The sequence below is a fragment of the Oncorhynchus gorbuscha genome, linkage group LG26 (genome assembly GCF_021184085.1).
Source record: "Oncorhynchus gorbuscha isolate QuinsamMale2020 ecotype Even-year linkage group LG26, OgorEven_v1.0, whole genome shotgun sequence".
Taxonomy (NCBI): Eukaryota; Metazoa; Chordata; class Actinopteri; order Salmoniformes; family Salmonidae; genus Oncorhynchus; species Oncorhynchus gorbuscha.
Window position 1 is genome coordinate 16114351 of NC_060198.1, and position 144179 is coordinate 16258529.

At 43.0% G+C, this 144179-nt stretch overlaps 2 protein-coding genes across 5 annotated transcripts; one reads left to right on the forward strand and one right to left on the reverse strand.

Annotated features, from left to right (window-relative positions):
* Nucleotides 1–17832: 17832 nt before the first annotated feature.
* On the forward strand, nt 17833–96570 carry LOC124016153 (CSC1-like protein 2). 3 transcript variants are annotated; one of them, XM_046331689.1, is made up of 24 exons: nt 17833–18146; nt 20511–20754; nt 25466–25545; nt 32009–32047; nt 36426–36516; nt 37645–37682; nt 42632–42774; nt 48788–48842; nt 49053–49161; nt 49343–49413; nt 53757–53837; nt 56976–57099; nt 57204–57337; nt 57495–57632; nt 62349–62502; nt 69846–69952; nt 75768–75854; nt 76143–76208; nt 76501–76663; nt 76748–76853; nt 90095–90262; nt 90417–90532; nt 90694–90780; nt 92827–96570. In XM_046331689.1, the coding sequence occupies exons 2-24, from the start codon at nt 20581–20583 to the stop codon at nt 93007–93009; spliced, it is 2514 nt and encodes an 837-aa protein (XP_046187645.1). In that variant the 5' UTR covers nt 17833–18146; nt 20511–20580; the 3' UTR covers nt 93010–96570. The 3 variants fall into 3 exon arrangements, with proteins under 3 accessions (XP_046187645.1, XP_046187644.1, XP_046187646.1); XM_046331688.1 differs by lacking the exon at nt 32009–32047 and adding an exon at nt 32530–32580 and having other exon boundaries at nt 48791–48842; XM_046331690.1 differs by lacking the exon at nt 32009–32047.
* Nucleotides 96571–132890: 36320 nt separating this feature from the next.
* Nucleotides 132891–136945, reverse strand: LOC124016315 (VIP peptides-like). Of its 2 annotated transcripts, none has more exons than XM_046331865.1 (7): nt 136761–136945; nt 136471–136580; nt 135949–136047; nt 135374–135478; nt 134045–134176; nt 133815–133890; nt 132891–133515 (listed from the first exon to the last, which is right to left on the reverse strand). In XM_046331865.1, the coding sequence occupies exons 1-7, from the start codon at nt 136764–136766 to the stop codon at nt 133507–133509; spliced, it is 537 nt and encodes a 178-aa protein (XP_046187821.1). In that variant the 5' UTR covers nt 136767–136945; the 3' UTR covers nt 132891–133506. The 2 variants fall into 2 exon arrangements, with proteins under 2 accessions (XP_046187821.1, XP_046187820.1); XM_046331864.1 differs by having other exon boundaries at nt 133820–133890; nt 136761–136940.
* Between the last annotated feature and the right edge of the window lie 7234 nt (nt 136946–144179).

Sequence of the window (144179 nt, forward strand, 5' to 3'; positions counted from 1 at the left end):
GGCAAGCGGTACGGGAGTGCCACGTCCAGGACATAAAGGCTTCTCAACAGTTTTTACCCCCAAGCCATAAGACTCCTGAACAGGTAATCAAATGGCTACCCGGACTATTTGCATTGTGTGCCTCCCCCAACCCCTCTTTTACGCTGCTGCTACTCTCTTTCCATCATACAGTATATGCATAGTCACATTAACTATATCTACATGTACATACTACCTCAATCAGCCTGACTAACCAGTGTCTGTATATAGTCTCGCTACTGTATATAGCCTCGCTACTGTTATTTTTCACTGTCTTTTTACTGTTTTTTTATGTCTTTACTTACATATTGTTCACCTAATACCTTTTTTGCATTATTGGTTAGACCCTGTAAGTAAGCATTTCACTGTAAGGTCTACACCTGTTGTATTCGGCACACGTGACAAATAAACTTTGCTTTGATGAGCTGAAATGAAAGGTCAAAAAAACATTCCACATGGTCAAAAGGTTTATTTCTATCAAATTTGGTGCACAAATGAATTTTCCAGAGCTAGGACAAAGAGTAAGGGCCAGCTGATTTAGGGACATTTGAGAAGACATATTGTTTGGCCGAAGTGAAGTATTATCTCTCTGTCTTTTTGGCTTCAGGCGCATGAGTAGACATGGCGAGTATTTATTTATGTAACTGCGTGTTCCAGTAACATTGCTCGCAAGAAATGCAGATCGGGTTGAACATGAGACGTCGTTAGTAAACCCCCATTCGAATTGAAGAGGACCTTTTTTAATGCTTGAAGTGAACATTCTTGTACAAGAACGGCTAGCTTTGCATTAGAAGCTAAGCTAACAAACAAAGAGAAGCCATTTTTCTTTCTTTACAGCTGAAATTCCACCTTTGCTGGAATCCCGTGTAGTTTCAGTTTTCTGAAGTGCACGTGTAACTACATACATCTCTTATTGATGTGCAAAGACAAAGTATGCAATTATGAATCTGTTTGGATCTGTCCTACATTAATAAATGACTGTATGCAGTAGAGGTAAAAACTTTTGATATGTAGTGTTCTCGGGTTCTGTAGGCGAGACAGAGGCAGTTACTCGTCAGAAGCTGGTGAATGGGCATGCATACACTGCAGCAGAAGAAGTAAGAATAAACATTTTCTCCATGCATAAAACTACCACGGAGAAGTAAATACGTTAATATCATGTGTTCACCCTTTAAAAGCAGTTAAATTAGTTCCATGTTGAGCTTCCGAATGACTTGTTTTAAGTAAACTTAAAGTTGTCTCTGTAGCAATGTCATAAAAAAAGACTATGATACTATTTGTAGTATTCTAAGTGACATATTATTATTACTATGCCATATTATGACACATGACACAGATCATTTAAAAAAAGAAGTATTTTAGACAACAGATCATGATGCGTGAAGTTAATTGATGTGTGTTTTGCAACAACCTGCAGCTGCAACAACGATCGCTGCAGCTGTTCATAGTCCATCTGTAAAAAAAACACACAAAAAAACACATATATATATTTCTCCTTTATTTAACCAGGATCTTGGGAGCATTATATTTATTGGTTCTTGTAATGTACAACTGGAACATTATGTATTTACAGATGACTCTGTTATGCAGGTGAATGAGGACCCAAAAGCGACTTGGCGAAAACAGAGTCTTTAATCCAGTAAAGTAACTTTACAATCAAAAGGCATAATTCTACTCGTAATGACGAGAACAGACTGGAGACTTGATCAAGAACTGCAGGTTGCCTCGGGAAGGCACTTGAACATAGCAGACTCAGACACCTGCTCACCACGCAGCATCTGAGGGAAACACGACACGACAGGGCGATACATAGACACAGCACGGTGAACAATAGACAAGGATCCGACAGGGCAGGAACGGAAAACAAGGAGAGAAATAGGGACTCTAATCAGGGAAAAGGATCGGGAACAGGTGTGGGAAGACTAAATGATTGATTAGGGGAATAGGAACAGCTGGGAGCAGGAACGGAACGATAGAGAGAAGAGAGAGAGGAAGGGAGAGAGAAAAAGGGGAACGAACCTAAAAAGACCAGCAGGGGGAAAATGAACAGAGGGAAAAGCAAAATGACAAGACAATCTAAGACAAAACATGACAGTACCCCCCACTCACCGAGCGCCTCCTGGCGCACTCGAGGAGGAATCCTGGCGGCAACGGAGGAAATCATCAATAAGTGAACGATCCAGCACGTCCCGAGACGGAACCCAACTCCTCTCCTCAGGACCGTAACCCTCCCAATCCACTAAGTATTGGTGACCCCGTCCCCGAGAACGCATGTCCATGATCCTACGTACCTTGTAAATAGGTGCGCTCTCGACAAGGACGGGAGGGGGAGGGAAGACGAACGGGGTGCGAAGAAAGGGCTTGACACAGGAGACATGGAAGACAGGATGGACGCGACGAAGATGTCGCGGAAGAAGCAGTCGCACAGCGACAGGATTGACGACCTGGGAGACACGGAACGGACCAATGAACCGCGGAGTCAACTTACGAGAAGCTGTCGTAAGAGGAAGGTTGCGAGTGGAAAGCCACACTCTCTGGCCGCAACAATACCTTGGACTCTTAATCCTGCGTTTATTGGCGGCTCTCACAGTCTGTGCCCTGTAACGGCAAAGTGCAGACCTCACCCTCCTCCAGGTGCGCTCACAACGTTGGACAAACGCTTGAGCGGAGGGAACGCTGGACTCGGCAAGCTGGGATGAGAACAGAGGAGGCTGGTAACCCAGACTACTCTGAAACGGAGATAACCCGGTAGCAGACGAAGGAAGCGAGTTGTGAGCGTATTCTGCCCAGGGGAGCTGTTCTGCCCAAGACGCAGGGTTTCAGAAAGAAAGGCTGCGTAGTATGCGACCAATCGTCTGATTGGCCCTCTCTGCTTGACCGTTAGACTGGGGATGAAACCCGGAAGAGAGACTGACGGACGCACCAATCAAACGACAGAACTCCCTCCAAAACTGTGACGTGAATTGCGGGCCTCTGTCTGAAACGGCGTCTAACGGGAGGCCATGAATTCTGAACACATTCTCGATGATGATTTGTGCCGTCTCCTTAGCGGAAGGAAGTTTAGCGAGGGGAATGAAATGTGCCGCCTTAGAGAACCTATCGACAACCGTAAGAATCACAGTCTTCCCCGCAGACAAAGGCAGACCGGTAATGAAGTCTAGGGCGATGTGAGACCATGGTCGAGAAGGAATGGGGAGCGGTCTGAGACGACCGGCAGGAGGAGAGTTACCCGACTTAGTCTGCGCGCAGTCCGAACAAGCAGCCACGAAACGGCGCGTGTCACGCTCCTGAGTCGGCCACCAAAAGCGCTGGCGAATAGACGCAAGAGTGCCTCGAACACCGGGATGACCAGCTAACTTGGCAGAGTGAGCCCACTGAAGAACAGCCAGACGAGTGGAAACAGGAACGAAAAGGAGGTTACTAGCTCAAGCGCGCGGTGACGCAGTGTGCGTGAGTGCTTGCTTAACCTGTCTTTCAATTCCCCAGACTGTCAACCCGACAACACGCCCATAAGGAAGAATCCCCTCGGGATCAGTAGAAGCCACAGAAGAACTAAACAGACGGGATAAGGCATCAGGCTTGGTGTTTTTGCTACCCGGACGGTAAGAAATCACAAACTCGAAACGAGCGAAAAACAACGCCCAACGAGCTTGACGGGCATTAAGTCGTTTGGCAGAACGGATGTACTCAAGGTTCTTATGGTCTGTCCAAACGACAAAAGGAACGGTCGCCCCCTCCAACCACTGTCGCCATTCGCCTAGGGCTAAGCGGATGGCGAGCAGTTCGCGGTTACCCACATCATAGTTGCGCTCAGATGGCGACAGGCGATGAGAAAAATAAGCGCAAGGATGAACCTTATCGTCAGACTGGAAGCGCTGGGATAGAATGGCACCCACGCCTACCTCTGAAGCGTCAACCTCGACAATGAATTGTCTAGTGACGTCAGGAGTAACGAGGATAGGAGCGGACGTAAAACGTTCTTTTAGAAGATCAAAAGCTCCCTGGGCGGAACCGGACCACTTAAAACACGTCTTGACAGAAGTAAGAGCTGTGAGAGGGGCAGCAACTTGACCGAAATTACGAATGAAACGCCGATAGAAATTAGCGAAACCTAAAAAGCGCTGCAACTCGACACGTGACCTTGGAACGGGCCAATCACTGACAGCTTGGACCTTAGCGGAATCCATCTGAATGCCTTCAGAGGAAATAACGGAACCGAGAAAAGTAACGGAGGAGACATGAAAAGAGCACTTCTCAGCCTTCACGTAGAGACAATTCTCTAAAGGCGCTGTAGAACACGTCGAACGTGCTGAACATGAATCTCGAGTGACGGTGAAAAAAATCAGGATATCGTCAAGATAGACAAAAACAAAGATGTTCAGCATGTCTCTCAGAACATCATTAACTAATGCCTGAAAAACAGCTGGCGCATTGGCGAGACCAAACGGCAGAACCCGGTACTCAAAATGCCCTAACGGAGTGTTAAACGCCGTTTTCCACTCGTCCCCCTCTCTGATGCGCACGAGATGGTAAGCGTTACGAAGGTCCAACTTAGTAAAGCACCTGGCTCCCTGCAGAATCTCGAAGGCTGATGACATAAGGGGAAGCGGATAACGATTCTTAACCGTTATGTCATTCAGCCCTCGATAATCCACGCAGGGGCGCAGAGTACCGTCCTTCTTCTTAACAAAAAGAACCCCGCCCCGGCCGGAGAGGAAGAAGGCACTATGGTACCGGCGTCAAGAGACACAGATAAATAATCCTCGAGAGCCTTACGTTCGGGAGCCGACAGAGAGTATAGTCTACCCCGAGGAGGAGTGGTCCCCGGAAGGAGATCAATACTACAATCATACGACCGGTGAGGAGGAAGGGAGTTGGCTCGGGACCGACTGAAGACCGTGCGCAGATCATGATATTCCTCCGGCACTCCTGTCAAATCGCCAGGTTCCTCCTGAGAAGTGGGGACAGAAGAAATGGGAGGGATGGCAGACATTAAACACTTCACATGACAAGAAACGTTCCAGGATAGGATAGAATTACTAGACCAATTAATAGAAGGATTATGACATACTAGCCAGGGATGACCCAAAACAACAGGTGTAAAAGGTGAACGAAAAATCAAAAAGAAATAGTCTCACTGTGGTTACCAGATACTGTGAGAGTTAAAGGTAGTGTCTCAAATCTGATACTGGGAAGATGACTACCATCTAAGGCAAACATGGGCGTAGGCTTGTCTAACTGTCTGAAAGGAATGTCATGTTTCCGAGCCCATGCTTCGTCCATGAAACAACCCTCAGCCCCAGAGTCAATCAAGGCACTGCATGTAGCACCCGAACCGGTCCAGCGTAGATGGACCGACATAGTAGTACAGGATCTAGATGAAGAGACCTGAGTAGTAGCGCTCACCAGTAGCCCTCCGCTTACTGATGAGCTCTGGCCTTTACTGGACATGAATTGACAAAATGTCCATCAAATCCGCAATAGAGGCACAGGCGGTTGGTGATCCTCCGTTCCCTCTCCTTGGTCGAGATGCGAATACCTCCCAGCTGCATGGGCTCAGTCTCTGAGCCAGAGGAGGGAGATGGTTGCGATGCGGAGCAGGGAAACACCGTTGACGCGAGCTCTCTTCCACGAGCTTGGTGACGAAGATCTACCCGTCGTTCTATGCGGATGGCGAGAGCAATCAAAGAGTCCACACTGGAAGGAACCTCCCGAGAGAGAATCTCATCTTTGACCACTGCGTGGAGTCCCTCCAGAAAACGAGCGAGCAGCGCCGGCTCGTTCCAGTCACTAGAGGCAGCAAGAGTGCGAAACTCTATAGAGTAATCCGTTATGGATCGATCACCTTGGCATAGGGAAGCCAGGGCCCTAGAAGCCTCCCTACCAAAAACTGAACGGTCAAAAACCCGAATCATCTCCTCTTTAAAGTTCTGGTAATTGTTTGAACAATCAGCCCTTGCCTCCCAGATAGCTGTGCCCCACTCTCGAGCCCGGCCAGTAAGGAGTGAAATGACGTAAGCAACCCGAGCTCTCTCGCTAGAGTATGTGTTGGGTTGGAGAGAGAACACAATATCACACTGGGTGAGAAAGGAGCGGCACTCCGTGGGCTGCCCGGAGTAGCAAGGTGGGTTATTAACCCTAGGTTCCGGAGGCTCGGCAGGCCAGGAAGTAACAGGTGGCACGAGACGAAGACTCTGGAACTGTCCAGAGAGGTCGGAAACCTGAGCGGCCAGGTTCTCCACGGCATGGCGAGCAGCAGACAATTCCTGCTCGTGTCTGCCGAGCATGGCTCCTTGGATCTCGACGGCAGTGTTACGAGCATCTGTAGTCGCTGGGTCCATTCTTTGGTCGGATTCTTCTGTTATGCAGGTGAATGAGGACCCAAAAGCGACTTGGCGAAAACAGAGTCTTTAATCCAGTAAAGTAACTTTACAATCAAAAGGCATAATTCTATTCGTAATGACGAGAACAGACTGGAGACTTGATCAAGAACTGCAGGTTGCCTCGGGAAGGCACTTGAACGTAGCAGACTCAGACACCTGCTCACCACGCAGCATCTGAGGGAAACACGACACGACAGGGCGATACATAGACACAGCACGGTGAACAATAGACAAGGATCCGATAGGGCAGGAACGGAAAACAAGGAGAGAAATAGGGACTCTAATCAGGGAAAAGGATCGGGAACAGGTGTGGGAAGACTAAATGATTGATTAGGGGAATAGGAACAGCTGGGAGCAGGAACGGAACGATAGAGAGAAGAGAGAGAGGAAGGGAGAGAGAAAAAGGGGAACGAACCTAAAAAGACCAGCAGGGGGAAAATGAACAGAGGGAAAAGCAAAATGACAAGACAATCTAAGACAAAACATGACAGACTCATCAAAAACACCCTTACATCATTGGAGCAGCCCAAAAGAGAACCCATGATCCCCAAAAGAGAACCCATGATCTTTAGAGACAATGACCAAGAATGTATATATATATGTTTTTTTACTACCCCACAGCCAGCATTAGCATCTCTGTTAGTGAAACACTGGGAGTGGTAGGGCCTATGGCAGGATGCTTCCAAAAAGCAGGACGAAATCCTCAAAGTTCAACCAGGTATTCATACCACTGATAGACACACAGTTGAAGTCGGAAGTTTACATACACCTTAGCCAAATACATTTAAACTCAGTTTTTCACAATTCCTGTTATTAAATAGTAGAAATTCCCTGTCTTAGGTCAGTTAGGATCACCACTTTATTTTAAGAATGTGAAATGTTAGAATAATAGTAGAGAGAATGATTTCTTTCAGCTTTTATTTCTTTCATCACATTCCCAGTGGGTCAGAAGTTTACATACACTCAATTAGTATTTGGTAGCATTGCCTTTAAAAAGTTTGGATGAAAAAAATTACGAAGTTGGAAAAATGCTGCTCATGAAACATTTTGTATATGTCCGTCAAAAAAGAGAAAGGGGTCCAGAGTAACGACGATGTCCTTCACAGCAGTGGAGGCTGCTGAGGGGAGGACGACTCATAATAATGTCTGGAACAGAGCAAATTGAATGCCATCAAACACGGAAGTTTACATACACCTTAGCCAAATACATTTAAACTCAGTTTTTCACAATTCCTGTTATTAAATAGTAGAAATTCCCTGTCTTAGGTCAGTTAGGATCACCACTTTATTTTAAGAATGTGAAATGTTAGAATAATAGTAGAGAGAATGATTTCTTTCAGCTTTTATTTCTTTCATCACATTCCCAGTGGGTCAGAAGTTTACATACACTCAATTAGTATTTGGTAGCATTGCCTTTAAATTGTTTCATTTTTACTAGGATCAGGAATTGGGAAAAACGGAGTTTAAATGTATTTGGCAAAGATGTATATAAACCTCCAACTTCAACTGTAGATCCTGGAGACTGAGACAGGTCAAAACTAGACAGGAAGATTACGTCAGTAACTCAACCCACTCCAATTGAGCATAGCGGATAGAAGCCTGGCACGATGTGATGCACCCCTCCTATGGACGGCATAGGAGAGCACTACCAAGTCAGTGACACATCCCCAGTAATAGGGTCAGAGTGGAGAGAGGGGAGCCTGCCAGGCAGAGACAGCAATGGTGTTTTTTTACTCCAGTGCCTTGCCATTCCCCTTCACACCCCTGGTCAAGACTAAACTCAATCGTAAGACCTACTGAAGCGATGAGTCTTCAGTAAAGACTTAAAGGTCAAGACATGGCCATTCCATAAAAATTGGGGAAAGCCCTGCCACCAGATGTTTGCTTAGAAATTCTAGGAACAATAAGGAGGCACGAGTCGTGTGACCATAGGTATGTATTGTATGGCAGCACCAAATGAGAGAGATAGGTAGGAGCGAGTCCATGTAAGGCTTTGTAAGTTAGCAGTAAAACCTTGAAATCAGCCTTAGCCCTAACAGGTAGCCAGTGTAGAGTAATATGATAAAATGTTGGGTTCCAGTCAAACTTTTATCAACCCTATTTATCACTAGCTAAAGTTTATTTTGTGCTTTATCCGGGTAACCAGAGAGTAGAACATTGCAGTATTCTAATCTTGAAGTGACAAAAGCATGGATTCGTTTTTCTGTATCATTTTTTTGGACAAAAAGTTTGGATGAAAAAAATTACGAAGTTGGAAAAATGCTGCTCATGAAACATTTTGTATATGTCTGTCAAAAAAGAGAAAGGGGTCCAGAGTAACGACGAGGTCCTTCACAGCAGTGGAGGCTGCTGAGGGGAGGACGACTCATAATAATGTCTGGAACAGAGCAAATTGAATGCCATCAAACACATGCAAACCATGTGTTTGATATATTTGATAACATTCCACCCATTCCGCTCCAACCATTACCATTGCCTGTCACCCTCAATTAAGGTACCACCAACCTCCTGTGCACAGTTTTATTTGAGAGGACTGTACAACCATTGAGATTAATTATCAGATCAAACAGCAGATCTCTTTGTTTCTTGGGGCCTAGAACTAGCGTCTCTGTTTTGTTCTAGTTTAAAAGTAAAACATTGCCGCAATCCACTTCCTTATGTCTGAAACACAGGCTTCCAAGGGTAGGCTGAAGACTTCAATGTTGATTTTCTCAGTGCAATTTTCTACGTCAATGTAAAATAAATAAAACACAACAATAATAAGTTGAGTACATGGGCCATCAAACTACTGTTTTGATCAGGTGACTTTGTATAGAAAATGTTAAAACATGTATTTTACAAAGTGTTCTAAAGATTGAAAGACAGGCAAAATCTGATATATCATGTACAGTAGTTACACCAAATTGGGACAAAAAAATGTTTACAATTTTATATTTATAATTGCTCTTCACAGATTGTAGAATTCTTGGCAGTGAGTGGTTTATCACTTTATCAGTGTAATAATAAAGTCTTATTTCAGGGTGAATAAAATCATGAACAATTGAGCTTACTTCCTTTGTTACTAAAGCTGCCTTACACAAACCAATTCTGATCTTTTGCCAATTACAGTGCATTCGGAGAGTAGTCAGACCCCTTGAACTTTTTCCACATTTTGTTACGTTACAGCCTTATTATAAAATTGATTAAATATTTTTTTTCTTCATCAATCTACACACAATACCCCATAACGACAAACCAATAACAGTGTTTTTTTTAAAATGTGTGCAAATGTATTAAAAATACAAATATTTACATATATATTCAGACCCTTTGTCAGCGATTACAGCCTTGAGTCTTCTTGGGTATGACACTACAAGGTTGTCACAACTGTATTTGGGTTCAATTCCAGGCTCTGGCTGGGCCACTCAAGGACATTCAGAGACTTGTCCCGATGCCACTCCTGTGTTGTCTTGGCTGTGTGCTTAGGATTGTTGTACTGTTGGAAGGTGAAACGTCACCCCAGTCTGAGGTCCTGAGAACTCTGGAACAGGTTTTCATCAAGGATCTCTCTGTACTTTGCTCCATTCATCTTTCCCTCAATCCTGACTAGTCTCCCTGTCATGCAGGTGAAAGAGGACCCAAAAGCGACTTGGCGAAAACAGAGTCTTTAATCCAGTAAAGTAAATACAAACAAAAAACACAACTTTCACTCGAAATGACGAGGACAAACTGGAGACTCGATCTTGAACAGCAGGTGAACAGCAGGTTGCCTCGGGAAGGCACTTGAACCAGACAGACTCAGACACCTGCTCACCACGCAGCATCTGAGGAAAACACGACACGACAGGGCGATACACAAACACAGCACGGTGAATTCTAGACAAGGAACCGACAGGACAGGAACGGAACACAAAGGAAGAAATAGGGACTCTAATCAGGGAAAGGATCGGGAACAGGTGTGGGAAGACTAAATGATTGATTAGGGGAATAGGAACAGCTGGGAGCAGGAACGGAACGATAGAGAGAAGAGAGAGCGAGAGAGTGAGAGAGGGAGGGGAGAGAGAGGGATAGAAAGAGGGAAAGAACCTAATAAGACCAGCAGAGGGAAACGAATAGAATGGGAAGCACAGGGACAAGACAAGATAATAAATGACAAAACATGACAGTACCCCCCACTCACCGGCGCCTCCTGGCGCACTCGAGGAGGAATCCTGGCGGCAACGGAGGAAATCATCAATGAGTGAACGGTCCAGCACGTCCCGAGACGGAACCCAACTCCTCTCCTCAGGACCGTAACCCTCCCAATCCACTAAGTATTGGTGACCCCGTCCCGAGAACGCATGTCCATGATCTTATGTACCTTGTAAATAGGTGCGCTCTCGACAAGGACGGGAGGGGGAGGGAAGACGAATGGGGGTGCGAAGAAAGGGCTTGACACAGGAGACATGGAAGACAGGATGGACGCGACGAAGATGTCGCGGAAGAAGCAGTCGCACAGCGACAGGATTGACGACCTGGGAGACACGGAACGGACCAATGAACCGCGGAGTCAACTTACGAGAAGCTGTCGTAAGAGGAAGGTTGCGAGTGGAAAGCCACACTCTCTGGCCGCAACAATACCTTGGACTCTTAATCCTGCGTTTATTGGCGGCTCTCACAGTCTGTGCCCTGTAACGGCAAAGTGCAGACCTCACCCTCCTCCAGGTGCGCTCACAACGTTGGACAAACGCTTGAGCGGAGGGAACGCTGGACTCGGCAAGCTGGGATGAGAACAGAGGAGGCTGGTAACCCAGACTACTCTGAAACGGAGATAACCCGGTAGCAGACGAAGGAAGCGAATTGTGAGCGTATTCTGCCCAGGGGAGCTGTTCTGCCCAAGACGCAGGGTTTCTGAAAGAAAGGCTGCGTAGTATGCGACCAATCGTCTGATTGGCCCTCTCTGCTTGACCGTTAGACTGGGGATGAAACCCGGAAGAGAGACTGACGGACGCACCAATCAAACGACAGAACTCCCTCCAAAACTGTGACGTGAATTGCGGGCCTCTGTCTGAAACGGCGTCTAACGGGAGGCCATGAATTCTGAATACATTCTCGATAATGATTTGTGCCGTCTCCTTAGCGGAAGGAAGTTTAGCGAGGGGAATGAAATGTGCCGCCTTAGAGAACCTATCGACAACCGTAAGAATCACAGTCTTCCCCGCAGACAAAGGCAGACCGGTAATGAAGTCTAGGGCGATGTGAGACCATGGTCGAGAAGGAATGGGGAGCGGTCTGAGACGACCGGCAGGAGGAGAGTTACCCGACTTAGTCTGCGCGCAGTCCGAACAAGCAGCCACGAAACGGCGCGTGTCACGCTCCTGAGTCGGCCACCAAAAGCGCTGGCGAATAGACGCAAGAGTGCCTCGAACACCGGGATGACCAGCTAACTTGGCAGAGTGAGCCCACTGAAGAACAGCCAGACGAGTGGAAACAGGAACGAAAAGGAGGTTACTAGGACAAGCGCGCGGCGACGCAGTGTGCGTGAGTGCTTGCTTAACCTGTCTTTCAATTCCCCAGACTGTTAACCCGACAACACGCCCATAAGGAAGAATCCCCTCGGGATCAGTAGAAGCCACAGAAGAACTAAACAGACGGGATAAGGCATCAGGCTTGGTGTTCTTGCTACCCGGACGGTAAGAAATCACAAACTCGAAACGAGCGAAAAACAACGCCCAACGAGCTTGACGGGCATTAAGTCGTTTGGCAGAACGGATGTACTCAAGGTTCTTATGGTCTGTCCAAACGACAAAAGGAACGGTCGCCCCCTCCAACCACTGTCGCCATTCGCCTAGGGCTAAGCGGATGGCGAGCAGTTCACGGTTACCCACATCATAGTTGCGCTCAGATGGCGACAGGCGATGAGAAAAATAAGCGCAAGGATGAACCTTATCGTCAGACTGGAAGCGCTGGGATAGAATGGCTCCCACGCCTACCTCTGAAGCGTCAACCTCGACAATGAATTGTCTAGTGACGTCAGGAGTAACGAGGATAGGAGCGGACGTAAAACGTTCTTTTAGAAGATCAAAAGCTCCCTGGGCGGAACCGGACCACTTAAAACACGTCTTGACAGAAGTAAGAGCTGTGAGAGGGGCAGCAACTTGACCGAAATTACGAATGAAACGCCGATAGAAATTAGCGAAACCTAAAAAGCGCTGCAACTCGACACGTGACCTTGGAACGGGCCAATCACTGACAGCTTGGACCTTAGCGGAATCCATCTGAATGCCTTCAGCGGAAATAACGGAACCGAGAAAAGTAACGGAGGAGACATGAAAAGAGCACTTCTCAGACTTTACGTAGAGACAATTCTCTAAAAGGCGCTGTAGAACACGTCGAACGCGCTGAACATGAATCTCGAGTGACGGAGAAAAAATCAGGATATCGTCAAGATAGACAAAAACAAAGATGTTCAGCATGTCTCTGGATAAGAGCGTCTGCTAAATGACTTAAATGTAAATGTAAATGTCTCTCAGAACATCATTAACTAATGCCTGAAAAACAGCTGGCGCATTGGCGAGACCAAACGGCAGAACCCGGTACTCAAAATGCCCTAACGGAGTGTTAAACGCCGTTTTCCACTCGTCCCCCTCTCTGATGCGCACGAGATGGTAAGCGTTACGAAGGTCCAACTTAGTAAAGCACCTGGCTCCCTGCAGAATCTCGAAGGCTGATGACATAAGGGGAAGCGGATAACGATTCTTAACCGTTATGTCATTCAGCCCTCGATAATCCACGCAGGGGCGCAGAGTACCGTCCTTCTTCTTAACAAAAAAGAACCCCGCCCCGGCCGGAGAGGAAGAAGGCACTATGGTACCGGCGTCAAGAGACACAGACAAATAATCCTCGAGAGCCTTACGTTCGGGAGCCGACAGAGAGTATAGTCTACGCCGAGGAGGAGTGGTCCCCGGAAGGAGATCAATACTACAATCATACGACCGGTGAGGAGGAAGGGAGTTGGCTCGGGACCGACTGAAGACCGTGCGCAGATCATGATATTCCTCCGGCACTCCTGTCAAATCGCCAGGTTCCTCCTGAGAAGTAGGGACAGAAGAAACGGGAGGGATGGCAGACATTAAACACTTCACATGACAAGAAACGTTCCAGGATAGGATAGAATTACTAGACCAATTAATAGAAGGATTATGACATACTAGCCAGGGATGACCCAAAACAACAGGTGTAAACGGTGAACGAAAAATCAAAAAAGAAATAGTCTCACTGTGGTTACCAGATACTGTGAGGGTTAAAGGTAGTGTCTCAAATCTGATACTGGGAAGATGACTACCATCTAAGGCGAACATGGGCGTAGGCTTCTCTAACTCTCTGAAAGGAATGTCATGTTTCCGAACCCATGCTTCGTCCATGAAACAACCCTCAGCCCCAGAGTCTATCAAGGCACTACATGTAGCACCCGAACCGGTCCAGCGTAGATGGACCGACAAAGTAGTACAGGATTTTGATGGAGAGACTTGAGTAGTTGCGCTCACCTGTAGCCCTCCGCTTACAGATGAGCTCTGGCTTTTACTGGACATGAATTAACAAAATGTCCAGCAACTCCGCAATAGAGGCACAGGCGGTTGGTGATCCTCCGTTCCCTCTCCTTAGTCGAGATGCGAATCCCTCCCAGCTGCATGGGCTCAGTCTCTGAGCCAGAGGAGGGAGATGGTTGCGATGCGGAGCAGGGAAACACCGTTGATGCGAGCTCTCTTCCACGAGCCCGGTGACGAAGATCTACCCGTCGTTCTATGCGGATGGCGAGAGCAATCAAAGAGTCCACATCTGAAGGAACCTCCCGGGAGAGAATCTCATCCTTAACCACTGCGTGGAGTCCCTCCAGAAAACGAGCGAGCAGCGACGGCTCGTTCCACTCACTAGAGGCAGCAAGAGTGCGAAACTCAATAGAATAATCCGTTATGGACCGTTCACCTTGGCATAAGGAAGCCAGGGCCCTAGAAGCCTCCCTACCAAAAACTGAACGGTCAAAAACCCGAATCATCTCCTCTTTAAAGTTCTGGAATTTGTTAGAGCAATCAGCCCTTGCCTCCCAGATAGCTGTGCCCCATTCTCGAGCCCGGCCAGTAAGGAGTGAAATGACGTAAGCAACCCGAGCTCTCTCTCTAGAGTATGTGTTGGGTTGGAGAGAGAACACAATCTCACACTGCGTGAGAAAGGAGCGGCACTCAGTGGGCTGCCCGGAGTAGCAAGGTGGGTTATTAACCCTAGGTTCTGGAGGCTCGGCAGGCCAGGAAGTAACAGGTGGCACGAGACGTAGACTCTGGAACTGTCCAGAGAGGTCGGAAACCTGAGCGGCCAGGTTCTCCACGGCATGGCGAGCAGCAGACAATTCCTGCTCGTGTCTGCCGAGCATGGCTCCTTGGATCTCGACGGCAGTGTAACGAGCGTCTGAAGTCGCTGGGTCCATTCCTTGGTCGGTTCCTTCTGTCATGCAGGTGAAAGAGGACCCAAAAGCGACTTGGCGAAAACAGAGTCTTTAATCCAGTAAAGTAAATACAAACAAAAAACACAACTTTCACTCGAAATGACGAGGACAAACTGGAGACTCGATCTTGAACAGCAGGTGAACAGCAGGTTGCCTCGGGAAGGCACTTGAACCAGACAGACTCAGACACCTGCTCACCACGCAGCATCTGAGGAAAACACGACACGACAGGGCGATACACAAACACAGCACGGTGAATTCTAGACAAGGAACCGACAGGACAGGAACGGAACACAAAGGAAGAAATAGGGACTCTAATCAGGGGAAAGGATCGGGAACAGGTGTGGGAAGACTAAATTATTGATTAGGGGAATAGGAACAGCTGGGAGCAGGAACGGAACGATAGAGAGAAGAGAGAGCGAGAGAGTGAGAGAGGGAGGGGGAGAGAGAGGGATAGAAAGAGGGAAAGAACCTAATAAGACCAGCAGAGGGAAACGAATAGAATGGGAAGCACAGGGACAAGACAAGATAATAAATGACAAAACATGACACTCCCAGTCCCTGCCGCTGAAAAACATCACCACAGCCTGATGCTGCCACCACCATGCTTCACCGTAGGGATGTGGCCAGGTTTCCTCCAGACGTGACACAAGAGTTCAATCTTGGTCTCATCAGACCAGAGAATCTTGTTTCTCATGGTCTGAGAGTCTTTTAGGTGTCTTTTTGGCAAACTCCAAGCGGCTGTCATGTGCCTTTTACTGAGGACTGGTTTGCGTCTGGCCACTTTTCATAAAAGTCTGATTGGTGGAGTGCTGCAGAGATGGTTGTCCTTCTGGAAGGTTCTCCCATCTCCACAGAGGAACTCTGGAGCTCTTTCAGAGTGACCATCGGGCTCTTGGTCACCTCACTGACCAAGGCCCTTCTCCCCTGATTGCTCAGTTTGGCCGGGCGTACAGCTCTAGGACGAGGCTTGGTGGTTCCATACTTCTTCCTTTTAAGAATGATGGAGGCCACTGTGCTCTTGGGGACTTTCAGTGCTGCAGGAATGTTTAGGTACCCTTCCCTTCCCCAGATCTACAGACAATTCCTTCGACCTCATGGCTTGGTTTTTGCTCTGACATGCACTGTCAACTGTGGGACCTTACATAGACAGGTGTGTGCCTTTCCCAATTATGTCCAATCAATCAAATTTACCACAGATGGACTCCTATCAAGTTGGTGTAACTCGGGCAGTTGTTGTTGCCATCCTGTACGTGTCCCGCAGGTGTGATGTTCGGATGTGAAGGTGTTGTTACATGTGGTCTTCCACTGCGAGGATGATCAGCTGTCCGTCCTGTCTCCCTGTAGCGCTGTCTTCGGCGTTTCAGGCATTGCAATTTATTGCCCTGGCCACATCGGCAGTTCGCATGCCTCCTTGCAGCATGCCTTAAGGCACGTTCACGGAGATGAGCAGGGACCCTGGGCATCTTTCTTTTGGTGTTTTTCAGAGTCAGTAGAAAGGCCTCTTTAGTGTCCTAAGTTTTCATAACTGTGACCTTAATTGCCTATCTTCTGTAAGTTGTTAGTGTCTTAACGACCGTTCCACAGGTGCATGTTCATTAATTGTTTATGGTTCATTGAACAAGCATGGGAAACAGTGTTTAAGGGTTGCTGAGTCTACAATTGACTCAAAACTTTCCTGGACTGCAAACACAGAACAGATGTACAAAAAGGGACAACAACGACTGTATTTCATGAGGAGATTAATTAAATATCAGGTCAATAAAATAATAACAACCATATTCTACACATCCTTTGCTTAGTGTTGCCACTTTCTGTTTCCAAGCTTGGTACAATCAGCTATCCATTAAAAAATATATATATATTTATACACAAAATAGTAAATCTGTTAATATCAAGAACATGGAAACGCTGTTCTTGGAGAGAGTACTAAGGGCAGGAGCGAGAATTGCCACCGACCGGACACACCCACTTAACCAGGAGTACCAGCTCATACCATCATGCCGCCGATGCAGAGTAGATCTTTACAAAACCACCAGAGCCCAGAAATCATTCATTCCCACCAGTAAATCTCAATTGAATAAATAACTGCTCCCCCCCACCAGAACTGACGAACTGAATTCCGAACTGTGTCCACATGTCTGCTGTAGTTGGTTGTGATTTATGTATGTATTTATTGCACTTATTGGTGATGCTGTGCTGTTGTTTGTTGAGATGCAAGACAAATTTCCCGAAAGGGACACACCATAAAAAATTATTAAATATCTCATCAGAAAGTTCGGACCTCTTGGTGTAACAATTAAAGTTTTGGACTACTACAGTAGCAGTAACCTGGGTTTGTGTCCTGGTCGGGCTACTCCCCATATTCTCCACACTGGTGTTTGAACTGGAAGTGGGATGGTGAGGCCATCGAAACATAGGGATGGCAGTAGCATTCAGTAAGCATGTAGAGATCTTTGTACAACAACTAGTGACCTCATCGAGAGGTGTAATAGTCAAAGTCCCGAATTGGGCTTACCCTTGAATTTGCTACATTAATGTTCAAAAACAGCAGTCTTCTGGTAGCCTAATATGGATGAGTGTAAAAATGATCATAGTGGTTAATTTACATTAGTCTTAATTTTATTATTTGGTTGTGGTTACTGATAGATCAGTATATCTGTGCATACGTAGCAGATGGGGATCTGTGAAACTCACATCTCAGCCTGAAAGTGTCACCCCTTGCACTATTGATATAGGCCTTTTTTGGCAGTGCAATGGGTTGTAAATAAAACAGATGTGTTCCAATGATTCCAATGAGGTGTAACTAATAGGAAATAAATAAAATAACACTTTACAAAATGCCTGTGGACACTGAAAGTCACAGTTTGCAAAATGACTTTGCATGTGTTGTTGGATAAGGGGACTTTTATTTTGAAAACCAAACGGAAGTGTTAATTTGTCGCCACCTCGTGTTTGTTTTTGGAAGAGAGGCTTATAATGGAATATGTCGGGCTTCCAATTGCCTGTAATTATTCCCGGAGCGTCCGCATCCATTTTCGGTGTCGTTCAATGGGACTGTGAAGCAATTCGCCGCTTTTTAAACTTTTGCAACAAAAAGGCCATAATGGATTTCAAATATGTTTCTGACACTTCTCAGTAGCTTACTCTCGTGAGGCTGATTGCTTGGTTTTTAGACCTCGTCACCTTGGTGGTGGAGTTGGAACGATATATTTAGCCTATTGCGTTTGGGGTATTGCCATTGGAGAAAGAGAAGACTCAAACGGAACATCAAATTGGATTGCCAGGTAAAAGACGCTGCGTCTTCATTGAATTTGTTTTGTCATATGGCCTGAAGTTAAAGACCTACATACAATATAGACTACTGTGAGGGTTCACGTGTTTAAAAAATGTTGACGCAGCAATCATGCAGAATTTGATCTGGGCCTGTCACGCCCATAGGCTAGTTGAGTTTTTTAAAATGTATTTTTATTTATTTAACTAGGCAAGTCAGTTAAGAACAAATTCGTATTTACAATGACGGCCTACCAAAACGCCTCCTGCGGGAACGGGGCTGGGATTAAACATAAATAAAATAAAATATATAGGACAAGACATCACGAGAGACAACACTACATAGAGACAACACTACATAGAGACAACACTACATAGAGACAACACTACATAGAGACAACACTACATAGAGACAACACTACATAGAGACAACACTACATAGAGACAACACTACATAGAGACAACACTACATAGAGACAACACTACATACAGAGACAACACTACATAGAGACAACAAATGCATGGCGGCAACACATGACAACACAGCATGGTAACAACATTATTAGACTCAGCACAAAGGGCAAGAAGGTAGAGACAACAATACATCATACAAAGCAGCCACAACTGTCAGTAGGATTGTCCATGATTGAGTCTTTGAATGAAGAAATTGAGAACCGTCCAGTTTGAGTGTTTGCAGCTCATTTAAGTTGCTAGCTGCAGTGAACTGAAAAGACAAGCGACCCAGGGATGTGTGTGCTTTGTGTGACTGGCAGAACGGGTGTTGTATGTGGACGATGAGGGCTGCAGTAGATATGTGTATATATATTTTTTAAACTTTATTTAACTAGGCAAGTCAGTTAAGAACACATTTTTATTTTCAATGACGGCCTAGGAACAGTGGGTTAACTGCCTGTTCAGGGGCAGAACGAGGATTTGGGGATTTGTATGTATGTACACTACCGTTCAAAAGTTTGGAGTCACTTAGAAATGTGCTTGTTTTTGATTTTTTTTTTTGTTGTTGTTGACCATTTTAAAATAACATCAAATTGATCAGAAATACAGTGTAGACATTGTTAATGTTGTAAATAACTATTGTATCTGGAATATCTACATGGGTGTAAAGAAGCCCATTATCAACAACCATCACTCCTGTGTTCCAATGGCATGTTGTGTTAGCTAATCCAAGTTTAGCATTTTAAAAGGCTAATTGTTCATTAGAAAACCCTGTTGCAATTATGTTAGCACAGCTGAAAATTGTTCTAAGGAAGCAATAAAACTGGCCTTCTTTAGACTAGTTTGTGGCTACGTGCCAAGGCAAAATCATTGCCGCAACGTCGGAAGAATATCTGCGGTGTGTTTTGAAGATGGTCAAACAGTCCACATTTTTAATTTTGCTCTGCAAACAAAACAAGTAATTAATAGAAAAGCCAGACTATCCCATAGTAGAATAGTTTATCCATTTACCTAGTCTGCTTGTTTTGTGTTCAATGCAAGGGAAATATTCCTCTCGAGGCGCATTCAATTATGAGCGCAATAGTGGGGAAAACAGCAGTTTTAATGGGTTTTGTTAAAAGCTGCCCATTCCCATTTGATTTATTTCTCAATATGCACCTTTTTTAAACTTGAGTTTTTAGTAGTGGTTAAGAATTTAAGAATTTTACCGCTCCGAAATTCACCATTTGATTTATTTTTACCTTTATTTAACTATGCAAGTCAGTTAAGAATAAATTCTTATTTTCAATGACGTCCTAGGAACAACTGCCTGTTCGGGGGCAGAACGACAGATTTGTTCCTTGGCAGCTTGGAGATTTGAACTTGCAACCTTTCGGTTACTAGTCCAACACTCTAACCACTAGGCTACCCTGCCGCCCCATGAGTGCATAAGGGGTGAGTGGAGCTAAATATAACACGGGTCAATTGCAGAGAAATTTGATGTAAAACACCACCCTGCCTCATAACTTTTTTTGGAGTGACTTCAATTGTGATGAGATGGGTTACATTTTCAGTTGAGCAAGAGTAGTCGCAATTCTCCCTAGGCTTTGCCACCACATGTTAATGGGCAAAAAGGGGGCATGCATGTTGATGTAATTGTAATCCAAACCAACCCTCATGTAAGTTGTGATGAACTCGTACTTGTAAAGTGACAATTCTGTTACTGTGAAGTGCCCTTAACAAGCTTATTCTGCTTTGTGAAATGGTCCTTAGCGGCATAGCACTTGCTCTATTTATTGAATTGTGTTCACAACATGTTCTAGTTTTAGAAACAGTAATTTACAAAGATCTGAGGTTTTCAGATATTTTCAGATTTCTATGTGGTTTATCTAGATATCTGAAATGGGTGGTTTCACCCTCCTTTTCCCTCCTTCCTTCCACAATAGGTTCCCCGGAAGATGCGGCTGTGAGCTTGCTCAGAGTGCTGATCCTGTGGGTCTTCACCTGATCGTGACCATGGGGATATGGCCGGGTGGTGTCCGGGCCTGCATTGCAGGCCAGGAGAACTGCTCTCCCAACAATGAATCCAAGGACTACTGTTACTCAGCCCGAATCCGCAGCACCGTGCTTCAGGGCCTACCCTTTGGAGGCGTCCCCACAGTCCTTGCGCTGGACTTCATGTGCTTCCTGGTGAGTCTGCCTAGAGATCAGTCTTGCCCCATTCCAGTGCTGCAGGATCTTTTTGCTCTCCCCCGTAGTTAATTTATTGACTTATGTCACTGATTCTACTTACCTGGGATCCCAGGTCTGTGTACAGCAATAATTCTAACCTGAAGGTCCATATTTGAGAAAATGTGTCCTAGTGACTTTATGCTAACCTACAACAATCACATAGGTATACAGTATATGTATGTATGTTACCTTTATTTAACTAGGCAAGTCAGTTAAGAACAAATTCTTATTTTCAATGACGACCTAGGAACAGTGGGTTAATTGCCTGTTCAGGGGCAGAACGACAGATTTGTACCTTATCAGCTCGGGGGTTTGAACTTGCAACCTTCCGGTTACTAATCCAATGCTCTAGCCACTAGGCTACCCTGCCACCGCGCGCATGTGCGTGTGCCTTCTGAAAGTATTCAGACCACTTGACATTTCCACATTTTGTTACATTACGGCCTTACTCTAAAATTGTTTTTTTTTCAAATTATTCAGCAATCTACACACAATACCCCATAATGACAAAGCGAAAACAGGTTTTTAGAATTCTTTGCAAATGAATATATATCTAATATATATATATTTACAGAAGTATTCAGACCCTTTGCTATGAGACTCAAATTGACAAATTGAGCTCCGGTGCATCCTGTTTCCATTGATCATCCTTGAGATGTTTCTACAACTTGAGTCCATCTATGGTAAATAAAATTGATTGGGCATGATTTGGAAAGGCCCGCACATACCTGTATATATAAGATCCCCACAGTTGACAGTGCATGTCAGAGCATAAACCAAGCCATGAGGTCGAAAGAATTGTCCTTAGAGCTCCGAGACAGGATTGGGGCACAGATCTGGGGAACGGTACCAAAAAGAGTCTGCAATATTGAAGGTTCCCAAGAACACAGTGGCCTCCATCATTCTTAAATGGAAAAAGTTTGGAACCACCAAGACTCTTCCTAGAGCTGGCCACCCATACAAACTGAGCATTTGTAGGAGAAGGGCCTTGGTCAGGAAGGTGACCAAGAACCCGATGGTCACTCTGACAGAGCTCTGAAGTTCCTCTGTGGAGATGGGAGAATCTTCCAGAAGGACAACCATCTCTGCAGCACTCCACCAATCAGGCCTTTATGGTAGAGTGGCCAGACGGAAGCCACTGCTCAGGAAAAGGCACATGATAGACCGCTTTGAGTTTGACAAAAGGCACCTAAAGACTCTCGGATCATGAGAAACAAGATTCTCTGGTCTGATGAAAGCAAGATTGAACTCTTTGGCCTGAATGCCAAGCGTCCCTCCTAGAAGAAACCTGGCACCATCCCAACAGTGAAGCATGGTGGTGGCAGCATCAGGCTGTGGTGATGTTTTTCAGTGGCAGGGACTGGAAGACTAGTCATGATCGAGGAAAAGATGAACGGAGCAACATACAGAAAGATCCTTGATGAAAACCTGCTCTAGAGCGCTCCGTACCTCAGACTGGGGTAAAGGTTCTCCTTTCAACAGGACAATGACCCTAAACACACAGACAATGCAGGCGTGGCTTTGGGACAAGTCTCAATGTCCCATCTTGAACCTGATCGAACATCTCTGGGGAGACCTGCAAATGGCTGTGCAGCAGCGTTCCCAATCTAACCTGACCGAACATGAGAGGATCTTCAGAGAAAAATGGGAGAACTCCCTAAATACAGGTGTGCCAAGCTTGTAGCTTCCTACCCAAGAAGACTAATCACTGCCAAATGTTCTTCAACAAAGTACTGAGTAAAGTGTCTGAATAATTATGTAAATGTAATGTTTCAGTTATTATTTTAGGTTAGCAAACATTTCTAAAAAAACTTCTTGCTTTGTCATTATACTGTATTTATTCATTTTTGAATTGACTGGAAGTTAACACTGCTTGAGACACCTTGCCGTTTTGGAGACCTTGTCTCATTGTCTCCTTGTCTCCAGCAAAAAAAAATTCTGTCTCCAAAATGTCAAGGTGTCTCAAGCAGTGTTAACTTCCAGTCAATTCAAAAAGCAAATATAACTTTAACTTAAAAAATATAACATACATTTTATTTTCATTCCAATTCAATTATTTTATAAGTATCTCATGCCACTGACTGAATTGAATTGAATGGAATGACCCCAACCCTCATTAGTGTACTATGCACTTTATGTAGCCGTACCGGTCATATTTGTTGCGATTGTCTTTCAACATCCTGCACATTAAAACACAGGGAGATTTTGTTAAATATTCTATATATTTGTCAAAACAACTTAGTAACTTGCACATAATTTGAAAGATATGGTTATCTGCTGAGGAAAACAAAAACCAAAAATCTAAAGTACAGTTCAAAAGTTTTAAAACAAGGATATTTTTTTTGTCCTTTAAAATCACATCAAATTGATCAGAAGTACAGTGTAGGCATTAATGTTGTATATGACTGTAGCTGGAAACAGCTGATTTCATAAATAAAAAATGGAATATCTACATATGCATAGAGGCCTATTATCAGAAACCATCACTCCTGTATTCCAATGGCATGTTGTGTTAGCTTATCCAAGTTTATGATTTTAAAAGGCTAATTGATCATTAGAAAACCTTTTTGCAATTATGTTAGCACAGTTGAAAACTGTTCTGATTTGAAGAAGCAACACACCTGGCCTTTAAACTAGTTGTGTATCTGGAGCATCAGCATTTGTGGGTTTGATGACAGGCACAAAATGGCCAGAAACAAAGCACTTTCTTCTGAAACTCATCAGTCTCTTCTTGTTCTGAGAAATGAAGGATATTCCATGTGAGAAACTGAAGATCTCGTACAACGCTGTGTACTACTCCCTTCACAGAAAAGCGCAAAATGGCCCTAACCAGAATAGAGTGGGAGGTCCCGGTGCATAACTGAGCAAGAGGACAAGTACATTAGTGTCTAGTTTGAGAAAGACACCTCACAAGTCCTCAACTGGCATCTTCATTAAATAATACCCGCAAACACCAGTCTCAACTCAACAGTGAAGAGGCGACTCTGGGATGCTGGCCTTCTAGACAGAGTTGCAAAGAAAAATCCATATCTCAGACTGGCCAATAAATCGAAAAGATTAAGATGGGGAAAAGAACATTGACACTGGACTGAGGAAGATTGGGGGAAAAAGTGTTGTGGACAGACTAATTTAAGTCAATAACTGTACATCTATGAAATAGATGTGTCCAAAATGCGTTTTCATTCCAAATGACAGGGTCACAAATTTCATAATGTGTGCCTGTGCCCTCAGATCCCTGTCTCTCACGGATTTTGTTTCTCAGGACAATGTCACGTTGATGCTCATAAAGTAGCATATAGCAGGTCCCCTTTCCAAAACAGGTTTCTGACCTCAAGAGTCTGTCTATTCCTGGTTAAATAAAATATACTAACATGGACATGATATCATAACATGATGAACAGATGAAAAGGCTAGATAGTTTAGTCAATTTATTTCATTACTCATTACTCAGTATTTGCCAGCGTAAGGAAAGTTTGAAATAAATATGCAACACTTAATCATTTTTGGAACCTGATAACTGAGTAAAATGAGTGCTGGCCTTTTTAAAAACTTTTACCTTTTTTTATCCTTTAGAATTAAGTACCAATGTTGCTTATTTTTATTGTCATCCTCTAATCATACTAAATTTACCTCATTTGAAGTGGGGTCTGAAATGATTGACACCCTTGAGAAAGATGAGCAATATAATGACTGTATAAAATACATCATTCAAATACTGAGCTATGTTGTATGCCAAAAATGTTAAATTATATTTTATAGAATTACTCAAAGATTTTGTTTAACATTTAATGTTTTTTTTCCTCAAGAAGGTAGGGTTGACACTCCTAAATAATCTTAAATCTCGGACCAAAAGGCTCCTAAACAGCTTCTATCCCCAAGCCATAAGAATGCGGAACAATTAATCAAATGGCCACCCGGACTATTTACATTGACACCCCCTCTCCCTTTGTTTTTACACTGCAGCTACTCCCTATTTATTATCTATGCATAGTCACTTCACCCCTACCTACATGTACAAAATACCTCGACTAACCTGTACCCCCGCACACTGACTCTGTATATCGCCTCTTTATTTTTGTGCTACTTTTTTATTTTTTTACTTATTTTCTTAACCAGCAATGCAGTTCAAGAAAGAGTTAAGGGCTTGTAAAGTAAGCATTTCACGGTAACCTGTTGTATTCGGATTGGAGCATGTGACAAATAAGATTAGATTTATAAAGTAGTTACTTTTTTTTGTTTTGGTTGTGTTTCAGATTATTTAGTGCTCAGTAGAAATAAAAGGGAAATCATTTGTCATTTTGGAGTCACTTTTATTGTAAGTAAGAATAGAATATGTTTCTGAACACCTCTACATGAATGTGAGTAAGAAAGTTTGAGGGTCAAAGGTCATAACCCCAAGACATTTTGAAATCTTTCCAATTTTTGGAGCGTACAATATTGCTTGGTATTTGTACATGTTTTCCCGTCATTATTGTTAATCTTTATCAAGGGTGTCCATTTTGGAGCCTGGTAAGTGCTTACTGTTCTTAGAACATTGTTTTAGAACAGCAGTGACATTGCTATAAAATCCATTTCAACATTTGAGTGATACACATGTTCTTGCGGCTTCACCTGAAAAACACCAATAAAGATGTAAATCATATAGCATTACTTTCCTCTGTGCTTTCAGGTGCTTCTATTTGTCTTCTCAATATTGCGGAAAGTGGCCTGGGATTATGGACGCTTGGCATTGGTGACAGACGCTGACAGGTAGGCTCTGAGGTGTTACATCACACTCGCGTGAGCACACACGCACTGCCCTGGTGTAGTCCTACTGATCATTGGCTCTTGTCTGTTGAATTGTGAGAATTACTTGCCTATTATGACCGTGTGCCTTCAGTAACCCCATCACCATTCCTTCCTACCTCTTCCTTCAGGATTATTGGTTTGCAAGTCATTCAGGGAGACTTGTTTCACTGTCACTTACAGTGGGGGAAAAAAGTATTTAGTCAGCCACCAATTGTGCAAGTTCTCCCACTTAAAAAGATGAGAGGCCTGTAATTTTCATCATAGGTACACTTCAACTATGACAGACACAACGAGAAAAGAAAATCCAGAAAATCACAATGTAGGATTTTTAATGAATTTATTTGCAAATTATGGTGGAAAATAAGTATTTGGTCAATAACAAAAGTTTCTCAATACTTTGTTATATACCCTTTGTTGGCAATGACAGAGATCAAACGTTTTCTGTAAGTCTTCACAAGGTTTTCACAAACGGTTGCTGGTAATTTTGGCCCATTCCTCCATGCAGATCTCCTCTAGAGCAGTGCTATTTTGGGGCTGTTGCTGGGCAACACAGACTTTCAACTCCCTCCAAAGATTTTCTATGGGGTTGAGATCTGGAGACGGGCTAGGCCACTCCAGGACCTTGAAATTCTTCTTACGAAGCCACTCCTTTTGATTTAAATACTGATTTAATTGAAGTCATAAACTTACTATAAAGTACCCCTACTTTCCCGCTATAACTCATTACACTACGATGCAGTCACATTTTTAAAACTGTACTGCTCAACTGGCTCCCTGTTGGCAAGCTTATTTTAAGGCTGTAATTTTGACATTAAATGCCTACAAATGACAGTCAATGGAGCATCTTACTAAGCACCCTCTATTCTGGAGCGCTTGTTAGTCAGCTGCCTTCTGGGAGCGTCTCACTGTAGGCCTTTACACTGATGGACTAGGAGGACCAACATGGTGACGTGGTTCCTCTGAAAACTGGGCCTTATCATGGTCCATCTGCTCATATGGTCATTATTTCCCCATCAGGCATTTCCCCATACTGAGACATACATGCACATAGTGTTGAAGTCGGAAGTTTACATACACCTTAGCCAAATACATTTAAACTCAGTTTTTCATCATTCCTGACATTTAATCCTAGTAAAAATACTCTGCATTAGGTCAGTTAGGATCACCACTTTTGATCCAGACCTCCACCACTTTTTGCACCTGTTTCCTCCAGCATCTTCACATGGTCCTACTACTTCACAAGGATCCTCACAAGGTCCTTGGCTGCTGTTCTGGGATTGATTTGTACTTTTCGCACCAATGTATGTTCCTCTCTAGGAGACCGACTGCGTCTCCTTCCTGTGTGGTATGACGGCTGTGTGGTCCCATGGTGTTTATACTTGTGTACGATTGTTTGTTCAGATGAACGTGGTACCTTCAGGCGTTTGGAAATTGCTCCCAAGGATGAACCAGACTTGTGGAGGTCTACAATTTTTTTTATTGGGTCTTGGCTGAATTCTTTTGATTTTACCATGATGTCAAGCAAAGAGGCAAATTCAAACACACTCTTTGCGGAGTAAAACATTTATTTTTATTTTTTATGTGTCGTGCTAACATAAGCATTTCTTGGCAGTGACTTTTCTACGAAAACCAAATTGTGGTTTGAGGTCACTCCTTCGATCAGTCTAATCTTGTGTAATTTGATCAACTACACTGCTCAAAAAAATAAAGGGAACACTTAAACAACACAATGTAACTCCAAGTCAATCACACTTCTGTGAAATCAAACTGTCCACTTAGGAAGCAACACTGATTGACAATACATTTCACATGCTGTTGTGCAAATGGAATAGATAACAGGTGGAAATTATAGGCAATTAGCAAGATACCCCCAATAAAGGAGTGGTTCTGCAGGTGGTAACCACAGACCACTTCTCAGTTCCTATGCTTCCTGGCTGATGTTTTGGTCACTTTTGAATGCTGGCGGTGCTTTCACTCTAGTGGTAGCATGAGAAGGAGTCTACAACCCACACAAGCGGCTCAGGTAGTGTAGCTCATCCAGGATGGGACATCAATGCGAGCTGTGGCAACAAGGTTTGCTGTGTCTGTCAGCGTAGTGTCCAGAGCATGGAGGCGCTACCAGGAGACAGGCCAGTACATCAGGAGACGTGGAGGAGGCCGTAGGAGGGCAACAACCCAGAAGCAGGACCGCTACCTCCGCATTTGTGCAAGGAGGAGCAGGAGGAGCACTGCCAGAGCCCTGCAAAATTACCTCCATCAGGCCACAAAATTGCATGTCTGCTCAAACGGTCAGAAACAGACTCCATGAGGGTGGTAATGAGGGCCCGACGTCCACAGGTGGGGGTTGTGCTTACAGCCCAACACCGTGCAGGATGTTTGGCATTTGTCAGAGAACACCAAGATTGGCAAATTCGCCACTGGCGCCCTGTGCTCTTCACAGATGAAAGCAGGTTTACACTGAGCATGTGACAGAGTCTGGAGACGCCGTGGAGAACGTTCTGCTGCCTGCAACATCCTCCAGCATGACCGGTTTGGCAGTGGGTCAGTCATGGTGTGGGGTGGCATTTCTTTGGGGGACCGCACAGCCCTCCATGTGCTTGTCAGAGGTAGCCTGACTGCCATTAGGTACCGAGATGAGATCCTCAGACCCCTTGTGAGACCATATGCTGGTGCGGTTGGCCCTGGGTTCCTCCTAATGCAAGACAATGCTAGACCTCATGTGGCTGGAGTGTGTCAGCAGTTCCTGCAAGAGGAAGACATTGATGCTACGGACTGGCCCGCCCGTACCCCAGACCTGAATCCAATTGAGCACATCTGGGACATCATGTCTCGCTCCATCCACCAACGCCACGTTGCACCACAGACTGTCCAGGAGTTGGCGGATGCTTTAGTCCAGGCCTGGGAGGAGATCCCTCAGGAGACCATCCGGCACCTCATCAGGAGCATGCCCAGGCGTTGTAGGGAGGTCATACAGGCACGTGGAGGCCACACACACTACTGAACCTCATTTTGACTTGTTTTAAGGACATTACATCAGTTGGATCAGCCTGTAGTGTGGTTTTCCACTTTAATTTTGAGTGTCACTCCAAATCCAGACCTCCATGGGTTGATTAAATTTGATTTCCATTGATCATTTTTGTGTGATTTTGTTGTCAGCACATTCAACTATGTAAAGAAAAAAGTATTGAATAAGAATATTTCATTCATTCAAATCTAGGATGTGTTATTTTAGTGTTCCCTTATTTTTTTGAGCAGTGTACTTTGCAACTCTCTGCAGTTGCAAAGTAGCTAAAAAGTAGTAATTAGTTGCTAATTAGCTGAAGTTGTCTGTGATGTGATTCAAACATGCAACCTTTGGGGTAGCTTGACTTTTGCGATATACGCCCACCCATCCCCTCCGACCAACCTTTCATATTTGGCTTAAAGGTAGACTCTGTGAAATGACATTGCCAAGAGCAGATCCGAAGATGTTGCGATAAGTGAGATGCAAGACTTTGCTCCCACACAGTAGCTGCGCATGTATGGGACTAAAACAGTGAGGGAGTTTAGTCTTGCTCTTCAATGCTCTTAGGTTATTGCGGAAATTAACCCACTATGCTGTTGACTTTGTGCACCTAGGTCATATCACTGTGTCTACCTGTAGCCCTTTACACTCGTACCCTCCATAGGTTGAAAATACCAGATTTTGGCACTGATAAGCGCCTAAATTGGAATACAGTGACTGTACAGTAACCATCACAACAGTAATTCTGATGGGGGATGCAGGGTTGTGTGCGAAACCAAGCAACTACAAGTGTCCTTTCTCTAGTTCCTCACTGGCACAGCTAGGAGAAACACCCCCCCCCAAAAAAAAAAAAAACTTTATAGTTGAAGACTCTTCTTTGAGTCATAAAACTGCATCGAAATGACTTAGGAACTGTGCACAATTCGGAGAGGTTTGTGGCCACAGTTAGTCCTCTCACTCAAACCCTTGTCATTGTTTTGTAATGTGTTGCATCTACCCCACATTTTCCACAAATAATATTTTGTTACTGAATGTATCCGGAGTATTTTCAGATTTAATTTCAACAAGTACAGGGAATGTAAAATGGACTTACAATTAACACTGCAACAACAGGTGAACTGCTGTGTCCTCAATTTTGACCTAATCATTTCCCCATAATATCCAAAATGTTCCCTTTCAATTGCTTATATATATATATTTGCTTTTCATATTTCTTCAGTAAGAAACATTTTAATTACGCCCTATCCAAATAGGCATATTCTCACGTGTGTAAAGGGTTTTAAGTAGCCATCTGTCTTTTTGTAATCGTACCACATGTAACGTATACTAATGTGTCTCCGCTTTACATTTACTATGTTACGTCTTTGATGCCAGGCTGTTTTTCATTATAATGTATTAATCTAATAGAGTAAAATCCAACTCAGAGTTGATTACTCTTTTTTTTAAAGTGTGACTTTAAGTGTGACTCTTGCAATTTTACTTTTGTTAAATTCAAAACACAGAACTCCACCAGTGTACATTTCTCTATCAGTTTACTACTACTACTGAAGTGTAAGGGCGATGCCTTATTTGCAACATCTTAATGTGTCACATTATGGTAACTAGCAAAGTGATATCCAATCCCTGTTGTAATCCAACTCAAGGGAAGATTTCCAGCAATTTCACTCAGGACTTGCATTCAGAAAGCCTGTCCGAGCAGAAAGTTAAAAAACATGATCGTAAACAATCAATGTACATGCAAAATGACAGATATTAAAATAAACTATTAAAAAAAAATCTTCCCGCAACAGAGCATGCTGGGAAATATGACCGAGGCCCCTCCCACATTTGTGGATATTCCATAGATATAACTCCCTCTCTCTGGTTACTCTTAATTGATTTAAAAGTACTCTGTCCCAACTAACTCCAGAGAGCGTATCACTCTGCCAGTTAAGATAACTCAAGTAGAGTTATTTTAACACTGATTTCAAGTCTCCTTGATTTACTGTGTACCAATCCTGGATGGCCCCTTTTTTTAAGTACAATAATAGTTGAAGACTTATTTGGTTATTTTGAAGTGACCTGGGTCTACTTATGGATATGATGTATGAGCTTTCTAAGTGCTATGTGTCCTTTGCCTTTCTGAAATAGTTATAAATAATAATATAATAATATATGCCATTTAGCAGACGCTTTTATCCAAAGCGACTTACAGTCATGTGTGCATACATTCTACGTATGGGTGGTCCCGGGGATCGAACCCACTACCCTGGCGTTACAAGCGCCATGCTCTACCAACTGAGCTAGTTCTGTCCTCTCATTCATTTAAAGGACAGAGAGATATGGGCAAACCGTTTCCTGCTGTAGTCCCACAACTGACTAGACAATCTCTTTTGTGCCACATACTTCCTGTTTTCTTGTCTGTCCCGCTTGCTCTCCTTCTCCCTTGTCACTCCCTACACACAAACACACACACTAGTACTGAGTGACTCATGCTTTTTGAAGTTGGTTTTTGAAAAATAGTTTGGTTAGATTTTAAAAAAAAATGTAACTACCCAGAATAAAATAATTAGCTAATAAAAGCCCCATGATGGCAGTGACTGCCCATTTTACTGCCTAGCAATTAATTCATTCACAACTACTTCCTCTCATGTGGTCTGTGTGTGGTCTTGTTCCCCTGGTCAGTCGATGAATTGCATCAATCTATGGGCGAATTTCTGCCAGATCATAGCCAAAATAAGTTTCCCAGCTTTCCAAAAAGTTACGCTGCTGACAATATTCGAGTGGACGCCTGCGTCGGCTGTATGGTTGCATACTGCTCAGCGCTGTAGTAACTCTCCACCTGGCTCACGCATCAACACAGCTCGACAAGCAAACCCATTTTGGGCAGAAAAGAGAGGCAAGCACCTAATGCTATGTTAACTGCTCCTGCGCCTAGATGTCTCCGTGTCTGACGAGGCAAGAAGAAGCAGCTGCAGGCAGTGGGCTGTAGTTATTGTACTTAAATTACCACATTTTCTGCACTAAATTATGTTGAATATTTGCCTGTTAAACTCCAACTTCCCATAGTTGGTGCTGGATTTGATTTGTGATTTGAGGTCACAGATTCTTTTTTTTTTACGTTGGTCAATGAGAAACCGGGTCCACATTTTAGTTAATCGCTCAACACACACACAGCTGTTTTCTTGCTTTCATGGGCTCTCTTTCAGAGCTGCGACGAGGCAGGTGTCACCAGTGGTTGTATGTCCTTGTCACCCCCCCCCATCCCCTCACCGCACATCTTCCTATGGCTCTAACTAACCTCTCCTGCTTCGATATATCGTAACATCCAATTTGTTGATACTTCAGGATTTCTATCCAGGACTAACCTTAATGAGGTAAACGTGTACTCCAATTCATGACAATTATGCTCATTTTTCCTCTTTTTGTTTCACTGTGAAGATCGAAGAAGGGTTTCAGCGGATTGGAGGAGCGGGAATAGTATGTTTTTTTAAAAACACGTTTTTGTTTATGTTCTGGTTTTCCAATGTTGTCTTCTCTCTTCCCTGGTTGCTTTTACAGCCCTAACTGTACTTGTTGTCCTGCTAATTGGTGCACTAACACTCTCTCTCTTTTTCCATTTCGGATAGGTGTGCGCATGCTTGCAATCCAATTCCAGAATGGACTGGAATCCACCCCAATTGGGGTGTGCTGTGGGTTGGTGTGTGTGTGTGTGTGTGTGTGAGAGAAAGGTGTATGTGTGTCTCTTATTAACAAGTAAGATGGTTTGGTGTGAGGGCTCTGTCACTGCTTTTTGCTGTGGACTTTATTGGGCGTCGACTCTGACCTTTTGTTAACCCACCATACGTGCCTTGTGTGTTATTAACCATACTGTTGACTTCCACCATGGTGCTTTGACCGTCACCTAACATATGAATCTTTTGACATGCATGCTTCCTTTTACACGTTTGAATATAACATAGCCGGAGAAGAGAAAAGGGTAACTATGACACACTGAGAGCAAGTAATACAAGGTAAATGGTGCATCCGTGTGGATGATGACTTCCCTAGGCCCTCTTGCTGTGGCGTCTTTGTGAATCCTTGTGACATTAGCTGTGATGATAGCACCTCCAGGGTGAACCCTTTTTTTTATTAGATCACAAGAAGCAAAGTTCTGAACAGGCTGGTTTCTCAGTCCAAAAACATCATCCCTTCCTCCTCAATAAAGGCAGAGGACAGGAGTGTTTTCAGATTGGAATCCAGCTAGAAAGTGGAATGTGGTCTTCTGCCCTGACAGAGAAATGTCTACTGCCCCCATATCTGTATATGTTGTCATTGGACTAAGTGTACTGTTGGACTGTGGTAGATCTTCTGTTGTAGGATATAAGGGTGGGAGATTACAATATACACCCAGTGCTGCAGCTAATACACAATCTATTTGTGGACTTTGGGCCCTATTCAAAATCGCTAACTGGCTTTCCGGAATATGTCAAAACAAATCCTACCCTTCAAGAAATGATGGAGTCAAACTGTTGTTGTTGAGGCCAGGCACCACACTAATAGTGTATTTTCTTCTCCCCCTTAATCACAATCACCTAGGCTGTAGAACCCCACAGTGGAGGTGTCATAATACCCATAAAACCGAGCAGTCAGAAAGGGAAATGGTTCCAATCATATTTTTCACCGTTCATTTTTTCCATAGGGGATTTTTAGAAACACTTAAAATAAGGCATGTGTTTAATATAGGCTTACCCTGGTGTGACGTTTTGATAGCCATGCAAATCTCTCTCTGACAAGGTGACTTATCAATATATTCGGCTCTATTTACTCTGATTTGAAAATGCTACTTAACATCTGTAGACGTCATGCAAAACTACAAATCCCTGCAAGCTCCTGCACGTCATCTCTAGTTGACACATTTGGTAAAAGGTAATAAAACTTGCACAAGACTGTTCACAGAGCCAATTTGTTTATTACTATATTTAGCTAACATTAGATGGTTAATCCAGAGATGACCTTTGCCTGGATTCGGCAGTCTTGTCCAGATGATCATGGCATTTGTAGTTCTTTATGATAGCCACATTAACAGCCAATTAGCATTTACATACAAACAAATATATTGATCAGTCACCTTGTTCTAGAAAGAGTTACATGGTTATCAAAACGTCACGCCATGGTGAGCCTCCACGAAACACAGCTCTTATCTTAAGTGTCATAACCCCTATGAGAAATCTATGATGGACAAACGATTGGAACCATTTACCTGTTTGACCTTTTCTCTTTCTCTCATATATATATTTATATAAAATGAAACATTTGCATTATGCTGTAAATACATTTTTTCTGGAAACTGTTAGTCATTAGCCTGTAGTGCCTGGCATAAAAAAAAGATGATTGAATAGGGCCCTTGGCATTTAAAGCAGAAGACACTGCCTCTTTTGTCCTGTCCATTGCTCATTGGAGCTCTAATCACAAAATGAGATTGTACATATCAAAGATGGTACACTACATGACCAAAGTATGTGAACACCTGCTCGTCAAACATCTCATTCCAAAATCATGGTCGTTAATATAGAGTTGGTCCCCACCCTTTGCAACTTTAATAGCCTCCACTCTTCTGGGAAGGCTTTGATGTTGAAACATTGCTGCGGGGACTTGGTTCCATTCAGCCACGAGCATTAGTAAGGTTGGAAAATGATGTTGGGCGGTTAGGCCTGGCTTTCAGTCGGTGTTCCAATTCATCTCAAAGGTGTTCCGGATGGGTTGAAGTCAGGGCTGTCTGCAGGCCTGTCAAGTAATTCCCCACTGATCTCGACAAACCATTTCTCTATGGACCTCGCTTTGTGCACGGGGGCATTGTCATGCTGAAACAGGAAAGGGCCTTCCCCAAACTGTTGCCACAAAGTTAGAAGCACAGAACTGTCTACAATGTCATGGTATGCTGTAGTGTTAAGATTTCCCTTCACTGGAACTAAGGGGCCTAGCCCGAAAAGGCCCCAGACCATTATTCCTCCTTCACCAAACTTTACAGTGGGCACTATATGCATTCAGGCAGGTAGCGTTCTCCTGGCAGCCGCCAAACCCAGATTTGTTTGTCCAATGGAGTGGAGCTTTACACCACTCCAGCCAACACTTGGCATTGCACATAGTGATTTTAGGCTTGTGTGTGGCTACCCGGCTATGAGAACCCATTTCATGAAGCTCCCGACAAACGGTTATTGTACTGACTTTGCTTCCAGAGGCAGTTTGGAACTCGGTAGTGAGTGTTGCAATTGAGAACAGACGATTTTTAGCGCTACGCTCTTCAGCACTCAGCTGTCCCATTCTGTGAGCTTGTGTTGCCTACTATTTCACAGCATGTATCCTAGTGTAGAGCATTGGGCCAGTAACCAAAAGGTTGATAGATCGAATCCCTGAGTTGACAAGGTAAAAATCTGTCGTTTTGCCCCTGAACAATGCAGTTAACCCATTGTTCCTAGGCCATCATTGTAAATAAGAATTTGTTCTTAACTGACTTGCCTAGTTAAATAAGTAAAAATAAATGTGAAAGAATCTACGGCTGGGCCGTTGTTGCTCCTAGCCGTTTCCACTTCACGATAACAACACGTATTGTTGCCCGAGCAGCTCTAGCAGGGCAGACATTTTACAAACTGACTTGTTGGAAAGGTGTCATCCTATGACGGTGCCACGTTGAAAGTCACTGAGCTCTTCAGTAAGGCCATTCTACTGCCAATGTTTGTCTGGAGATTGCATGGCTTTGTGCTCGATTTTATACACCTGTCAGCAAAGGGTGTCACTGAAATAGCTGAATCCACTAATATGAAAGGGCGTCCATATACTTTTGTATATATAGTGTATGTCCTCAGGCATGTTTGGCAGCACAATGCAATGGTGGCCAACATAGATCGTTCAAAGCCTGCCTTCTGTCTGAAAAGTTATACTGCTAGCACACAACCATTATTTGGCTCGAGGGTATCCTCAATGATGCCTACCTTATTTTCGAGCTGTTTGGCATACTTGGGGCAACCTCAGCCAGAGTTGTGTTCGTCTTAGTTGCACACTGTGTTTGTCCCTTGTCCTATAGAGTGAGGGGTAACCCTTTTACTTGATACCTCCCTGACAAGGCAGATGTCATAAACCGTCATTTCACTGTTGTCTGATGCTATCAGACTTTACAGTCATGGCACAAACCATTATCTAGACATCTATCCAGCCCCACGAGTTTTGACGTTTGTGTAGCCATGTTGAACTCGTGGAGCTGGGCATCTATTATGTCATTCACGTAGAAGCCTTCTTGATGTTTGCCTTGGAGTGGGGAGTTCAAGTGAAATGTTCTGTGATTTTGTTAGTGCATAGTATCTACAGTAAAAAAATATAGGATTACATCGTGTGACTAAATTAACAGTTTAACAGTGTGTGCCAACTACGCAATTCTTGATTGGCCAGTAATTCTGCCTAGGATGATGGGATCTTGAATGTATCATGTTAGACCCTCAGAGAGATGGAGTTTGTCAAACTGACTATAAAATATACACAGAATGGCATGGTTCTATGGACATTGTTGAGGAACTATTATGGGTTAATTTAATAAAAGGGCATTTTTTTAATGATAAATGTGCAGTAGTGAAAGATGTGGGTTGGGGTCAATTCCATTTAAATGTTGTAAACTGACATTCCAATTCCAATTTTCTGTTTACTTTCTGAATTGATGGAATTTAAATGGAATCGACACTGTTAATTTTAATTGTGAAGAAATCCGTCTAGCCTCATTTCCATTCTGTTTCAAACCATAAATTAACAAACGTAACAGTTGCAGAACCCGGTCCTGCCGTGTTCTTTGTGCCTCCGTCAAAGCCTGACACTTGTCCTCTGTTTCCAGTGTTGCCTCAGCTCTGCATTCTGAAGCGCCAGACCGCTATGAACGTCTCACTTCAGTCTCCAGCTCTGTCGACTTCGATCAACGGGATAACGTGAGAAATCCCTCCCTCCCTCCGAATGTCTCCCCACCACTGAGGTTGTCTCCTACTAGTCACACGTGCAGCTCTTTAAACAACTCTATTGGCTTTGCCTCCCATCCCTGTTAATGCAGGACAAGCAAAGGACTGTAAAGCTGTTGGCTGCCAGCCTTGGATGTGGGTGGAGTCAGGTGGGGGAGGGTATAGTGTGGGTCCTGTCCACCAGACAGATTTCCACTTAGTGACTCCTGATGAAGACTACCCACCCCTTTATAGATACAGTACATAGATGTTTTATAATAAGGGAGACTTATCTCCATCACTCTTGACTTCCAACTAATGCCACACAATATTAGATATGGTGATTCATATATGGTGATCGTTTGAATTAATATCCTTCAGGCGAAATGCCCCAGTGTGTGGAACATACATTTTCCTTTAGTCCAAACAACTTGTGACTACTGCAGAAATGTAAGCTAAACCAGTCAGTTATCCACACGCCAATGTCCCCCAAGAACATTCTATGCAACTCCATACCATATCCCTGAGTCATACGTAGCACTGTAATCACCCTAGTAGGTCAATTCAGGTCCATTTTATCTCCTAGCCTTTTAATCCCAGCTGGTAGGCTAAGGCTCTTCCTCCTCTCTCCCTGTCTGTTCACTAAAACTCGCATCACGATTGGGCTACCGCTATAGCCGTCCAGATCAGGTTGGCTTTACCCCAGACAGTCCCCTCTTTATTGCCCCCTCTGGTCATACAGTAGTTGGGCCCCAATGAAATAAATTGCAGATAATGTAACACCATAGTTTAATTCAGAATGTTTACACTGTGTTTTGAATTTAGGTTTCACATTAACATTCAATGTCAATGACCATGAGAATAGCATGTTGCTATGTTGGATTTAAACACCTCTGATACGGCATAAACCAACATTGTGTTTTTTTATTTATCTGCAATTGATTGAATTGGGGCCTAAACTAAAACATTTAACGCATCACACTGTCAAATTATTTGATTGTGTGGAATTTCATTATTTTTTTAAATATTTTTAAATCTTCATGTGTTGAAAATGTGACTGGTGACTAAAGTTTTCAAATATTCTTCAAATGTTTTTTTTCATTGTGCATGTCTACATTGCAGGGCTTCTGTTCCTGGTTAACTGCCATCTTCAGAATAAAGTAAGTGGGTCTGTTATCAACATTCTATGTAAATACTTGATTGGGAAAAAGCCAGAGATGATGCACGTCAATGTTACAACAAAATGTGCAACCAAATTAATAGTTCTGCTACTGTGCTAAAGGCCACCTCTGATAGGGCGATAGTTATTTATCACTGTTTGTTCCAATCTCAAAACATTCTTGCCTAGCAAAAGTATTGGATCCTTGATTTAATTCTCAGCTACACTCTTTCTTATCTATGAAATGTATCCAGATTGTTCATCAGTCTGGTTTTAGACCAAGACATGGCACCATCTCTGCTGCATCTCATGTAGTAAATTGTATAGATAAGAGACATTGTGCTGCCGCCTTTCTAGACCTTTCCAGAGCATTTTACACTGTTGATCATTCCCTGCTGATTCAGAGGCTAACTTCAATTGGCTTAGGTCATGCCACTTGCAATTGGTTTAAATAACACATCCAGTCAAAACCACTCATTCCTTTAATTTACAGTGTTAAATAACACTATGTGAGAACAAAATATGTTTGTGAACAAATGTTTCATTTTGGCGTTATCTGTAAGGTTGGTAGCAACATGGAACGTTGTTGTGGAAATTTGTTGCAGCTCAAGTCGACTCTATGGTTGGCTGGCGGGCTAGGTAGCTAGCTAGCAAACATAGCTACACGCAATGAAACCAAAGACGATATCAGCATATAAAGTAGCTAGTTCACTGTAAAATCGCCTAAACAAATTGCACTTGTTTAGGAGTCTACAATCTCACCAAGTTCAACTTGTAGTTCAGAGGGGAGGTTGACATTCGCAACGGCTGATATACACTGCTCAAAAAAATAAAGTGAACACTAAAATAACACATCCTAGATCTGAATGAATGAAATATTCTTATTAAATACTTTTTTTACATAGTTGAATGTGCTGACAACATAATTATGCAAAAATGATCCATGGAAATCAAATTTATCAACCCATGGAGGTCTGGATTTGGAGTCACACTCAAAATTAAAGTGGAAAACCACACTACAGGCTGATCCAACTTTGATGTAATGTCCTTAAAACAAGTCAAAATGAGGCTTAGTAGTGTGTGTGGCCTCCACGTGCCTGTATGACCTCCCTACAACGCCTGGGCACTCTCCTGTTGAGGTGGCGGATGGTCTCCTGAGGGATCTCCTCCCAGACCTGGACTAAAGCATCTGCCAACTCCTGGACAGTCTGTGGTGCAACGTGGCGTTGGTGGATGGAGCAATACATGATGTCTCAGATGTGCTCAATTGGATTCAGGTCTGGGGAACAGGTGGGCCAGTCCATAGCATCAATGCCTTCCTCTTGCAGGAACTGCTGACACACTCCAGCCACATAAGGTCTAGCATTGTCTTGCATTAGGAGGAACCCAGGGCCAACCGCACCAGCATGTGGTCTCACAAGGGGTCTGAGGATCTCATCTCGGTACCTAATGGCAGTCAGGCTACCTCTGACGAGTACATGGAGGGCTGTGCATCCACCCAAAGAAATGCCACCCCACACCATGACTGACCCAACGCCAAACCGGTCATGCTGGAGGATGTTGCAGGCAGCAGAACGTTCTCCACGGCGTCTCCAGACTCTGTCACGTCTGTCACGTGCTCAGTGTGAACCTGCTTTCATCTGTGAAGAGCACAGGGCGCCAGTGGCGAGTTTGCCAATCTTGGTCTTCTCTGACGAATGCCAAACGTCCTGCACGGTGTTGGGCTGTAAGCACAACCTCCACTTGTGGACGTCGGGCCCTCATTCCATCCTCACGGAGTCTGTTTCTGACCGTTTGAGCAGACACATGCACATTTGTGGCCTGCTAGAGGGAATTTTGCAGGGCTCTGGCAGTGCTCCTTCTGCTCCTCCTTGCACAAAGGCGGGGGTAGCGGTCCTGCTGCTGGGTTGTTTCCCTCCTACTTCCTCCTCCACGTCTCTTGATGTACTGGCCTGTCTCCTGGTAGCGCCTCCGTGCTCTGGATACAACGCTGACAGACACAGCAAACCTTCTTGCCACAGCTCGCATTGATGTCCCATCCTGGATGAGCTACACTACCTGAGCCACTTGTGTGGGTTGTAGACTCCTTCTCATGCTACCACTAGAATGAAAGCACCGGCAGCATTCAAAAGTGACCAAAACATCAGCCAGGAAGCATAGGAACTGAGAGGTAGTCTGTGGCCACCACCTGCAGAACCACTCCTTTATTGGGGGTGTCTTGCTAATTGCCTATAATTTCCACCTGTTATCTATTCCATTTGCACAACAGCATGTGAAATTAAGCAATTCCAGTGTAGTTTTGGCAGTGTCTCCCAGTGTCTGTTGGAAAGCAGACTGAACCAGGTTTTCCTCTAGAATTTTGTCTGTGCTTAGCTCCATTCAGTAAAAAAAATGTATCCTGAAAAACTCACCAGTCCATTACAATTACAAGCAAACCCATAACATGATGCAGTCATCACTATCCTTGTAAATATAGACAGTGGTACTCAGTAATGTTGTATTGAATTTACCCAAAACATAACATATTCAGGACAAAGAGTTAATTGCTTTGCCTATTTCTTTTGCAGTATTACTTTAGTGGCTTGTTGCAAACAGGATGCATGTTTTGCAGTATTTGTATTCTGTACAGCCTTTTCACTCAGTCAATTAGGCTAGTAATTGTGGAGTAACTGCAATCACAGCCATTCAATTTAATCAATTTTAAATTGAGTCTAACAAAAAAAGTGGTAAAAATCGAGGGAGCTGAATACTTTCTGAAGGCACTGAATGCAAGTAATTAGAAAACACCAACGTGTTTATTTGATGGCTGCTAAATATTTGAAGAACCAAAAACTACAACAGCTAGTTGAATTAGTATACTAAATATATACTGAACAAAAATATAAACATGTAACGTATTGGTTTCATGAGCTGACTTAAAACACCCAAGAAATGTTCCATAAGCACAAAATATTCATTTCTCACATTTTGTGAGTTTATTTCAATTGACGGATTTCCTTATGAACTGCAACTCTGTAAAATCTTTGAATTTGTTGCATGTTGTTTTTATTTTTCAGTGTATGATCATTAGCACATGGTTTTGTAATGGCGTTCTTCGTTTGTGGAAAGCGAGTCGGACCGAAATGCAGCGTAGTTGGTACTCGTTCTTTAATGAAGAGAATGACGATACATGAAATAACTAAACAAATACAAAAACAACAAACGGAACATGAAACCTAATTACAGCCTATCTGGTGAAACTACACAGAGACAGGAACAATCACCCACGAAATACAAAGTGAAACCCAGCTACCTAAATACGGTTCCCAATCAGAGACAACGAGAATCACCTGACTCTGATTGAGAACTGCCTCAGTCAGCCAAGCCTATACAACACCCCTAATCAGCCGCGATCCCAAATACTACAAACCCCAATACGAAAATACAATAACATAAACCCATGTCACACCCTGGCCTGACCAAATATAACGAAAACACAAAATACAATGACCAAGGCGTGACCGGTTTGGAGGGCTCTTATACATTTCATTTTAATATACAGTGCCTTGCGAAAGTATTCGGCCCCCTTGAACTTTGCGACCTTTTGCCACATTTCAGGCTTCAAACATAAAGATATAAAACTGTATTTTTTTGTGAAGAATCAACAACAAGTGGGACACAATCATGAAGTGGAACGACATTTATTGGATATTGCAAACTTTTTAAACAAATCAAAAACTGAAAAATTGGGCGTGCATAATTATTCAGCCCCTTTACTTTCAGTGCAGCAAACTCTCTCCAGAAGTGTAGTGAGGATCTCTGAATGATCCAATGTTGACCTAAATGACTAATGATGATAAATACAATCCACCTGTGTGTAACAAAGTCTCCGTATAAATGCACCTGCACTGTGATCGTCTCAGAGGTTCGTTAAAAGCGCCTGAAATGTGGCAAAAGGTCGCAAAGTTCAAGGGGGCCGAATACTTTCGCAAGGCACTGTATATCCTAGAAATAAATACGTGGGGGACCGAGAATCATCTCAATATTAGAGTAGACCACTTTTGCCATTTCTAAATGTCTAACACATGTATTTTCATAATGAGTGAGACACAAGGTAAGATAATAACACTTGACATCAAGTTCTTATAAATGTGTAGTTACTGACTATTACAATAGCAACATTGGTGTTACATAGGACTTTTTCATCAAATAATTTGCATAATAGTAATAGTTATAAATAAATAAACTCATTGCTATGAAATTATCAAAATGTTATTTAACAACATGCTAATAAAATGTTACGCCAAAAGTAATTTGTTTTATTACACAGGCATAAGAACAGTTCAATGTTGACTAAATATGACTATTTAATGTCAAAAGGGAAAAATGGAATTAACTACAGCCAAGGTAGGTTGAAAATCATGTTAGTTTGTATTCTGTGTAAACTGTCCCTTTAAAGATGGGATAGTGTGTGTGTTTGAAACGAGCACTTACCCTCAGATGAAAAAATATGTTATTGTTTTTTCTAAGCATCCAACTTCATGTTTGCAAATGGCTTTGAATGTCTCTGCAGTATTTTCAGCTATCATAAAATCAATTGCAGCTTTCAGTTGATCTGCTGTCTGATAGATTGGAATAGTATAGGAAATTGTTTGCTCTAAGTATATTTCTGCAACATGCAGTTTCAGATACAGCCATGCCATTTATTGTAGTCAACTCCAAGCAAACTATTTGTTCGTCCTAAAAAATGGTTACTTTGCACAAAGCATAGTTAAACTAGTTATCCCAGATCTGCACATGACTAGGTCTCATGCTGGGCTTGTGGTGGTTAGATTGTAAAAAATGTTACCCCCTACCCCTTTCACCAAAAATAAGGTCAAAAACTTTAAAAATAACTTTCTTGTCTCTGAAAATGGGGCTCAGCTTATACTCCAAAAGTGAACCCCCTTCTCCTGCCCTCACCCCACCTAGGGACGAGGAGATCCGGGAGAAGTGTGGTGAGGACGCCGTGCACTACCTTTCCTTCCAGCGCCACATCATCGGCCAGCTTGTGGTTGTTGGGGTTCTGTCTGTGGGCATCGTCCTGCCGGTCAACTTTTCTGGAGACCTTTTGGGTGAGTGCTAGATTTCTATTAATGATATGTACCTCTTGTTTACCTTATAAATCCCTTATTAATGAGATCACCTTAAGCTAAAGACACACTACATTGTTTTTGTTGTCATGAGACTGTACGTAAATAATGTGACTTCAACAAAGAAATAAACATTGGAACAAGACGAAGGAAGGCGTATTCCATCAGATATGCACATAGAAGTAGCATATCTGCTCTCCATTGTACAGTTAAAAGTTTACAAAATCTCCTATGACAACAAAAACACATGGTTCAATGGGTCCTTGTTTGGGTTTATGATATGGCAAAACAGCCCATTAAGGCATTTGCAGTGCCTTCAAAAAGTATTCAAACCCCTTGACTTATTTCACATTTTTTGTTACAGCATGAATTCAAAATGGAATCCCATCTACACCCAATACACCATAATGAAAAAGTGAAAACATACTTGTAGAATTTTTTGCAAATATGTTGAACACAACCCTCAGTCAATACATGTTAGAATCACGTTGGCATCCATTACAGCTGTGAGTCTTTCTGGGTACGTCTCTAAGAACTTTGCACACTTGTATTGTACAATATTTGCACATTATTATTTTTTAAAGTTCTTCAAGCACTGCCATAGATTTTTAAGCCAATTTAAGTCAAAACTGTAACTACGCCACCCAGGAACATTCAACATCATCTTGGTAAGCAATTCCATCATATATTTGGCCTTGTGTTTTAGGATATTGGCCTACTGTACTGTGAATTTGTCTCCAAGTGTCTGTTGGAAAGCACCGAACCAGGTTTTCCGCTAGGATTTTATCGGTGATTAGCTCCATTACATTTATTTTAACACTCCCTACTCCTTGCTGATGAAAAGCATACCCATAACATGATGCAGCTGCCACAATGCTTGAAAATATGAAGAGTGGTACTCAGTTTTGTTGAATTTGCCCCAAACATAACACTTTGTATTCAGGACATAAAGTTATAAAACAATGTTTTACTTTTACCCCTTTTTATCCCTAATTTCGTGATATCCAATTGGTAGTTAGTCTTGTCTCATCGCTGCAACTCCCCTATGGACTCAGGAGAGGCAAAGTCGAGAAGCATGCATCCTCCGAAACAAGACCCTACAAAGACGCCCTGCTTCTTGACACACTGCTCACTTAACATGAAAGCCAGCTGTACCAATGTGTCGTTGGAAACACCGTCTAACTGATAACCGAAGTCAGCTTGCAGGCGCCCGGCCGTCCACAAGTAGTCGCTAGAGACAAGATGAGACAAGGAATTCCCGGCTAGCAAAACCAGGATGGCGCTGGGCCATTTGTGCGCCGCCTCATGGGTCTCCCGGTCACTGGATCAAACCCGAGGCTGTAGTGACACCTCGGCACTGAGAAAGTGAATTTCTTTGCAACATTTTTTGCTGTTTTACTTTAGTGCCTTATTGCAAACAAGATGCATATTTTGGAATATTTTTATTCTGTACAGGCTTCCTTGTCATCACTACCGAGTTCCAAACTGTCTCTGGAAGCAACGTCAGTACAATAACTGTTTGTTGGGAGTTTCAATGGCCGAGCAGCCGCACACAAGCCTAAGATCACCATGCGCAATGCCAAGCGTCGGCTGGAGTGGCGTAGAGCTCGCCGCCACTGGACTCTGGAGCTGTGGAAATGCTTTCTCTGCAGTGATGAATCACGCTTCACCTTCTGGCAGTCCGATGGACTAATCTGGGTTTGGCGGATGCCAGGAGAACGCTACCTGTCCCAATTTCTAGTGGCAACTGTAAAGTTTGGTGGAGGAGGAATAATGGTCTGGGACGGTTTTTCATTGTTCAGTTTGATGAAGGCCCTGTCCTGTTTCAGCATGACAATGCCCCTGTGCACAAAGCAAGGCCTATACATAAATGTTGTCAAAATCAGTGTGGAAGAACTTGACAGGTCTGCAAAGAACCCTGACCTCAATCCCATCAAATACCTTTGGGATGAATTGGAATGCTGACTGCGAGCCAGGCGTAATCGTTCAACATTAGTGGCTGAATGGAAGCAAGTACACATAGCAGTGTTCCAACATCTAGCGGAAAGCCTTCCCAGAAGAGTGTAGGCTGTTATCGCAGCAAAGAGGGGACCAACTTCATGTTAATGCCCTTGATTTTGGAATGAGATATTCAACGAGCAGGTGTCTGCATATTTTTGGTCACGTAGTATATCTCGGCTCTTAGGTTGTATTCTTTGACAGACTACTTTGTTTAGGTTGACTATCACTTCCGGCGCCGACAGAGATGGCCGCCTCGCTTCGCGTTCCTTTTAACGTGTTATTTCTTACATTAGTACCCCAGGTCATCTTAGGTTTCATTACATACAGTCGAGAAGAACTACTGAATATAGGATCAGCGTCAACTCACCATCAGTACGACCAAGAATATGATTTTCGCGACGCGGATCCTGTGTTCTGCCTTTAAACCAGGACAACTGAATGGATCCCATGCGGCGACCCAAAAAAACGACTCCGAAAAAAGAGGGAAACGAGGCGGTCTTCTGGTCAGACTCCGGAGACGGGCACATCGTGCACCACTCCCTAGCATTCTTCTCGCCAATGTCCAGTCTCTTGACAACAAGGTTGATGAAATCCGAGCAAGGGTAGCATTCCAGAGGGACATCAGAGACTAACGTTCTTTGCTTCACGGAAACATGGCTCACTGGAGAGATGGCTCTGAACGAACTTTATTTGACTCTTTGCAAACTGGAATCCATTTATCCGGAGGCTGCATTCATTGAAGCTGGGGATTTTATCTAGGCTAATCTGAAAACAAGACTCCCTAAATTGTATCAGCGCAACCAGGGGTGGAAAAACCTTGGATCATTGTTACTCTAACTTCCGCGACGCATATAAGGCCCTGCCCCGCCCTCCTTTCGGAAAAGCTGACCACGACTCCATTTTGTTGATCCCTGCCTACAGACAGAAACTAAAAAAAGAAGCTCCCACGCTGAGGTCTGTCCAACGCTGGTCCGACCAAGCTGACTCCACACTCCAAGACTGCTTCCATCACGTGGACTGGGATATGTTTCGTATTGCGTCAGATAACAACATTGATGAATACGCTGATTCGGTGTGCGAATTCATTAGAACGTGTGTTGAAGATGTCATTCCCATAGCAACGATTAAAACATTCCCTAACCAGAAACCGTGGATTGATGGCAGCATTCGCGTGAAACTGAAAGCGCGAACCACTGCTTTTAATCAGGGCAAGGTGACTGGTAACATGACCGAATACAAACAGTGCAGCTATTCCCTCCAAGGCTATCAAACAAGCTAAGCGTCAGTATAGAGACAAAGTAGAATCTCAATTCAACGGCTCAGACACTAGGTATGTGGCAGGGTCTACAGTCAATCACGGACTACAAGAAGAAAACCAGCCCAGTCACGGACCAGGATGTCTTGCTCCCAGGCAGACTAACTTTTTTGCCCGCTTTGAGGACAATACAGTGCCGCTGACACGGCCTGCAACGAAAACATGCGGACTCTCCTTCACTGCAGCCGAGGTGAGTAAGACATTTAAACGTGTTAACCCTCGCAAGGCTGCAGGCCCAGACGGCATCCACAGCTGCGCCCTCAGAGCATGCGCAGACCAGCTGGACGGTGTGTTTACGGACATATTCAATCAATACCTATACCAGTCTGCTGTTCCCACATGCTTCAAGAGGGCCACCATTGTTCCTGTTCCCAAGAAAGCTAAGGTAACTGAGCTAAACGACTACCGCCCCGTAGCACTCACTTCCGTCATCATGAAGTGCTTTGAGAGACTAGTCAAGGACCATATCACATCCATCCTACCTGACACCCTAGACCCACTCCAATTTGCTTACCGCCCAAATAGGTCCACAGACGATGCAATCTCAACCACACTGCACACTGCCCTAACCCATCTGGACAAGAGGAATACTTATGTGAGAATGCTGTTCATCGAATCCAGCTCGGCATTCAACACCATAGTACCCTCCAAGCTCGTCAAACATTTACATTTACATTACATTTAAGTCATTTAGCAGACGCTCTTATCCAGAGCGACTTACAAATTGGACTCGATCCCGCCCTGTGCAACTGGGTACTGGATTTCCTGACGGGCCGCCCCCAGGTAGTAAGGGTAGGCAACAACATCTCCACCCCGCTGATCCTCAACACTGGGGCCCCACAAGGGTGCGTTCTGAGCCCTATCCTGTACTCCCTGTTCACCCACGACTGCGTGGCCATGCACGCCTCCAACTCAATCATCAAGTTTGCGGACGACACAACAGTGGTAGGCTTGATTAACAACAACGACGAGACGGCCTACAGGGAGGAGGTGAGGGCCCTCGGAGTGTGGTGTCAGGAAAATAACCTCGCACTCAACGTCCACAAAACTAAGGAGATGATTGTGGACTTCAGGAAACAGCAGAGGGAACACCCCCAATCCACATCGATGGAACAGTAGTGGAGAGGGTAGCAAGATTTAAGTTCCTCGGCATACACATCACAGACAAACTGAATTGGTCCACTCACACAGACCGCATCGTGAAGAAGGCGCAGCAGTGCCTCTTCAACCTCAGGAGGCTGAAGAAATTTGGCTTGTCACCAAAAGCATTCAAACTTCTACAGATGCACAATCGAGAGCATCCTGGCGGGCTGTATCACCGCCTGGTACGGCAACTGCTCCGCCCACAACCGTAAGGCTCTCCAGAGGGTAGTGAGGTCTGCACAACGCATCACCGGGGGCAAACTACCTGCCCTCCAGGACACCTACACCACCCGATGTTACAGGAAGGCCATAAAGATCATCAAGGACAACAACCACCCGAGCCACTGCCTGTTCACCCCGCTATCATCCAGAAGGCGAGGTCAATACAGGTGCATCAAAGCTGGGACCAAGAGACTGAAAAACAGCTTCTATCTCAAGGCCATCAGACTGTTAAACAGCCACCACTAACATTGAGTGGTGCTGCCAACACACTGACACTGACTCAACTCCAGCCACTTTAATAATGGGAATTGATGGGAAATTATGTAAAATATATCACTAGCCACTTTAAATAATGCGACCTAATATAATGTTACATACCCTACATTATTCATCTCATATGCATACGTATTGTGAGCGTACCAAGTAATTAGGCGTCACTCTAAAGCGGGAAGGTGGAATAAACGAGTCAGGAGTAGGTTTTTCTGATTGAACACGGTTTTCTATTGAGGGTATTTTGTCAACAAAAACATTCTAACATAATCAATGAAAATCTTCCAAGGAAAAACACACATCTTCTTCTCCAGATGAAACATGAACACAATAGGATAATCTTTAAACTACAACAAACATAAATCACGGGTTTGTCACCATCTTCGTGGTTCTTTCAGCACAGCTTCTCTTTCTCGGTGGCCCTCTTCTAGAGATAGTTCTCTCTTTTATAGGGGAAGGAGAGTATCTCATTAGTACCGTCAGCTGTGCTTAATTGACTCTGGTTACCTTGTCTCCCATGCTTTGTTGGGCTACTATCCATGAGCCCAGCCTGCCCTCTAGTGGTCCTTCCACAGTATATACAGTACTCTATCATCTACTGCATCCTTGTACATGTAATACATGTATCACTACCCACTTTAACTATGCCACTTTGTTTACATACTCATCTCATATGTATATACTGTACTCGATACCATCTACTGTATCTTGCCTATGCTGCTCTGTACCATCACTCATTCATATATCTTTATGTACATATTCTTTATCCCCTTACACTGTGTATAAGACAGTAGTTTTGGAATTGTTAGTTAGATTACTTGTTGGTTATTACTGCATTGTCGGAACTCGAAGCACAAGCATTTCGCAACACTCGCATTAACATCTGCTAACCATGTGTATGTGACAAATACAATTTGATTTGATAACTAAACTACAAGTAAGTCTTATTTAAATTGACAAACAGATAACTAACTACAGACAATATAAATACTTAAAGGAATTTTCACAAGGAAATGTCTATATACATTGTTCTCTTTTTGTCAGCAGAAAATAATCCATACAACTTTGGGCGGACCACTATAGCAAACCTGAAGTCTGGGTTGGTACATATTTTATAACATGCTTTTATTTTGTTGGTTATTAAACCAATGGCATTATTTGAAAATAAAGAATGATCGGTAGTTACGGACAATCCCAGCAGGCAAAACTGGTAAAACTGGTTGCAATATTTTGTTACATCATGATCAGATGATTATATGCTGATATTTTAACCAACACATTTTTAAAACCTCTTCTGCATTTTTCTCAGGACTAACCTCTTGTGGCTCCACACTTCGTTTGCATTCATATACCTGCTTCTGACTGTGTACAGCATGAGACGACACACTTCCAAGATGCATTACAAGGAGGACGACCTGGTAAAGTTTATTTATTTATCCAGCTTAGTCAAAATCAGATGAATGCAATGTCCACTTAATCAGTGGGCCACTATAGGAACATTTGGAATGTAATTGTTCTGATGTACAGTAAATGTCAACATCTGATTAACAGATGTGTTATTTTCAGCAGTCATGAATCAAGGCATATGCTCTTTTCCAGGTGAAACGTACTTTATTTATCAATGGGATCTCCAAATATGCCGAAGAGGTCCACATAAAACAACACTTTGAGTAAGCGTTTCTCTGGTTTCATTTCCTGTCAGGCATCGGCAAGGCATTGGCTTGCACCTTGCATGTGTGGTAAATTCTACAGTACGGTCAGAATTGATTGACATCATTGATAAAGATGATCAATAATGACTGTGTTAAGTAAATTATCCAAATACTGAGCTATATTGTATGCAACAAAAAAAAGGGAAATTATATTTCATACTAATACAATTGTTCTGAGAAAGATTTTGTTTTACAAGCAATATTTTTTTTCTCAAAAAGGAAGGGGTCAAAATGATTCACAGCCCCAAAGACTTACACATAAGGTAGTCCTTGGTCCTATATTCCTAGCATGCAGTGACTACATCAAGCTTGTGACCCTACAAATGCATTTGCAGTACCTTTTGGTTGCGTTTCCGATTATGTTGTGCCCAATATAAATTAATGGTAAGTAATGTATTGTCATTTTGTAGTCAATTTTATTGTAAATAAGAACATAATGTTTCTAAACATTACAAAGTAACGGGATGTTAGCATGTCTTGGGGGTATGATCTCCCTCATTATTCACGATTAATTCAGAATTATCTGTAACATGGTAGCTTAAGTGTTTAGAAAAATTGTATATTCTTATTTACAGTAAAAGTGACTCAAATGACACAGTACATTCTTTTCCATTTCAATTATATATTGGGCATAAAATAACCTTAAACACAAACAAAGAACTAAATGTGTCCAACAAGTTTGTAGAGTCACATGCTTGATGTAGTCATTTCATGCTTGGAATAAGGGACCAAATACTACACATTTTACCACTTTATTTAAAATAATATGTATGGGTGTAAATAATTGACCCTTTTTAGAGAAAAAAAAGATTACTTGTTTAACTAAATATATTTCTCTGAACAATTGTATTGTTAGACAATATTTTTTAAATATAATAATAATATATGCCATTTAGCAGACGCTTTTATCCAAAGTGACTTAGTCATGTGTTTTTATATCAACAATGACAAGCCACGGGGGTCTCACAACTTGGATGGACAATTACTGAGGATAATAGTGGATGATATTGACACTCCTATTTGCCATATCTTCAGTCTAAGCCTACTAGAAAGTGTGCCCCCAGGCCTGGAGGGAAGCAAAAGTAATTCCGCTGCCCAAGAATAGTAAAGCCCCCTTTACTGGCTCAAATAGCTGATCAATCAGCCTATTACCAAATCTTGATAAACATTTGGAAAAAATGGTTTAAGACCAGTGCTATTTTACTGTAAACAAATTAACAAGACTTTCTGCATGCTTATAGAGAAGGACATTCAACATGCACTGCACTTACACAAATGACTGGTGATTGGCTGAGAGAAATTATGTTAAAGAGATTGTGGGAGCTGTTTTGTTAGACTTTAGTACGGCTTTTGACATTATTGATCATAGTCTGTTGATGGAAAAACATATGAGTTATGGCTTTACACCCCCTGCTATGTTGTGGATAAGGAGTTAACACACTGTGTTCTGTTAGACAGTTAACTTAATGGAAGCCTCTCCAACACAATCCAGGTAGAATCAGGAATTTCCGAGGTTGGCTGTCTAGACCCCTTACTTTTTTTTCAATCTTTACTAACGAAATGCCACTGGCTTTGAGTAAAAGCCTTTTTAACAACACTATCAACAAGGCAGGTCCTACAGGCTCTAGTTTGTTTGCACCGGGACCACTGTTCAGTTGTGTGTTCAGGTGAAACACAGAGACTTCAGAACAAGGCAGCATGGCTAGCCCTTAAATGTGCACGAAGAGCTAACATTCATGGTATACATGTACATCTCTCATGGCTCAAAGTGGAAGAGAGATTGACTTCATCACCACTTGTTTTTGTAAGAAGTGTTGACCAGCTGAATGCACTGAGGTGTATGTTTTTAAACTACTAGCACACAGCTCAGACACCCAGGCATTCCCCGCGAGACATGCCACCAAAGGTCTCTTCACAATCCCCAAGTCAAGAACAGACTATGGGAGGCGCACAGTACTACATAGAGCCATGGCTACATGGAACTCTATTCCACATCAGGTAACTGATGCAAGCAGTAGAATCTGATTTTTTTTATTTATTTTTTTAATACACCTTATGGAACAGCGGGGACTGAAGCCGCGCTCACACAGGCACATAAGACACACACTCTACACACGTACACATGGATGTTGTATTGTAAATATGTGATAGTGGCCTGAGGGAACACACTTAATGTATAGGGTAAAGTGTTACGAAATGTAATGTCATGTAATATTTGAAATGGTATAAAACGGCATTAATGTCGCTGGACCCCAGGAAGAGTAGCTGGCGCCTTGGCAGCAGCTAATGGGGATCCTTAATAAATACCAATCCCAATTTTTTTTTTTTTGCATAATATAAAGCTCAGTCTTTGAATTTTATACAGTCATTATTGCTCATCTTAATCAAGGGTGTCAATCATTTCCGACCCCACTGTATGTGCCAAAGAAAGTATTCCAACCCCTTGACTTATTCCATATTTCTTTATTACAGTATGAACTCCAAATGGATTCAAATATAACATCTCACCCAACCACACACAATACCCCATAATGACAAAGTGAGAACGTGTTTTTAGAAAGATTTGCAAATGTATTGAGAATGAAATGCAGAAATATCTCATTAACGTAAGTATTCACACCCCTTTGCTATGACACTCCAAATTGAGCTCCGATGCATCCAATTTCCTTTGGTCATCCTTGAGCTGTTACTACAACCCGATTTTTAAGTATTCAATTGTTTTGGACATAATTTAAAAAGAAACACAGTTGACAATTCTTGTCAGAGTAGAAATCATAACATGAAGTCCAAGAAACTGTCCGTAGACATCTGAAATTGAGGCATACAGTATATGAAATCCAATTGTATTTGTCACATGCACCGAATACGACAGGTGTAGTAGACCTTACAGTGAAATGTTTACTTACAAGCCGGTAAAAGGAACAAATAATTAAACCTCAGCAGTAAAATAACAAGGGAGGCTATATATAGGCGATACTGGTACAGAGTCGATGTGTGGGGGGAACTGGTTAGTCGAGGTAATTGAGTTAATAATGTACATGTAGGTAGAGTTAGTGACTATGCATAGATTATAAACAGAGTAGCAGCAGCGTAAAAGAGCGGTCTGGGTTGCCCTTTGATTAGCTTTTCAGGCTAGCCCTTTGATTAGCTTTTCAGGCTAGCCCTTTGATTAGCTTTTCAGGCTAGCCCTTTGATTAGCTTTTCAGGCTAGCCCTTTGATTAGCTGTGCAGGAGTATTATGGCCATTTGGTAGAAGCTGTTAAGTCTTTTGGATCTAGACTTGGCACTCCGGTACCGCTGGGGAAGGTGTCGTGGAAATTGGGTTGTTGTGTGTAGGTAGATGGGTGATCGTTTAAAAAAACAACATTTAATCCATTTTGAATTCAGGCTGTCCATTTTGAATACTTTCTGAAGGCGCTGTATGTAGGAGGTGGGTGAAGATCAGTGGTGTAAAGTACTTAAGTAAAAATACTTTAAAGTACTACGTAAGTTGTTTTTGGGGGTATATGTACTTTACTATTTATATGTTTTACTACTTTTACTCCATTCATAAAGAAAATAATTTACTTTTCACTCTATACATTTTCCCTGACACCCAAAAGTACTTGTTACAATTTCAATGCTTCGCAAAGACAGTTCATTGGTTCTCACTTCTAATATCCTTATTCATGTCACTGAAGGAGAGGGGGGAATGTAGAAAGTTTACATTCTGTCAGAATATGTTATTATTAGACATCAGGGATCCTATGGAAAGGAGAAGGGCCACAGTCTGGTACAAGTCAACAGGACAGCCGTGAGTTGGGGAGGAGTGAGAAATTTGGGCTGAGGTCAGGTCTGATGAAGTGAGGAAGAACAGATCACTAACGTTTTGTCTAGCAACAGAGGTGTGTTGGCTGTTCAGATGCGTAAGAAGGACACTGGGCATAGGAGGAATAGTTCAATTGCTTGTGTGGGTGAATACACTTGGTTTGAGATTTTCCTAGTTCTCTGTCAGTTTGTACCCTGTTATTTAGAACGTAACACATGAAAGTTGTATAATTCACACACTTATCAAGTGAACATCCCTGGTCATCGCCATGCCTTTGATGTGTCAGATTCACTAAACACACATGCTTCATTTGTAAATGATGTCTGAGTGTTGGAGTGTTCCCCTGGCTATCTGTACATTTAAAAAACAAAGTCGTGCCATCTGGTTTGCTTAATATAAAAAAATGTCACTGCATTTTAAGATCACTGACTTTATCAACTCATTATAGTATGGTAATTGTTCTTTTTTGTTTTCTCTCGCCATTGTCACACAGACAAGCCTATGAGAACTGCACTGTTCTGGATGCTCGAATCTGCTACAACGTAGCCAAACTCATGTCCCTGAATGCTGAGAGGTGAGACCTTTACCTGCTGTTGTGTTCATTCTCACTGCTTCATCACAATTTCAGCCCCGAACATATCCAACCCTCACTACATAAAATGGCTTGGCTCGACAAAATTGTACAGATGAAGGATTATAGGGCGGCCCAGCCCCTGAAGTGACTCCACACTGTATGCGAAGATTTGATTTTGTCTTAAGAATTTAGCCTTCTCTGTGTTACTCTCCACATCCCCCATTCTGTCACACCTCTGTAAAGCAGAGGTTCTGTTGTCTTTATATCCTGCGGGTCTGATATGATTGGAAGTTAACTCAACAGTAATGCCATTGGTCAACAACTCAGATTTTGAATCGAAACAAGTCAGATTCTTATAAAAAAGCTCCTAGATTCATTGTCTCTTTCTCTTTGTTCTTGACCTGCGTTGGTGAAATATACAGTCTTTCTACCTCTCTCTCCCCCAAGAGCTATGGCACAAGCCATGACTTCTCTCTTGATCCCGGCCTGATCATACCTACAATAAGGCTTTGTAACTTAAGTTTGTGCCTTGTACAAGTTTTTCATTTATTTTACAATAATATTACAGTTCTTTGCCTTTGAAAGACAACTTTCTTGATATCCTATTACTGTAAGTTAACTATAGTTTCTTGCATTTTGTTAAATAATCTTTATGGAGTCAAACATTTTTAGTAGGATAATTACATAGTCTTGTCACGTGAGGTATATTCTATAGCCTATATTATAAATATTACTTCCTATTTAATTTGATCACTCTTTTGTTGCTTTGATTTTCCTGCGCTGCAATGCAGATGAGTGATTTAACATATTTTCACTGAAACCCGCGCTAATACATTATCAGTATTCCACTTCATGCAGCCTCATTTTGACCCGCGATCAAGCTACATGATGGACTAAACATACAAATCCTGTTTCTTCAGGATTATTTTCCTCTGACAATACAGGTCTAATTAAGATCCTACATCTGTAGTTACTGTAGAAGAACTCCAGGTGGAATTTATTCCTGCCTTTGTGAAGGACAAAAAGGGCTCAAAAGCGAAAACATTGTTGGAGATATATACATTTAATTCATTACCTCCTCACTCTCAACAAATGGGCCAAGGCAAGTGTAATCTTCATAAAATAGTGTTTGAATTATATATGGAGACACAGGGTTGAGGAGTAACTACATGGGGAGTAACTAATCCTTAACTCTTACTTTAACCATTCAGAGTTGATGCCTGTGGTGTAAAAATACTTTAAAGTACTACTTAAGTAGTTTTTTTGGTATCTGTATTTTACTTTATTATTTATATTTTTGACAGCTTTTACTTCACTCCATTCCTAAAGAAAAGAATGTACTTTTTACACCATACATTTTCCTTGACACCCAAAAGTACCCTGCTATATTTTGAATGCTTAACAGAACAGGAAAATAGTCCAATTTACACACTTATCAAGAGAACATCCCTGCTCATCCCTATTGCCTCTGATCTGGCAGACTCACTAAATACAAATGCTTTATTTGTAAATTAAGTCTGAAGGTGTGCCCCTGGCCTATCCGTAAATAACGAAGACAATCACGCCTTCTGGTTTGCATTATATAAGGATTTTGAAACGATTTATACTTTTTACTTGTGATACTTAAGTATATTTAAAATCATATACTTTTCGACTTTTACTCAAGTAGTATTTTACTGTGTGACTTAAAAAAAAAAAAGTAAAGATACCTTAACAGAAAATGACTCAAGTATGACAATTGGGTACTTTTTCCATCACTGGTTAATGCCTAACCTTAAGAATGTGGATTTAATGCCTAAACTTAGATTACTTTAGTGAGTTTGGGTAATCCATAAATACCATTTACTGATTAGAATTTTGGATAGGTAACTGTAACAGATTACATTTAGAAAGTAACTGTTACATGTTCACTTCTTGGATTACATTTAAATGCAGAAACGATGATTGAGAAAAAATACATTAACTCCTTTGTTTTCTCAATTCAGCATTGGAAAAAAGTTTGTTCCAGGTGAGCGAGTCTGACCACAAATCCGAGACCACTATGACGACACACCAAATGTGTTCGATGGTTTATTTTTGTCTTCTAATACCTCTTCAAGGAATAATCCACGCAAACTATATTTGGGTATTTTTTCATTTAGTTTAGTTAATACAGTGATGTGGCAAGTTACACTTTGCTTCTTGAAAATCCTATATCTTGAACAGGTAGTTCACCCGTGATACAAGTCAGTATTCAACATTCATGTCTGAGGATGTCAGAACCAGCAACTAGGGGCAACAGTGAGCTCTGTTACCATCCAAGTAGGCTTTGGTTTTGCTTTCGTCTGCCTCTGGTTCCAAAGGTTGCATGTTTGAATCCACCGATAGAACGTTGTTTTTTTATATTTTTGTTCTAAGCCTATTACAAACCGTAACCATTCGGAGTTAATGCCTAAACTTAGATTACTTTATAGAGTTTGGGTAATCCAAAAGTTACTTTACTGATTATAATGTTGGATAGGTAGCTGTAATACATTACACTTAGAAAATAACCTGTAGACAAACCACTTTAAACAAAGTTAGGCAAAGTTATGGACACTGTTGCAAAGACATGTTATCTGTGTGACCTAAAAAGATATCGGAGGAGAGAGGCCTTATTTTTTTAGGTCCGTGAGTTCTGATGACTGAAGTAGCCCTTGATGACTCAGCAGTGGCCATCTTGATCTCCTCCTACTCTCCCACTGGTGCTAAACACTATTGATCTCCAGATACCCCCCCATGCTACTGGAATTGATTGCCAAAGTTATGTGTCGGAATGCACTCACCCGAAGTCTTGAGCCTTACTTTGTCTGTTGTACCAGTCAAAAGTTTGGTTACTACATGATTACATATGTGTTGTTTAATAGTCTTGATGTCTTCACTATTATTGTACAAAATAGTCCAAATTAACAAAATCCCTGGAATGAGTAGGTCTGTCCTAACTTCTGACTGGTGCTATATGTGTGAGCGTATATATGCATGTTCGCGAGTGTATATACTGCTCTGATTAGATTGTGTGGTCGTAATGGATGTCACCATGCATGTGTGCAGAATTGTGTGTTGTGTGCACCATGTGTAGAGCTTAGAATATGATTTTTGTGTGCGTGTGTTGCCTCACAGGAAGAAGACAGAGCGCAGTTTAAAGTTCTTCACTGATCTCATGGCCAAAGAGCACATGCCCACCATGATCAACCCCAAACCCTGTGGACACCTCTGCTGCTGTGTCATCAAAGGCTGTGAGCAGGTTAGACACCCAGAAAACCACCAAATGTATTAGGCTGTACCTTTAGGCCATGCAAATTGGACTACTGTGCAATGTTATGTAAATTATAATCTGTCATATTTCAGGAAGAGGCGGTGAGCTTCTATACGAAGCGGGAGGCCAAGCTGAAGGAGGACTACAGAAAGGAGAAAGAGAAGGTCAACACCAAACCTCTTGGCATGGCGTTCGTCACTTTCCAGAATGAGGCCATGACCGCAATGTGAGTCGATCTTAACATAATTCGATGTCTGTGCTACATCTGACCAGGATGGTCTTTCAAAAACCGCCTCAGTAGATCAGTGCCGTCACCAAATGCCATATGTAATAAAAGCTTGTGTAGCCTACTCAATTTCCCTGCCATTTACCGCTTATCACAGAATCCTAAAGGACTTCAATGCCTGCCAATGCCATGGCTGCACTTGTCGCCAAGAGCCCAAGTCATCCCAGTTCGGTGAAAGTCTCCACGTCTACAACTGGAGTGTGAGCTATGCTCCTGACCCTCAGAACGTGCGCTGGTAAGAGACAGTGTCCTGCACAGGGTGGGCCAGCCATATAATTTAGAATATAATACTAATTCTATTTCTATGGGGCTAGCACAAACTATGATGTCGAGGTAGAACAAAGGAGGGCATCAAGAAAGGCTAAAAGGGACTCTTATCATCAAATCCATTTTTATTGGACACGTACACATGGTTAGCAGATGTTATTGCGAGTGTAGCGAACTGCTTGTGCTTCTAGCTCCGACAGTGCAGCAATATCTAACATGTAATCTAACAATTCCACAACAACTACCTAATACACACAAATCTAAGTAAAGGAATGGAATAGGAATATATACATATAAATATATGGATGATCAATGACAGAGCGGCATAGGCAAGATGCAATAGATGGTATAAAATACAGTATATACATATGAGATGAGTAATGCAAGATATGTGAACATTAAAGTGACTAGTGATCCATTTATTAAAGTGGCCAATGATTTCAAGTCTGTATGTAGGCAGCAGCCTCTCTGTGTTAGTGAACGACTACACTCCACACCTTTGCACTCAAGGACAAAATGTGGCTATGGAAGGAGGGGATGGTGTGATGATAGGTATTTGTCCAAAACTCATTAGTGATCCTCAGCCCCCCTTGACCTCCAGTCAGCTCTTTTCCTGAAACCGTGACTTTGGAGCTTTGCGGTTGACTGAATGCTTGCAATTAACTTAATAACCCACTCAGTCTCCGCCCATGCTTAGCTGGCTCCGCATCAAATAAAACGTTTTGTCACATGCGCCGAATACAACAGGTGTAGACTTTACCGCTACATGCTTGCTTACAAGCTCTTTTCCAACACTGCAGAGTTAAAAAGTAAGACAAATTTGCAAAATAAAAAAAGGAAATAGTAACACAATAAAATAACAAGCACAATGTTATATAAAAGAAGTACCGTTACCAAGTCTGTTTTAGGGGCTACGAGGTAGTTGAGGTAATATGTACAGTCGTGGCCAAAAGTTGAGAGACACAAATATACATTTTCAGTCTGTTGCATTCAGTTTGGCACCCTTGGTAAATGCATTGGCTCCAAGTGTTAATGGTTTCAGAGATAGTACTTCAAGGACCACTGTTAGTGTTTAAATATTCAGAAAAAATGGTAAGATCCCCATTAGCTTTTGCGAAAGCAACATCGACAGTCGTGGCCAAAAGTTTTGAGAAAGACACATTAATTTTCACAAAGTCTGCTACCTCAGTTTGTATCAGTTTGGTGCTTGGAATTATTGTTCTTCCTCTGTCAACCATGGTTACCTGCAAGGAAACATGTGCCATCATCATTCCTTTGCACAAAAAGGGCTTAACAGGCAAAGATATTGCTGCCAGTAAGATTGCACCTAAATCAACCACTTATCGGATCATCAAGAACTTCAAGGAGATTGGTTCAATTGTTGTGAAGTAGGCTTCAGGGCACCCAAGAAAGTCCAGCAAGTGCCAGGACCGTCTCCTAAAGTTGATTCAGCTGCAGGATTGGGGCACCACCAGTACAGAGCTTGCTCAGGAATTGCAGCAGACAGGTGTGAGTGCATCTGCACGCACAGTGAAGCGAAGACTTTTGGAGGATGGCCTGGTGTCAAGAAGGGAAGCGAAGAAGCCACTTCTCTCCAGGAAAAACATCAGGGACAGATTGATATTCTGCAACAGGTACAGGGATTGGACTGCTGAGGACTGGGGTAAAGTCATTTTCTCTGATGAATCCCCTTTCCGATTGTTTGGGGCATCCAGAAAAAATCTTGTCCGGAGAAGACAAGGTGAGCACTACCATCAGTCCAGTAAAGCATTCTGAGACCATTCATGTCTCAGAATCCATTCACTCACTCACAATTTTGCATAAGAAAACAGCCATGAATATAGAATGGTACCAACACATCCTCCGAGAGCAACTTCTCCCAACCATCCAGGAACAGTTTGGTGATGAACAATGCTTTTTCCAGCATGATGGAGCACCTTGCCATAAGGCAAAAGTGATACGTGGCTTGGGGAACAAAACATCAATATTTTGGGTCCATGACCAGGAAACTCCCCAGACCTTAATCCGATTGAGAACTTGTGGTCAATCCTCAAGAGGTGGGTGGACAGACAAAACCCCACAAATTCTGACAAACTCCAAGCATTGACTATGCAAGAATGGTCTGCCGTCAGTCAGGATGTGGCCCAGAAGTTAGTTTTTCTCAATTGCTAAAACACAATTTCTGAAACCTTGCTCCATTTCCTGAAAACATTAAAGACAACCTCATCTTCAAGCACTATTTACATAACCTCTGACTCCTCTTGCAAAATGAAACATTCGCCTCAAAACGGTTTTACCTGTGTTCAAAATCAAGCACTGCTCTCAAATCATAAACAAAGTGATCAAAATGATATACACTCTCAAGCAGTCAGTAAACAATACACCGAAAAATAGAAAACACATTGTTCAAAACATACAATTCTCAGGGAGAAGTACATTTTTAATCTAAAAAAAATATTCATATTTTTCCGTCATTGTCTTTTGATTAACGAAAACATCAAAATTGATCAGAAATTATTACTCTGCTTTGCTCTGCAATTTTGTTTTTTGTTTTTCCTCCTCCTTGTACCCCTATTTTTACAGTACTGTACCCTGCATCTCACAAACTTGTCCTTTGTCTCTGTGATCCTGTAATTCTTGTTCTTTGTTGATATGAACCTGCAACCAGTCAAACTCTTTTGAGCAGTCAGTAATGTTAATAAATGGGCCCGACGTCCACAGTTGGGGGTTGTGCTTACAGCCCAACACCGTGCAGGATGTTTGGCATTTGCCAGAGAACACCAAGATTGGCAAATTCGCCACTGGCGCCCTGTGCTCTTCACAGATGAAAGCAGGTTCACACTGAGCACGGGACAGACGTGACAGAGTCTGGAGACGCTGTGGAGAATGTTCTGCTGCCTGCAACATCCTCCAGCATGACTGGTTTGGCGGTGGGTCAGTCATGGAGTGGGCTGGCATTTATTTGGGGGTCCGCACAGCCCTCCATGTGCTCGCCAGAGGTAGCCTGACTGCCATTAGGTACCGAGATGAGATGCTCAGACCCCTTGTGAGACCATATGCTGGTGCGGTTGGCCCAAGGCTCCTCAACAGCTTTTACCTCTATGCCATAAGCCTCCTGAACAGATAATCAAATGGCTACCCGTACTATTTGCATTGTGTCCCGCCACCCCCAACCCGCCAACCCCCTATTACGCTGCTGCTACTCTCTGTTTATCATCTATGCATAGTCACTTTAACTATGCCCACGTGCATATTACCTCAATTAGCTTGACTAACCGGTGCCCCCACACATTGACTCTACTGGTACCACCTGTATTTAGCCTCCCTACTGTTATTTTCATTGTCATTTTACTGAAATTAAGACATGTCTTTACCTGTCTATTGTTTACCTAATACCTATTTTTTTAAACTTACAAGCCCTAACCAACAGTGCAATTTTTAAGTAAGCAATTTCACTGTAAGTTGAAACACCTGTTGTACACCTGTTGTATTTGGCTCATGTGACACTTTGATTTGATTTAAGTTTTTGCTTTTAAGCAGGAATCAGAAGGATAGTTATGGTCAGATTTTCCAAATGAATGGTGAGGGAGAGCTTTGTTATGCATCTTTGTGAGTAAAGATGATCTACAGTTGTCTTTCGCCTCTAGATGCACTGGTGAAATGCTGGTAGAAATGATGTAAGACTGATTTCAGTTTTCCTGCATTAAAATCACCGGGCACTAGAAGCGCCGCCTCTGGATGAGCATTTGCTTGTTTGCTAATGGCCCCATACAGCTCGTTGAGTGTAGTTTTAGTTCCAGCCAGTATCTGTTTGTGGTAGTAAATGGACAGCTACGATAAATATAGATGACAGAAATGTTATGGTGTACAGCTTATCATTAGGTATTCTCACTCAGGCGAACAAAACCTCAACTTACTTAATATTATAGATTGTGCATCAGCTGTTAACAAAGAGATGCACCCCCCCCCCATTGAGTTTACCCAACCCTGCTGTTATGTCCTACAGATGTATAGATAAACCAGCTAGATTTATAGTTTCCATGTCCTTGTTCAGCCAGGACTCTGAGAAACATAGGCTATTCGATTTCTTCCGATCATGTTGATAGTCTCGAACAGAACTCATCCAGTTTATTCTCCAGTGATTGCACATGCGCCAATAGAACAGAGGGTAAGAGTTGGTTTATCCACTCGCCGACATAGTCTCGTCAGGTATCCCACATGCCAGTCTCTATAACGCTGCCTCTTCCTTTTTCGAATGGCTGGGATTTGGGCCTGTCCTTCGCCACCGACTCATTGAAGTAGAACTCCTCCTCCATATCGAGGATCGTTGTTCTGATATCCAGAAGCTCTTTTAGTCATAGGAACTATGGTGGTAACATTATGTACAAAAGAGTTAAGATCAGAAAAAAATGAAAATATAATAGCACAATTGGTCAGGGCCCGTAAAACAGAATAGTAGTATGTGCGTGTGCACACAGGTGTGAATTTTGCTCGATAGATTTGATACATCTTTGGATTGTATTATCTTAAACTAGTGTTCTATTTTTCTTATGTATGTTACATTACCAGAAGGTATTGTATTAAGTCTGATATGAAGGTAACACTTTAATGTGCATGTGGGATGACCTGTTTAAATGCTGGATGGTTTACAAATGATCTCTGTGTATGTCAACTTCTCTGACAGGGAGCACTTATCATTGGGGGGGATTTCCTGGTGGATTCGCTGCTTCATCATCAACTGCATCCTTTTCCTCCTGCTCTTCTTTCTCACCACGCCTGCCATCATTATCTCCACGATGGACAAGTTTAACGTCACCAAGCCTGTGGAGTATCTCAATGTAAGAAATCTTCAATATCCCTCAATGTATTTCACTCCATATCAAAGGTTTTGTCGTGGCCTAGCTGGTCTACAGTGGTTCATCCTTTAAAAGTTGTTGTGCTGCGTCCACACCTTGTGGACCTTGTGTGCTGCAGAATTCTATGGCACGTTATTTGTCAGCCATTTTTACCATTAACGCAAGTTAGTGCTAGTTTGATCACCAGAGGGCATCTTTGAGAAGTATTTGATAGTCTTCAGTATTGGCATTACTAGAGAATTTAAAACCTTTTTTTGTAAGAACATAGTATATGGAATTGATTTTAAGAAATGTAGCTTATTAACTAATTGATTCATATTATGGTCTTTCTACTGCAAGAAAATACAAAAATTAAACCCTCAGGGTTTCTGTTAGGATGGTACGAAAACTATGGCGCTGTACAACATGACGGTGTGGAGTAGGCTACAGTACTAAGAGCATAAGAGGATTGGAATAGTCTAAATATCTATGGGGCATAACATTTCAACACTCTAATTGTAGTTTAACCAATACCCAAATGGATATTCAGTGAAAATAAAAAATCTCATTGATTTATCAAGACCAGTCCCCATGCTTGTCTCAGAGCAGCATGAAACAATGCTGAAATAGTTATTGCTTCAAATCATATTGCTTCTAACTTCAATATGCTTTTAAAATAAATAAAACCTACACCATTTTTAACATCTTGGAACTACCGCTTCCGGATCTGGGAGAATTGTCATCAACTGACACTAATTAGCATAACGAAACGGACAAAAAATATTACTAGAAAATATTAATATTCATGAAATCACAAGTGAAATATATTGAAACACAGCTTAGCCTTTTGTTAATCACCCTGACATCTCAGATTTTGAAATGATGCTTTACAGTCAAAGCAAGACGAGCATTTCTGTAAGTTTATCGATAGCCTAGCATAGCATTATGCCTAGCTAGCAGCAGGCAACCTGGTCACGAAAATCAGAAAAGCAATCAAATTAAATCGTTTACCTTTGAGCTTCGGATGTTTTCACTCACAAGACTCCCAGTTAGATAGCAAATGTTCCTTTTTTCCATAAAGATTATTTTTGTAGCCGAAATAGCTCTGTTTGTTCTTCACATTTGGTTGAGAAATCGACCGGAAATTGCTGTCACGACAACGCCGATATTCCAAATTGGATCCATAATATCGACAGAAGCATGGAAAACATTATTTATAATCAATCCTCAAGGTGTTTTCAAATATCTATTCGATAATATATCAACCGGGTCAGTTGGCTTCTTAGTAGGGGCGAGAGAAACAATGGCCGCATTTGTCTATTACGCACATATCACTCTGAGAGCCACCAGCTGACCACTGACGCAATGTTGTCGCTCACGATCACTTTTCAAAATAAAAGCCTGAAACTATGTCTTGTGACACTAGACGCATTAGGGAAGACATAGAAAAATAATCTGGTTGATATCCCTTTCACTGCTCAATAGGGACGCATAGGAACGCAGAGGTTTCTAAATAAATCCTGATGGGATTTTTCTCAGGCTTTCGCCTGCGATATCAGTTCTGTTATACTCACAGACAATGTTTTTACAGTTTGGAAACTTTAGTGTTTTCTATCCTAAGCTGTCAATTATATGCATATTCTATTATCTAGTCCTGAAAAATAGCCTGTTTACTTTGGGAATGTTATTTTTCCAAAAATGAAAATAGTGCCCCCTAGTTTCAAGAGGTTAAATGGAGCAATGGCAGGCAATGGAACAGAGAGCTTTCAGGAAAAACAGCACTTCCCGGTTGGATTTTCCTCAGGTTTTCGCCTGCAATATCAGTTCTGTTATACTCAGACAATATTTTGACAGTTTTGGAAACTTTAGTGTTTTCTATTCTAATCTGACAATTATATGCATATTCTAGATTCTGGGCCTGAGAAATAGGCAGTTTCATTTGGTTACATTTTTCATCCAAACATCAAATTACTGCCCCCTACACTCAACAGGTTAACAGCACATTACTCAACACTAGTGAGACTCATTTCGCATACTGTAGGTCTACCGTAGATCTAAAAATATTTTTTTTCATTGACGTGACTCTCCGCCAATAATTACATTTGAGGATTCTGAATGATTAACTAAGGGGCATTTTTCTTTACGGCAAATCGGATCTGTGATAATATCTAAGAGGCTTTTATATAATTATGAATTAATTAATAATAATAATATTTTTGTTTTTGTTTTCATTGAGTGAGCCAAAAAAATGCCATTCCTGAACATGGGGTGAGACATTCTCACTAATTTGTAAATAAAGCCAGTAAGACTGCTGCACCACTCGGGAGGCCCCATACACAAAGTTTTTCATGCTGATTAATTGCCTTGCACAAATTATCAAAATACATAGAGGTGTTAGTAAAGGTATATTGTCCTGCTAATAGCCCATAATGGGCTATTATAATACTGTACAGGTCAGGATAATCAAAACATGTATTTTATTAAGACTATCATAAATAATGTTGGTGAATTTTTATTTTGATCCAAAGCCATGAATGAGTGAGTCACTCAACCTTGTGTAGGTGACCGGGGCTATATATGACTGTGCCATCAACTTGATTGTATATAGCGATATTTTGGAGATTCATTTTCAAAAAAAGAAAGTGAGCGATTGTAATCTGATTAAAGGCCAAAATAATATTTGTAAAGGCCAAAACAATTAATTCTGTTTTTAGAGGGAGAGAAATGCTGGGCTAATTGTGCGCCGCCCTATGGTACTCCCAACCATGGTCGAATGTGAAACATAATACGAATAATAATAATATCTTTCCCTCCGTCCACATGTTAAAGGTTCAAATTGATAATTTATTTTTATTTTTATCAATTGGGATATTTCTGTTTAATCACAATATTTGTTATATTATTTGTTCTGTATTTTCTGGTGGATTAAACTGAAATTGCAATACAGCCAACCAAGCTAAGAAATACATTTGACGATAGAATTCTCCCCCTACCCTCCTCCTAGGCAATTATATTGTCCTGCTAATAGCTCTGCTAATAGCCATAATGGCGCTGTACAACATGACCGTATGTGTTTGAAAGAGTATTTTCCAGTTAGCAACAATTTGTTTGCCTTCATTAGCCTACTTTGTTCCAATATTTCTGTCATTCAGTGATATTTATTCCCATAGTAATTACTTATGGATCCATAAGGAAATTGCATCTGCATTTTGAAAGAGTATTTTTATCATTATTTTATTAACGAAAGCATACCAAGTACAATCCCAAATCTGTAAACATGGGCACCCTCATAGATATCATCCTAACCAACCAGCCCTCCAAATACACCTCTGCTGTCTTCAACCAGGATCTCAACGATCACTGCCTCATTGCCCTGCATACGTAACCACCCCTCATCACTGTCAAACGCTCCCTAAAACATTTCAGAGAGCAGGCCTTTCTAATCGACCTGGCCCGGGTATCCTGGAAGGATATTGTCCTCATTCCGTCATTAGATATATAAGAATAATAATATATGCCATTTAGCAGACGCTTTTATCCAAAGCGACTTAGTCATGTGTGCATACATTCTACGTATGGGTGGTCCCGGGAATCGAACCCACTACTCTGGCGTTACAAGCGCCATGCTCTACCAACTGAGCTACAGAAGGACCGTGGTTATTCTTTAAAAGTGCTTTCCTCACCATCTTAAATAAGCATGCCCCATTCAAAAAACTTAGAACCAGGAACAGATATAGCCCTTGGTTCACTCCAGACCTGACTGCCCTTGACCAGCACAAAAACATCCTGTGGCGCGCTGCATTAGCATCGAATAGCCCCCGCGATATGCAACTTTTCAGGGGAGTTAGGAAAACAAAGGCTAGCTTTTTCATGCAGAAATGTGCATCCTGTGGCACAAACTCCCAAAAGTTCTGGGACACTAAAGTCCATGGAGAATAAGAGAACCTCCTCCCAGCTGCCCACTGCACTGGAGGCTAGGAAACACTGTCACCACCAATAAATCCACGATAATTGAGAATTTCAATAAGCATTTGTCTACGGCTGGTCATGCTTTCCACCTGGTTACCCCTACCCCGGTCAACAGCCCTGCACCCCCCACAGCAACTTCCCAAGCCTCCCCATTTCTCCTTCAGCCAAATCCAGCTGATGTTCTGAAAGAGCTACAAATTCTGGACCCCTACAAATCAGCTGGGCTAGACAATCTGTAAACTCTCTTTCTAAAATTATCCGCCGCAATTGTTGCAACCCCTATTACTAGCCTGTTCAACCTCTTTCATATCGTCTGAGATCCCCAATGATTGGAAAGCTGCCACGGTCATCCCCCTCTTCAAAGGGGGAGACACTCTAGAACTGCTGCAGACCTATATCTATCCTACCCTGCCTTTCTAAAGTCTTCGAAAGCCAAGTTAACAAACAAGTCACCGACCATTTCGAATCCCACCGTACTTTCTCCGCTATGCAATCTGGTTTCCAAGCTGGTCATGTGTGCACCTCATTCACCTCAAGGTCCTAAACGATATAACTGCCATCGATAAGAGACAATACTGTGCAGCTGTATTCATCGACCTGGCCAAGGCTTATCGGCAGACTCAGCAGCCTTGGTTTCTCAAATGACTGCCTCACCTGGTTCACAAACTACTTCTCAGATAAAGTTCAGTGTGTAAAATCGGAAGGCCTGTTGTCCGGACCTCTGGCAGTCTGTATGGGGGTGCCACGGTTCAATTCTCGGGCCGACTCTTTTCTCTGTATACATCAATGATGTCGCTCTTGTTGCTGGGGATTTTCTGACCCACCTCTGCGCAGACAACACCATTCTGTATACTTCTGGCCCTTCGTTGGACACTGTTTTAACTCTCCTCCATACGAGCTTCAACACCATACAACTCTCCTTCCGTGGCCTCCAACTGCTCTTAAATGCAAGTAAAACTAAATGCATGTTCTTCAACCGATCACTGCCGACACCCACCCGCCCGTGTTGCATCACTACTCTGGACAATTCTGACTTAGAATATGTGGACATCTACAAATACCAAGGTGTGTGGTTATACTGTAAACTCTCCTTCCAGCCTCACATTAAGCATTTCCAATCCAAAATTAAATCGAGAGTCGGCTTCCTATTTCACAACAAAACATCCTTCACTTATGCTGCCAAACATACCCTTGTAAAACTGACTATCCTACCGATTCTTGACTTCGGCGACGTCATTTACAAAATAGCCTCCAACACTCAGCAAATTTTGTAACACTGTGTTTTGTTTTTCCCACTACTTTGCTCTATCTTGGCCAGGTCGCAGTTGTAAATGAGAAATGTTCTCAACTAGCCTACCTGGTTAAATAAAGGTGAAAAAATATATATAAAGAAGCTGATTAAGAAATACAGTACTGTATGCTTTTCCGACATTTTGCAGTTGCATGAGGTCGCCCACGCACTTTAAACATTTGAATAATAAAGCATTTAAAGCTTTTTGAAGATGGAAGCCACCTACATTTGTTTATTAGGCTACTGTGCAGTCTGACAAGTAATCATTAACTGTCAGTCATGGACAGAAACTTCTAAGACACAGTATTAATGATGAACACCCGGAGGTTCACTGGTAAGCCACATTTTCCTTGGGATCCATCCCTGTTGGTAATCTGTCTCTCTTCAATTACACATTCTTGGAATAGCATAATGGTCCGGACAGCCCTTGCTGTGCCTGGTGAGCAGTTGGTCAAGTTCTGTTGTCAGAAGAGGAATGGACATATCAGGGTGAACCGACGACCTGGTATGTTGACTCTGCCTGTATGAGGTCACAGGTGTGCCTGGCATGGATTGTGACTCCCATCTTGTTCCTCACCCTCATCAATGTGCCATTCTCCGCCTGTTGCCGCCTGACTCTCCGCCTGTTGCCGCCTGACTCTCCGCCTGTTGCCGCCTGACTCTCCGCCTGTTGCCGCCTGACTCTCCGCCTGTTGCCGCTCAAAAGCCTACAATCACCTCATGGGTGTCCCAGTTGCGGCCAGCACGGGTATTGAACCAGCATCTGTAGCAACGCAGTTTGCACTGCAATGCAGTGTCTTAGAACACTGCGCCACTCGGGCGCTGTAAAGCGTGACTGGTTGGGAGTAGGCTACAGTACTACAGTGAGAGCAAAATAATCCTAACATTTCCACACCCTAATTGTAGTCTAAGTTTCTCTTAGAATAAAAACCTTAGTGTAACAACAGTTTTAGTAAGTAATAATGACGAGTAGTAACAGAAAATATATATTTTTAGAGACAGTCGCGCCTCGGGACCCAAAAGCATAATCAGTGCTCTAACTCCCCCTGGCGCTGGTCTGGAGCAATGAAGTAGTGACCCAGGGTGCCGTACTAAACCACAAATTACCTCTAAGTCCCACAGCATAATCGCAAAACTTTGAGTGGAGCAACCACTGTAGCAGCCTCTGCCAGCCTCCGTATCGGCATGGGTTCGAATCTGGCCTACTGCCCTTTGATACAACCTTTCTGTATCTTTTGCCACTGTCATTCTCTCCCACTATCTGTTCAATAAAATCTGAAATACCTTTTAAAATATGTATTTAAAAAAAGGCTTTGTCAACAAACGTCTCATATTGATTCTACATTGACATAATGAATGAACATGATGCACTGTGAAATTGCTAGTACACCCTTGTACAGAGCTATTTATTCCAGCCCTAAACCATATCACTGCTGGTTTTCTTTTCCACCTGTTTGTTAATTGAATGGCGTTGATTGAGTTCATCTGGGTTGTGTTTGTTAGGGCAGTGGTTCTTAAACCTCCAGCAATTCCATGTATTTGATATATTCCAGCACTAGTAAACCAGATTCAACCTGTCAACAATCACGTTTTTGACTTGTTGATTTAGGTGAGAGCTAGTTCAGGGCTACAACAAGAATTTGAAATGTCTGGGTAGCCCCGAGGAGAGGTTTGAAAAAAACCTGTATTAGGCTAGACCACAAAATAACGTTTTAAAGGTTTTGCAATGGAAAATGGCCAATTATCATTGTCATTGGTGTATTCCAGGTAGTCCCTTTCCATTTAATTTCCTTCCTTTAATGAACACAACCCTGCTTTCCCATGTCTAATTCAGTCCTTGATTAGAGGGTAAGAATCAAAACCAGCAATGCTTCTGATGTAATTTAGTAGTCATACCCTGCCCTGCCTTAGTAGTTTGCTCAGTGAGAATTCAGTCATTGTTCTTAGCATGGTGTTATAGATTGCAGTTGGACAGAATCTAAAGCTATTTGGTACAGAGCTTAATATGAGGGCCTTTGAGGAGCAAAGCTTTGTTGACTATTGAGGAAATGTATGTCTTCTGTTCCATTGTGTCATTTTTCTCCAGAACCCCATCATCACCCAGTTTTTCCCCACTTTGCTCCTGTGGGCTTTCTCTGCCCTGCTGCCGACCATTGTCTACTACTCTGCTTTCTTCGAGAAACACTGGACGAGGTACTGTTCACTTTCCTATCCTTAGCAATATGGTTTGCAAGTTGCACTGAGGGTTAGGCCATAGTGGTCCTAGGGATTTTCCAAGTCCAAATGAGTTGCTGATTTGGTATAAAGAACAGAAATCGTCACACACAGAAGGCGACGAGTTGCTCTTCACTGAGTTAAGCGTTATCAATCAGATGTATTTTATAAAGCCCTTTTACATCAGCAAAGTGCTTTACAGCTACTCAGCTTATACCCCCAAAGAGCAAGCAATGCAGAGGCAGAAGCACAGAGACTAGGAAAAACTCCCTAGACGGCAGGATTTTGATGGACAAAATCAACATGCGTGCGAACACAGGATGCTGGTCTTCTAGGCAGAGTTTCTCTGTCCAGTGTCATTTTGCCCATCTTAATTATTTTCTTTTTATTTGCCAGTCTGAGATATGGCTTTTTCTTTAACTCTGCCTAGATGGCCAGCTTCCCGGAGTCGCATTTTCATTGTTGACGTTGAGACTGGTGTTTTGCGGGTACTATTTAATGAAGCTGCCAGTTGAGGACTTGTGAGGCATCTGTTTTTCAAAATTGACACTAATGTACTTGTCCTCTTGCTCAGCTGTGCACCGGAGCCTCCCACTCCTCTTTCTATTCTGGTTTGAGCCAGTTTCCGCTGTTCTGTGAAGGGAGTAGTACACAGCGTTGTACGAGATCTTCAGTTTCTTGGCAATTTCTCACATGGAATAGCCTTCATTTCTCAGAACTGACAAGTTTCAGAAGAAAGTGCTTTGCTTCTGGCAATTTTGAGCCTGTAATCGAACCCACAAATGCTGATGCTCCAGATACTCAACTAGTCTAAAGAAGGCCAGTTTTAATGCTTCTTTAACTTCTTGCGTCGAGCCATCCCGGATCCGGTATTGTGACTACAGCCTCAAGCTCATTACCATAACGCAACGTTAACTATTCATGAAAATCGCAAATGAAATGAAATTAATCTATTTGCTCTCAAGCTTAGCCTTTTGTTAACAACACTGTCATCTCAGATTTTCAAAATATGCTTCTCAACCATTTGTGTAACAGTATTGATGGCTAACGTACCATTTAGCATTAGCATTCAGCATGCAACATTTTCCACAAAAACCATAAAAGCATTCAAATAAAATAATTTACCTTTGAAGAACTTCAGATGTTTTCAATGAGGAGACTCTGTTAGATAGCAAATGTTCCGTTTTTACAAAAAATATTATTTGTGTCGACTAATCGCTCCGTTTTGTTCATTGCGTTTGGGTAAGGAAAAATAAATAATAAGTCATTAAAACGCGAACTTTTTTCCAAATTAACTCCATAATATCGACAAACATGGCAAACGATGTTTATAATCAATCCTCAAGGTGTTTTTCACATATCTATCGACGATAAAATCCATCGTGGCAGTTTACTTTCAATTCTGAAGAAATGGAACGCGCATTGGCTTACAGATTACGCACACAGGACACCGGGCGGGACACCAGGTAAATGTAGTCTCTTATGGTCAATCTTCCAATGATATGCCTACAAACACGTCACAATGCTGCAGACACCTCGGGGAATATACAGAAAGTGCAGGCTCATTCACAGCCATATAAGGAGACATTGGAACACAGCGCCTTCAGAATCCGGGCCATTTCGTGTATGAAACTTCATCTTAGTTTTGCCTGTTGCATTAGTTCTGGGGCACGCACAGATAATATCTTTGCAGTTTTGGAGATGTCAGTTGTCTTTCCAAGGCTGTCAATTCCATGCATAGTCGAGCATCTTTTCGTGACAAAATATTGCGCTTAAAACGGGCATGTCTTTTTATCCAATAATGACACAGCGCCCCCATAGGTTGAAGAGGTTAATCAGGACAACCGTTTTCAGCTGTGTTAACATAATTGCAAAAGGTTTTTCTAATGATCAACTAACACAACATGCCATTGGAACACAGAAGTGATGGTTGCAGAAAATGGGCGGGCCTCTATGCCTATTGTCGTGACGTTGTATTAGTTAATGTGACGACTGTTATTCATCGAATTATTAAAGGTTTCTAACGGCGTGATTAAATGAATCAAGCAATTATTAACTCATTAATCTGGGACACCATGGGAAAATTAGTTTTGAGTTTCTATTTTCCAAATTAACTCAAAGATTATCAGAATATCAATTTTACAACAGTCGCTAAATAATCCATTTCCTCTACAGTCTCATTCTGAATGTCGCATAATCCGGGAATCTGCACAAACCCGGGTCCCACCAATGAGTTCGTACCACACCAATATTAGTTGATTATTTATTTACTAGAAAGCAAAAATGATGATAAAAGATACACCTCACAGTCTAGGCTATTGATTAGAACTTAGTATAATGGGCCAACACACTATGGCGCATGACCCAAAATGGGGATTTAAAAGACAGACAAAAATAGAGAAAAAAAAGAAAGCACATGAGAGAAATACACATTTGGGTGCATTTGTCAGCTATGCATATTTTAAACCCTAGCCTTGCCCCGAACTGCCGCTCTTATGGGTCAGAATATAATGATTTAATTACATGTTGGCAGTCTCAGATGGGAAGATTGGGTTGTTTAGGCTTCTCAATGACACACTTCTCCGGCGCAACTCTCTGGTTGTCCTCACGATGTCAGTGTCCTTTTGGCTTAGTGGTCTAATTCCTCGCCCTTGCTCTGAAAGGGGCCTTCTGAGGACAGACAACTCTGTATCTCAGAGCTCACAGCGTAGGAATGAAACAGCGTAGATGCCACGATTCGATGGGATCCGGCTTGAATTCACCCGCTCAGACACAGCTACTCCTCCGTAGTATGTGTAGAAAAAATATTTCTTTGTCTTCAACCTTGTTTTGGGTTTGTTGACATTTTAGACCTTGGCTGCACTTAGTCTATGTTAATTCTTAACTCACATGTCTTATACCCTCGGGTCAGAAGTGGGCGTAACCGCCTTTAGGGCAATTCTCTGGGCGTACCAAGTCAAGAGGTAAGGTCTAGATTTGACTCAAATCCAATTTTAGACAACTAACTTCACATTTCATCTTTATCAAAACATTCTCTTTGGACATTTTCCACACAACGTACAATGTATAAATATCAAGTATATACTAGGAAAACTCTTAACGTTACAATGTTTTCTTAATAACAACACAAAAATGACATTCATTTTCATATTCCATCTGTCGTCATTACCACCATTGTGGCTGACGGAAACCATTGTTCCAAAGTCCATTTATTGCATGTTTAATGTTCTGAGGCTGGTTCTCCATAGTGAGAGGACATAGGAATTTTGTCTGTTGCCTAAGATTTACCATGGGCGTGAGGGGTCATTAACCTGCACATCTTCATATCCCTAGATCTCTCCTCCCCTGTTGGGGGTGAGAGATAATCTGTAGGGTTGTGGTCTCCTGTAACCTGACCTGATCAGGACAGTCATGACACTATGTAGATATTCCATAAAAAAAATATGCCGTTTCCAGATACAATAGTCATTTATACCATTAAGTGTCTACGCTGTATTTCAGATCAATTTGATGTTACTTTAATGGACAAAAAATGTGCTTTTTTCCTTTTTAAAGGAAATTTCTAAGTGACCTCAAACTTTTGAATGGTAATGTACATGTAGGTAGAGTTAAAGTAACTGCATAGATAATAAACCGAGAGTAGCAGCAGCATAGAAGAGGGTTCTGGGTAGCCCTTTGATTAGTTGTTCAGGAGTCTTATGGCTTGGGGGTAAAAGCTGTTAAAAAGCCTTTTGGACCTAGACTTGGCACTCCGGTACCGCTTGCCGTGCGGTAGCAGAGAAAACAGTCTATGACTAAGGGTGGCTGGAGTCTTTGACATTTTTTAGGGCCTTCCTCTGACATCGCCTGGTATAGAGGTCCTGGATGGCGGGAAGCTTGGCCCCAGTGACGTACTGGACCGTACGCACTACCCTCTGGAGTGCCTTGTGGTCGTAGGCTGAGCAGTTGCCATACCAGGAAGTGGTGCAACCATTCATGATTCTCTCGATGGTGCAGCTGTAGAACATTTTCAGGATCTGTGGACCCATGCCAATGATCCATGTCTCCTGAGGGGGAATAGGCTTTGTCATGCCCTCTTCACGACTGTCTTAGTGTGTTTGGACCATGATAGTTTGTTGGTGATGTGGACACCATGGAACTTTTCTACCTGCTCCACTGCTGCCCCGTCAATGAGAATGGGGACATTCTCTGTCCTTCCTTTCCTGTAGCCCACAATCATCTCCTTAGTCTTGATCTCATTGAGGGAGAGGTTGTTGTTCTGGCACCACACGGCCAGGTCTTTGACCTCCTCCCTATAGGCTGTCTCATCATTGTTGACCATGCCTACCACTGTTGTCGTCAGTAAACTTGAGGATGGTGTTTTAGTCGTACCTGGCCATGCAGTCATGAGTGAACAGGGAGTACAGGAGGGGACTGAGCACACACCCCTGAGGGGCCCCCGTGTTGAGGATGTTGTTCCTTACCCTTGCTGTAGCTAGCTAATTTGTCCTGGGATATAAACATTGGCTTGTTATTTTACCTGAAATACAAAAGTTCTTTTACTCCGACAATTAATCCACTGATAATAGGGTAAACCTAGTTAGTTTCTAGTCATCGCTCCTTCTTCAATCTTTGGACTTTAAATAGCGGATGTCAACCAACTTTAAGGTGCATTACCACCACCGACTGGAATGTGGACCTCAGTTCGGCTTTCAATCACCCACGTGGTATATGCTCCTAAAACCAATGAGGAGATGGGAGAGGCTGCACTTGCAAGCTCATAAATAACAGAACCAAATTCTATTTTAGCGCCTGGCTACGCAGATGCTTGTTGGCGCACGTGAGCAGTTTGATTTAAATGATTGAATAACATTCATGTATACATTTATTTTGCAACGCTCGCACACGTAACGTGAGCGGTGTAGTCAGCATGTAATCGGAGCACACATGCCTCAGTGAGCATAGAAATAGACTACGTGGCCTGCGCCCCACGCTTTGGAGTCAGTAAGTTGAATAAGAGAAAATTGTTCCATGCTGGCACGTGGACGCTTTCCCCTCATCTTGTAATAATTGCTCAGAATGTCTGTGACCGCGGATGAGCTATTTTTGTTTATTTTTTACCGTTTTAATTTAAAACAATCACAGTAAGTTACTTAATTGTTACCCAGAAATTATTTGATTCTGAGATAAAAAAAATAAAAAATAAAAAATTTAATCTGCATTGTCTATTTAGGTTATGTTGTGAGAGATCTTTAATTCCAACAGCTCTTGGTGCAGATGTGATATTGACAATGGGGAAGAATCGAAATATATGGGAGGGGTTTCTTTCAGTTGACCTATAATTTCCACTTTTTTTCTTGATTTTGGGTTTTCTAAAGATCACACAGACTTCAATTAGTATAATTTTAGAGATGAGGACTCTGATGATTATCAATGGCTTTCTGGCGCCAGCCGGGGCATCATCCAAGTGGGTACTACAAATTAGTAGTGAGAGGAGTATTTACCTACACAGTCCATAAGGAGAGGCTGAGGATGTCAGGGACTGCGAGGTGTGCTGATGGCTGCGGACCTGACTCTATGACCACCAACCTCCCTGACTGTGACCAAGATCCTCAAACCATTCTACCTCCCTTCTTGCCTCAATTCCCAGACGTTTTCATTTTGTACAATTTGTTGTATCTCATCTTATTAATTAAAATGTGTTTTTTTTGTGTGTGTTACTGAAATTCAGCTTTTCAATAAACAAAATGAAATTATCAGCATGTAAGCTCCTTCAGTGACATTGGCCTTTTTCTCTATTTTTTTTCATGGGCAGATCAGGGGAGAACCGGACCACCATGCACAAGTGCTACACCTTCCTCGTCTTCATGGTCCTCTTGCTGCCTTCACTGGGTCTTAGCAGGTACCTGTTGAACTATCTGTTTTAAGGCGCAAAACATTTCATGCAGTTCATTGGAATCTAAAATCTAAATAACCATCTCTCACAGTTGAAGTGTACCTATGATACAAAGCATGTAGAGGTCTGTATTTTTTTAGTGGGAACCTGCAAAATCGGCAGTGTATCAAATACTTGTTCTCCCCACTGTAAATGGCACATGAATAATCAACCAATGTCTGCCTACAGATATCGACCAAATTATGACCCATCTGAAAAGCTCATTTGATTTCATTTTTTTGTTGCTTTTAATAGTTTGGATGTCTTCTTCCGCTGGCTGTTTGATAAGAAATTCCTTGCTGACGCCACTGTCAGATTTGAGTAAGTATTTCTATTTTCATAAGAGGAATGTAATTAAGATCTGTTGCTGTTACAGCTTGTATTTGCCTGGTATTATGGGGAAAATAAATAGTACGTCCTGGTTCTGTACTTTCAACACAATTGTTAATTACCTGGTACATTTAATGTACATAACAGCGTTTCTCTCAATGAAATCAAAGCATAATTACTGTGTGATTTGTCAGGCCGTTACCCGTAAATACCTGTGAAAGGTAATTACAGTACTATGGTAAATGCTATCTAATCACACTGGTGGTGCCTCCCCCTGTATAAGGTGTGTCTTCCTCCCTGACAACGGAGCCTTCTTCGTCAACTATGTCATCGCCTCAGCGTTTATCGGTAACGCCATGGACCTGCTGCGGATTCCAGGCCTGCTCATGTATATGATCCGACTGTCCCTGGCCCGTTCCTCTGCAGAGAGGCGCAACGTAAAGAGGGTAAGAGTCATTAAGGAAAATATTGCCGCTGCTGTGCTCAAAATTCTATTTACTTTTCAATGCTGAATGTTTTCGTGTCTTCAGCATCAAGCATTTGAATTCCAGTTTGGAGCGGCCTACGCCTGGATGATGTCAGTCTTCACTGTAGTTATGACATACAGCATCACCTGTCCAATCATCGTCCCCTTTGGTGAGTCAGCCCACCTCTCCCCAGAGAGGAAAGGGGTAACAGGGTGAGAGATGGAGTATGGGAAGAGTGACTGGGGATAGACAGGACTACTCTCCCCTCTCTAGGGTCACCTACTGGCAGTGCTTTGTATGAGTCAGAATGAATCACTAATGAAATTAGGGTAACTAAACACTGCATTGCGCCAAGAACAGGCTTACCCACACCTGGTGTGTACATACAGTATTTATGTCACTACTGTGCATCTCTATGTTAAAGCACTGTATAGATATATTGTATATTGTATCTTTACTAAGAGATAAAGTGCAGAAAGTATTCATACCCCTTGACTTATTCCATATTTTGTTGTTACAGCCTGAATTCAAAATGGTTTAAATTTCTCACCCATCTACACATGATACACCATAATGACAAAGTGAAAACATGTTTTCGCAAATGTATGGAAAATTAAATAGATGGGTGGGAATACTTTATTTGACAGAGTCAATACTTTTGTAGAAGCAACTTTGCCAGCGATTACAACTGTCAGTCTTTCTGGGTGTCTCTAAGAGCTTTCAACACCTGGATTGTGCAACATTTTCCAATTTTATTATATTCAAAATTCTTCAAGCTCTGTCAAATTGGAAGTTGATCATTGCTAGACAACCGTTTTCAGGTCTTGCCAGGACAAAAAGTGATTTTGGTTTGCGACATTTTTTGCAGTATTACTTTAGTATCTTGTTGAAAACAGAATCCATGTTTTGGAATATTTGCATTATGTACAGGCTTCCTTCTTTTCACTCTGTCAATTAGGTTAGTATTGTTGAGTAACTACACTGTTGATCCTTCCGAACACAGCCATTGAACTCAGTAACTGTGTTAAAGTCACCGTTTGCATTATTGTGAAATCTCTGAGCGGATTCCATCCTCTCCGGCAATTGAGTTTGGAAGGACACACCATCCAAAGTGTAGTTAATTTTCAAAGGTATATTCAAAGTCTGCTTTTTTTTGGGGGTTTACCCAGCTACCAATAGGTGCCATTCTTCTTTGTGAGGCATTGGAAAACCTTATGGGGTATTGTGTGTAGGCCAGTGACACAAAATCTAAGTATTACATTTACATTTAAGTCATTTAGCAGACGCTCTTATCCAGAGCGACTTACAAATTGGTGCATTCACCTTGTGACATCCAGTGGAACAGTCACTTTACAATAGTGCATCTAAATCTTAAAGGGGGGGGTGAGAAGGATTACTTATCCTATCCTAGGTATTCCTTAAAGAGGTGGGGTTTCAGGTGTCTCCGGAAGGTGGTGATTGACTCCGCTGTCCTGGCGTCGTGAGGGAGTTTGTTCCACCATTGGGGGGCCAGAGCAGCGAACAGTTTTGACTGGGCTGAGCGGGAACTGTACTTCCTCAGTGGTAGGGAGGCGAGCAGGCCAGAGGTGGATGAACGCAGTGCCCTTGTTTGGGTGTAGGGCCTGATCAGAGCCTGGAGGTACTGAGGTGCCGTTCCCCTCACAGCTCCGTAGGCAAGCACCATGGTTTTGTAGCGGATGCGAGCTTCAACTGGAAGCCAGTGGAGAGAGCGGAGGAGCGGGTGACGTGAGAGAACTTGGGAAGGTTGAACACCAGACGGGGTGCGGCGTTCTGGATGAGTTATAGGGGTTTAATGGCACAGGCAGGGAGCCCAGCCAACAGCGAGTTGCAGTAATCCAGACGGGAGATGACAAGTGCCTGGATTAGGACCTGCGCCGCTTCCTGTGTGAGGCAGGGTCGTACTCTGCGGATGTTGTAGAGCATGAACCTACAGGAACGGGCCACCGCCTTGAGGTTAGTTGAGAACGACAGGGTGTTGTCCAGGATCACGCCAAGGTTCTTAGCGCTCTGGGAGGAGGACACAATGGAGTTGTCAACCGTGATGGCGAGATCATGGAATGGGCAGTCCTTCCCCGGGAGGAAGAGCAGCTCCGTCTTGCCGAGGTTCAGCTTGAAGTGGTGATCCGTCATCCACACTGATATGTCTGCGAGACATGCAGAGATGCGATTCGCCACCTGGTCATCAGAAGGGGGAAAGGAGAAGATGAATTGTGTGTCGTCTGCATAGCAATGATAGGAGAGACCATGTGAAGTTATGACAGAGCCAAGTGACTTGGTGTATAGCGAGAGTAGGAGAGGGCCTAGAACAGAGCCCTGGGGGACACCAGTGGTGAGAGCGCGTGGTGAGGAGACAGATTCTCGCCACGCCACCTGGTAGGAGCGACCTGTCAGGTAGGACGCAATCCAAGCGTGGGCCGCGCCGGAGATGCCCAACTCGGAGAGGGTGGAGAGGAGGATCTGATGGTTCACAGTATCGAAGGCAGCCGATAGGTCTAGAAGGATGAGAGCAGAGGAGAGAGAGTTAGCTTTAGCGGTGCGGAGCGCCTCCGTGATACAGAGAAGAGCAGTCTCAGTTGAATGACTAGTCTTGAAACCTGACTGATTTGGATCAAGAAGGTCATTCAGAGAGAGATAGCGGGAGAGCTGGCCAAGGACGGCACGTTCAAGAGTTTTGGAGAGAAAAGAAAGAAGGGATACTGGTCTGTAGTTGTTGACATCGGAGGGATCGAGTGTAGGTTTTTTCAGAAGGGGTGCAACTCTCGCTCTCTTGAAGAGGGAAGGGACGTAGCCAGCGGTCAGGGATGAGTTGATGAGCGAGGTGAGGTAAGGGAGAAGGTCTCCGGAAATGGTCTGGAGAAGAGAGGAGGGGATAGGGTCAAGCGGGCAGGTAGTTGGGCGGCCGGCCGTCACAAGACGCGAGATTTCATCTGGAGAGAGAGGGGAGAAAGAGGTCAGAGCACAGGGTAGGGCAGTGTGAGCACAACCAGCGGTGCCGTTTGACTGAGCAAACGAGGATCGGATGTCGTCGACCTTTTCAAAATGGTTGACGAAGTCATCTGCAGAGAGGGAGGAGGGGGGGGGAGGAGGATTCAGGAGGGAGGAGAAGGTGGCAAAGAGCTTCCTAGGGTTAGAGGCAGATGCTTGGAATTTAGAGTGGTAGAAAGTGGCTTTAGCAGCAGAGACAGAGGAGGAAAATGTAGAGAGGAGGGAGTGAAAGGATGCCAGGTCCGCAGGGAGGCGAGTTTTCCTCCATTTCCGCTCGGCTGCCCGGAGCCCTGTATTATAAATGTTATATTCTGTCTGTAACACAAACTGATGTGATCCCACTGTGAAAAGGGGAGATTCTCACGACTCCCACAAGTATCATGGGTCTGAAGGTAACCAGATTTTTGGTATGACCAGTGACACAAAAATCTCAATTTAATCCATTTTATGTTCAGGCTGTATCACAGCAAAATGTGGGAAAAGTCTAGGGGTGTGAATAGTTTCTGAAGGCACTGTACTTGGAAAGACAGGCCAACACCAGGGAAGGTGGGAGTGTCCAAAGTGAAAATAATTGTATTTGTTAAATATAAGTTCATAGTGATACATAAGTAATATGTGTAGTAAAGATGCTTTTAAATGTAATTACATGGCATGAAATATGATGCATATTTCAAATACATTTTGACCCATTCCTATTTGTTTCATATATTCAAACATACAGTGTTTGACAATGTATTGTGTTTGTTTGGATGTGGAGGCCTTAAGTCTGCTTCTCCTCTGGTAAAATGCCTCCTCCTACTGTCTGCTTGGTAGTATTGAATAACTCCGCGTCAGGTCATGAGTTGCAGAGGAGCAACAGGAAGGGAGAGGTTGCTAGAATAGTGCCAGCAAGGCACCCATTCACATTTCCTGTTCAGAAGATAACCATCTCACAGTGTTGCCCTGCAAGGTCACTGCTACTTTATGAGAAATGTGGTGTTGTCTGATTTACTCCCAGAAGGTGACACTAATACTAATACTGTTTCCACATATTGAATTTGGACCATAATTGTGCTGTATTACTCCTGCTTTGGCAGCATTTGATGTCCTCCAGAATGATCGTTTTTCTTTATATTTTATTTGACGCTCCCAGAATTCGACATCTAATTTTGAAATCTGTTCACTCACAGTCGTCTATCTTGTATCATTGATCCATACCGAAGCCTAATATATTGGCATGTACACTGCTCAAAAAAAATAAAGGGAACACTTAAAAAACACAATGTAACTCCAAGTCAATCACACTTCTGTGAAATCAAACTGTCCACTTAGGAAGCAACAGTGATTGACAATAAATTGCACATGCTGTTGTGCAAATGGAATAGACAACAGGTGGAAATTATAGGCAATTGGCAAGACACCCCCAATAAAGGAGTGGTTCTGCAGGTGGTGACCACAGACCACTTCTCAGTTCCTATGCTTCCTGGCTGATGTTTTGGTCACTTTTTTGAATGCTGGCGGTGCTTTCACTCTAGTGGTAGCATGAGACGGAGTCTACAACCCACACAAGTGGCTCAGGTAGTGCAGCTCATCCAGGATGGGACATGAATGCGAGCTGTGGCAAGAAGGTTTGATGTGTCCAGAGCATGGATGCGCTACCAGGAGACAGGCCAGTACATCAGGAGACGTGGAGGAGGAAGTAGGAGGGCAACAACCCAGCAGCAGGACCGCTACCTCCGCCTTTGTGCAAGGAGGAGCAGGAGGAGCACTGCCAGAGCCCTGCAAAATGACCTCCAGCAGGCCACAAATGTGCATGTGTCTGCTCAAACGGTCGGAAACAGGCTCCATGAGGTTGGTATGAGGGCCTGACTTCCACAGGTGGGGGTTGTGCTTACAGCCCAACACAGTTCAGGACGTTTGGCATTTGCCAGAGAACACCACTGGCGCCCTGTGCTTTTCACAGATGAAAGCAGGATGAAAGCACTCATAAATATGTTTACATATTCTGGCTGTTTTTCGACATTTAAATAGTTTTTACATACAGTACCAGTCAAATGTTTGGACACTTATTCATTGAAGGGTTTTTCTTTATTTGTACTACATTCTAGAATAATAGTGAAGACAAACTATGAAATAACACATGAGGGAACTTTATGCATTTGGCCAGATGATTTAGCATCTTTTTTTTCACCTTTATTTAACCAGGTAGGCTAGTTGAGAACAAGTTCTCATTTACAACTGTGACCTGGCCAAGATAAAGCATAGCAGTGTGAACAGATAACAACACAGTTACACATGGAGTAAACAATAAACAAGTCAATAACACAGTAGAAGAAAAAAAAGAAAGATGTTCATGTGCAGGTAGAGATACTGGTGTGCAAAAGAGCAGAAAAGTAAAGAAATAAAAACAGTATGGGGATGAGGTAGGTGAATTGGGTGGACTATTTACCGATGGACTATGTACAGCTGCAGCGATCAGTTAGCTGCTCAGATAGCAGATGTTTAAAGTTGGTGAGGGAGATAAGTCTCCAACTTCAGCGATTTTTGCAATTCGTTCCAGTCACAGGCAGCAAATAACTGGAAGGAAAGGCGGCCAAATTAGGTGTTGGCTTTAAGGATGATCAGTGAGATACAGAGCTAGCTAAAACAACAGGTAAGACAACAACAGCTAATCAGCTAACACAACAACAGCAGGTAAAATGGCGATGGCTAGGCAGAGAGGGTCGGATTAACTACACACAGAGCCTGAGTTCGCGGCTGTGGCCGACAGATAAAATAAATAAATAAGTAACGTGATTAATGGACAGCCCAGTAGGTATCATCTATGTAGCCAAGTGATCATAGTGTCCAGGGGGCAGCAGTAGATGGAACAGGGAAGCCGCTACTACGCTAGCACGCGGGCGACACAGCGTTTAAAATTAGTAGCCCGGGGCTAGTAGGAGCGTCTGCTCCAACGGAGGCCGGTTGAAGGCACAGAGGATGAAGTATTCGTCGGCAGGCCAGTCATGGTGGTGCGGCGGGGCGCTGTGTCGACAGAGAATCCAAGCCAGATGGCGAAAGAGGTATTGTAGAATTTAGTTTGCTAGCCAGGAGATGCGCCTAGCTCACGGCTAACTGGTGCTAGCTTCGTGGCAGTGGTGTTAACCACTATAGCCAATCGGTAGCAGCGGTGATCCGGTGCCAAGGTCCAGAGTTTACAGCAAGGATCCGGTGGAGTATTGGGCTCTAGCCATGTATGAGTGGGGTTTGGGTGAACAGCTGAGTAGGCCGGGAGGTGGGCCTCAGGGAAAGCTTCGGTACTGGGTGCCACGGTGAGTGCAAGCTGTGAGCTAGCTAGCTGCAAGCTAGCAGTAATCTTTGTTGCATTCTTCACATATGACGGCACAGGATATGCAAATGTAAACAGCTTTTCCTTCTACATTAGCTGCAATGAAATGTCTCCACACATCAGATAGTGCCTGTGGCATTTTCCTGTAAAGATTAGAAAAAAAATAGTTTTGAAAAATCAACAAATACAATTCCATGTACAGATAAACAGTTAGATTAAACAACTCCTTTGTAAGATACATGTTTTAAAATTAAACATGTATGGAAACAGGTGAATTAATACTCCTCATTTAACAAGCTCAAGCAAGCCAAAACCCACCTGGTAGCAAAAACTAACTAGCAGAAATGGTTAACACTTTAGAAATGATTTAAACACACTGTGCTGTAGGCTACTATTTACTAGTTAACAAAAAAATAATATATGTCGTAAAATATATTCCCCCCCCACCCAGTATTGTAATCAAAACGTACCAGAAAGCATGTGGTCCTTGGCTCAGACAGTATAGTAGTGTGGGCTCAATAGCATCTCATTGGTGTGCAAGATCTTAAGAATCAGCTGTACATGTGATGGAAGAGTGCACTGCACATGTGATGGAAGAATGCACTGTGCATGCAGAGGGTTGCAAATCCATTGAATTGGGGATAGTTTAACCAAAATATGCCACAAGTATGCCACCTAGAATTGCCTTAGGTGTATCACATAAAATTCCAGTAAATTTCCTGGAAAGTTTCCGACCCTTTGCAACCCTACATGTGGCACAAAAATATATTTCATTGACATATAGTTTAAAATAGATTTACATACACTATATCTATTTAAGTATTTGGACACCACTTCAAATTAGTGGATTTGGCTATTTCAGCCACACCCGTTGCCGACAGGTGTATAAAATCGACCCAACAGCCATACAATCTCCATAGACGAACATTGGCAGTAGAATGGCCTTACTGAAGAGCTTGGTGACTTTCAACGTGGCACCGTCATGGGATGTCACCTTTCCAACAAGTCAGTTTGTCAAATTCCTCTCCTGCTAGAGCTGCCCTGGTCGACTGTAAATGCTGTTATTGTGAAATGGAAACGTCTAGGAGCAACAACGGCTCAGATGTGAAGTGGTAGGTCACACAAGCTCACAGAATGGGTCTGTTGAGTGCTGAAGAGTTTAGCGCGTAGAAATCGTTTGTCCTCGGTTGCAACACTTATTACAGAGTTCTAAACTGTCTCTGGAAGCAACGCCAGCACAAGAACTGTTCGTCAGAAGCTTCATGAAAAGGGGTTCCATGGCCATGCAGCCACACATGATCACCATGCGTAATGCCAAGCGTCAGCAGGAGTGGTGTAAAGCTCGCCGCCATTGGACTCTGGAGCAGTGGAAACACTTTCGCTGGAGTGATGAATTACGCTTTACCATCTGGTAGTTCAACGGATGAATCTGGGTTAGGCAGATGCCAGGAGAATGCTACCTGCCCCAATGAATAGTGCCAACTGTAAAGTTTAGTGGAGGAGGAATAATGGTCCGGTGCTGTTTTTCATGGTTCAGGCTAGGCCCCTCAATTCCAGTGAAGGGACATTTTAACACTACAGCATACAATGACATTCTAGACGATTCTGTGCTTGATACTTTGGCAGCAGATTGGGGAAGGCTCTTTCCTGTTTCAGCATGACAATGCCCTGTACACAAAGCGAGGTCCATACAAAAAGGGTTTGTCGAGATCGGTTTGGAAGAACTTGACTGGCCTGCACAGAACCCTGACCTCAACCCCATCGAACACCTTTGGGAACGATTGGAACGCTGACTGCGAGCCAGGTCTAATCGCCCAACATCAGTGCCCAACCTCACAAATGGTCTTGTGGGTGAATGGAAGCAAGTCCCTACAGCAATGTTCCAACAACTAGTGGAAAGCCTTCCCAGAAGAGTGGAGGCTGCTTTGGTAGCAAAGCAGCCATATTAATTCCCGTGATTTCTGAATGAGATGTTCGAAGAGCAGCTCTCCACATACTTTTGGTGGCACAAAGAAATGTAAAATATATTTACATACATATTCTATGATGTGTTATGATTCAGAAATATTTTCTGGACATACAGTACAGAGTCAAAAGTTTGGGGACACCTACTCATTCAAGGGTTTTTTTATTTTTATATTTTCTACATTGTAGAATAATAGTGGAGACTTCAAAAATATGAAATAGTTCATATTTTATATTTGAAATGCTTCAAAGTAGCCACCCTTTGTCTTGAAGACGCCTTTGCACACTCTTGGTATTCTCTCACCTGGAATGTTTTTCCAACAGTCTTGAAGGAGTTCCCACATATGCTGAGAACTTGTTGGCTGCTTTTCCTTCACTCTGTAATCAAACTTCATCCTAAATTGGGTTGTAGTCGGGTGATTGTGGAGGCCAGGTCATATGATGCAGCACCCCATCACTCTCCTTTTTGGTCAAATAGCCCTTACACAGCCTGGAGGTGTGTTGGGTCATTGTCCTGTTGAAAAACAAATTATAATCCCACTAAGCACAAACCCAGATGGGATGTAACCAAAGATGTCACATTTGGACTCCTCACACCAAAGGACAGATTTTTTTTTTGGTTACTACGTGATTTCATATGTGTTATTTCATAGTATTCACTATGTAGAAAATGGTCAAATATACAATGTTGTACAATGTAAAAAAAAAAAGGAAAATAAAGAAAAACCTTGGAATGAGTAAGTTTGTCCAAACTTTTACATTTACATTTAAGTCATTTAGCAGACGCTCTTATCCAGAGCGACTTACAAATTGGTGCATTCACCTTATGACATCCAGTGGAACAGTCACTTTACAATAGTGCATCTAAATCTTAAGGGGGGGTGAGAGGGATTACTTATCCTATCCTAGGTATTCCTTAAAGAGGTGGGGTTTCAGGTGTCTCCGGAAGGTGGTGATTGACTCCGCTGTCCTGGCGTCGTGAGGGAGTTTGTTCCACCATTGGGGGGCCGGAGCAGCGAACAGTTTTGACTGGGCTGAGCGGGAGCTGTACTTCCTCAGTGTTAGGGAGGCGAGCAGGCCAGAGGTGGATGAACGCAGTGCCCTTGTTTGGGTGTAGGGCCTGATCAGAGCCTGGAGGTACTGAGGTGCCGTTCCCCTCACAGCTCCGTAGGCAAGCACCATGGTCTTGTAGCGGATGCGAGCTTCAACTGGAAGCCAGTGGAGAGAACGGAGGAGCGGGGTGACGTGAGAGAACTTGGGAAGGTTGAACACCAGACGGGCTGCGGCGTTCTGGATGAGTTGAAGGGGTTTAATGGCACAGGCAGGGAGCCCAGCCAACAGCGAGTTGCAGTAATCCAGACGGGAGATGACAAGTGCCTGGATTAGGACCTGCGCCTCTTCCTGTGTGAGGCAGGGTCGTACTCTGCGGATGTTGTAGAGCATGAACCTACAGGAACGGGCCACCGCCTTGATGTTGGTTGAGAACGACAGGGTGTTGTCCAGGATCACACCAAGGTTCTTAGCGCTCTGGGAGGAGGACACAATGGAGTTGTCAACCGTGATGGCGAGATCATGGAACGGGCAGTCCTTCCCCGGGAGGAAGAGCAGCTCCGTCTTGCCGAGGTTCAGCTTGAGGTGGTGATCAGTCATCCACACTGATATGTCTGCCAGACATGCAGAGATGCGATTCGCCACCTGGTCATCAGAAGGGGGAAAGGAGAAGATTAGTTGTGTGTCGTCTGCATAGCAATGATAGGAGAGACCATGTGAGGTTATGACAGAGCCAAGTGACTTGGTGTATAGCGAGAATAGGAGAGGGCCTAGAACAGAGCCCTGGGGGACACCAGTGGTGAGAGCGCGTGGTGAGGAGACAGATTCTCGCCACGCCACCTGGTAGGAGCGACCTGTCAGGTAGGACGCAATCCAAGCGTGGGCTGCGCCGGAGATGCCCAACTTGGAGAGGGTGGAGAGGAGGATCTGATGGTTCACAGTATCGAAGGCAGCCGATAGATCTAGAAGGATGAGAGCAGAGGAGAGAGAGTTAGCTTTAGCGGTGCGGAGCGCCTCCGTGATACAGAGGAGAGCAGTCTCAGTTGAATGACTAGTCTTGAAACCTGACTGATTTGGATCAAGAAGGTCATTCAGAGAGCGATAGCGGGAGAGCTGGCCAAGGACGGCACGTTCAAGAGTTTTGGAGAGAAAAGAAAGAAGGGATACTGGTCTGTAATTGTTGACATCGGAGGGATCGAGTGTAGGTTTTTTCAGAAGGGGTGCAACTCTCGCTCTCTTGAAGACGGAAGGGACGTAGCCAGCGGTCAGTGATGAGTTGATGAGCGAGGTGAGGTAAGGGAGAAGGTCTCCGGAAATGGTCTGGAGAAGAGGGGAGGGGATAGGGTCAAGCGGGCAGGTTGTTGGGCGGCCGGCCGTCACAAGACGCGAGATTTCATCTGGAGAGAGAGGGGAGAAAGAGGTCAGAGCACAGGGTAGGGCAGTGTGAGCAGAACCAGCGGTGTCGTTTGACTTAGCAAACGAGGATCGGATGTCGTCGACCTTCTTTTCAAAATGGTTGACGAAGTCGTCTGCATAGAGGGAGGAAGGGGGGGAGGAGGATTCAGGAGGGAGGAGAAGGTGGCAAAGAGCTTCCTAGGGTTAGAGGCAGATGCTTGGAATTTAGCGTGGTAGAAAGTGGCTTTAGCAGCAGAGACAGAGGAGGAAAATGTAGAGAGGAGGGAGTGAAAGGATGCCAGGTCCGCAGGGAGGCGAGTTTTCCTCCATTTCCGCTCGGCTGCCCGGAGCCCTGTTCTGTGAGCTCGCAATGAGTCATCGAGCCACGGAGCGGGAGGGGAGGACCGAGCCGGCCTGGAGGATAGGGGACATAGAGAGTCAAGGGATGCAGAGAGGGAGGAGAGGAGGGTTGAGGAGGCAGAATCAGGAGATAGGTTGGAGAAGGTTTGAGCGGAGGGAAGAGATGATAGGATGGAAGAGGAGAGAGTAGCGGGGGAGAGAGAGCGAAGGTTGGGACGGCGCGATACCATCCGAGTAGGGGCAGTGTGGGAGGTGTTGGATGAGAGCGAGAGGGAAAAGGATACAAGTCGGAGACTTGGAGGGGAGTTGCAATGAGGTTAGTGGAAGAACAGCATCTAGTAAAGATGAGGTCGAGCGTATTGCCTGCCTTGTGAGTAGGGGGGGAAGGTGAGAGGGTGAGGTCAAAAGAGGAGAGGAGTGGAAAGAAGGAGGCAGAGAGGAATGAGTCAAAGGTAGACGTGGGGAGGTTAAAGTCGCCCAGAACTGTGAGAGGTGAGCCGTCCTCAGGAAAGGAGCTTATCAAGGCATCAAGCTCATTGATGAACTCTCCGAGGGAACCTGGAGGGCGATAAATGATAAGGATGTTAAGCTTGAAAGGGCTGGTAACTGTGACAGCATGGAATTCAAAGGAGGCGATAGACAGATGGGTAAGGGGAGAAAGAGAGAATGACCACTTGGGAGAGATGAGGATCCCGGTGCCACCACCCCGCTGACCAGAAGCTCTCGGGGTGTGCGAGAACACGTGGGCGGACGAAGAGAGAGCAGTAGGAGTAGCAGTGTTGTCTGTGGTGATCCATGTTTCCGTTAGTGCCAAGAAGTCGAGGGACTGGAGGGAGGCATAGGCTGAGATGAACTCTGCCTTGTTGACCGCAGATCGGCAATTCCAGAGGCTACCGGAGACCTGGAACTCCACGTGGGTCGTGCGCGCTGGGACCACCAGATTAGGGTGGCCGCGCCACGCGGTGTGGAGCGTTTGTATGGTCTGTGCAGAGAGGAGAGAACAGGGATAAACAGACACATAGTTGACAGGCTACAGAAGAGGCTACGCTAATGCAAAGGAGATTGGAATGACAAGTGGACTACACGTCTCGAATGTTCAGAAAGTTAAGCTACGTAGCAAGAATCTTATTGACTAAAATGATTAAAATGATACAGTACTGATGAAGTATGCTAGCTGGCAGTGGGTGCGTTGTTGACACTACACTAATCAAGTCGTTCCGTTGAGTGTAATAGTTTCTACAGTGCTGCTATTCGGGGGCTAGCTGGCTAGCTAGTAGTGTTGTTTACGTTACGTTGCGTTAAAAGAACGACAATAGCTGGCTAGCTAACCTAGAAAATCGCTCTAGGCTACACAATTATCTTTGATACAAAGACGGCTATGTAGCTAGCTATGTAGCTAGCTACGATCAAACAAATCAAACCGTTGTACTGTAATGAAATGAAATGAAAATGTGATACTACCTGTGAATGCGACCGGGTTGTTGAGTTCTATTCAGAAGACGTTGGCTAGCGTTGGCTAGCTAGCAGAGTCTCCTACGTTAAGGACGACAAATAGCTGGCTAGCTAACCTCGGTAAATTAAGATAATCACTCTAAGACTACACACTCTAAACCTAAACAACACAATTATCTTGGAACGAAGATACGAAGACAGCAAAGACAGCTATGTAGCTAGCTAACACTACACTGATAAAGTCGTTCAGTTGAGTGTAATAGTTTTCCCAGTGCAGCTAATCAGTGGACGTTAGCTAGCTGGCTAGTGAAGACTACGTTAGGACGGCGAAATACGATAGTTACGCAATTATCTTTGATACAAAGACGGCTATGTAGCTAGCTGAGAAGAAATTGCTAAGATTAGACAAATCAAACCGTTGTGCTATAATGAAATATAATGAAATGTAAAAAGTTATACTACCTGCGGGAGCGAAGCGCCGATGCGACCACTCGCTCCAAACCGGAAGTGTATATAAATAATAGATGAATTCCCCCACATATGTACGTACTGTATTTTATAATAAATGTGTTTTTGGTATGGGTAATTTACACTTGTCTACTTTAGTAAGGATGGGAACATTTATCTTTTGGGCAGAAGTGAGCACACATTTGTTAATTTAATAAATACTTGTAACCCCCCAACTCAGGAATTTCAACTGTAGCAACCCAGGTGTAATCCCCAAAGATTAAGCACAGACTATTATCAGAATGTCAGTTATCTCCAGCAAAGATTTAAAACGGGTGGGAGCAGGTCATGGGAGGTGTGGTGTATGTTCAGTAGTTATATCAGTTAAACAACAGTTCTCAAACAAAACATGTTCTCCCTCTTTCCAGGTCTGATGTACATGCTGCTGAAGCACCTGGTGGATAGATACAACATGTATTACGCTTACCTTCCCTCGAAACTGGACAAGAAAATCCACTCCGGTGCTGTCAATCAGGTGGTGGCAGCTCCCATCCTCTGTCTCTTTTGGCTGCTATTCTTTTCCACCATGCGCACGGGTAAGGCACTGGGGGATCTTTTTCTTCCCAGAAACAAAGTGGTAAATTGGATTGTTAAGATGTGTTCGTACCGAACGCTCACCACCTTATTCGGAGGGTGAGCCCTGAAGTCAAACATTGTAACTTACTGTCTCTTTGCACTGTTGTAACCCAGGCTTTGTGACCCCCACGTCCGTGTTCACTTTGGTGGTCCTAATCATCACCATTGTGGTGTGCCTGTCGCACGTCTGCTTCGGCCACTTCAAGTACCTCAGCGCTCACAACTACAAGGTACGGGTCACTGTGCTCAAGGTGCGGCTCGCCAACACGCCAAGTGTCCAGTCCTTAAATTCAGGTAGCAGACTTAGGCCGAGTAGTCCCATAGAGGATCATCTCTGACAGCTCTTTCCCCTTCTTTCCACCCTTTCTTCCCCCCCTCTGGTCTCAAACAGATTGACACCAAGGAAACAGATGTTGCCGTGGTTGAAAATGGCCGCCCACCACTCCGCACCTTCTACGCTCCTTCTACTAAGTCTCAGGTAAGCAGAGAAGCCAATTCCTTTTGGTTTTGGAGTATTCTAAGCTGTTGAATTGTGAGGGACTAGAATGGAACTGTCCAGATTAAAAATATATATCTATTTAACCTTTAGTTAACTAGGCAAGTCAGTTAAGAACTAGTTCGTATTTACATGGTTTTGATGCTCCCGAACACGGCCAATGTCAAGTGTTTTCGGATCATGTCATCGGAAGTCATTTTTCTGTTTGAGTACAAAACATAGAAACGCACCGTTTTCATGTGGTTCTCTGTGGCTCAGTTGGTAAAGCATGGTGTTTGCAACGCCAGGACAATGGGTTTGTTTCCCAAGAGCACCCATATGTAAAATGTATGCACAAATGACTAAGTCGCTTTGGATAATAGCGTCTGCTAAATGGAATATATTTATATATTATATACGGTGTGGATCGAGCCCTGAATGCTGATTGGCTGACCGCCGTGGTGTATTAGACCGTATACCACAAAACATGCATGACAAAACATTTATCTTTACTGCTCTAATTACGTTGGTAACCAGTTAATAATAGCAGTAAAGCACCTCGGGGGTTTGTGATATATGGCCAATACACCACGGCTAAGGGCTGTGTCCAGGCACTCCGCGTTGTGTTGTACATAAGAATAGCCCTTATTGGCCATATACCACTCCTTCTCAGGCCTTATTACTTCATTATTATATATGCTGATGTTGGGGTGGTGCTCAAGATGATGAATATGAAATGTTCATTTAATTTTAAATGATATAAAATTGATGAATTTAGTTATATTTCCAGCTCTACCTCCAAGCGCTAAATTGCTAGTGTTATAGTGGAAATTCTGACGACTCTGGTTCTGATGCCCGACTTGGCTGTATATAAATGTTTGTCTCCCCGTCAATGCAACTATGTACCATCTCCCTGTCAACTTTTCACCAGCAGCATTCCACTGAAGCTAAGCAGGGTCGGCCCTGGTCAGTCCCTGGATGGGAGACCAGATGCTGCTGGAAGAGGTGTTGGAGGGCCAGTATGGGACACTCTTCACCTCTGGTCTTAAGATTGAATGTCAGTACCCCAGGGCAGTGAAGGGGACATTGCCCTGCTTAGGCTCACATATTCCAGATGTGACATTAAATGGGTGTCCTAAATCTGTGTTTAAAAATCCCATGGCACTTATCACAAGAGTAGGGGTGTCATGGCTAAATTCCCAACCTGGCCCTATTTCCATTATGGCCACCTAATCATCCCCTAATTGGCATATATCATTCCTCACCTCTCCACCATGCTAGCTGATGTGTGGTGAGCGTTCTGGCACAAAATACATTACCCAGGTGAGTGCCACACATTGCTAGTGGATGAGGTGAGTTTCCCCCTTTATTATGTAAAGCGCTGTGAGTACCAAAGTTGTTTGAAAGGCGCTATACAAATCCAATCCATTATTATAAACTTTAGATAATTTGCTCCCTGGGTATTCCCTGTCCCAGTGGTTGTTTGGAGTCAGCAGCACTTTTAAATAGGGCTTAATGTCAATTATAATATCTGTTATAGTAAAGGAATTATATTCCTTAAGAGAAAAATAAGATATAAGTTGCTTGTTCACTGGCTATTCTGATCATCTTCAATGTAAACAAACAGCAGTGTCTTGCTGACTTACTATTGGTTCACATTTTTGGCATTTGAACATGTGAAAAATATATTTCATTTTATCGCATAGAATGGGTGAGTTCCTGCCCGACTAAATGCGCAGGCGTTGTATTGCATCAGTCAATGGTTGTGCCGACTGTGCAGTCAGGCATCATTTTGCTATATAATATGATGCGGTTAACTGATATATTAAATACCTATCCAGGGCTTTGTAAGAGCTAGCTTTGGTCTGCAATGTAGTCGGGCAGAAACTCAACCATTGTGTGTTTGGGTTTGGGTTATGATGAAGTATGACGCAATACAAAGCTAAGTAGCATGTCAAACACCTTTAACTTCTCAAGATGCCATTTATAAGCATATGAATGGTGAGGTGCAGGATCCTTCATAACATTGAATGTTTGTTTTCTCCTTAGCAACCAACGTACATTGCCCAGGTCTTACGGGACCCAATCACGGATGACGCTTGCACAGGTAGTGGGGAGGAAGATCGGGGGTCCTCACAGGATGAGGAGATTATCAACACTGGAAATAGTCTCAATGAAGCCGATTTCCAGTCTGGTGAAGACAGCCTCATAGCCAACGAGGTCCACCAGTAACACTACCAGCTGAGAAGGGGAAAGAGCGAAAGATGGTGAGAGAGGGATTTTGGAGAGGATGAATGCCAGACACAAACAAACCACCAACTTCACTTTGTATTCTAAAACAATCCGCAGTCATTCCTCCCCCATGCTCACCCACTCTGTCACTTTTTTTTTGGTTGTGCCTCTGCACATTGGCATTACCAGAAAATGCCACACACACACGGTGTAATTGTCTAATTTGGAGCTCGTCTGTACGGATTCTTCAATGTCCCCTCTCAGTGTATTTTGATCACCTATCTGCGCGATATGAATCTGGGCGTTGACGCCCATTGTTTTATTTATTTATCTACTGGAGTCCTACACTTTTATGGAGATTCTATGGAGCACAAGTCCAACACTGGTTTTCATCAAACCCCAAAAGATGTAGTCCCAGGGAAAAAAACATACAATAGCCTAGACTTTGTACTAATCCCAAAATATACCAACCCATTTTTGTCTCTCTTATTGGTAAGAGGGGGGTCAAAATCGTGCCTGGTTTGAGTTTCTTTTCATCCATGTTTCCTCACTTGTGTGTCTAACTACTAAATCCCCATCAGGGTGGCTCAGGACTGGTGGAGAGGTCAGGAAAGTTAGGCTACAAGGTCTCCAATGAAATCATGCTCCAAGCACAGGGGTTCATTCATTTTTATGGGTCTACAGACTCGTACCCAAACTAAACTTGGTTCATTCTTGTCAACGTGCAAAGCACCCTGCATTAGGTCTTCTTTCTCATAGTTTATGACCAAAATGACTTGCTTGTCCCTTTTTTCATTGATGTCTTCTGTTTGTCATAAGATATTCATATGTCATAAGATACTCTGCCACTGAAAATCCTAGTCAGTGGTTGGAGACACCATCTTAACATGACGTATAAAGAGATGATGCAGTCGCTCGAGTTTGTATTTTTTTTCTTGTTTTCTGTTTACTTCATGTGTCTCACGTCACTGAATGGGCAGTGCTGGAGGATATCAGGGCCATGACATCGGCCCTCTATTGTGTCATAAGACATTCCAAAGACGGCTTTGAGTATGACATGCCAAACAGCCAACCTGCCAGGCTCCGCTCAGTTGGATTGTGGTATTTCTGGTGTGATTTGTTGTCATGACATTTGTCTACAGTGATGCCTTGTCACGTCACCTGGTCTCTGCTCCCCTCCATCCTGTCCTTCTCAGTTTCCAACGGGTCAGACATGGATAGCTTGGTGACTCTTGCAGCCACTGACATTGTGCAGTTTTTTTATTTATTTGTATTTTTTTTTTTTTTATTTTACCTCTACTACCTTAAACATATGAACATCCACACCAGAAATAGGAAGCAAATGTTCTTGTCAGCGCATAGTTCAGTTGTCAACTTCTACTGTGAGTTCTGTTCACCTTGATCTTGAACATTTGCACAATCTTTCAATAGTTTATCTTGAGTTGTAGATCCTCGGAAAAGCAGTGCTTTTGCACTTGATGATCTACCTTTTAAGCCTGGAGTTTTCAGCAGGCCTGTGAGAAGGTATCTATATGGGTCCTGTCTGTGTTTAAGTGTGCACTAACAGTAGATCAAAACATGAGAACGCCAAACAAAGTTGCTAAGGATTTAAACATTAACAGACCCCCCTCCCTATGTTCTTTATTATTCCTGATTCTTGCAATGTTTATATTTACTTACAGTTGAAATTTGGAGAGGGGGGGGGGCACTGGGAGACATGAAGAAACTGGTCTTGCCTCAAGTTGTACACTCTACCCTTAAAATCCTACAATCAGAAGTACGCTGAGGTGAGCTAATGCATCTCTGGAGGAGCCAAGTCCCAATGAATTAGCTGTTTTTCTATGCTTCCTCTCAGAGGGAATAGTAATGAAGTATAGATGAACAAAATGTAGCCTTAGTAAAGTATTTTGCTCCTCAGGAGTCATAATTATGTAAGTTAATTTTTCAGATATACAGCACAAATGAATAGCGATGCTTCCATTTATTTTTGTCACATCAGTTTGGGTGCAGTGTGTTTTCATGCACTTGGATGCAAAGTGTCATTAAGTTGTCTCTGATTGAAGTGCAATCAGTCAGATGCCTGGTTGAGAACATGACATCATGGGCTGGCCCTTTTGGCTTAGATGTCGGCCATCTTTGTTCAGTTATACTCCTTTAAATTGTGATGACATTTCAAAGCCAGTGTGCACTTGCTTTTCTAAATGAACATCAAGCACGAAACACATGAAAATACAATCAAATACTTCCATAAAAGGCATTAGGTAGAAACAAATTAATGCACAACTATGTATATAATTTCATATGTCTTAAATTACCACAATTTCATGAATTTGATTTATATAATCCAAAACAGAAAAAAGTGGATAACAGAACAAAAGAGGAAATAGATGTCACTTTCCAAGAGTAATAAATCACTGGGTAAGTATAATCAATATACAGTAGTGATGTCTCATTCGCCCTAGTAGCTCCCTAATACTGTTAAGTGGAGCATTCTAAGTATTGCTTTATAAACCTAGCCAGTCCTTTCAGATATGCGAACACCATAGGGATAGGGCCAAATGGAAGAGACTAGGGACCAAAAATTGACCAAGTGTGGCTGCACTTGACTAGTCCAACCGATGAGGTGCAGTGATCGTGAAGGTCTGCTAGAGGTCACTGTATAGCTGTGTTTTTGTATTACTATAATTTAGTCATTAGTTTTTGTATTTCATCTCTGTGCAAAATGATTTGTAAGAAACAAAGGACGTTTTACCAATTTGCATCAGGAACATACAAGTGCGACAATCAGCAAAGAAATAGAACTAGAGCAGTTAATGAAATGTCTCAGGTGTACTTAAAAAAAAAAATCTTTACATCTTTTTGTTTTTTTTACATTGAATTAGTTGTTTTCAACTTTGAGCGTTTCGATCTGTTGACGAAGCTAATCTATGAAAGCTGTGGCGATTGGTAATATTCCATCAGAGGAAAAATGAAAACATGTACCATGGTTGTCTTGTTGTCTGCTTCCTCTGTAGACACACTGAAATGACCATTGTATGGTGGTTTGTCCCTGTTTGAAAACCATAGCTACATGCTGGATATATTGTCGCTTTTCTGTGTCTACTCTGGTCTGTAACTTCTGTATCCCTTTAAGTGAGTGTGCACTAACACTCTGTTTATGATTTTATGCACTCTTAACACAAGACTAACAACTATCCAGTGAAAGTACATTTTCCTGACACAATAAGACATATTTTAAGAGACTTGCTTGCTAATAGACAGTCTATTTCTCAATGGAAATTAAGTTATTTTACAGTGACACTATTCTATAGTGACAAAAAAGGCTTTGAGATTCAGGTAAATCGCAAAAGGAACTGTGTTCAGTGACACAGCCTATTCCAGATGTGATACCGATGTATGTATTATATTGATAGCTGTGACAATGCGGTTACATTTATTGTTGATTTTTTTTTTTTTTAATTCATCATGATCTGAGTTTTTATTTAATTTTATATTTGTTGCTTAGGATTTAAGTTGTGAAAAGAAGAATGTGATCTACAAAATAAACATGTCAAATGCTCAGAAGGATTGGGAATGGTTTGCTAAAAGTTAGTTTTTAGATTTCAATATATATATTTTTGTAAATAGCCATCAAAATGCACTATTAAGTTATGGTTGTGTTATAAAGTACATCTACAGTTTCCATAAAGCATGAATATGGGTAGGGCTACATAAATACAAATGGTCACACGTTTGTTTGTTTTTCAGTCTGCTAACATTCATGCTTGGTTCCCTTCACTAAGACAACGAAGGAAAGTTTCATTTGATGCGGTAGATTTGTCAGGTTGTGTATACTATTTATTTTGACTTTTGTCCAAAGGTCTGTGTGGTGAGGCATTTGTCATTATCTGTTCCTTGAGCAATAAAATCGTCATTCATCCTTCACGTTGAGGAGCGATCCCTGTGGTAAGCAGAGATTGCATCTCGTTTGACATAATGCTATTCCAGTTACAGTGGTTTTGTAGGAGATTGGTTTTCCAAACCCCTTACATATGTTTTTGTGATAGAACAGTAGGGGAGAGCGTGAGAGAGATGGAAGGGCACCGAAGGTAAAGTGGCCGAGACATTTGTTTGGTCAGGAGCGGTACCGCTACACCAGACTCTGGCACTAATTTACAATCCGATCACACTTTGTAGACACTTAAAGGTAATTTCCAATTGAAATGACCCAATGGAAACAGGATGCCCTCAAGGGCATCCTGTTTCCATTGACCATCCTTGATGTTTCTACAACTTGATTGGAGTCCACCTGTGGTAAATTCGATTGATTGGACATGATTTGGAACGGCACACACCTGACTATATAAGGTTCCAGTCTCATAGCAAAGGGTCTGAATACATATGCAAATAAGTTATCTATTTAAAAAATATATACATTTGCAAAAGTCTAAACCTTGTTTTTGCTTTGCCTTTATGGGGTATTGTGTGTAGATTGATGAGGGGAAGAACTTGATTTAATACATTTTAGAAAAAGGCTGTAACGTAAGAAAATGTGAAAAATGTCAAGGGATCTGAATATTTTCAGAATGCACTGTACTTTAACCTGGACCTCGGACTCAAAATGTGCATCTGCCAATTAAAATGTTTAAAGTAGTTGCACATGATCAAGCACAATATGTTAGCTGTTCTCATCAGATAACTTGGCAGACAGTGGTGTGCATTCATGGATGCCAAGGGAAGCCAGGCTTCCCCAAAAAATATATAAAGAAAAATCCTTATAAAATAATGTCTCTTTCATATTGCTGGATGGCATTGGCGTTTCCCTACAATTAGGTGACTCGGCATGTTTTCTCTACATGCACACAGAAATCAGAAACATGGACAGCAATGTTATATTAATCTTATTTTGATTGGAATAAATCATTTTTGGAATCTTTTAGTTGTCACTGTATTTGACTAGGCATAAGTGATTTGATGATTAAATGGTGCTGGAATAGTGGAGGCAGCTCCTGTTTTCTATGGAATTGCGGTAACTCTACGTGGTTCTAAATCAATAGCTGTTTAGTGGTCTGAAAATGTTGGCAACATTAACTTGCTTGACCATGTAACTGTTTGTTACATGCAACATGCTTTGTGGACATCACTGGACAGAGGTTGCTTTCCGGGTTTTGTGATGAAACAAAGGTGTGGCTGAATTTATTCGGCCTTTAGGCCTACATATCACGGGTGCAAGTTATATGAACTAACAGGTTATAGAGAACCCAATTATCACAACACACAGGTTGTAATATGGCTTTTTTTAAATGGCTTCCCCTGTGATTTTTACCCATCCACCACTACTGCAGACAGTCCTGAGCTAACCTACACACAGCTGGCCGTGATTATATCCGGTTCAAATCCGTATCAGCAAATTAAAATCGTTGACTTTGTTGGACGTGATCTGACACTTGTTTATGAATGCCAACGGGAACGTTCTGATAACCAAAGCAACTACGTTACATTTGTTGGTTATCTCTTAAACGTCTAAGCCATTTTACCACATATTGATCAAATATTTAATTTGGCCTTTACTACTATAGCCTGTAGAAAAGCATTGAAAAACACATTTAAAAATGCATCATAAGGAATACAGCTAGGAGATACAAGAAAGCCCAGGAAATATATACAGTACCAGCCAAAAGTTTGGACACTTACTCATTCAAGGTTTTTTCTTTATTTTTACCATTTTCAGAATGCTGAGGTAGCCATGCTGGTTAAGTGTGCCTTGAATTCTAAATATATCACTGACAGTGTCACCAGCAAAGCACAACCACACCTTTTTTTTATTTGATTTTATTTCACCTTTATTTAACCAGGTAGGCTAGTTGAACAAGTTCTCATTTGCAACTGCGACCTGGCCAAGATAAAACATAGCAATTCGACACATACAACAGAGTTACATATGGAATAAACAAAACAATCAGTAATACAGTAGAACAAAAGAAAACAAAAAGTCTATATACAGTTAGTGCAAATTAGGTAAGATAAGGGAGGTAAGGCAAAAAATAGGCCATGGTGGCAAAGTAATTACAATATAGCAATTAAACACTGGAATGGTAGATGTGCAGAAGATGAATGTGCAAGTAGAGATACTGGGGTGCAAAGGAGCAAGATAAATAAATACAGTATGGGGATGAGGTAGGTAGATAGATGGGCTGTTTACAGATGGGCTATGTACAGGTGCAGTGATCTGTGAGCTGCTCTGACAGCTGGTGCTTAAAGCTAGTGAGGGAGGAATGAGTCTCCAGATCCAGTGATTTTTGCAGTTCGTTCCAGTTATTGGCAGCAAAGAACTGGAAGGAAAGGCGACCAAAGTAGGAATTGGCTTTGGGGGATGACCAGTGAGATATACCTGCTGGAGCATGTGCTACGAGTGGGTGCTGCTATGGTGACCAGTGAGCTGAGATAAGGCGGGGCTTTACCTAGCGGAGACTTGTAGATCACCTGTAGCCAGTGGGTTTGGCGACGAGTATGAAGCGAAGGCCAACCAACGAGAGCATACAGGTCGCAGTGGTGGGTAGTGTATGGGGCTTTGGTGACAGAACTGATGGCACTGTGATAGACTACATCCAATTTGTTGAGTAGAGTGTTAGAGGCTATTTTATAGACCTCCATAGTTCAGTGGTAACCACAAATGCGAAGATCATCCGTTCACCTACTCTGAATGCACCAATTTGTAAGTCGCTCTGGATAAGAGCGTCTGCTAAATGACTTAAATGTAATGTAATTTCAAAAAGACACAGTGGTTGGAACAACAAATCTCACATTTCCACCTGTCTAATGTCCATTGCTTGTGTTTCTTGGCCCAAGCAAGTCTCTTCTTCTCATTGGTGTCCTTTTAGTAGTGGTTTCTTTGCAGCAATTTGACCATGAAGGCCTGTTTCACAAAGTCTCATCTGAATAGTTGATGTTTAGATGTCTGTTTCTTGAACTCTTTGGCTGGTAACTCTAATGAACGTATCCTCTGCAGCAGAGGTAACTCTGGGTCTTCCTTTCCTGTGGGGATCCTCATGAGAGACAGTTTCATGATGGTTTTTGCGAATGCACTTGAAGATACTTTCAAAGTTCTTGACATTTTCCATATTGACTGACCTTCATGTCTTAAAGTAATGATGGACTGTCATTTCAATTTGCTTTTTTGAGCTGTTCTTGCCATAATATGGACTGGTCTTTTTCCAGATAACTCTTATCTTCTGTATACCACCCCTACCTTGTCACAACAACTGATTGGCTCAAACGCATTAATAAATAAATCAATTCCACAAATTAACTTTTAACAAGGCACACATGTTAATTGACATGCATTCTTGGTGGCTACCTCATGATGCTGGTTGAGAGAATGCCAAGAGTGTGCAAAGCTGTTGTCAAGGCAAAGGGTGGCTACTGTGAGGAATCTCAAATATGAAATATATTTTGATTTGTTTAACATTTTTTGGTTACTACATAATTCCATGTGTTATTTCATAGTTTGATGTCTTCACTATTGTTCTACAATGTAGAAATTAGTAAAAATAAAGAAAAACCGTTTTGACTTGTACTGTGTATATATATTTTTACACATATTTAATCTCTTATTTTTGGGGGCAAAAACTACCTCTATACTTCCATAAGTTCGTATGGGTTATGAGTCCCGTGACACTTGTGGGAGTCATTGACCAAAACGGAGAACACCATTGTGTGTCTCAACTTTCCTTCTAGTGGAATGCTACAGAATATTTAGTGAGAAGAGACATTTTCAGGATGTCTCCTGGTCTGATAAACAGCGCTGTTCCTCTGCAACTTTCCACCACAGATGCAGAAGGACGACATAGGCGGATGCTGTGTACTGAGACTCGGCCCATGCAACAACAAAAAAACATATCTAAACTGACGGATTTTGATGGGTATTTTTTTCTTATTTTACTTAGATTGACAGACTGGTGCGTCAGTAGGATCTAAGGGGGTTTATATTTCACAGTGTAGAGCGCCTACCTTGTATTTGTTGCAGATTGTGGCAAGTGTTCAAATCCCACCATTTTTTTTATTTGAAATGTAGAATTACATTTGTGTTTGTATGTTGAGAATTGAAGTGCAGCCAACAGCATGAAAATTTAAATACCTACGTCTTCCTTCAGCCTTGCAGACAAACACACTGCTATTGCCTCATAGGCTGTTACATGGGCATGTAGGCCTACAACATTTTATCAGAATTTTTATATTCATCTACCTGGTCACGTGTTATTTGACCTTTGAACCTTGCCTCGACACGGCCTTCAAAATGATGCCCATTATATCTCCCATTTCTGGGTTTACCCCCTTAGTTGATCACACCACCAATTACGGTTAACAGTAAGAGGTAAAACTACAGCGATTTGACATGACCACGAGCATCTTCAACTTTTTTTTACAATGTACAAATAAACGTACATGTTGTATATTCCTCCTACATCTTTATTGCAGTGTGTGAAACAGGCAAAAACTTGGGCTTTTATCATATATGCAAAAACATGCCTTTTGAATTTTGTCTTTAACGTTAGTAAGCTAGTAGCCTAGCCAAAAGATGCATCATCCAGTATTGGGACCTAGTGGAACAAAAGTAAACCTTGAATTTGGAGATTTAAAATGTCCCTCTAGAGGCCAAGTTGATCTATTTTATGAAATACCATCGGTTGGTGGATATAAAGTCTGCGATCTTTTAATAGGCTGATGTGAAATTTGTCAGCTGGTTAGGTTAGCATAGGGAAGATGAAATTCATGTCAGAGGCCCGGGCAAGAAGATAGTGGATGGTGAGATGGAGAGGAAGAAAGAAGAGCACGAGGTTCAAACCCAAACCGTCATCAGCGAAATACAAGCTGTGTACTTTCTCCTTTTAAGTCAAATACAGGACAGATACTGTAATTACACTCCTGAAAACCCTGAGCAGTCGACAGATGGTAAACTCTCAGAAATTTAACCTGACAAGTGAAGAGGAAGAACCTGCTCAGGTGAGGTGAAGGCTTCTGAGCCTCACCCCAGTGATAAGGAAAATACCAGAGATGTCCTCTGGCCTAGGAGGAGTATGATTCATGGAGATGGTGGATCCATGCCTTTTGGCAGATCCAGTTGTGGTTTCAGGCTGGGTGAAAAAGTCTTTGTCCTCTGTCAATTCGGTCCAAGTATCATCCAGAAGTGGACTTGCTGATTTAAAAATATAAAAAAAATTGGAGTGTCTGCTGCCCAAAGTGAGAGGACGCTACGTTTTCTTCTTGACAAAAAGCTGTGTGCTGCTTTGCTCTACGGAGCAGAGTGCCGCTGAAACGAGTGATAACTGGGGTGGTGTTGAGGTGGATCGACTGACGTTGAGGATCCGGGCGTCTGTGAGGCGCGCAGAAAGTCTCACATGCTGAGGCAGTGAGGAAAGTAGAGGATGGAGGGCAAAGGGTGAAGGAGCCTGAGAATATCCCTGTGAGTAGTAGGCCAGTACAGAGTGACCTGAACAGTTTGGTGTTTATTGCTATGGTCATTAATTGTACCTCACGGATGGGAAAATAATAAATCCCAGTAGATTGTATTAGCAGCAGCAGAGAGGTATTTTAGTGCAGAAGAACTACAGGGGGTTTCGAGAGATGGGATTCTAGGGTCTGTTAGGGCCAAAGTAGTGGGAAGGGATGGTGGGATGTGTTGGGGATGGTGGTGTGTTTACTGTAAGAAAATTGCACCACCATGTAACCCTATATACTCTATACAGTGTTTTTATGAACAAATGTGCAATACACTCTCTGAACTGTTGAAGGCAGCAATACGCAACAAAGTGTCTTGTCTGCCAGAAAACCACACGGAGAAGAGGTTAGCATAGGGCTAATGATGGGGCCACCTACAATGTAATGTTCTTATCACGTCAAGGATAAACCACAGAGCAACCAATATAGATCCTCCATTCATAGTCTTGAATTCCTGGAAATCATTCTGAATCCGATTATGATTATTTTTTTACCGATATGGTGAAAATCTAAATTATTTGAATAATTTAAACAGATATGGTGCAGATCTAACAATGCCAGATCTTAATTTGATCACTATTTGGTCGTATAATTTTCCCCATGCATCAGGAAATTCAAATCAGCCTTGTTATTTAGGATACATTCTCTCCATGTGGGGCAGTCGAGTGATTTGGACCAGTGCCAGCTATCAAAATCATCCTCGCTCAAATGCTAACGCACCAGACAGAATATTAACAAATGTCCTACTGCTACTGCAGACCTATAGATCATATTTCTACAACATTCAAATGTACTAAAATATATCTGAAATACATCCATACACATCAACAAGTGTAGTTTTATATAGCCTCACACAGATATTGGTATCAACTACAACATGCAAGTGTCAAGTGTATCTGAAAAGCAGCTGAACAGTAGACTAGAACTAAAATATAGCCTACTGCCTATCAAAACGAATTGCACATATTGGCCTATAATATCTGATGTAAAGACGTGATGAAATTGAGAAGAGTGAGGTACCCTACGTAATGGAGCACAATGGCTCATGAAAGAGAGCGACTGATTTTAAAACCCAAAAAACGCAGCCCATGATTGTTTTGATCTATAGTTTATCGAAAAAGAGGTAATCTTAAGGTTTCTAGTGAACCTAAGGTTACAAAACAACTGTCAAAATGTAGTTTAATTGTGGCCTGGGGTGGTCCAGCCGTTAGGGCCGTTGCCTTCAGTGCTCACAGATTGGCCACTGTGTTGGTGTGTGTTCGATTCCGGCCCTCCCCCCTCTGGCAAATAACTCAATGCCCCTGATTGACTTGATTTAGTTACGCATTTCAAATATGGACAGTCCAGGGATATTTTTCCCCTGATCTTGATGATAAATGCCTATACCAGACACTTATTTTAAAGACAGTTGTATTTAATCAATAACATAAATAGGAAACAAATAAAATAAGACTGCTACACCAATATTTGTTTCTATTCATACATAGTGTCTGGTAAATTGCCACAGTATATTTGCCATGGTAAACAAGGATCATTACACAGGTGCACATTGTGCTGGGGACAATAAAATGACACTCGAACATCTCAAATTTTGTCTCACAACACAATGCCAGATGTCTCAAGTTTTGAAGGAGCATACAATTGGCATACTGATTGCAGGAATGTCCAACAAAGCTGTTGCCAGAGAATTTAATGTTATTTTTCTACCATAAGCCGCTTCCAACGTCGTTTAAGATCATTTGGCAGCACGTCCAATCGGCCTCACAACCGCTGACCACGTATAACCATGTCAGCCCAGGACCTCCACATCCGGCTTCTTCACCTGCGGGATGGTCTGACGAGGGGGTGCTACTGAGGAGTATTTCTGTCTGTAATAAATCCCTTTTGTGGGGAAAAACTCATCCTGATTGTCTGGGCCTGGCTCCCAAGTGGGTGGGCCTATGCCCTCCCAGGTCCACCCATGTCTGCGCCCCTGCCTATGCCCTCCAAGGACCACCCGTGTTAAATCCATAGATTAGGGCCAAATGTATTTATTTCAAGTGACTGATTTCCTTCAATGAACTGTAACTTAGTAAAATCTTTGAAAAGGTTGCATGTTGCGTTTATTTTTGTTCAGTGTATGTCACGCCTTGGTCATTGTATCTTGTGTTTTTGTTATATGTTTGGGTAGGCCAGGGTGTGACATGGGTTTATATGTTGTATTTCGTATTGGGGTTTGTATTAATTGGGAGTGTGTATTATTAGGGGTGTGTCTAGTTAGGCTTGGCTGCCTGAGGCGATTCCTGATTGGAGTCAGCTGATTCTCGTTGTCTCGGATTGGGAACCGTATTTAGGCAGCCTGAGTGCGCGTTGTATTTCGTGGGTGATTGTACCTGTCTTAGTGTTAGTCACCAGATAGGCTGTATTAGTTTCACTCGTTTGTTGTTTTCGTATTTTCAGTTATTTTCATGTACCGCTATTTTCTTCATTTAAAGTCATGAGTAACCTACACGCTGCATTTCGGTCTGACTCTCTTCAAACGACAGACGAAGTTCAATGCAGAATCACCCACCATTCACAGACTGAGCAGCGTGTGAACTGGCAGGAGCTAAAGGAGGACGCTATGGACGGCAGAAGCAGGGATTATACGACGTGGGAAGAAATCGACAGGTGGGCGGCTGACCCAGAGCGAGTGCAGGAGCCCGCCTGGGATTCCCTACAGCAATGCGAAGAGGGCTATACACGTATGGAATCGAGAAGGAAAGCATTGCTATACAGAGCAAAAACTGAAGGTAAAGGGGGAAAGCGCAGAGAGAGAGTGGCTGAGTCAGAGAATAGACCTGAGCCTACTCTCCCTGTTAATCGTGAAGAGCAGTTGCAATGGGAGAGACTGCATCATTTGGAGATTTGGACATGGGAGGAGGAATTAGACGGTCAAGGACCCTGGGAGCAGCCGGGAGAATATCGCCGTCCCAAGGAGGAAATAGAGGCAGCTAAAGCGGAGAGGCGCATGTATGAGGAGGCAGCACGGCGACGAGGTTGGAAACCGGAAAGTCACCCCCCCAAAAATATTGGGGGGGGCTAAAAGGGAGAATAGTTATGCCAGGTAGGAAACCTGCGCATACTCCCTGTGCTCACCGTTGGGCTAGAGAGACCGGGCAGGCACCGTGTTATGCTATGGAGCGCACGGTGTTTCCAGTGCGGGTGCAGAGCCAGCTGCGACAATATACCAGCCCTTCCTATTTGCCGGGCTAGAGTGGGCATCGAGCCAGGTAAGCTTGGGCAGGCTAGGTGCTTAAGAGCTCCAGTGCGCCTGCACGGTCCGGTCTATCCAGAGCCACCTCTACACACCAGTCCTCCGGTAGCAGCTCCCCACACCAGGCTTCCTGTGCGTTTCCTCGCGCCAGTACCACCAGTTCCAGCACCACGCACCAGGCCTCCAGTGCGCCTCGCCTGTTCAGCACAGCCAGTGCTTTTCTCCCCTCCTGTGCTATCGGAGTCTCCAGCCTGTTTAGCGCAGCCAGAGATTTTCTCCTCTCCTGCGCTGCCGGAGTCTCCTGTCTGTCCAGCGCCACCAGTGCTCCCAGTCGGCCCAGCGCGTCCAGTGCGCATCGCCTGTTCAGCACAGCCAGTGCTTTTCTCCCCTCCTGTGCTATCGGAGTCTCCAGCCTGTTTAGCGCAGCCAGAGCTTTTCTCCTCTCCTGCGCTGCCGGAGTCTCCTGTCTGTCCAGCGCCACCAGTGCTCCCAGTCGGCCCAGCGCGTCCAGTGCGCCTCGCCTGTTCAGCGCAGCCAGAGCTTTTCTCCTCTCCTGCACTGTTGGAGTCTCCCGCCTGTTCAGCTCAGCCAGAGCCTTTCTCCTCTCCTGCGCTGCCGGAGTCTCCTGTCTGCCCAGCGCCGCCAGTCGGCCCAGCGTCACCAGTCTGCCAGGATCCACCAGAAGTGCCAGTCTGCCAGGATCCGCCAGAAGTGCCAGTCTGCCAAGATCTTCTAGATCGGCCAGACAACCTTAATCATCCAGGTCCACCAGCCAGCCAGGATTTACCGGAGCCTACTACCTGCCTGAGCTTCCTCTCAGTACTGAGCTTCCTTTCAGTACTAGGCTTCCTCTCTGTACTGGGCTCCCTCTCAGTACCGGGCTTCCCCTCAGTACTGGGCTGCTTCGGTCCCGGGCTGCCCCTCTGTCCCGGGCTGCCCCTCTGTCCTGAGCTGCCCTGCTGTCCTGAGCTGCCCTGCTGTCCTGAGCTGCCCCTCTGTCCCGAGCTTCCCCTCTGTCCCGAGCTGCCCCTCTGTCCCGAGCTGCCCCTCTGTCCCGAGCTGCCCCTCGGTCCCGAGCTGCCCCTCAGTTATGTGGGGATCAGGGTGAGGACTATTAGGCCATGGTCGGCGGAGAAGGTGGATTATCCTAGGACGCGAAGGGGAGGAACTAGGACATTTATGGAGTGGGGTCCACGTCCCGAGCCAGAACCGCCACCATGGACAGACGCCCACCCGGACCCTCCCTATGCTCTTGAGGTGCGTCCCGGAGTCCGCACCTTAGGGGGGGGTTCTGTCACGCCTTGGTCATTGTATCTTGTGTTTTTGTTATATGTTTGGGTAGACCAGGGTGTGACATGGGTTTATATGTTGTATTTCGTATTGGGGTTTGTATTAATTGGGAGTGTGTATTAGTAGGGGTGTGTCTAGTTAGGCTTGGCTGCCTGAGGCGATTCCTAATTGGAGTCAGCTGATTCTCGTTGTCTCGGATTGGGAACCGTATTTAGGCAGCCTGAGTGCGCGTTGTATTTCGTGGGTGATTGTACCTGTCTTAGTGTTAGTCACCAGATAGGCTGTATTAGTTTCACTCGTTTGTTGTTTTCGTATTTTCAGTTATTTTCATGTACCGCTATTTTCTTCATTTAAAGTCATGAGTAACCTACACGCTGCATTTCGGTCTGACTCTCTTCAAATGACAGACGAAGTTCATTACAGTGTAGTTATAGACTGCTAAGCTGTTATGCACAGGCCTACTGTACCTTCAGTTTGATGCCGGCATTTGAAGACATCCTTGTTGTGGCTTGAAAGCCTGTATTGTGTGGCTTTAATATTTAATTTCTTAAAGCTGTCAAGATGTTTGTGCATTTCAGCCTATCCAAAGATTATTTTGTTTAGCTGAGACACTTTGTGTAAATGATCAGACTACTCGTTTTACTTCTTGAAAACATTTAAATAAATGCAAATAACTTGTGGGGCTAATATAGGCTATCTAACTTTCTTTTTTTTAACTAACACACCCACCCCACCCATCCCAAACATTCCCCTGGCGGCCCCACCCTACTATCCCCAACCTCAGACAACCCATAATATACCATTCAAATGAACACCACACTAGAATACAAATGATACACAGAAAAGTCATTTGCCAATACAACACCATCAAGAAAGCATTTATCACACACCTACATCATCTCCAGCAATTCAGAGATTTCTGAGGCAACTACTTCCCACGTTTCCAAAGTGTTAAGTCTGGCTTTATTCATACGGGCAGTGAATAACTCCTACTTAACTACACCCTGACAGTATGCCAGCCAATCCCTCTTATGAAGGTCACGTGGTGGCACCCATCGAGGACAACATGTTTTGGGCAGCAGTCAACCCAACCAGCCAAACCTTTTGCTGTTTCCCATTCAGCTACATACCTGTATCATCGTTAAGCAAAAGCGGAATTGGTTCAAGGGGTACAGTTTTCTCCGGACAATCCCGTATATGTTTGTATGTGTCAAGTGTATCGAGGTTACATCGGTCACAGTATGGGCTTGGAGCCTGTTTGGCATGAAACGGATGTCCAATAGGATCTATTGACAAAGTTTTAAAATGAATAAACTGATGGTTTGGGTTATCTGATGAGTGAAATATATTCTCCCAGACATTCTCCCAGTCAATAGCCTCATCATTGCCAGCCAAATCCTTTACCCGTGCTTTGACCATTGAAATGTGTTTCTGCTTTAGAATTGAAGATGAGAGGAAATAGCAGACATAAAACCTCTGGACGGGAATGTGAAAATCAACTCTGTCATCGGGTGCCTTCCCAAACTTGTACCCCCATGGGACCCCATAGGCTTGACGCACTGACTGCATTCTAAGAAATAGAAAGAATGACAACCCTGACAAAACAAAGACTGAGTTCCTGAAAACTAAGGACACTTTTAAAAAATTGAAGTGATAGAACAGTGTTGGGAAGACAGGGGAGGGTCAAAAGGTCAGTGGACCGGATATGAACCCATGCCAACTCTGGATGTGTGTTCTGGGATCAGCAGCTGTAACTGCTGGACCACACAGGCACCGAGGCCACCAACAATTTATTCTGCTTATTGCTTGACTTGAACCAAAATAAAACAATTGCTTTAAAAAAATTATTTTCCCTACGGAAAAATACACCTAACCCCTGCAAAAATGTCAATTTATTATAATCCACATAAGAATTCACACGAGACTCTCTGGCGCCCAGTGGACTTGCAGTCTAATGTACAATGTGGGTATGGTACTCTATTGTATACGAACACTGCTTCCAGCTGCCCCCTGGCGGCATTTCTAAATATTTCTTCGGTTATGAAAATCCTCCTGCTGCAGGATAATGTTCCTCCAATGACAACACGGGTCGAATTAAGATTCAAAATGTCCAAATTGTCAGAAATGGGATGCCGAATTCTATATCAAATCCTAGGCAATGGTGCATTAGAAAAAGCGGTGGAGGTTGCATTTCACCACACCAACAACTCTTTCAAATCTTCAAAAGTGTCAGGTACAGTGAACAGAGTTTGATTTAGGATTGTAGTTAGGATGTGCAGATACCACATCATGGACACATCCATCCTACTAGTGTTCACTGCTGTCTTGAGCAATGTTGCCAAGTGTTCAGCATACAACTCAGTGTGCAAAACTATGTTAGTAAAAAGTAAAACGACTTGGCAAATTCGCCACTGGCGCCCTGTGCTCTTCACAGATGAAAGCAGGTTCACACTGAGCACATGGGACAGACGTGACAGAGTCTGGAGAGGCCGTGGAGAACGTTCTGCTGCCTGCAACATCCTCCAGCATGACCGGTTTGGCGATGGGTCAGTCATGGTGTGGGGTGGCATTTCTTTGGGGGCCGCACAGCCCTCCATGTGCTCGCCAGAGGTAGCCTGACTGCCATTAGGTACCGAGATGAGATCCTCAGATCCCTTGTGAGACCATATGCTGGTGCAGTTGGCCCTGGGTTCCTCCTAATGCAAGACAATGCTAGACCTCATGTGGCTGGAGTGTGTCAGCAGTTCCTGCAAGAGGAAGGCATTGATGCTATGGACTGGCCCGCCCATTCCCCAGACCTGAATCCAATTGAGCACATCTGGGACATCATGTCTCGCTCCATCCACCAACGCCACGTTGCACCACAGACTGTCCAGGAGTTGGCGTATGCTTTAGTCAAGGTCTGGGAAGAGATTCCTCAGGAGACCATCCGCCACCTCATCAGGAGCATGCCCAGGCGTTGTAGGGAGGTCATACAGGCACGTGGAGACCACACACTCTACTGCGCCTCATTTTGACTTGTTTTAAGGACATTAAATCAAAGTTGGATCAGCCTGTAGTGTGGTTTTCCACTTTAATTTTGAGTGTCACTCCAAATCCAGACCTCCATGGGTTGATAAATTTGATTTCCATTGATCCTTTTTGTGTGATTTTGTTGTCAGCACATTCAACTATGTAAAGAAAAAAGTATTTAATAAGAATATTTCATTCATTCAGATCTAGGATGTGTTATTTTAGTGTTCCCTTTATTTTTTTGAGCAGTGTATTTTTGTTTCATCAGACAAGAGGACATTTCTACAAAAAGTACGATCTTTGTCCCCATGTGCAGTTGCAAACCGTAGTTTGGCTTTTTTATGGCGGTTTTGGAGCAGTGGCTTCTTCCTTGCTGAGTGGCCTTTCAGGTTATGTCGATATAGGACTCGTTTTTTACTGTGGATGTAGATACTTTTGTAACTGTTTCCTCCAGCATCTTCACAAGGTCCTTTGCTGTTGTTCTGGGATTGATTTGCACTTTTCGCACCAAAGTACGTTCATCTCTAGGAGACAGAACGCGTCTCCTTCCTGAGCGGTATGACGGCTGTGTGGTCCATTGGTGTTTATACTTGCGTGCTATTGTTTGTACAGATGAATGTGGTACCTTCAGGCTTTTAGAAATTGCTCCCAAGAATGAACCAGACTTGTGGAGGTCTACAATTGTTTGATTGATTTCTTTTGATTTTCGCATGATGTCAAGCAAAGAGACACTGAGTTTGAAGGTAGGCCTCGAATTACATCCACAGATACTGTTATGCAGGTGAATGAGGACCCAAAAGCGACTTGGCGAAAACAGAGTCTTTAATCCAGTAAAGTAAATCTACAATCATAAGGCATAATTCCACTCGTAATGACGAGAACAGACTGGAGACTCGATCAAGAACTGCAGGTTGCCTCGGGAAGGCACTTGAACGTAGCAGACTCAGACACCTGCTCACCACGCAGCATCTGAGGGAAACACGACACGACAGGGCGATACACAGACATAGCACGGTGAACAATAGACAAGGATCCGACAGGGCAGAAACGGAAAACAAGGGGAGAAATAGGGACTCTAATCAGGGAAAAAAGATAGGGAACAGGTGTGGGAAGACTAAATGATTGATTAGGGGAATAGGAACAGCTGGGAGCAGGAACGGAACGATAGAGAGAAGAGAGAGAGGAAGGGAGAGAGAAAAAGGGGAACGAACCTAAAAAGACCAGCAGGGGGAAAATGAACAGAGGGAAAATCAAAATGACAAGACAATCTAAGACAAAACATGACAGTACCCCCCCCACTCACCGAGCGCCTCCTGGCGCACTCGAGGAGGAATCCTGGCGGCAACGGAGGAAATCATCAATAAGTGAACGGTCCAGCACGTCCCGAGACGGAACCCAACTCCTCTCCTCAGGACCGTAACCCTCCCAATCCACTAAGTATTGGTGACCCCGTCCCCGAGAACGCATGTCCATGATCCTACGTACCTTGTAAATAGGTGCGCTCTCGACAAGGACGGGAGGGGGAGGGAAGACGAACGGGGGTGCGAAGAAAGGGCTTGACACAGGAGACATGGAAGACAGGATGGACGCGACGAAGATGTCGCGGAAGAAGCAGTCGCACAGCGACAGGATTGACGACCTGGGAGACACGGAACGGACCAATGAACCGCGGAGTCAACTTACGAGAAGCTGTCGTAAGAGGAAGGTTGCGAGTGGAAAGCCACACTCTCTGGCCGCAACAATACCTTGGACTCTTAATCCTACGTTTATTGGCGGCTCTCACAGTCTGTGCCCTGTAACGGCAAAGTGCAGACCTCACCCTCCTCCAGGTGCGCTCACAACGTTGGACAAACACTTGAGCGGAGGGAACGCTGGACTCGGCAAGCTGGGATGAGAACAGAGGAGGCTGGTAACCCAGACTACTCTGAAACGGAGATAACCCGGTAGCAGACGAAGGAAGCGAGTTGTGAGCGTATTCTGCCCAGGGGAGCTGTTCTGCCCAAGACGCAGGGTTTCTGAAAGAAAGGCTGCGTAGTATGCGACCAATCGTCTGATTGGCCCTCTCTGCTTGACCGTTAGACTGGGGATGAAACCCGGAAGAGAGACTGACGGACGCACCAATCAAACGACAGAACTCCCTCCAAAACTGTGACGTGAATTGCGGGCCTCTGTCTGAAACGGCGTCTAACGGGAGGCCATGAATTCTGAACACATTCTCGATGATGATTTGTGCCGTCTCCTTAGCGGAAGGAAGTTTAGCGAGGGGAATGAAATGTGCCGCCTTAGAGAACCTATCGACAACCGTAAGAATCACAGTCTTTCCTGCAGACAAAGGCAGACCGGTAATGAAGTCTAGGGCGATGTGAGACCATGGTCGAGAAGGAATGGGGAGCGGTCTGAGACGACCGGCAGGAGGAGAGTTACCCGACTTAGTCTGCGCGCAGTCCGAACAAGCAGCCACGAAACGGCGCGTGTCACGCTCCTGAGTCGGCCACCAAAAGCGCTGGCGAATAGACGCAAGAGTGCCTCGAACACCGGGATGACCAGCTAACTTGGCAGAGTGAGCCCACTGAACAGCCAGACGAGTGGAAACAGGAACGAAAAGGAGGTTACTAGGACAAGCGCGCGGCGATGCAGTGTGCGTGAGTGCTTGCTTAACCTGTCTTTCAATTCCCCAGACTGTCAACCCGACAACACGCCCATAAGGAAGAATCCCCTCGGGATCAGTAGAAGCCACAGAAGAACTAAACAGACGGGATAAGGCATCAGGCTTGGTGTTTTTGCTACCCGGACGGTAAGAAATCACAAACTCGAAACGAGCGAAAAACAACGCCCAACGAGCTTGACGGGCATTAAGTCGTTTGGCAGAACGGATGTACTCAAGGTTCTTATGGTCTGTCCAAACGACAAAAGGAACGGTCGCCCCCTCCAACCACTGTCGCCATTCGCCTAGGGCTAAGCGGATGGCGAGCAGTTCGCGGTTACCCACATCATAGTTGCGTTCAGATGGCGACAGGCGATGAGAAAAATAAGCGCAAGGATGAACCTTATCGTCAGACTGGAAGCGCTGGGATAGAATGGCTCCCACGCCTACCTCTGAAGCGTCAACCTCGACAATGAATTGTCTAGTGACGTCAGGAGTAACGAGGATAGGAGCGGACGTAAAACGTTCTTTTAGAAGATCAAAAGCTCCCTGGGTGGAACCGGACCACTTAAAACACGTCTTGACAGAAGTAAGAGCTGTGAGAGGGGCAGCAACTTGACCGAAATTCCGAATGAAACGCCGATAGAAATTAGCGAAACCTAAAAAGCGCTGCAACTCGACACGTGACCTTGGAACGGGCCAATCACTGACAGCTTGGACCTTAGCGGAATCCATCTGAATGCCTTCAGCGGAAATAACGGAACCGAGAAAAGTAACGGAGGAGACATGAAAAGAGCACTTCTCAGCCTTCACGTAGAGACAATTCTCTAAAAGGCGCTGTAGAACACGTCGAACGTGCTGAACATGAATCTCGAGTGACGGTGAAAAAATCAGGATATCGTCAAGATAGACAAAAACAAAGATGTTCAGCATGTCTCTCAGAACATCATTAACTAATGCCTGAAAAACAGCTGGCGCATTGGCGAGACCAAACGGCAGAACCCGGTACTCAAAATGCCCTAACGGAGTGTTAAACGCCGTTTTCCACTCGTCCCCCTCTCTGATGCGCACGAGATGGTAAGCGTTACGAAGGTCCAACTTAGTAAAGCACCTGGCTCCCTGCAGAATCTCGAAGGCTGATGACATAAGGGGAAGCGGATAACGATTCTTAACCGTTATGTCATTCAGCCCTCGATAATCCACGCAGGGGCGCAGAGTACCGTCCTTTTTCTTAACAAAAAAGAACCCCGCCCCGGCCAGAGAGGAAGAAGGCACTATGGTACCGGCGTCAAGAGACACAGATAAATAATCCTCGAGAGCCTTACGTTCGGGAGCCGACAGAGAGTATAGTCTACCCCGAGGAGGAGTGGTCCCCGGAAGGAGATCAATACTACAATCATACGACCGGTGAGGAGGAAGGGAGTTGGCTCGGGACCGACTGAAGACCGTGCGCAGATCATGATATTCCTCCGGCACTCCTGTCAAATCGCCAGGTTCCTCCTGAGAAGTGGGGACAGAAGAAATGGGAGGGATGGCAGACATTAAACACTTCACATGACAAGAAACGTTCCAGGATAGGATATAATTACTAGACCAATTAATAGAAGGATTATGACATACTAGCCAGGGATGACCCAAAACAACAGGTGTAAAAGGTGAACGAAAAATCAAAAAAGAAATAGTCTCACTGTGGTTACCAGATACTGTGAGAGTTAAAGGTAGTGTCTCAAATCTGATACTGGGAAGATGACTACCATCTAAGGCAAACATGGGCGTAGGCTTGTCTAACTGTCTGAAAGGAATGTCATGTTTCCGAGCCCATGCTTCGTCCATGAAACAACCCTCAGCCCCAGAGTCAATCAAGGCACTGCATGTAGTAGCACCCGAACCGGTCCAGCGTAGATGGACCGACATAGTAGTACAGGATCTAGATGAAGAGACCTGAGTAGTAGCGCTCACCAGTAGCCCTCCGCTTACTGATGAGCTCTGGCCTTTACTGGACATGAATTGACAAAATGTCCATCAAATCCGCAATAGAGGCACAGGCGGTTGGTGATCCTCCGTTCCCTCTCCTTAGTCGAGATGCGAATACCTCCCAGCTGCATGGGCTCAGTCTCTGAGCCAGAGGAGGGAGATGGTTGCGATGCGGAGCAGGGAAACACCGTTGACGCGAGCTCTCTTCCATGAGCTTGGTGACGAAGATCTACCCGTCGTTCTATGCGGATGGCGAGAGCAATCAAAGAGTCCACACTGGAAGGAACCTCCCGAGAGAGAATCTCATCTTTGACCACTGCGTGGAGTCCCTCCAGAAAACGAGCGAGCAGCGCCGGCTCGTTCCAGTCACTAGAGGCAGCAAGAGTGCGAAACTCTATAGAGTAATCCGTTATGGATCGATCACCTTGGCATAGGGAAGCCAGGGCCCTAGAAGCCTCCCTACCAAAAACTGAACGGTCAAAAACCCGAATCATCTCCTCTTTAAAGTTCTGGTAATTGTTTGAACAATCAGCCCTTGCCTCCCAGATAGCTGTGCCCCACTCTCGAGCCCGGCCAGTAAGGAGTGAAATGACGTAAGCAACCCGAGCTCTCTCGCTAGAGTATGTGTTGGGTTGGAGAGAGAACACAATATCACACTGGGTGAGAAAGGAGCGGCACTCCGTGGGCTGCCCGGAGTAGCAAGGTGGGTTATTAACCCTAGGTTCCGGAGGCTCGGCAGGCCAGGAAGTAACAGGTGGCACGAGACGAAGACTCTGGAACTGTCCAGAGAGGTCGGAAACCTGAGCGGCCAGGTTCTCCACGGCATGGCGAGCAGCAGACAATTCCTGCTCGTGTCTGCCGAGCATGGCTCCTTGGATCTCGACGGCAGTGTTACGAGCGTCTGTAGTCGCTGGGTCCATTCCTTGGTCGGATCCTTCTGTTATGCAGGTGAATGAGGACCCAAAAGCGACTTGGCGAAAACAGAGTCTTTAATCCAGTAAAGTAAATCTACAATCATAAGGCATAATTCCACTCGTAATGACGAGAACAGACTGGAGACTCGATCAAGAACTGCAGTTTGCCTCGGGAAGGCACTTGAACGTAGCAGACTCAGACACCTGCTCACCACGCAGCATCTGAGGGAAACACGACACGACAGGGCGATACACAGACACAGCACGGTGAACAATAGACAAGGATCCGACAGGGCAGAAACGGAAAACAAGGGGAGAAATAGGGACTCTAATCAGGGAAAAAGATAGGGAACAGGTGTGGGAAGACTAAATGATTGATTAGGGGAATAGGAACAGCTGGGAGCAGGAACGGAACGATAGAGAGAAGAGAGAGAGGAAGGGAGAGAGAAAAAGGGGAACGAACCTAAAAAGACCAGCAGGGGGAAAATGAACAGAGGGAAAAGCAAAATGACAAGACAATCTAAGACAAAACATGACAGATACACCTCCAATTGACTCAAATTATATCAATTAGCCTATCAAAAGCATCTAAAGCCATGACATCATTTTCTGGAATTTTCCCAGCTGTTTAAAGGCACAGTCAACTTAGTGTATGTAAACTTCTGACCCACTGGAATTGTGATACAGTGAATTATAAGTGAAATAATCTGTCTATAAACAATTGTTTGAAAACTTACTTATGTCATGCACAAAGTAGATGTCCCATCCAACTTGCGAAAACTATAACAAGAAATTAACAAGTTAATTAATCTGTTAATTAACAAGAAATTTGTGGAGTGGTTGAAAAACAAGTCTTAATGACTCCAACGTAAGTGTATGTAAATTTCCGACTTCAACTGTAGATAATCTTTGCTACCGCCAATTTTTTGGGGGGAAAGATAAAGCTATGGACAACTGCCAAGGTGTTCTTTCTACAAATCTCAAAAACATTGCAGCCCTGAATTTAGCTGGTGCTATCGACAAAGCTAAGTGGGCAAAAGCTTAAGTGAAGTGACAACTTTCTGGAGGAAAATGCCATTCTGATTTAAAGAGATGAGAGTGGCTGAGGCTTAAGAGAGTGTGAATGATGCTGAATGGGTACAAACAAAGACAGCTCCGTAGCAGGTGTGAAAATCTGAGACAAAAACCTTTCAAGGTCATTTTCTCTTATGTAGGTTTACAGGTTTATCAACTTTCAAAGCAGCATAACTTTCCCTCGTTTCCTCCATCTACAGTGTATATGATATACCATTTTGGAGCTCTGATTCTGTACTTATAAAGAAGAAGAAAAATAATACCTAATTGCAATGTTTTACTTCATCTCACATGAAGTTGTTGGGTCACATATAAACTGTTCTCCAAACCAAGGCTTCTAAGGGCATTATCAGACCTGTAATAAGACAATTATAAGAAGACAACACATCTGTTAATATGCAAAGTTTGAATACGAATCAGTTCAAATTGACCAATTTCTTTCACTCTATTTACAAGTGCTTTGTTGACGATTTACCCACATACACACTAAAGGCTTCTCCCAACCCAGTCGCTGAGGAGGTTGAAGAGCAGGAAACAACACACCGAGATGAAGTACAGCTCGAGAGGAGAGTGCAATGTATAACAACACAACACATATGTTAATTTGTGTTTCATTGATTGTGAATTATTGAACATGATCATTTTGTAAAGGCTTGCAAGATGACAAGTAACATACTCTAATATGGACTCATACACCATGCTCTTATCATAGATATTCATACACATATACATGTAACACACACACACACACACACACACACACACACACACACACACACACACACACACACACACACACACACACACACACACACACACACACACACACACACACACACACACACACACACACACACACACACACACACACACACACCAGGTGCCTCCATCAGCGATGGTAGACTTGACATTCTCATTCACTGCCGGGAAGGTGCCAATGGTGGAGGCAAAACACACAGAGAGAGCCAGGACCCAGATCTACAGTAAATGTAAAGTAAATCCAGAAGAAAGCACAGTAGACCAGCTGAACCCTTGTCAAGCACTATTGTACTCGCATTCCTCGGGTAATTCAACCCAGAAGAAAGATAAGAGAGCAGTATGTGGGTAAGCTGTAGAACAAGATTCCCCAACTCGGGGTGATTTTATTTGGCCCCCCAAGTTTTCTGAGCAAAACATATATAAATAAATTATAATTTTGTGTGGAATTGTCTTTTTTTTACATAAAAAACTGAAAAAGAACACCAGGAAATCAGCTCCAAGTGATTTTAAAATAAGAAATCTGTTCCCAACTATTCCCGTGCATAATAAAAAGACACAACTGTACAAATGTCAGCAAGGTTTGAAATGATTACGCTTTAGTCAAACGTTATCTGTTTGGGCTTCTTGCAGTCAATTTGCAGTCTACAAATGATTTATAAGTATGTTCCAACCCCCGACTATCTGCTCAATGTGTCGCGGTTTAATCTAGTTGATGATCCCTCCTGTAGAATATCAACAGTGTGACTGAAGGTGATCTTTGGTTTAGGGATCTACTTTCGTAGTTTAAAAAAAATGAGTATTTAAAAAGTTTACTGCTCCGGCATGTTAATCCATTTTAAGGACTTACAATAAAGTGTCTTGGTTTTCATGATTTTCCAATTCATAGAGTGAATTGAAATTCATGAAATCCATTAAAAAAACTCCAAAACTCATATGCTATGAAAGTGACTGGTCATTCGACATGCTAAAGACAGCTGAATAAACCGTAATTTTTTAAATAATTGGGCTGTTCCACAAAAAGAGTCCCCTTTGATTTTGTAGTAGAAATTGTGCACCAATATTGAATTTTAAAACCTTGTTATATTCAATGAAGTTCATTTTAATGTATACAGTGCCTTCGGGTAAATATTCAGACGCCTGGAATTTTTCCACATTTTGTTACGTTACAGCCGTATTCTGAAATGGATTTTAAAAAATAAAAAATATTCAGCAATGTACCGAAAATACTCCATAAAGACAAAAAGAAAACAGGTTTTTAGAAATGTTTGCAAATTTATTACAGAAATACCTTATTTACCTAAGTATTCAGAACTTTTGCTATGGGACTTGAAATTGAGATCAGGTACATCTTGTTTCAATTAATCATCCTTGAGATGTTTGTACAACTTGATTGGAGTCCACCTGTGGTAAATTCGATTGATTAGACATGATTTGGAAAGGCACACGCCTGTCTATATAAGGTCCCACAGTAGACAGTGCATGCCAGAGCAAAAAACAAGCCATGAGGTTGAAGGAATTGTCCGTAGAGCTCCAAGACAGGATTGTGTCGAGGCACAGATCTGGGAAAGGGTGTCAAAAAAAATTCTGCAGCATTGTAGGTCCCCAGGAAAACAGTAGCCTCCATAATTCTTAAACAGAAGACGTTTGGAACCACCAAGACTTCCTAGAGCTGGCTGCCTGGCCAAACTGAGCAATCGGAGGAGAAGGGCCTTGGTCAACAACCAAGAACCCGATGGTCACTCTGAAAGAGCTCCAGATTTCCTCTGTGGAGATGGGAGAACATTCCAGAAGGAGAATCATTTCTGCAGCACTCCACCAATCGGGCCTTTATGGTAGAGTGGCCAGAGGAATCCAGTCCTCAGTAAAAGGCACATGACCTCCCACTTGGAGTTTGCAAAAAGGCTTGAACTCTTTGGTCTGAATGCCAAGTGTCACGTCTGGAGGAAACCTGGCACCAACTCTACGGTGAAGCATGGTTTTGGCAGCATCATGCTGTGGGGATGTTTTCAGTGGCAGGGACTGGGAGACTTGTCAGGATCGAGGGAAAGATGAAGAGCGGAAAGTACAGAGAGATCCTTAATGAATCCCTGCTCCAGAGTAGTCAGGACCTCAGACTGGGGCAAAGGTTCACCTTCCAACAGGACATTGACCCTAAGCACACAGCCAAGACAATGCAGTAGTGGCTTCGGGACAAGACACTGAATGTCCTTGAGTGGACCTGCCAGAGTCCGGACTTGAACCCAATCGAACATCTCCAGAGAGACCTGAAAATAGCTGTACAGTGACATGCCCCATCCAACCTGACAGAGCTTGAGAGGATCTGTAGAGAAGAATGGGAGTAACTCTCCAAATACAGTGCCTTGCGAAAGTATTCGGCCCCCTTGAACTTTGCGACCTTTTGCCACATTTCAGGCTTCAAACATAAAGATATAAAACTATATTTTTTTGTGAAGAATCAACAACAAGTGGGACACAATCATGAAGTGGAACGACATTTATTGGATATTTCAAACTTTTTTAACAAATCAAAAACTGAAAAATTGGGCGTGCAAAATTATTCAGCCCCTTTACTTTCAGTGCAGCAAACTCTCTCCAGAAGTTCAGTGAGGATCTCTGAATGATCCAATGTTGACCTAAATGACTAATGATGATAAATACAATCCACCTGTGTGTAATCAAGTCTCTGTATAAATGCACCTGCACTGTGATAGTCTCAGAGGTCCGTTAAAAGCGCAGAGAGCATCATGAAGAACAAGGAACACACCAGGCAGGTCCGAGATACTGTTGTGAAGAAGTTTAAAGCCGGATTTGGATACAAAGATATTTCCCAAGCTTTAAACATCCCAAGGAGCACTGTGCAAGCGATAATATTGAAATGGAAGGAGTATCAGACCACTGCAAATCTACCAAGACCTGGCCGTCCCTCTAAACTTTCAGCTCATACAAGGAGAAGACTGATCAGAGATGCAGCCAAGAGGCCCATGATCACTCTGGATGCACTGCAGAGATCTACAGCTGAGGTGGGAGACTCTGTCCACAGGGCAACAATCAGTCGTATATTGCACAAATCTGGCATTTATGGAAGAGTGGCAAGAAGAAAGCCATTTCTTAAAGATATCCATAAAAAGTGTTGTTTAAAGTTTGCCACAAGCCACCTGGGAGACACCAAACATGTGGAAGAAGGTGCTCTGGTCAGATTAAACCAAAATTGAACTTTTTGGCAACAATGCAAAATGTTATGTTTGGTGTAAAAGCAACACAGCTCATCACCCTGAACACACCATCCCCACTGTCAAACATGGTGGTTGCAGCATCATGGTTTGGGCCTGCTTTTCTTCAGCAGGGACAGGGAAGATGGTTAAAATTGATGGGAAGATGGATGGAGCCAAATACAGGACCACTCTGGAAGAAAACCTGATGGAGTCTGCAAAAGACCTGAGACTGGGACGGAGATTTGTCTTCCAACAAGACAATGATCCAAAACATAAAGCAAAATCTACAATGGAATGGTTCAAAAATAAACATATCCAGGTGTTAGAATGGCCAAGTCAAAGTCCAGACCTGAATCCAATCGAGAATCTGTGGAAAGAACTGAAAACTGCTGTTCACAAATGCTCTCCATCCAACCTCACTGAGCTCGAGCTGTTTTGCAAGAAGGAATGGGAAAAAATTTCAGTCTCTCCATGTGCAAAACTGATAGAGACATACCCCAAGCGACTTACAGCTGTAATCGCAGCAAAAGGTGGCGCTACAAAGTATTAATTTAAGGGGGCTGAATAATTTTGCATGCACAATTTTTCAGTTTTTGATTTGTTAAAAAAGTTTGAAATATCCAATAAATGTCGTTCCACTTCATGATTGTGTCCCACTTGTTGTTGATTCTTCACAAAAAAATACAGTTTTATATCTTTATGTTTGAAGCCTGAAATGTGGCAAAAGGTCGCAAAGTTCAAGGGGGCCGAATACTTTCGCAAGGCACTGTACAGATGTGCCAAGCCTGTAGTGTCATACCCAAAGGTGCTTCAACAAAGTACTGAGTAAAGGGTCTGAAAACTTATGTAAATGTGATAATTCCATTTTTTTTAATACATTTGCAAAATATAAAAACCTGTTTTTGTTTTGTCATTATGGGGTATTGTGTGTAGATTGATGAGGGACAAAAAATATTTAATCCGTTTTAGAATAAGGCTGTAACGTAACAAAATGTAGAAAAAGTCAAGGCGTCTGAATACTTTCCGAATGCACTGTAGACCACATGGAGAAGTCAGTAAATCAGATTCTTTATGTGAAGAGAGACTTGCTAAAGTGCCAAAATTTGGAGTTTTGAAATATTGCTCTGTGCACCCTCTGTTACTTCGAGGAAGATTTTAACCTACTTAAACACCAAGATCTTTCCAAGTTTTCACCATGATTGCCAAAGCCCTAGTTATTTTGTTGCTTCAACAAAGTCATTTCTGAAGATCATTTTTTTCATGTGATTCCTTTTAAGGTTAAAAAACAACAACCTCTCTCTCATTTTAAGGTCAACCCAGTTAAGTAAACTGAACTCTCGTTGTAATATTGCGAAACTTAAGCTTTTAAAAAATATAAAAAATAAAAGAAACATTGAACATATTATAGTGAACTCTCCTAAAATATTTATGAAATTGATTGTGAAACCCAGCAAAGTCACTTATAGATGATTTGAACATGCTGTGGCAAAAAAATGCTAATATCGGTCCCATAAGTTGAATGGGATTTGTGCCACAAACACTAAAAGACTAGCATGTGGAAATCTCCCTCACGACGCCAGGACAGCGGAATCAATCACCACCTTCCGGAGACACCTGAAACCCCACCTCTTTAAGGAATACCTAGGATAGGATAAAGTAATCCTTCTCACCCCCCCCCCCCTTAAAATATGTAGATGCACTATTGTAAAGTGGCTGTTCCACTGGATGTCATAAGGTGAATGCACCAATTTGTAAGTCGCTCTGGATAAGAGCGTCTGCTAAATGACTTAAATGTAATGTAATGTAAATGAAATAGTGCCAGGTAAACTCAACCAAAGCATGGATTGCTGCCATACCTTGTCCATTGACTGCTTACAGGGTAAGGGAACCCATATGTAATTTGGAAATGTTGCATGGGAAAAATATTTCCTCTGTTTCCTCTATTGCGTTTTCTCCCCCGTTCCCTAAACTTCCTCGCTCCGTGAGAGAAACAGAAAGGAAAGAGAACTTCACCAATGCCAATTAGATCCTACTGATGCACATCATTTTGACATGATTTAGGTGAGAACCTCTTTATTTAGTCTTCTAGCTCAACAATGTATGACAGAAGAGATGCTGCATGTAACAGTATTTTATTGTTGACAAATTGACTAAGAAATAGTCTACCAAATTATGAGCAGAAAAAACATCTAAATTACCCCCTGTGAAAAAATTGATACACCATCTCTGGTACTGCACAAGTAGCAACTACTCTTCCCGGGGTACACCAAAAAGAAATACAAATACATGATAAAGTACAGAACAGTTATAGACAAGAACAACATAAGATATTACATTAAATACAAAATTAATAAATAAAGAGTTAAATATTGGAAAGACAAAAATGCTACTTACACACTATTCATATTCTTATATACAATACAGTTAAATGAGATCTTTAGAAAGAGGAGAGGTGCTGTGATAATGTATTTTTTTATCCGTTTTTGAAGCTAAACTTTATTTTTGCCTGAGCAACCTCTGATGGCAGTTATAGTGCTCCTCCACCACAGATTGAATCCCTGCCTCAGTCTAAAAATTATTGAGCCCAACTCTGGCACCAACTCTGGCACCAACTCTGGCACCAACTCTGGCATTCCTCACTTGTTCTCTTTTACCGTTTGATCTCCAATGGCTGTTTATACACTACTGTTCAAAAGTTTGGGGTTACTTAGAAATGTCCTTGTTTTTGAAAGAAAAGCACGTTTTTTTGTCCATTAAAATAACATCAAATTGATCCGAAATACAGTGTAGACATTGTTAATGTTGTAAATTGTCATGTTTTGTCATTGATTATCATGCCTTGTCCCTGTTCTTCTCCTTCTATTCGTTTCCCTCTGCTGGTCTTATTAGGTTCTTTCCCTCTTTCTATCCCTCTCTCTCCCCCTCCCTCTCTCACTCTCCCGCTCTCTCTTCTCTCTATCGTTCCGTTCCTGCTCCCAGCTGTTCCTATTCCCCTAATCAATCATTTAGTCTTCCCACACCTGTTCCCGATCCTTTTCCCTGATTAGAGTCCCTATTTCTCTCCTTGTTATTCGTTTCTGCCCTGTCGGTTCCTTGTCTAGAATTCACCGTGCTGTGTTTGTGTATCGCCCTGTCGTGTCGTGTTTTCCTCAGATGCTGCGTGGTGAGCAGGTGTCTGAGTCTGTTTGGTTCAAGTGCCTTCCCGAGGCAACCTGCTGTTCACCTGCTGTTCAAGATCGAGTCTCCAGTTTGTCCTCGTCTTTTCGAGTGAAAGTTGTGTTTTTTGATTGTATTTACTTTACTGGATTAAAGACTCTGTTTTCGCCAAGTCGCTTTTGGGTCCTCTTTCACCAGCATGACAGAAGGAACCGACCAAGGAATGGACCCAGCGACTTCAGACGCTCGTTACACTGCCGTCGAGATCCAAGGAGCCATGCTCGGCAGACACGAGCAGGAATTGTCTGCTGCTCGCCATGCCGTGGAGAACCTGGCCGCTCAGGTTTCCGACCTCTCTGGACAGTTCCAGAGTCTTCGTCTCGTGCCACCTGTTACTTCCTGGCCTGCCGAGCCTCCAGAACCTAGGGTTAATAACCCACCTTGCTACTCCGGGCAGCCCACTGAGTGCCGCTCCTTTCTCACGCAGTGTGAGATTGTGTTCTCTCTCCAACCCAACACATACTCTAGAGAGAGAGCTCGGGTTGCTTACGTCATTTCACTCCTTACTGGCCGGGCTCGAGAATGGGGCACAGCTATCTGGGAGGCAAGGGCTGATTGCTCTAACAAGTACCAGAACTTTAAAGAGGAGATGATTCGGGTTTTTGACCGTTCAGTTTTTGGTAGGGAGGCTTCTAGGGCCCTGGCTTCCCTATGCCAAGGTGAACGGTCCATAACGGATTATTCTATTGAGTTTCGCACTCTTGCTGCCTCTAGTGAGTGGAACGAGCCGGCGCTGCTCGCTCGTTTTCTGGAGGGACTCCACGCAGTGGTTAAGGATGAGATTCTCTCCCGGGAGGTTCCTTCAGATGTGGACTCTTTGATTGCTCTCGCCATCCGCATAGAACGACGGGTAGATCTTCGTCACCGGGCTCGTGGAAGAGAGCTCGCATCAACGGTGTTTCCCTGCTCCGCATCGCAACCATCTCCCTCCTCTGGCTCAGAGACTGAGCCCATGCAGCTGGGAGGGATTCGCATCTCGACTAAGGAGAGGGAACGGAGGATCACCAACCGCCTGTGCCTCTATTGCGGAGTTGCTGGACATTTTGTTAATTCATGTCCAGTAAAGCCAGAGCTCATCTGTAAGCGGAGGGCTACAGGTGAGCGCAACTACTCAAGTCTCTCCATCAAAATCCTGTACTACTTTGTCGGTCCATCTACGCTGGACCGGTTCGGGTGCTACATGTAGTGCCTTGATAGACTCTGGGGCTGAGGGTTGTTTCATGGACGAAGCATGGGTTCGGAAACATGACATTCCTTTCAGAGAGTTAGAGAAGCCTACGCCCATGTTCGCCTTAGATGGTAGTCATCTTCCCAGTATCAGATTTGAGACACTACCTTTAACCCTCACAGTATCTGGTAACCACAGTGAGACTATTTCTTTTTTGATTTTTCGTTCACCGTTTACACCTGTTGTTTTGGGTCATCCCTGGCTAGTATGTCATAATCCTTCTATTAATTGGTCTAGTAATTATATCCTATCCTGGAACGTTTCTTGTCATGTGAAGTGTTTAATGTCTGCCATCCCTCCCGTTTCTTCTGTCCCTACTTCTCAGGAGGAACCTGGCGATTTGACAGGAGTGCCGGAGGAATATCATGATCTGCGCACGGTCTTCAGTTGGTCCCGAGCCAACTCCCTTCCTCCTCACCGGTCGTATGATTGTAGTATTGATCTCCTTCCGGGGACCACTCCTCCTCGGGGTAGACTATACTCTCTGTCGGCTCCCGAACGTAAGGCTCTCGAGGATTATTTGTCTGTGTCTCTTGACGCCGGTACCATAGTGCCTTCTTCCTCTCCGGCCGGGGCGGGGTTCTTTTTGTTAAGAAGAAGGACGGTACTCTGCGCCCCTGCGTGGATTATCGAGGGCTGAATGACATAACGGTTAAGAATCGTTATCCGCTTCCCCTTATGTCATCAGCCTTCGAGATTCTGCAGGGAGCCAGGTGCTTTACTAAGTTGGACCTTCGTAACGCTTACCATCTCGTGCGCATCAGAGAGGGGGACGAGTGGAAAACGGCGTTTAACACTCCGTTAGGGCATTTTGAGTACCGGGTTCTGCCGTTTGGTCTCGCCAATGCGCCAGCTGTTTTTCAGGCATTAGTTAATGATGTTCTGAGAGACATGCTGAACATCTTTGTTTTTGTCTATCTTGACGATATCCTGATTTTTTCTCCGTCACTCGAGATTCATGTTCAGCACGTTCGACGTGTCCTACAGCGCCTTTTAGAGAATTGTCTCTACGTAAAGGCTGAGAAGTGCTCTTTTCATGTCTCCTCCGTTACTTTTCTCGGTTCCGTTATTTCCGCTGAAGGCATTCAGATGGATTCCGCTAAGGTCCAAGCTGTCAGTGATTGGCCCGTTCCAAGGTCACGTGTCGAGTTGCAGCGCTTTTTAGGTTTCGCTAATTTCTATCGGCGTTTCATTCGTAATTTCGGTCAAGTTGCTGCCCCTCTCACAGCTCTTACTTCTGTCAAGACGTGTTTTAAGTGGTCCGGTTCCGCCCAGGGAGCTTTTGATCTTCTAAAAGAACGTTTTACGTCCGCTCCTATCCTCGTTACTCCTGACGTCACTAGACAATTCATTGTCGAGGTTGACGCTTCAGAGGTAGGCGTGGGAGCCATTCTATCCCAGCGCTTCCAGTCTGACGATAAGGTTCATCCTTGCGCTTATTTTTCTCATCGCCTGTCGCCATCTGAGCGCAACTATGATGTGGGTAACCGTGAACTGCTCGCCATCCGCTTAGCCCTAGGCGAATGGCGACAGTGGTTGGAGGGGGCGACCGTTCCTTTTGTCGTTTGGACAGACCATAAGAACCTTGAGTACATCCGTTCTGCCAAACGACTTAATGCCCGTCAAGCTCGTTGGGCGTTGTTTTTCGCTCGTTTCGAGTTTGTGATTTCTTACCGTCCGGGTAGCAAGAACACCAAGCCTGATGCCTTATCCCGTCTGTTTAGTTCTTCTGTGGCTTCTACTGATCCCGAGGGGATTCTTCCTTATGGGCGTGTTGTCGGGTTAACAGTCTGGGGAATTGAAAGACAGGTTAAGCAAGCACTCACGCACACTGCGCGCCGCGCGCTTGTCCTAGTAACCTCCTTTTCGTTCCTGTTTCCACTCGTCTGGCTGTTCTTCAGTGGGCTCACTCTGCCAAGTTAGCTGGTCATCCCGGTGTTCGAGGCACTCTTGCGTCTATTCGCCAGCGCTTTTGGTGGCCGACTCAGGAGCGTGACACGCGCCGTTTCGTGGCTGCTTGTTCGGACTGCGCGCAGACTAAGTCGGGTAACTCTCCTCCTGCCGGTCGTCTCAGACCGCTCCCCATTCCTTCTCGACCATGGTCTCACATCGCCCTAGACTTCATTACCGGTCTGCCTTTGTCTGCGGGGAAGACTGTGATTCTTACGGTTGTCGATAGGTTCTCTAAGGCGGCACATTTCATTCCCCTCGCTAAACTTCCTTCCGCTAAGGAGACGGCACAAATCATTATCGAGAATGTATTCAGAATTCATGGCCTCCCGTTAGACGCCGTTTCAGACAGAGGCCCGCAATTCACGTCACAGTTTTGGAGGGAGTTCTGTCGTTTGATTGGTGCGTCCGTCAGTCTCTCTTCCGGGTTTCATCCCCAGTCTAACGGTCAAGCAGAGAGGGCCAATCAGACGATTGGTCGCATACTACGCAGCCTTTCTTTCAGAAACCCTGCGTCTTGGGCAGAACAGCTCCCCTGGGCAGAATACGCTCACAATTCGCTTCCTTCGTCTGCTACCGGGTTATCTCCGTTTCAGAGTAGTCTGGGTTACCAGCCTCCTCTGTTCTCATCCCAGCTTGCCGAGTCCAGCGTTCCCTCCGCTCAAGCGTTTGTCCAACGTTGTGAGCGCACCTGGAGGAGGGTGAGGTCTGCACTTTGCCGTTACAGGGCACAGACTGTGAGAGCCGCCAATAAACGCAGGATTAAGAGTCCAAGGTATTGTTGCGGCCAGAGAGTGTGGCTTTCCACTCGCAACCTTCCTCTTACGACAGCTTCTCGTAAGTTGACTCCGCGGTTCATTGGTCCGTTCCGTGTCTCCCAGGTCGTCAATCCTGTCGCTGTGCGACTGCTTCTTCCGCGACATCTTCGTCGCGTCCATCCTGTCTTCCATGTCTCCTGTGTCAAGCCCTTTCTTCGCACTCCCGTTCGTCTTCCCTCCCCCCTCCCGTCCTTGTCGAGAGCGCACCTATTTACAAGGTACATAAGATCATGGACATGCGTTCTCGGGGACGGGGTCACCAATACTTAGTGGATTGGGAGGGTTACGGTCCTGAGGAGAGGAGTTGGGTTCCGTCTCGGGACGTGCTGGACCGTTCACTCATTGATGATTTCCTCCGTTGCCGCCAGGATTCCTCCTCGAGTGCGCCAGGAGGCGCTCGGTGAGTGGGGGGTACTGTCATGTTTTGTCATTGATTATCATGCCTTGTCCCTGTTCTTCTCCTTCTATTCGTTTCCCTCTGCTGGTCTTATTAGGTTCTTTCCCTCTTTCTATCCCTCTCTCTCCCCCTCCCTCTCTCACTCTCCCGCTCTCTCTTCTCTCTATCGTTCCGTTCCTGCTCCCAGCTGTTCCTATTCCCCTAATCAATCATTTAGTCTTCCCACACCTGTTCCCGATCCTTTTCCCTGATTAGAGTCCCTATTTCTCTCCTTGTTATTCGTTTCTGCCCTGTCGGTTCCTTGTCTAGAATTCACCGTGCTGTGTTTGTGTATCGCCCTGTCGTGTCGTGTTTTCCTCAGATGCTGCGTGGTGAGCAGGTGTCTGAGTCTGTTTGGTTCAAGTGCCTTCCCGAGGCAACCTGCTGTTCACCTGCTGTTCAAGATCGAGTCTCCAGTTTGTCCTCGTCTTTTCGAGTGAAAGTTGTGTTTTTTTGATTGTATTTACTTTACTGGATTAAAGACTCTGTTTTCGCCAAGTCGCTTTTGGGTCCTCTTTCACCAGCATGACATAAATGACTATTGTAGCTGGAAATGGCTTTTTTATTGATCGAATATCTACATAGGCGTACAGAGGCCCATTATCAGCAACCATCATTCCTGTGTTTCAATGGCACATTGTGTTAGCTAATCCAAGTTCATCATTTTAAAAGGCTAATTGATCATTAGCAACCCCTCTTGCAATTATGTTAGCACAGCTGGCCTTCTAGGCAGAGTTGCAAAGAAAAAGCCATATCTCAGACTGGCCAATAAAAATATTAAGATGGGCAAAAGAACACAGACATTGGACAGAGGAACTCTGCCTAGAAGGCCAGCATCCCAGAGTCTCCTCTTCACTGTTGACGTTTAAGATTGGTGTTTTGCAGGTACTATTGAATAAAGCTGCCAGTTGAGGACTTGTGAGACGTCTGTTTCTCAAACTAGACACTCTAATGTACTTGTCATCTTGCTCAGTTGTGCACTGGGGCCTCCCACTCCTCTTTCTATTCTGGTTAAAGACAGCTTGCGCTGTTCTGTGAAGGGAGTAGTACACAGTGTTGTACGAGATCTTCAGTTTCTTGGAAATTTCTCACATGTAATATCCTTCATTTCTCAGAACAAGAATAGACTGACGAGTTTCGGAAGAAAGTTATTTGTTACTGGCCATCTTGAGCCTGTTATCGAACCCACAAATGCTGATGCTCCAGATACTAAACTAGTCTAAAGAAGGCCAGTTGTATTGCTTCTTTAATCAGAAGAACAGTTTTCAGCTGTGCTAACACAATCGCAAAAAGGTTTTCTAATGATCAATTAGCCTTTTGGAACACGGGAGTGATGGTTGCTGATAATGGGCCTCTGTATGCCTATGTAGATATTCCATTAAACCAACTGTCGGACCAACTGTCAAGTGTCTTCACAGATATTTCAACCTCTCCCTGACCGAGTCTATAATACCTACATGTTTCAAGCAGACCACCATAGTCCCTGGTAATGAAGGTAACCTGCCTAAATAATTACCGCCCCGTGGCACTCACGTCGGTAGGCATGAAGTGCTTTGAAAGGCTGGTAATGGCTCATATCAACAGCATCCTCCAGGACACCCTAGACCCACTCCAATTCATAAAAGTCGGCACCGGACAATTTACCTTGACACCCCCTCCCCTTCTTGTACACTGCCGCTACACGCTGTTTGTTTGTTACCTATGCTTAGTCACTTCGCCCCCACATACATGTACAGATGACCTCAACTAGCCTGTACCCCTGCATGCTGGCTCGGTACCGGTGCCTCCTGCATAAAGCCTCGTAATTGTTCTTCTTATTGTGTTACTTTTTATTATTACTTTTTATTTTAGCCTACTTGGTAAATATTTTCTTCTTCTTCAACTACACTGTTGGTTAAGGGCTTGTAAGTAAGAATTTCACAGTAAAGTCGACACTTGTTGTATTCGGCGCATGTGGCAAATAAAGTTGGATTTGATTTGAATTACATTGTAGGAAGCTACAATCTATCCACAATATTAAAGCTGATCTACACTCTTAAAAAAAAATATATATATATATATATATATTTCACAAATGCTAAATATACACTGTAAACTGTTTTAAAAGGCTTTCTCATAGTTACAGCCAATCGTATTTTCGTTGACAACACGTTTTTGGTGGCCTTCTTCCCTTACACACAGGTGTTCAGAGCACCCTAGTTAATTAGCACAGGTGGTCCCTCCATCTTCTGTCTGTCTTCTGTAAACATGCACTTTAACATGGAGATATGGCCGTGTGGGAACACTAACCCCTAACCCAATAAAAGGTGTGTATCAATTTAACCTTTTGTTTTTTGAAAATTATTTCTTGCTGATATGAAAGATAACACCCTTATACTTTCAAAACGTACTACAAGCCATCCGTGTTCATGTTCAGGCCAAGCGTAGGGCTCTTAACAAAACTGCCCTCTACAGAAGATACCTTTGTCCAATGACTCTTCTGTCTAATGGAATGGAACTAAGAGTCATGATCAAAGGCTACTACTAACGTTACTGCTACTGATACCACTGCTACTAGGGAGTAATAATAATAACAATAGTAATAATTATCTTGTTTATGCAGCAGTTCATAGTGCTTCACAAGCTAAAAAAGGAACTTGTAATAGATTTGAACCCAAATAATACATTACCCATAAAGGCGTGTTGCGGCAGGGCGGCAACTTTAATACCAGACCAGTTTCAAAAAAACAAAACAATGATAAGAGACACATTATAATGTTTTGGCATACGATACATCTTTAATATTATAACTGTTGACATTACCTACAACGTGGCTTACCTCTTCTTTATTTTGTAAGTAAGAGGAAGTAGTAGTAGTCGCTAGTGCACACTTTATTTTCAGTTGTCCTGCTTTTGGTCCTACTGCATTTGCTTGTTTAACATTAGTGAATGAATGCGGACCATTGAATAGGCCTCTTTTTTTCAACAATCTGGGCAACCTGGGATGTTGGTTTGTACAATCTGTATCATGTGAATGAATGCTTGTGCAACAATCTCTCACCATTGAATAGGTGATACAAGATAGAATTTATGGAAACTTCTGCCTTCTCTAAGGCTGACAGCGAGCCTTCAATAAAACTTGTGGGCCAATAGCGAGCAGTAGTTTTCCCAAGGTCTAGCTAGCTAGCTGTAGGCTAGTTTACGGCGGCTGCAGCAGGTTTTATTGAAGAGGATGTTGTCCCTAATTTGTTAGCTTTGCCCAATTCAAGATGAACTTTCAAATGATTATGCGTGTGAAACATTGTGGCATTTGAACTTTAGATCACTGGTTACTTTATGTGATGAATGTGAAAAATATGTTTGCAATGGGAAGTAATAATTGTACATGAATGTCCAAGAATATGTCCAAGAATATGTCCCAGTATATGTTATACAAAAGAGTGTGCTCTGCTACAGTATACCACATCACATGGAGTGTGCTGAATATTAAGGTCGCCATCCTTTCAGCATCATGAGCCTGTCACACACATCCTTTGATGGGTCACGGTTGTCGCTTTTGGTGATTCTCTGATAGTGATGGCATTAGGCATCCCGTCAGTTCAACGTCTTGTTTTGATTTATATTCGGTTGAGTTGTCAAAAAATGTGAATTCAACATGAAATCCCCCCCCAAAAAAATCACGGCATTGGATTTAAGTTAAAAGTTGTGTAAAAAAAAAGAAAAAAAGAAATGCCCTTATGTTGATGAATTTTGCAAATCCAATTAGTTATCCACTGTGATTCAACGCCATCACATATGTCATGTAAACAATGTTGATTCAACTAGTTTTTGCCCAATGGGGTGGCTCAGGCTTGTTTGATCCAGTTGGGTGCATTAAGTGATGCTAATTTCTTGTTATGTTTCTAGATTTTCTGTTTAGTACAATGTGTTGGAAGGTTATCTTCCCCCCCAGGTCCAATAGCCACGGTTTACCACTGATCAATACAGTGATAAGAGTTTGTAACCCTTTAATAACAAATCTAACCCTTTATTTCTGAGAGTGTAAACGGGAAACTTGTGGCAAACAGATCTTTAAATCTGGACGTCCCAAATAATCACTATCTATGCTTTTAAATTGATGCAGTGCGCCTCTCATATGGACTACCTATAGGCCAAGCCTGCTTGTTGTCAAACCCTGGGTCCTTTTACTCCTCCATGTTGTGCCAACCACCACGTCCTGGGCACCACATCTCAGCCCACCATCACAAAATGTCAGTGTGCTGCTCAGTGATATATATATGACCCTCTTCCAGGAATGTGAATCATTCAGTGGAATGCTGTGACACACTAATGCCATTTTGGTGACTTATCCCGCCAGCCTTGCCCTGGACCAAATTCTGAATATAATCATGTTGACACTTGTGTTCCGTTTGGTCGCCAGAATTCACACAAGAGCAAATGATAAAAAAACAGGGCCCTGGGGGGGGGGGGGGCTGATGCTAGTTCAACACTCCTAGTCTGAGACCTGTTACCATTGGCGAGCGGGGACAGAAATCCTCATGCAGGCCAGTCAAATGATTTCAATGCAGCCAGGGTATAATAACGTTTAACATTGTTATTACCGGGGAAATCCCATGGGGGTTGCAGTTTTGGGGGGGAAAAATCCAAAGGAAGCGGAAAGGGGTGAATATTGACAGTATTTATTGACACTAAAAACAAACATCCATATTATTATTTTTCTTTCAATAACAATAGACTATTCTGATGATGCCATGTAATAAATAAATCAGCAGTGCCACCTAAGGGTTTTAGTCTGTATCATCCTCACTAAAAATGTTTTCAAGCTCCTTAACTTCTTTCTGTGCTCAAGTCTTTTGGGTGCTGGGATGTCTTAACGCAACCATCTCCGTTATTATTTCACACATTGCAACACTGACAAGAAAATACACAATACTGGATACATGAATCAAATGTAATGCATGTAACACATTATTTGGCATATGTACTATATATTATTACACTGGTGAATGCATTTAAACAACATTGCAAATCTCCAGTGTACTAGCCAAAGATAATGCTTTTACTGTCATGTCCTTTAGGATGCGTTGCGTTTGCAATACTCCCATGACGATGTATACATGTTTTGTGATTATCACTCAGCTACACAGCTATTTCATGAAATGTACCGCGAGGCAAAATAACGATTTAATTCAAACAAAAAAATGACATGACATATAATAATGGTCAAATGTAATTTTGTCTGGCTTTGCCGTTCGTTCGTTCACATTAGAAGATATTCCTTAGAGGGTCTGAAAAAAAAGGAACAGAAATGTTGCGTCATAATATAAAAACACAATGGCATGATGTGTGTATGATGTCAGCCTGTCTCCCTGTGTCCGAAAAAAATTGGGGACCATATCAACTGAGTATCATATTATTAATAATTCATTAATATTTAAAGTACATCAACTGAGGCTAATACAGTGTACAGTATCTTAAAATACCAATAACTCACAATTGTTTTGTTAGAAATGAGCATAAAAACGTTGTACTGTACATCAGTTAAAAACGCATGAAACTAGCATGCTAATATCCAAACAGGACCTACTGTACCAATGAAAGACTTTTGCTGTGAGGAAGGCTCGCTCCTAATGGATAATTCTGGAATAGTAGGTTCCTCCAAGCTAGAATTCAAAAAGTAAACCATCAGTATTCAATTTGTTTTGGAGAACAAATGAGTTTTAATAGACATTGGACATACATTCAGGCTTTATACACTGTTTAAATTATATTGTCCAGTCTTTTATGTCAAAAAACTGGGCCTGTCCTGGTTCCTACCTCCTCTTGTTTGACAGCGCTGATTTCAAGTATTTCTTGATGGCCATCTGTTTTCCGTAGTGGCTGTAGTTGTCTGAAAACACAGCGCCTGAGTGGTGTTTTACTGGAAACTGGTCCTCCATGAGGTCATTACTACAGATGAAAATATAATTAGAAAAGAAAGAATTATTACAATGAGATCTGCTCAAAGCGAGGTTTACTTCATTGGTTTACATATTGTTGTACCATGATATACAAGACCTTGTGAATTGTTGAAACATTTATACTATAGCATTATTGAATACTAGTTTCTGATTGACTTGAAGAGCATTATAGAGTGTGCATTATTTCTCAGTAATGCATGACAATAACCAACGGCTATGAATTATTTCTTGGAGGGTGCACTAGTAATTCAGATGGAACTGTTAACAGGCATTTGCTGCAGATTAGGGTCTGTGCTGTAGCTGATAGTTCGTCACCAAGTCTATTTGTTCTGTTACTACACTTTACTGTAGCTGTAGTAGTAAAACTTCCTAGCAACTTCAGTGAATGTTGGAACACATTTCTACCGGCAAATTTGCATGTGTGTGTGTTCAATTGTAATCGCAGTATGATAATCAACTCGGGGCTCTATGTGTTCTCTGAAAATATGCAACCGTGCGGACGTTTGGTGCCACTTCTGACCAGGCAGTACGGACCTGCACAGGGGTCTCTGCCATATTCATGGAGATTCCAATCCATAAGGACTCAAATTGTTCAGTTTAAGGGTCACTGCAACTTTGGCATGATCACAAGGACCAACCGATGGTCACTACACAGGAATAATTTCCCCCCAAAGGCCCTTCTGATTGACTACTGGGAGATTTGAGGCAGCACTAGATCCTTTTTTGGAAAAACCATGGCACGGATGCTAAAAACCACAAAACAGGGAATCTTCAACATTAATATAACATTGAGTTACTACCCATTGTAAACGTTCTTTCATCCAAATCATGTTGCAGTAATAAGAGAAATGTGGCAATATAAGTGAGATATAACTTTTGACGATGGCAGTCAAGCCAAACTGTAGTGGTATTACATCGGTAGAGTGATTCAATCGCCAGGATGAACTGGCAGGATGGCAAATGCGACATTGTTGTGATAAACTTCTATGAACTTCTCAGCTGTAAAACTTCAATTCACACCATTGGTGTTGATTTCGGTCAACCTGCCTTAGAGCTGCCCCGGCGTCCCTATTTGTACTTTAACGTACTGATTGACTACATAGTGAATGTTAGAAATAGAGGTATAGACCAAGATAGATTAGAGTCCCTCAGAGCACAATTTATGGTTACCATGTGAAGGTTGTACCTGACTCGCTTTGCAATCAAGGATTCAAGGTAGTCCTTGGCCGAAAGCTGACCTAAAAGTTTGCTGTAGCCACTTGTGAAGAGACCATCTGCATGTCTTGTTGGTCTAAAAATGTTAAAAAAAGATCAATAAAATGCTTTCAGATTCAGATTCAGGACAAATGATGTTAGTGTCAATAGTTACATCAATTAACTTTTGATTGATGCAGACAGGATGTCAAGAGCAGATTATTCAGCTAAATGTCACAGTCACAAAGTATTAATTGCTGGTGACGGGCACTTCAGGACATTCAACATTTACTGCTAAGAACTTTAGCCTCAAATATGTTGGTGGACCCTGATGTGAGGTTAATGTTGCCTTATTATTATCATTGGCTAACAACACAACACATTTTATTTTTTATTGTAATACATACTTGGCCCATCAGAAAACAGATATCAGCAGATACCTGTATGACATAAGTGCATTAAAATCCATAGGAGGAACCAATTTCATTCGATTCTGTGCTGAGAAACATAAGTGAGGGACTGATTTCATCACAAACCATTTTGTAACTAAGTGAATGTGACCATTACCTTGCAATTATATCATAGAGAAGTTTAAGGTTTTCCATGTCATTTATTGACAGACTCTGCTCCCAGTCACCCTTCCCATCTGTCTCAACAGTCCCTGACCTATAGAACGGAAGCAATAAGTGAGTCCATCGTCGTATCAAATTCAATATACATAATTGACCAATGACATTATTTAATTTCTCAATTGCTACATAGTCGGAGTCACCAAATGTTTTATGTGAAAACGTTTTTCTTTTGAGTTTCTTCTTCAAAGTTCCCTTCGAATGGCAGAGATGAATCTTAACATACAGTATATACGCACCAACAATTTCCAATCAGAATTATGTACCAAGACCAGAATCATTTAAACATGGTTTTAGTACCGACAGTCAGCCTGTTTATGATAACCGTGTAACCATATAGTAAATGTGTCTGTATCTATCAGCGATTGTAACAAGATGCTTTTCAAGTCAGCTTTTCTTTAAATTATCAGTAAGAGTACCTCAAAACAGAAGTCAGAACAAAATCATAAAATATCATTACCTGACTGAGTATGCGGCGACAGCAGGTAGACTCGTGGTTCTGGTGCACAGCATACTGCATAGTGCCATCAAAAAAAGTCGATGAAAGCTGTTCGTCTGTGCCATAACGCTCTGCACATGCAGAGACAGAATAATAGCATTGCATTTTTCTCCTTCTTGATCACCATTGGGACAATTACTTTATCATTTACTGTTAAGATTAACATTTTAACTAAATGAAATAAAAATACACAGTCTTGTATTTCCTTAAGTAAATCATGTTGTATATATTGCACAATGCAATAGACTCACATGCATCAACAATCACCGTGGGTCGGCTGGGCTGCTGTCCACCGTGCTGAAAGAAAAGTTTCTGTATTATTCAAGCCGTGGTTTGGATCTGGTAAAATGAACCACCACCTTTCACTGACTCTGCATCTATTATTTCCTTGCTTTCTAAGTATGGAACGCAATCACAGTAGTGACGATACGTCATCGTAACAATTCCCAATGCGCTCGTCACAGGCTTATTAAGAACGGACAGTCCGGACTTCGTGGTTGGCCCTGACATCACCTGCCAAAAAGGTCAGATCATTACAGAAGGCAGGGCTAAATGTGATATGATGATGATGGCCCTTCTGATATTAGTATTGTCAAAATTCATTCTGTTTAATTGTCTTCACAATTTTCCACAATGGAGCCCACTGGGCACACACTGATTGAATCAACGTTCTTTCCACCGTAATTTCAATGAAGTGATGTTGAACCAACGTGGAATAGACATTGTCTGTGCCCAGTGGGAGGCTTATTGTTGCACTGAGTGTACAAAACATTAGCAACACCTTCTTACTATTGCGTCGGTGCATGGATTCTACAAGGTGTCGAAAGCATTCCACAGGGATGCTTGACTCCAATGCTTCCCACAGTTGTGTCAAGTTGGCTGAATGTCGTTTGGGTGGTGGACCATTCTTGATGAACACGGGAAACTCAAACAGAGAGGGATACAGTTCAATCATTGTCCAAAAATGGATGGATTGTGGTTAAAAAAAAGCAGATAAAGCTGGCATTACAGTAGTGTGGAGTAAAGACATATGTGATAGAAGCCTTCCATCAATTAGACAATGATGAATTCTACCAATCTTTTACCTTCAACCCTACAGAGGACCTAAAAACTGAATTGAAAAGGATCCTCACAGAAGCTAAGGAGAATGGCTACATTTCAGACAATGAGTTCAACTTAATTTTCAATGGCAGTCCGGCATATGGCTTCTCTTTATCTTCTTCCAAAAGTCCACAAGAATCTTGAGAACCCCCCCAGGTTGAGAACCCCCCCAGGCAGACCAGTCATTAGTGGTAACGACAGTCGGACAGAACCCATCTCCAAGTACATTGATTACTTCATTAAGCCTTTTCTGACGTCACTCGCAGCCTATCTTCAAGATACCACAGACGTGTTGAACAAAATGAAGGAATTGAACAATATAGGTACAGCTTCTTTTTTTAGTCCCCATGGATGTGCAGTCTCTGTACACCACCATTGAACATGATCAAGGATTGACAGGTATGCACCATTTCTTGACTACCCGACCTGAGACTGAAATGCCTCCCACAGAATTCATTGTCTCACTGACTGAATGGACTCTTAATAATAACATCTTTGTCTTACAGGACCGTATTTTTAAACAAGTCAAAGGATGTGCCATGGCAGCATTCCTACAGCCCTTCCTACGCTGGTTTGTACTTGGGTAAATGGGGAAATGACTTCATTTTGGATCCTTCGAATAACCAGTTCTTTCACCGGATTATGTGGTGGGGACGCAATATATTGATGATGTTCGCCTGTTCTGGTCCGACTCAGAAGATGAACTTATTTCCTTCACCAATACCTTAACAGAATTAACCCTAACATCAAACTAACTATGGAGTACAGCAAGGATAACATTCATTTCTTTGGACCTTGACATCAGTAAAGATGATAAAGGTTGTTTGCACACATCAATCTTTTGGAAACCTACAGATGAGAATACCATTCTGAGGGCAGACAGCTTTCACCCCAAAAGGCTAAAAGAAAACATTCCATATGGCCAATTCCAAAGAGTCCGCAGAATTTGCAATCAGACTACAGTATCAAATCTGCTGAAGTAGAGAATCGCTTCTTGAATCGGGACTACAGTGCTGAGGTCCTGAAAGATGCAGGTATAAGGGTCGGACGACTTGACAGAGACCTTGTTGTGATTAGGAGTGCCTCGTGATACATCCAAGAGAGTGTACTTTGGTACAAAATGGAGCACTGAAGCAGAGAACATTAAAAGAATCATTAAAAATAATTTGGGAATCATCGAAAGTGATACGCTACTACGCCAAGTCTTCCCAGAGCCACCAGTCATAAACTTTAAGATGTCCTACCCTAAATGACTAATTAGTCCACAGTCATCTTCCTGCTGACTCTCAAAAAAATAGGCTTGACCACAAACCAAAGGTCTCTTAAATGCAACCAGTGCAGAAATATTGCAAAGAAAAAGTGTTTTGTTTCTAAAGTTACATCAATAAAGGATCATATCTTTCACCAGGATTCAACTGGTTAGTCTGTCATGGAAAGCAGGTGTTCCTAATGGTTTGTACACTCAGTGTATGTTCAAAAAGACAAAACAGCCTGTTTTTGGTCTTAGTCAGCATAGCTAATTAAATATGATTTATTCGCATTCCCAGCAATGCTTTAGTACCACGATTTACATTTAAGTGGATCATAGCACAGTAATTATTTATCCTACAGAAAGACAGAATCCCAGAGCATACAAGTCATCAGGTCCAATCACATTACAGGACTCAATACAGCAAATCCAATTCTATTTCACATTTCCCTTTTTTGTGGACAGAGTTCCCAGATGTACAAATGACTGTTTGGGTGCACATCTCCAGTTGCTGTATTTCTGGTTTAGGTGAACAGTTGTTTAGATTAGACTGGTGGTCAGACTTTCTCACCTTTTTAAACATTAGCAAATGATTGACAGCCAGGAGAGAAGGGACAGGCTTTGGTTTACATGATAGTTTATCTCAGGTGCTGCCCAACAGTTCCAAAGGGAATTATCAAAAAAGTAAACAACATTTTTTAAAAATAATACCCTTTACATAACAAAGCACACAAAGTATGTGAGGCCTGGTTTCAAACACTATATAAGTTAAATCCTTTGAAATACTTGAGCTTGCCTAGTGCAGCATTGAATACCACGTCATACCTTGTCCATAGACCTCTTACAGGGTAAGTCATTTAATATTTCATTTTGTCATTTGGATTAATTATCACTTTAAATACATTTTTACTCATATGAGCACTTCAGGCCCTCGCCTAAGAAAAGCCAAAAGGTTTGAAGATCACCCATCACATCCGATATAAAGAATATTTTGGATGGTAGGGCCAAGCTAAATTTGTCACAGTGGGATGGCAGAAGTTGATTCATAGTGACATCAGGAGTTGATTCATAGGGACATGGCAGTATAAGCAGAATCACCCTGCAAAATGCCATCTGTTATGTGCCCACCAGGAGATGGAGAAGGTTAAAAGCCACAGAATGCCACCCCTCACAACCTGCCAGCACATTGATTTTCTGTCAGAATGACTGTAATCCCGGGCAACCATACTGTCACAATGCATATGATGAATGCATTTGCAGACCAACTTAAGAAATGTAGAATGGTTACATTATCCATAATGCTCATTGACCAGACATTCCAAATGACCATGGCAATTATTCATCACAATAGTAAACCGTGGCAATTTTGCATCACAATAGTAATTCTATTTATATTGTGTAAGGCAGACTAGTAAGTTTTGCCATCATTTTTTAAGTTAAGCAATTCAAGACAGTTCAGGAGTCATAGGTGGGATCATGGGATCATTAATCCACTTTGATTTTACTGACCCGGTCGCAGAGACTTTTATGGTCACAAAGTGCCACCTGTAAATTCAAAATGAGTAGCTTAATTATTTTTTATTAAATTAAAGGGGAATTCCACTCTTACATATTTAAGCTTTTTTTTTAGACAGATTATACATTACAAGGGGCTACAGCGGTTAAAGAGGAGAGAAAGTTGGATTGAACCTCCCTCTATGGTGAGAAATTTGGAAGTCATATATTTGTTGAGTTACCACTCAGCCACAGCTCAGCACGGCCAATAAACATTTTCGGGAACCAAGTACTTTTTCAATATTGCACACACAGGGTGACATTTTGCGTGCACCATAATCATAACATTTTAAATAAACGGGATGTTGCGAATAGCTTTTTAGCTGCATGAATTTGTGCTTTGTGTTGGTGGCAGTCCGCAAAGATGAAATTGCATTGAATCGAATCAATCAGGTCCATTGATTTAGTGCCCATAGAGTGGGGTGAAGCTAGTGTATTTTAATAAATCATGAATGTAAACTCAACTGTAATTGAAGTACAGAAAACGTTTGATTTGTTCATCAAGCAGCTATTGGTGGATTTGTGGCCGTGGGGAGGTGGTTGTGGCATATTTTTATGCTGTGCCATCATGGCACACATTGCTTCTCTAAGCAAACTCTGGCTCGGCCGTAATTATTCTCCTGAGACAAATCTCCACATTTCCTGGAACTGATGGTGAGGGTGCAACCAGCCTAGGGCAATGCAGAGAGGAGAGAAAACACAAAGGAAATTACAGTTAAATTACTCCCTTCTCTTTATGTCCCTGCTTCTGTCCGGTCTCTTCTTTGCACTGTTCTCACAGTCCATCATTGTCAACCACAGGGTTTCATAACCAGATCCATACAGAAAATTTAACTCTCCGGATCGATTGTTTGATCATGTGCACCTACCTCCATTTTATTAGGCATTAATATTATCCCAAAAAACAACGTCTTTCTTGCGAGATATGATACATTCTGCATTCCATAGTATTTTGAGCTTTATGTAGCCATCATTCTACCCTGTCTGGTAATTCCTTCTGAAGAGGTAATCTCACAACTCCAATGGATTCACTAGGCACACTTTATGATGCTGCTCTAGGATTTGTAACTAACACTTACCCATCTCAGTACCTTATAGCAGTTGGCAGAATGGCCATCCTAAAAGGAATTAAAGCCTGAATAAAAAAATGATTAAATGTAAATTGTTTGTCACTGGCCTACACACGGATTGTTCAATTACATTTCCATAATGTCAAAGTGGAATGATATTTTTAGACATTTTTGCAAATTAACAAATAAATAAAAGCTGAAGTGTCATGATTCAACAAGTATTCGAGCCCTTTGTTATGGTAAGCCTAAATAAGTTCAAGATTCAAAATGTGCTTTCAAGAAGTCACATAATATGTTGCATGGACTCACTCTGTGTGGAACAATAGTGTTTAACATCGTTTTCGAAATGACTACCTCATCTCTGTACCCCACACATACAATTGTCTGTAAGGTCCCTCAGTCGAACATTGAGTTTCAAACACAGATTCAACCGAAGATCAGGGAGGTCTTCCAATGCCTCTCAAAGAACGGCGGATGGGTAACAAAAAAAAGCAGACATTGAATATCCATTTGAGCATAGTGAAGTTATTCACTACACTTTGGATGGTGTATCAAAAAAAACAGTCACTACAAAGATACAAAGATTCCTAACTCACTTGCCTGAGAGGAAGGAAACCGCTCAGGGATTTCACCATGAGACCAATAGTGACTTTCAAACAGTTACATAGTTTAATGGTTGTGAAGTTGTCTGTGGCGGTCACGGAGAGACTGATACATATGTTTAGCGAATATCTTCTGTGTATAAAGTGATATGGTAGGGATAAACGCATCTAACCACGCGCTTAGCTGTTCTACGAGTAGTCTGAGGCAGTCGGTAAATAACAAGCGTTTAAGTAATGAAAGTTAGTTTAGTAATGAAAGTTTTGGGACACAGCTTGGATATTTAACAATGCTTAACGTGCAATTAGTTCTGAGCCTTGACGGTGTGCGCATGATGGGTTCGATTAAGGATTTGAGTGCTTACTATGATCCACATAACGCTAGACTCGTGCATTAGCTTTAACAGTCCTAAATAATTTTTATGATTTCATTAATTCATTTCAAGTGGTGGCTGCATGCATGCTATGCTGGGTCATTTTGTAATTCAAGCCTATTTTGTAGAATTGCTACAGTATATTAATCCTAGTCCAAATCTCCCCATTTATTGATGAAATGTCTTCCTTCCTCTAACATATATCTGATCATATTGATTAGATATATTTATTTTAAGCAATTTGGCATCACAGCATATTTGAGTAATTTTAAGATTTGCATGATTTTATTTTACCAGGCAAGTCAGTTAAGAACAAATTCTTAACTGGGTTAACTGCCTGTTCAGGGGCAGAACAACAGATTTGTTCTTGTCCTTGTCAGCTCAGGGATTTGAACTTGCAACCTTCTGTTTACTAGTCCAACGCTCTAACCACTAGGCTACCCTGCCACCCCAGATTATTTAAAAACATGTAGAAGAGTGAAATGGGCAAATAGTGGATGTCAACTGTGGTCTTTCACTTGAGAATCCTGTTTGAGAACCCATTGACTTCTCCAAAGTGTTAAGCATTGTTGTGAGATGCAATGTGTATGGATCATTCAGTGATTTAATTTCACATGACTTTTACTTACTCATCTCTTTGGATTTTCCATCTTCTGCACAGCACAATAGAGCGTACATTTTTCTTTATTTTGCAAATGTCGCCAACAAAACAATAATACAACAAAAAATGACCATGAAGCTCCATAAGGCTATATATGCACAAACGAAGACAACTACCTACCAAAAGGAAAAAAGGCTGCCTAAGTATGATTCCCAATCAGAGACAATGATAGACAGCTGTCCCTGATTGAGAACCATACCTGGCCAAAACATAGGAACAAACAACATAGAATGCCCACCCCAAATCACACCCTGACCTAACCAAATGGAGAAATAAAACGGCTCTCTAAGGTCAGGTTGTGACAACTGTCACGTCCTGACCATAGAGAGAGCCTTTATTTTCTATTGTGGAGTAGGTCAGGGTGGTGTGACTGGCGGTTAGTCTAGTTTATTACAGTGCCTTGCGAAAGTATTCGGCCCCCTTGAACTTTGCGACCTTTTGCCACATTTCAGGCTTAAAACATAAAGATATAAAACTGTATTTTTTTGTGAAGAATCAACAACAAGTGGGACACAATCATGAAGTGGAACGACATTTATTGGATATTTCAAACTTTTTTAACAAATCAAAAACTGAAAAATTGGGCGTGCAAAATTATTCAGCCCCCTTAAGTTAATACTTTGTAGCGCCACCTTTTGCTGCGATTACAGCTGTAAGTCGCTAGGGGTATGTCTCTATCAATTTTGCACATCGAGAGACTGACATTTTTTCCTATTCCTCCTTGCAAAACAGCTCGAGCTCAGTGAGGTTGGATGGAGAGCATTTGTGAACAGCAGTTTTCAGTTCTTTCCACAGATTCTCGATTGGATTCAGGTCTGGACTTTGACTTGGCCATTCTAACACCTTGATATGTTTATTTTTGAACCATTCCATTGTAGATTTTGCTTTGTGTTTTGGATCATTGTCTTGTTGGAAGACAAATCTCCGTCCCAGTCTCAGGTTTTTGGAGACTCCATCAGGTTTTCTTCCAGAATGGTCCTGCATTTGGCTCCATCCATCTTCCCATCAATTTTAACCATCTTCCCTGTCCCTGCTGAAGAAAAGCAGGCCCAAACCATGATG

Bases quoted from the DNA above. Each gene is read 5' to 3' on its own strand.
- LOC124016153 (XM_046331688.1), top strand. From the start codon at position 20,581: ATGGGGATATGGCCGGGTGGTGTCCGGGCCTGCATTGCAGGCCAGGAG. The intron at 42,775-48,790 runs GTGAGTGCTAGA...TTTTGTCAGCAG, and splicing joins CTTTTCTGGAGACCTTTTGG to AAAATAATCCATACAACTTT. The intron at 48,843-49,052 runs GTTGGTACATAT...CATTTTTCTCAG, and splicing joins ATAGCAAACCTGAAGTCTGG to GACTAACCTCTTGTGGCTCC.
- LOC124016315 (XM_046331864.1), bottom strand. The intron at 135,479-135,948 runs GTAATGGTCACA...TAACATTTTTAG, and splicing joins CTCTATGATATAATTGCAAG to ACCAACAAGACATGCAGATG. The intron at 134,177-135,373 runs GTACAACCTTCA...TTTCATCTGTAG, and splicing joins TTGATTGCAAAGCGAGTCAG to TAATGACCTCATGGAGGACC.